The sequence below is a fragment of the Eulemur rufifrons genome, chromosome 30 (assembly GCF_041146395.1).
Source record: "Eulemur rufifrons isolate Redbay chromosome 30, OSU_ERuf_1, whole genome shotgun sequence".
In the NCBI taxonomy this organism is placed as follows: domain Eukaryota; kingdom Metazoa; phylum Chordata; class Mammalia; order Primates; family Lemuridae; genus Eulemur; species Eulemur rufifrons.
Window position 1 is genome coordinate 96,143,243 of NC_091012.1, and position 144,179 is coordinate 96,287,421.

A 144,179-nucleotide genomic window follows, 5' to 3' on the forward strand; every position below is an offset into this window, starting at 1 on the left:
AGTGGATTTGGCTCCCTTACTAACTTGTAGGGCCCCTCCTCCCATGCTAGGACAGACTCTATCTCCACCAACCCTTTCCACTCAGCATAGCCTAACATAGGATCTGCAGCATAGTAGGCCCTCATAAATGTTTGTATATTCATGCACTCATTTGATCTTTCAAAAAATATGTATTGAGTACCTATTATGTACCAGGCACTGTGCTAATTACTGGGGATACAGCAGTAACTAGCACAGCAGTCAAACATCCATACCCTCATGGTACTTACATTCTATTATGGGATATAGATAATAAACAAACAAATAAATATATCATATGTAAGGTAGCAATAAGTGCTATAAAAAAGTCAGGCAGGGTAAGAGGGATAGAATGACAGGAGTAAGGTCTAGTTAGGAGAATCAGGAAAAGCTTCTCAGAAAAGATGATACTTGAGTAGAAATCTATTAATAACATAAGAAAGGGAATTAGACATGAGGGTATCTGGAGAAAGAGTATTTCAAGTTGTGGGGACAGCAAGTCCAAAGGTCCTGAGGTAGGAGCATGCAAGGAGGCCAGTATAGCTGAAGCAGAGTGAGTGAGAAAGCGGGTGTCAGGAGACAAGGTCAGAAAAGTAGTGGAAAGCCAAATCACTTAGAGGCTGTTGAACTGAACTGAGTTAAAAATAAATCAAGAAAAGTGAAGACGGAAGACTGATAGAATAGAAACAGGGATTGTTGAAAGAATCCTAGGTCCATGGCAAATTTAGTCTTCAAGGCTCACTTCAGGCACAGGGCCTTCACCTTCTAGGCTTAGCTCCTCCATTTTTGCTCATTGATCTTCAGATATCCACCCTATTTCCAGGATGCCTGTCTCACGTTGAGCCAAGGGCTTTGACCACACTGGACATGCCCACAATTCAATCCTCTGAAAGCTGTTTGAGGCAGGAAACTCACAGAGCTCTGTTTTCTTTTTTTCCTTTTCTTTCTTTTCTTTTCTTTTCTTTTTTTCTTTTTTCTTTTTCTTTCTTTTTTTTTTTTTTTTTTTTTTTGCTCTGGTTTGTCCATGTTAATTGTACTTTTTTCTTTCTTTTTTTCTCATAGCCCTCTGTTTTCTAAACTGAATCAGAGACTCGGAGATTTCTGAAATTGATAGGTTATTTGGCTTTCTCTTTGTTAAATCAGTTAAACTCTGGGTTATCTTGGTCTGTGTAAAGAGCAGCACTCTCCCTTCAAATGGGTTTTAAAACCTGAATAAAAGTGCTTGATAACGCTCTCTCTTCTTGGGCAAGGCCAGAAGTGGACTATAACCCCATTTTGTGGTGGGTGTTCAGTGGAGAAGTATAGCAAAGAGATGGAATTAAGTCTTGCATAGTCCTGGTGTGTTGCACCAGAAGAAGTAGTGAGGAAGAGAAGGAGGAAAGAGTCAGACCACAAGTGGAAATGTGGCTATTTTTGTTACCAGCATTTAATACCAGAACTTGTTCAGTCAGAGGAAATTGAATAGCAGATCTGTAAGATGGGTGGAACCCCATTAGACATTAGATCCCTCTCTCATAGACAGAGTTCTAGGAACTCTCTTGGGCAGAAAGAAAGAGCTTAAGCTCTGCATCCCTCCTGGCCCCTTGGAAGTGGCAATTGGGGCTAAGTTACAGATGCTTGGCCCTCTGGATGGCTGAAACCTAGATGGGAGATGGGGGCTAAGTAGAGGAGATATTCATGAAAGACGGATCTGGCCTCAGGATTCATCCTGGTGTGGGATACAGCTCAATGAGAGAGGTTTCAGGCAGTTTATTATGAAGAGGATAAAGCAAAGGTTGAAAACTTGTAATAATTATCTTAATGGCCTGAAGTCATGCATGTTTGGCCAGCATGGTGTTTTAAAAAATATATTAACATGATGAGTTTTACATCTGGTATGAACTCTTGAGTCCTTGTTGTCTTATACCTGCTGCACAGGAGCCAGCATGTTCAAGGGTTAAGGATACTGGGGATCTTGTGTTAGACAGCCTGGATCTGTCACTTTCTAGCTGCCCTTCAGTTTCCTCATGAGTTTCCTCATATGGTAAAGATAATAGGGCTAGCTCATAGGGAGTTTGTGGGGAATTAAAGAGTTAATGTAATAAACTTTCCATAGGTGTTATTATATTTACCTGACTTCTGAAAGCATTTGAGTTTTCAACCTTTGGTATAAAAGGAAGACCTATAGAGTGGGTGACAAAAACACTTCACAGAAGAAATATTGTTTGACCTGGGCCTTAATGAAAGGAAAGTGGGGAGGGGCAGAGAGACTGACAAAAGCAAAATCATGGATGCATAAACCCACTGGTTATGTTTCCTGGGCAGAAAGTAGTTTTGAAGATTATGGCAGAAGTGCTTTCTGGGGGAATGGCAGGAGGTGGTCTGAAAAGGAGATCAAGGATGGATTGTGGGAACAGTATGAAGAAGAGGTGAGAATGACCAACCAAATCCCATGCACCACTGCATCCCTGTATGCAGTACCTACCCACCACCACCACCACCATGTCCAAGAGAAAGGCTGAAGGGGAATGCTAAAGGAGATAAAGCCAAGGTGAAGTACAAACCACAGAGAAGATCCACAAGGTTATCTGCTAACCCTGCTCCTCCAAAGCCATAGCCCAAGCCTAAAAAGGCCCCTGCAAAGAAGGGAGAGAAGGTACCCAAAGGGGAAAAGGGAAAAGTTGACTCTGGCAAGGAGGAGAATAGCCCTGCAAAAAATGGAGTTGCCAAAACAGACCAGGAATAGAAAGCTGAAGATGCCGGAGATGGCAAGTGAAGTGTATACATTTTTGGCAACTGTGTGCTTCTAGTGACTGTACATTTTGAAATACTAGTTTTATCAAGTTTTATAAAAATGCAGAATTTTGCTTTACTTTTTTTAAGCTATGTTGTTAGCACACAGAACACTTAATTGTTTTTTGGGGAAATGGCCTATGTCACTAACAGAATGTCTCCAAATCTAGATTGATGTGGGGAAAACACCTTCCCCTTCTAGTTTTGGGAGACTTTCTCTTGGCTCTCAGGAGGAGGGATTCCCTGATGTTGACACTTAGCCACCTTGGCACAAACGGCTTGTGGTATGGAAAAACTAAAATTTGTTTTTATGTCCTCTTCTCCCTTTCTGCTTTCAGCATAGTCTTAACTTCCATAAACTCAGACACCTGTTTGGAACTGACCCCCAATAATTGGTTAGCAGTAGATCAAGTAATCTGGACTTTCCAGTGACATCACTGATATGGCATCCCTTAAAAGAACAGCAGTTCCATTTCTAGATTGTGGATCTTCAGATAAATTATGCCATTTTCATTTCATTTCTTGAAAATCAGGGTTAGCTCATGAAAAACTGTTAAACAGCATGCTAAATGGGAAATGTCAACCTTCACTCTAAACTTTCTCTGTTTAGAGCACCAAATGAAGACTGCACTGGGTTTATAGTGGCTTTCTGATTTTGGTAGTCCATTGAACAAGGGAGCTTGAAAGTTGTTGTATACTGTTAATGATTGCCCATGTCCTGCCTTAAATACCATGATTGTTTATGAAATATATCTTTAATAAAGCTGGATACTGTTTGGCTTGGGGGAAAAAGATGAATTGTGAAGAACCTGCTCTGCCCTGCCCAGCTGTTTTAAAAAGACATTTGAAATTCATTGCCGCTTTTACTATGAAAATGTTGAGGCAAGACATCATTCATTTCATCACCCAGTGCTAACCAAAGACTTACTTCCTCCTTTCTGGTAGTAAGCTTAATGTAATTGATTATATCCCACTTTTTTTCTTGGCTATGAGAGAGCTCAGAGCCAAATGTAAAACTCAATTAGCCCTTTGATCTTCATTTTATATTTTCTTTTCCTTGGTCCTCATTTTCTGTTTGTATTCCATTATTAAGTATTGTTACTTTATTATTTACTATATATTTAATGAGATATTGCTATAAGTTTCTGCCATTCATTTGTGGGGAAAAGTAGAGTCTAAATACATTGATAAATAAAAAAAATAAAGGATTTGAGCTTTATCCTTTAAACAATGGGGAACTATGGAAGGTTTAAAAGCAGAGTGACATGATTTGGCCTACACTTTAGAAAGACAATTCTGACTGCACTGTGAAAGATGGGTAGAGAAGGGTGAGATTGAAAGTGGGGAGACCAGTCAGGAAGTTGTTTCAATTGTGCAAGTGGGAGGAGATTAGGGCCTGACTCCAGGTAGTGGGATGGAGAGGAGAGGATAGAGATAGGAGAAATTAGAGACAAGATAGAATTGATATGATACAGAGACTGGATGTAGGGAGAGACGGAGAAGAAGGAAGGAACTAAGTAGACAGTTGTTAAAGTAGGCAGAATTCCAAGATGGCTCCCGTGACCTTTCCTATGTGGTATTACTCCCAAGATTATATTATATTCCATGGCTAAGGAGATTTTGCAGATATAATACAGGTTATTAATCAGCTGACCTTAAGAAAGGGATATTATTCAGGTGGGCCTAACCTAATCACACAAGCCCTTTGAAAACAGAGTTTTCTCTAGCAGGAAGCATAAGAGGAATTCAAAGAGATTCCAAGTGAGTGGGATTTGAAATGAGAGCAGTTCTCTATTTCTGAGATGGAAGAGGCCATAGGGAAATATCTGAGAGTGGCCTCTAGGAGATGAGAGTGACCCTCAGCTAATAGCCAGCAATGAAACAGGGACCTTAGTCCTACAACCATAAGGAATTGAATTCTACCAACAATCTAATTGAACTTGGAGGTGAATTCTTCTTCAGTCTCCAGATAAGAATCTAGCTGGCTGACATCTTGATTTCAGCATTGTGAGACTCTAAGCAGAGAACCCAGCTAATCCACCCAGACTTCTGACATAAGAACCATGAGAGAATAAATGAGTTTTGTTTTAAACTGCTAATTTTGTAGTAATTTGTTACACGCCAATAGAAATTAGTAGAGTAGTTGAACAGAAACCTTTGGTGCCCACATTACAACCCTTTGGGCCACCTCTGATTTTAGCTGTAGCTGTAGTAGAGAGTTCTGACTCATCTCTAGCTACTAGTGTTTTACTTCACGAACACAACGAACGTCTTTTTGCATTCTGCTCCAGTGCCTTTTCTGATGCTGTGGAGCTTGCACAAAAGTAGCCTATAAATACAGGGAAAGTTAATGACCCCAGGAGCAACTCTTAATCAGTGGAGAAAGGGAACCGATGGGGTTAGGAGTATCTTCCAGCCTCTGAAAGATGTTCAGATAGATAATTCTGGGAGACATTCTGGATGCTTCCCAGAGATCCTGGTGGAATCAATCCTCTGTTGTCTATAGTAGTGATCTCAAAAATGCATCTTTGTATTAGTTTTCCTCTCTCAGTGTCTTACTCTCTCTGCTCCCTCATTCATACTTCCTTGGATCACTTTCCAGATAAATTGTCCGCTCATAAATACTTGTCTCAGGCTCTGCTTTTGAAAGAACCAAAATCAGCTGGTGATGCTGTAAGTTAATGGGTAGAATACTAGAAGAGAGAGCAGGTAAGGTGGTAGAAGGAGATATAATAAGTTCAGTTTTAGATAGATTGAATTTAAGGGTCCTATAGAATAATAATTCATGGATTCATTTAATAAATAATTATTGATCATTTATTATGTGATATAGGAGGGGTGAAGCAGTGAAAAAGGCAAACTAATCCCAACTCTTATGATGCTAACAACCTGACAAGGAAGGCAGACAATGAACAAGTTCTCTGAAAATCTAAAGGACAAGTGCAGGGTGCTTAGGAGCATATACTAGATGAATCTAACCTAGTATCCATGTTTTTATAGGGCTTTCTAGAGAAATCAACTTTTCAGATGAAATCTGAAGGATGAGAAAGCATTATCAGGATACACTGGAGGGCGGAACTGAAGGAGAGAGAGAAGGAGGGGTCCAGGTAGAGGGAAACATATGTGCAAAGGTCCTTAAGAGGTGTGACTGAAGTGAAGAGGAAAGGAGTACAGTGCAAAGTAAAGTTGAAGAGGTAGATAGGATCTGGCCTTGCCAGGGTATGTAGGCTATGGTGTGGTTTTCTGTTTTGTTCTAAGGACAACTGGAAGCCACTGAAGCAGGAGAGTGCCACCAGATTTGCATTTTAAAAACATCATTCTAGCTGCTTTGTGGACGAACCTTCCTCGCAGCTCACCTCCTGCTGTGCGGCCCAGTTCCTAACAGGCCACAGACTGGTACCAGTCCGCAGCCCAGGGTTTGGGGACCACAGCCTTATAGGACTGAGCGTGGCATTTGAAAGAGGATGCTTTTATTAAAAGAGGCACTGTGAAAAATCAAAGACACTGGAAAGATCTGTAGACAGGAATGTTTTCTTGCCAACAAAGGGTGAGGCACTCCACATCCCTCTGGTAATTAGCAGTAGGCCAAATCCCAGAGGACTCAAGACTCAGATATTGCCCCTAACCTCTTCTCCAGTACAACTCTGATTTGGCCCAAATGTCAAGAAGACTGAGACTCAGTGGAAGGGCCCATGTCTGGGATCCATATTCTATCCCAGCCACCAGTGTGCTGGAATTGACCTGTATCTGCTAATGAGAGATAACTGTTTAATTTCCAGGAATTTTATGACTAATTGACAATATCATGGTAGCCTGAAATTGGCCATGGTGGGAGAATTTACATCATGGATACTGGCAAATGCTACAGATCAGGACTTCTTTCCCTCAGAGAATTGGTTGTTAAACATTTGCCAGTACACTGCTGATCCCAGTCCTGCCATAGACTACCCATGTGGCTTTTCTATCTGCACTCACACTCTTAGTGATCTCATTTATTCTTGTGGCTTTAAATACCAGATATATTCTGAAAACTCCCAAATTGATATCTCCAATCCAAACCTCTCTCTTAGATTCCAGACTTATACATTAGAGTCATATAACCAACTGCCTATTTAACATTTCACATTTTCACTTAGATGTCTAATAGGCATCTTAAACTTAACATGATCAAAACTGAGCTCCCTGTCTACAACCCCCTCACTCTTCCTACCACAAACTTTCTTCCTACTTTCTTGTCCATTTTAGCAAATGGCAACTGCTTCCTGTTGCTCAGATCCAAAACATTGGTGTTTTCCTCAAATATTCCCTTTCTTTCACATTCCACACCCAATCCGTCAGCAAAGCCTGTGTGCTTTACTTTCAAAACACAGAATCTGATTGCTTATTATGATCTCCTCTGCTACCACCCCAGTCTGTGCCACCATTTCTCACCTGGATCACTTGCAGTAGCTCCCTAATAGGTCTCCCTGCTTCCTCCTTTACCCTCCTGCAGTCTATTCTCAACACAGCAGCCAGAGTTATCTCATTAAAGTACAAGTCAGATCATATCCACTCTCCTCTCAAAATTCTCCAAAGGCTCCCTGAATAATTTGGAGTAAAAGCTAAAGACCTATAAGAATAAGATCTAGCCCACATCATTTTTCTCATCTTACCTCTCTACTATTCCCTTCCCCTCCTTGCTAACTACACTGAGCCTCAAACATATCAATCCCGCTTTCACCTCACAGCCTCTACCCTTGCCTCTTCTGCTAGATACACACATGATTTGCTGCCTTACTTCAGATTTTTCTTTAATATTGCCTGTAAATACGGCACTTCCTAACTCCCTTATTTAAAATTGTAAATATTCCCCTACTCTGCTCCAGCACTCCCTGTCTCCCTTCCCTGCTTTCTCTTTTTCTTTCTTTCTTGGCACTCATCATCATCTGACATACTATGTTACTTTATTTATTTTGTGTATTATCTGTCTCACAGACTAGAATGTAAGTTCCATGAGAGCAGGGGTTTTTCTCTATTTTGTTCATTGTTGTGTCATCACTGTTGTGTTATCAGTGCCTAGAACAGTGCTTGAAACATAGTGGGTACTAAGTAAGTATTTGGATGAATTAATGAATGCACTCTCTAATATCACTTACTATTAATACATTGTACTGTAATTTATCTTTTCACGGTAAGTACACAGTAGGCAATTAGTATTTGTTGAATAAATCAATGAGAAACCACTTTTATAAACTGTAGAGCACTCAAGCAGTGCTTTATCATGAGGAAATGGCCACCCTGTTCCACTTTAGACCACAAGGATGAGGGTGCTGTTTGCTGCTGCTACTAAGAACTGCCCCCACTCTTTCCACAGGAGGCAGCACTTCATTCTACCCTCCCCCCCCAACCTTAAAAATCAATTAAAGCCTTTTTTGTAACTGGCACTTTAAAGCAAGGTTTCCAGATTCTGTTGTCAACCACATGGGAGCTCACTCTGTCATGTCCTATTTCCAAGTACCTGTCTGAACAGAGATGGTTCTAATTTAATCCCACCCCAGGGGTGACCTGATAGCTATAGCAATTTACATTTTCCAAAGCACTTTGTGTCCATTCTTTCATTTGGTGCTCACACCAACCTGCAGGCATCAACATCTTCACATTCTAGGTGAAGAATTGGAGGTGAATTAACTAGTCCAGGGTCAGTTAGTGATAGCTCAGGGCTGGGATTCAGATTTCAAGCCTTTTGACTCAGTTGTAAATGCCTTTGTAGACAATCTGACAAGAAAATAAACATATGAATAAATGAATATGCAGCTTGTAGCACTCTTAATTATCAGAGAGCATGCACATTCAGTGGAGTAATGAGCAAGGACAGCACCCAAAGGCAGTTTTTCAACTCAACTCCTATACCATTAATTGTGTCCACTATTGACTTGGCAGGAGCTCACCATATGCAGGGAATATAATTACATAAAGCCTCAAAGCCAGAGTTAAAGATTTCCCAGAGTAAGACCCCCTGTTGCCTAAAAGCAGAGGAATTAGTGACTGCTGCTGGGGACTAGGGGAGGAGAGGGACTAAGGGGAATCATTACCAACTTCCCCTCAATCCCCACTCATTGAAACTGTGGGGAAATCAAGGAAGAAGCTTACCTGGAAAATCATTCCTTCATCCATTCATTTGTTATGTCTGTCACGGATTTAATCATCCAGCAAGTTGTGTATTAATTGAGAACTTCCCAGCACAAATGCCTGGTAATGGGGGTTACAGCAAAGTAGTAATCTCTTGGGGAGCTTGGAGGCTAAAAAGGGAGACAAGATACATACATGCATAGTAAGGACTAAAAGTTGAAAGGGTTAAGTGTCATGGGAGAAGTGCAAAGAGCAAGATGAGGGATTCCAAGGCATGAGGGAACACATTCAAACTTGGGGAATAGGGAATACCCTTAGAGGAAGGGGCCTGGTGACTGGGCTTAGATAAAATGGATAGGATGTGGGCTTGAGATTGTTAGGAAATGGAGGGGGGAGGACACTATGGGGGAAATTGTGAGGCATGTCCTGAAAATAGTGGGGAGTTCAATGTGGCTGGACTGCAGTGTACAAGAGAGGAAAAGTGGGCACCAAGGTGGCAGAGGAAGGTTAAGACTAGCTTCTGAATGCCACTGTGAGCGCTCAAAACACCATGGGTTCACAGGGTGGATGGAGAGAAAGACAGGTCCTTCCAGCAAGATTTAAGCTTCCCTGTTCTGGCCCTGATCCCTTCTAGGATGGCCTTCCCTCATGCCTTCAGGGAATAGGACAGCCCATGGTTTTCTCTTCAGGTTCCCTTCAAGCTTATTTATACAAGGCACATTCAGTATTTGGGGAAAGACTTCACCATAGCAACAGGCTAGGGCCATTGCCTTGTCCAGCAGTGAAGTGCTTCTCTCTGTCTGGAAAGGGCAGGATTTTTGCTGGGTGGCCACTACCTGGGCTCCCCTTCCCTTCCCAGCCTGCTGGCCTGGGCCTCACTCAGTCATAGGCCCAATTAAGATTTTTGTTCAGTGGGGCATCTGCGTGCTTTAGCTTGTCCTTTAATGATGTGCCTGGGCCCCTCTAATTAATTGACAAGGCCATTTCTCCTCAGTTTTATTTTTGTCTCTTAATTTGGGAGATCCAGGCCTAAAAGAATAATGTAGAAGGCTCAATTATCTTAAAGATTCCCCTTCCTCACCCTCCATCTTACGTCCTTCTCTTTCCCTCCAGGGATCTGTAACATGCCACATTGAGGCTCTGTCCAAGATGAGGACTCTGATGAAGCCACTTTCACATTTTATTTTTTCTCTGGCTCATTGCCCCACCACTATTTCAAGCTCTTTTTTTAACAGCAGCCAGTGAAAAAGCCTCAGGGGGTTTAGCTAACTAGGAGCTCAATGTGAGTCAGCAGAGTGGGAAGGCTGCCAAGAAAAAAAACCCCAAAAAACAGTTAATGCAGTTTAATCAGAAAGAGAGCACCCATAAGGAGGGTGGCAAGAGCTTTAGCTCTGCTTTGCTGCTCCACCCTGGGAGGTAGCACTTGCTGCCTCACCACTATAATTGAGGATGCCACAGGAGGTGAGGGAATGGGGCACTGTCCTGGGAGGCTGCAACCACACTGGGCTGGTGGCACCTCACCAGACCAAGCACGCTCCTACCTCAAGGACTTTAAATAGGTTCTTCTTTCTTCCTGAAATACTTCCTTCAATTTTTGACATGGGCTCACTCCCTCACTTCCTTGCATCTCTACTCAGATATCCTCTCTCCAGATTGGCTGCCTTTGACCTCCCTATTTAAAATAGTTTCTCCCATCACTCTCTCACTCACACTGCTTTCTTTGTCTTCATAGTACTTATCATCTCATGACTCAAATTATCTGTTTTTCCCAGTAGAATATAAACTCCTCATAGGGTTTTTGTATATTTTGTCCACTGTTATGTCTAGAACAGTACTTGGTACATAGTGGTATGCAATACAAATTTGAATGAACAAACTCATAACATTTAGATCATTGTACTGTAATTTGTGTTTTTACTTGTCTTATCTCTAATAGAATTTTATCTAGGAATCCTCTTTTTCCTCTTTCTTGACATTTTCACTAATTAAATAGTCATTACCTGACATGGTGTATATAGGATGAATGGATGGATGTATTGGCAGGGATGCTGCAGGAGGGTTTCAAGCATTGGATCAGGGGTGGCCCAGACTTATGCTGCCTAATACAGTAGATACTAGGTACAGGTGACTACTGAGCACTTGAAATTAGGCTTATCTAAATTGCAATGTGTTGTAAATGTAAAATACACACCAGATTTTGAAGCTTTGGCAGAAAAACACGTAAAATATTTCGTTAATGATGTTTTTTTTTTTTTTTTTGAGACAGAGTCTTGCTCTGTTGCCCGGGCTACAGTGAGTGCCATGGCGTCAGCCTAGCTCACAGCAACCTCAAACTCCTGGGCTCAAGCAATCCTTCTGCCTCAGCCTCCCAAGTAGCTGGGACTACAGGCATGTGCCACCATGCCCGGCTCATTTTTTCTGTATATATTTTTAGTTGTCCATATAATTTCTTTCTATTTTTTAGTAGAGATGGGGTCTCGCTCTTGCTCAGGCTGGTCTCGAACTCCTGAGCTCAAACGATCCGCCCACCTCGGCCTCCCAGAGTGCTAGGATTACAGGCGTGAGCCACCACGCCCGGCCGTTAATGATGTTTTTATTGATTACATATTAAATATTTTGAATGTACTAGCTTAAAATATATTCCTAAAATTAAATTCATCTGGTTTTTCTTTTTTAATATGTCCACTAGAAATTTTAAGGTTACATATGTAAATGGTATCATATTCGTAACAGATAGTGGTGCTCTGGGGATTTGGACCACTTCCATGTTTAAACCCTGATCTTTATAAGCTTGTGAGGAGGTGTGTATGTGTGTGTGTGTGTGTGTGTGTGTGTGCATGTGTGTGGTAGAGGTGTCTCCTGTAATTAACACAGAAAACGGTTCTTCATTATCATTGATCCTGGGGACTGGTGACAGCAGGGTTAAATAAACACCATGTTTTGTTACTCTACCTCGTCTTTCTGATTTCTGTCATTTCTCATTCCAGCTTGTCCCAGAGCTGCTAGCCACAAGCCATACTGGTTAGATTTTTCCCCTCCTTTCTTAGATCCTTCCCACCCATTCTTTCCCTGATGGTGACACCAATGAAGGCATAAATGGTCCAAAGATGAGCTACCAATTGGAAGAGGAAAATCTAGCCACAGACACCTCAATTATTCACATGCTGCAGAATCCCCACTTTGGAAAATCTATCTCTGCCTGATAAGTGATGTTATGCCTGTAACCAACTCCCCTGGCAGAGTCCCATACTGGGTTATCCCAGGAAGGCAATAGAGAAGTAAACGATATTGTCCTCTAAGAGAGTATGATCAAATTGGGAAATAAAACTAATGTAGGCCAGGCATGGTGGCTCACACCTGTAGTCCCAGAACTTTGAAAGGCCGAGGCAGGAGGACCATTTGAGGCCAGGAGTTGGAGACCACGGTCTCTACAAAAAACAAACAAACAAACAAATAAAACTGTAATTACCCGGGTGTGATGGTGAGTACCTGTAGTCCGAGCTACTCAGGAGGCTGAGATGGGAGGATTGCTTGAGCCTAGGAGTTCAAGGTTACAGTGAGCTATGATCTACCATAGCACTCCAATCTGGGCATTAGAGTGAGACCCTGTCTCTAAAACAGAATAAAACAAAACAAAACCAAAAAGCAAAAACCCCCAAACACAGACAAAAAAACCCCTAGAATGCGTGTGTGAAAAGTTAAACAAGAGCATAGAAGAATCATCCAAGAAATGTTGGGCAGAATATGATTAAGGACCAAAAAAAAAAAAATGACCCAGAATGTTGGTGCTCTAGGAGTTCAAATCCAGGTCATCCCCAAGGGCTAAGGCAGTCAGAGAAAGCTTCCTGAAGGAAATAGTACTTGAGCTGGTCCTTGAAGATGTATGTAATGTTACAAAGTCCTGGATTTACAGACCTTATAGAGTCCTTGGAGACATAATGTACTCCTCATTGTACATGTAACAGAGTAGTTGCCTCTCCTCTTATAGATATGGAAATGTAAAATTGAGAGTCGGGTAACAGAGGGAATGGCTTGAAAAAAAAAAACATCAAAAATATTTTCTGTATCTTTAAAACTTTCCCCACTCTTTTTGGGAACTGTAGCCTGGCCTGCATCCCTGAGGCAGGTTAAGACTTTTGTTAAGAGATAACTAGGCCTTCCTAGGCCTGCGGTGGGCCCAGGTGAGGCTTTGTCTTTGGCAGAGATGGGATGATTAGAATAGTTAACCACAATAGCCTAGAACTGAGGGACCCTCCCTTTAAAGGCTCTGTATCTTCTGTCCAGGAAATTTGGACTTTTAGAAGAGAAGTTCCTTTTTCCTCCTTTGCTGGCAAAGTAATAAACTTCTTTCCTTCTCCTCAAACCATTTATTCTTGTTCTTCTGATGTGGCCTTGAGGACAAGTGCCAAACTTTTGGTAACATACAGATAAAAAAACTGAAACCCAGAGAGAAAAAAAAAATCACGGGAAAAAGCTGGGATTAGAACCAAGATTTTCTGGTTCCCAGTCCTTTATTCTCTCTACCAGGTGCTGAGAATAGAATGATGGTATTCTAGGTGTAAAATATGTAAAGGGAAAAAAAAGGGAGAGAGAGAGAGAGAGTGAGAGAGAGAGAGAGAGAGAGAAAAGGCCCAGAGCCCAAATGCCTGAAGGAACTACTCACACTCCAAATCACACTCCCTCCCAACACACACATACACCCACGCCCTTCAAAACCTCATCTGGGATCTCCCTTTTTGTCCCCTCAAGAACATGTTAATTTAAAAGGTGAAATACATTACACTGAATTCAAATTACAGGTTAAACACCAATTCTTCTTTATTTAGTTAGAAATGGGCCATGTGTTGATGAATGGCCTCTTTGATGTAACCTGCCATCTCAAAAGCTTTGAGATTGAGAGGCCCTCCTTCTGTTCCTTTTTGTCCCATCACCACAAGGTATACAGACTCGATTTGAATTACTGTCACTGCCTGGCTGCCCCTACTCTGGCCTTTGGTGCGCAGGTCCATGGTGTTGTTGCCTTCAGTATACAGGTTGTCCCGGATCAACAAGCATTTGGTTCCCGCAAGGGTGACTCCCTGAAGAAACAACTTCTCTCTCCCTTCCCTTGCCAGCAAAATCTGAATTTCTTCCTGGTTCAACTGGAACAAGTTGCCTTCAGAATAAGAAGCTAATAACCAGGGTGGGGAATTGGTGATAATTGCTGCATCACAACACATTCCAGTTTGTAGGAAGAGAGTGATGCAGTCTTGCCAGACGTCTTCGCTGATATCCCCTATGGACTGCATGATTCAAGTAAGCTGTCTTTAAAAGATGAATAAAGTGCTTTCTAGCAAGTTGGTCTTCAAAGGAAGTTTGTTGACAATTGGCTTAAGAAGTCTGATAAGCTGAGACTGAAATAAGCTAAAAATACAGTCTGTTTCTTATGGCCCTTCCCCAGTAGCAAGATGGAGGAGGTCTTGGTGACTTGAATGAAGTTAAGCCCCAGCTACCCTCTGCTGTGTTTTATCAAGCTACCTCTGGAGCAGGAGTGAGGTCACAAAGGCTTTGTGACCTTTAAATAGTTGTCATCAACTACATCATCAGTGACCTCTGGCGGTAGCTTTCTATAGCTAGAAAAATAATGGGGTCAATATACACCTACTTAATTCCCTGGGGTCCTGTGGGAAGAATACCAAGACACAATAGTAGGAAAGCCCTGGAAATAGAACCTAAGTGGGCAATAACTGAGCTGGAAGCTTAGATGTAAAACAGAACAGGTGAGAGTGACTGCAGCAACTAGTATCTCATATGTTTGCTAATCTTGCTGAGACCTGAGCTCTAGGTACAAAGTCAAAAAGCCCACAGGTTCACCATGTTCACAACTTCTTTCCACAAATAGATGCTATTTAAAGCCATGAGACTGGATGACAGTACCCAGGGAATAAGTGTAAATAGAGAAGAGGACCATGTTCTGAGCCCTGGCACTATTTCAATATATAGAGATAGGTAAGATGAGTGGAAACAGCAAAAGAGATTGGTAAAGAGAAGTCAGAGAAGCAGGAGAGAGAGTGGTGTCTGTCTCTGAATCCAAGTGATGAAAATGTATCAAGGGGAAGTGATCAAATTCTGCTGAGGGGACAAGAAGAGGTCTGAGAATGACAAGTGGATTTTTCAATGGGGAGATTATTGGCAACATTGATAAGGGCAGTTTGGTGGAGTGGTGGGGGCAAAGCCTGATTAGAGTGGTTTCAAGAGAGAATGGGAAGAGAGGAAAAGAAATGGTGACAAAAATGGATTTAGATAAATCTTTTGAGGAGTTCTGCTATAAAGTACAACAAAGAAATGGGGGGGGGGTGGTAGGTGGGGGACAGGAATGTGGATAAAGAAAGAGTTTTTTGGGCCGGGTGCAGTGGGTTATGCCTGTAATCCTAGCACTCTGGGAGGCCGAGGTGGGCGGATAATTCGAGCTCAGGAGTTCGAGACCAGCCTGAGCAAGAGTGAGACCCCCGTCTCTACTGAAAAAACAGAAAGAAATTAGTTGGACAACTAAAAATATATATAGAAAAAATTAGCCAGGTGTGGTGGCGCATGCCTGTAGTCCCAGCTACTCGGGAGGCTGAGGCAGTAGGATTGCTTGAGCCCAGGAGTTTGAGGTTGCTGTGAGTTAGGCTGACGCCATGGCACTCTAGCCCAGGCAAGAGAGCGAGACTCTGTCTCAAAAAAGAAAAAAAAAAAAAGAGTTTTTTTTTTTTTAAAGATCAGAACTATTATAGCACGTTTTCATGCTGATGGAAATGATCTGGTAAAGTGAAAACATTTCCTAGTAAAGGAAAGGGGACAACTTAACAGGCTAGGGAGGATGAAATTGGGTGGACAAGTGGAAGGGTTGCCTTAGGAAGGCTCAGGAAGAGTTCACTCACTGAAGGCAGATTATATGGTTTCACATGCAAGGCAGCAAGCAGATTGGGTTGTTGGAGGATGTGAAAGTTACCTTCTGATGGCTTCTATTTTATTGGTGAACTAAGTAGGCAGGTAATCATCTGAGAGAGAAGAGAATAGAAGTGTTCAATGATCAAGTTGAAGAAGGGAAGAAAACCACCAATATTTATTGTGCCCTTATGACGTTTCTGTCATCTCACATATATTACATCTTTGAATTCCCATAAGAATGGGCTTATAGATGAGAATGTGTTTATAGATGAGAAAACTAAGGCCCAGAAAGGTTGTGTAATTTGCCCAGAGTCATGTATCATTAGCAAATAGCAGAGCCAAAATTTGAACCTGGTCTGACCATAGAGTCCACACACACTTTTCACTGTCTCAAACAGCATGAAAGTCTGAGCAACTGGGTGGTACCATTAGTAGGGATAGGGACAACTTCAGAAAGAGCATGTGGTAGAGGCAGGAGAATGCCGGGGGGTTAGGGGGCGTGTATGAAAGATGAGGAGTTTGTTTTTGGCTATGATGTCATTAATGTACTAGCACGAACACACAAGTGGAACGCTCAGTGGGCAGTTGGAAGTCCAAATTTGAGCTCAGGAGAAAGGTCATGGGACTTAAGATGTAAAGTTGGGAGTCTCCCAGCAGGGAGTAAGAGTTGAATCTGTGGACAAGATCAAGATTACCAAGGGAAAGAAAACAGAGAAGAGAGGAATGAGGACAGAAGCTGGGGAGATGGCTAAAAAAGGACAAAGAGGAGCTGGAAGGGAGGCAGAGAAAGAACAGTTAGAGATGCAGGCAGTGAGTATGCTTTATTAGAAAGGCCAAGGGAAGAAAGAATGTCAAAAAGGAATATGAATCAGCAGTGTTTAATGCTGTAAAACAATAGAGAATGAGCACTGAGAAAAACTGTTGAGTTCAACAATTAGAGTTGAGGATGATGTTAATGAGCAAACTGAGGGGAGTGGTTAGGGAGGAGTGAGCTTGTTATGAAGAAGTGAAGGTGATGATAAATAGACTATTCTTTTGAGGCATTTGACACTAAAAGGACTGAAAATGATGGAACTGTTCAAGGGTTCAAGGGAAAATAGGGCCATGGAAGAGCTTTTAGGCTAGGGAAGAAGGCAGAATATCATAAGAGAGTAGATTTGCTAGCAAGTGTTGTGGGCACTCAAAAATAAAGAAATTGCTTTGTAGGGGACATGAGATTGCAAACCAAAACATTGCAATACTAGAGCTAGAAATGACCCTGCAGATAGCAGCCAATGCCCTCATTATAACCTTCATCAACCCAGAGAGGTGACATCATTTGCCCAAGGTCACACAGCAAGTTAGTGGAAGACTTGAGAGGAGTAGAACCCAGGTTTTCCAACACGTAGACTATTCTTTTTTTTCATTGCAAATCTGATTCAGAGCACACCACTTAGGGCCCGCTGAGAGCTGGTGCAGTGGGCCCCTCCTTGGTCCTCGTCTCACATCTGTGATGGCAAAAGTTATGAGGCTACTGCAATAGTCCAGGTTTTAATTAGGTTGATGGCAGCACAAATATAAAGGAGAAGATAAAGAGGAGGATATGCCTCTCCATATTTCACAAAATATTCTACGGTGACTTGCCAAAGGTCTCACAGCTGGAAAGCTCTTCAGAAACCCAGTTGCTAGCATGGGACAGCCTGTAGGGTGCCATCACTGCAATATTAGAGTAGTGGAGCGACATCGGTGCTCAGAGCCCTTATAGCATCAAGGAATGTGAGAAGGGTGGCTGTACTAGAGTCTGGGACTTAAGAACTGGGCCAAACCTCGAGCCTAAACCAGAATAATCCGTTCCCTGAAGAAAAGGGCATTTGCCAGGAAGCAAGATGGCGAGAGCAGCTACGCATGAAGTGTCGCGATAGGAGCCTCCGCGAGGATCAGGTGACTGAGAGTTTGAGCCAGGATTGGGTGGGCGGGGATAGGAGCCCGAGTTGGGCCAGGAGGCGGCTGGAGCGGTGGCGGGAGTGGCGGCGGCAGCCTGAGTAGCACTGAGGGCTTCGGGTGGCAGGAAGTACGGTCATGGACCATATCACGGTACCCAAGGTAAGGAGAAGAGTTAGGCGAGCCTGGGAGCCACAGGTTCCCTCTCGGTGCTCAGCTGGGGGCCCAGGCACACCCCCTCAGCCTTCTCTGGGTGCTCTTTGACGCCCCCTTCCTGCGCCGGTATCCGCGTTCTCTTTCTTGGCCCACACCTCCCTTTCAACCAAGCTGAACTCTTCTCCTCAGGACCCAACTGCGCACGGCAGCGGTGCAGGAAGAGGTGGTTTGCGCCACCGTCCCCTCACGCAACACTGCCCCCGCGCCCGGTGAGCGCCTGCGGGTCCCTCTCTACCCTGGCCCTCAAACCACACCTCCTCCCATATCCCAGCCTTTACCTCACACCCACCCTTACCCCAGCTTCTTATGCTTGCGGCACTTCGCGAATATCTCACGTGGCGTCGCCTCTTGGAGAGTTACTTCCTTTATCCAGCATTTTCCCACCATCCTCTCAGCTCCCCACCCCCCAACAGAGTAGTCAGCCCCCAACTACTGCTCAGACCGCCATCCTCGCCCCAGCTCCCCGGTGTACGTGCGTGGGTTTTGGGGGCGACAACATCTCTCCAGCCCGAGCTGAGCTATTGGAAAGGAAGGGAGGTGGAGCAGATTGGATCTGGCACTGCTCAGCCAGTAGGAGAAACTCAAGAGGTGGCATTGGCAGGCCAGTTGGCGCCTGTTTATAGCCAGCCCCCAGTTAAAGCTGCCTCTTTTTTTCTCTCATCTTTTTAGACCCTATTCTCTTCCTCCCCAACGCCAGCCCTTTTCTATTGCAAATCCACCTCCCTTCTTTTCTTTCTCCTATTTAGGACTGGGGAATAGTGAAGAGTTCACAACTAGTCTGGGGTTAATTTTTTCTGTTGATCCTAACAGATTCCAACCCTACCCCAATGGCCCAGGCTAACTGAAGTCCATATAAAAACCCAGCATGTTTTAATGGAAAGAACATGGATTTTGAAGCCAGAAGACTTGAATTAGAGTGCTGGTCCCCCCACCTATTAGCTGATGACTTTGGACAAATTATTTAATTTCTCTGTGCCTTGGCTTTCCTCATCTACCAAGTGGAGATAATGAAATTTGCCCTGCTCATTTCACAGGGTGATTCTGAGGATTAAATAAAAGGATGTGTGTGAAAGTGTTTTTGTAACTAACTAATAGTGTTCTACCCATTTTTAGCTTAAGACTCTGATGCTGCCTGATGGGCAAAGCAGCAACTTCAACCTTCAAACCTTTCCTCTCTTGATCCCCACCTCTTCAGGGCCCTTTTCTATGAAAGATAACCACATCCCTTGTAGCAGCCAACCTTACCTTTTTCTGGGTCCCTTTCTTTCTAGATCATATCATTTGTACAAAGTTCCCTGGCATGGTATGGGAAAGTGGCATCGTTAAAGCAAAGGAGCTTCTGCTGTCTAGACTCCTTTTCTACCAACCCACCTAAGGCTGGGCCACTTTACTTGCCCAGTTCAAAATCACCTCACCTGAATACTCCTTTTTTCCTTTTTTCTTTTTTTTTTTTTTAGCTGGGGCTGATGGGGAGGGAGAACTGCTCTTGTCTTTGAGTATTAAAATGTTTTTTTTTTTTTTTTTTTTTTGAGACAGAGTCTCACTTTGTTGCCCGGGCTAGAGTGAGTGCCGTGGCGTCAGTCTAGCTCACAGCAACCTCAAACTCCTGGGCTTAAGCGATCCTACTGCCTCAGCCTCCCGAGTAGCTGGGACTACAGGCATGCGCCACCATGCCTGGCTAATTTTTTCTATATATATTTTAGTTGGCCAGATAATTTCTTTCTATTTTTAGTAGAGACGGGGTCTCGCTCTTGCTCAGGCTGGTCTCGAACTCCTGACCTCAAGCAATCCACCCGCCTCGGCCTCCCAGAGTGCTAGGATTACAGGCGTGAGCCACCGCGCCCAGCCTGAGTATTAAAATGTTAAAGTATTAAAATCCCCCTGTTGGGGGATTAAAGCTATAAACTAGGCTGGTTATATGGAATTTGAGAGGGAAAAGAAACAATTAACTGGCCCATATGAAAATAATAATAGCAACTAGCACATATTGAGTATTTATGTGGCAGGCACTGTGCTAAATGTTTTACATGAAATAGGTCTTCAGTCCTTAGAACAATCTATGAGGGCAATACTATTATTATTGCCATGTCACAGATGAGGAAACTGAGATCCATAGAGGTAGAGTGACTTGCCTAATAGAGATAGGAGTGCTCAGTTTCAGACTGGTGCCAGGATGGAGTTCATGCTCAAGAAAACTTTAACTGGCATCATGGCCAGACTCCGTTTGTACTGCACAGATCATGTTGCGAGTCTTGAAATACAAATAAAAACTACAAATGAAGATGTAGTTCTTTAAGGAAAATTGGCATTTTTTTTTTTTTGGTGCCTGGCAGGGCTGTGTTACCCACAGGTGGTATATTGCCATGAGTCTGGTTTTTTTCCTAAATTTCTAGAAAGGATTAAGGTTGTACTAATGGCTAGGGATTAAAATGGCCTCCCTCTCACTGTTTCCGCAAAAGGGAGAGACGTCTGTCTTGTCCATCTTAGAACAAAGTAATAACTATGAGTTTGTCAGTCATTAGTTGTGCGTGTCAAGTACAAAAGTGACTTTTATTTTTGGCTCTTGCTGAGTCTTTTTGTCTTACCAGGAAGACTTTTTTTAAAAATGTATTTAAGTGCAATACACATATTTACAAGTTTATAGATTATAAGTTTATATAGCTCAATGAATGTTTACAAACTAGACACACCCATGTAATTAGCACTGAGATCAAGAAACAGAACAATTACCAGGAGTCTCCCTCATGTCCCGTTCCAGTCAATACCCCTCTCAAGGGTAAACCACTATCCTGACTTCTAACAGGATACATTAGTTTTGCCCTTTTGTTGTACTTAATATAAATTGATTAATACAGTCATACATTTTCTTTTGTGTCTGATTTCTTTTGCTCAACATTGTTTGAAAGATTCATCCATATTATTCCTGGAAGTTATAGATCATTCTTGTTGCTGTATAGTATTCCATTTTGTTAACATGCTACGTATGATTTATCCATTCTTCTGTTAATGGGGAATTTCCAGTTCTGGCTTTTACTAATAGTACATTCTTTTGATAGATATAAAGATGCATTTTTGTTGGGATATACGTAGGAGTAGAATTTCTGAGTCATAGAGTATGCATACATTCAGCTAGATACTACCAATTTATGCTCTCACCATCTGTGTATGGGAAAGACACTGTCTTTTTAAGTTATAACTTAGGGTCTTCAACCATTTTTGGAGCACGTCAGGCCTACCCTAAAGTTCAGTGACTCTCCTGTCTGATTCAGAATTTATTCTTTGTAGTTTTCCCTACCCTCATTACTTCTGTGTCAGTTAGTGCCTAGAATTCTTAATAACCTTTTCTTCTTGGAGTAGAACCTTAATAATTAGGATTTATTTGGTTAACATTTATTGAGGTTCTACTGGCTTGCAAATTTACTGGGGTTAAGAGCACATGCTTTGGGGCCAGACTGTTTGACTTCAAATCTTGACTCTGCTACTTAACTAGCTTTGTGGTCTTGGCAAGTATAATAACCTCTCTGCCTCAGTTTCTTCATCTGTAAAATGGCAGGGACAAAAGTACCTATCTCACAGGGTTATTATAAGGATTAAATGAGTTTATAATTGTAAAAAAATACTTAGAACAGTGCGTGGCACATGGTAGATGCTTAATTTAGCTACCAATTACTATTATCATCATTTTAATTGGTATTATTTGCAGAACCCCACATTGGGAGTTGTTAAGGATAGATAGCTGGCTTAGATATAGCAACTGCCTTCTAGGATCTCTTAATCAAGTAAGGTGATGAGATGCCAAGCATAAGATCCAAAAATGAAAGAAAGAGATTATGTAGATCATAAAGGATCTTGAATGTTACACTGAGGAATTTGAATTTGTTTCCATAAGTAGCAAAGAGCTACTAAACTTTGTAAGTCTAGCAATGGAAAGTTAGAAAGATGTAGAACTCAGGTAAATCAGCAAGAAAAAATCAAACAACCCTATCAAAAAGTGGGCAAACGACATGAATAGAAATTTTTCAAAAGAAGATATAAGAATGGCTAACAAACATATGAAAAAAATGCTCAACATCCCTAATCATCAGGGAAATGCAAATCAAAACCACAATGAGATATCACTTAACCCCAGTGAGAATGGCCTTTATCAAAAAGTCCCAAAACAACACATGTTGGCGTGGCTGCGGAGAGACAGGAACACTCATACACTGCTGGTGGGACTTCAAACTAGTGCAACCCCTGTGGAAAGCATTATGGAGATATCTTAAACAGATTCAAATAGACCTACCATTCCATCCAGCAATCCCATTATTGGGCATCTACCCAAAAGAACATAAGTCATTCTATGACAAAGACACCTGTACCCGAATGTTTATAGCAGCACAATTCACAATTGCAAAGATGTGGAAACAACCCAAATGCCCATCAATTCATGAATGGATTAGTAAATTATGGTATATGTATACCATGGAGTATTACTCAGCTATAAGATATAACAGTGATATGACATCTCTTTGGTTCTCCTGGAGAGAGTTGGAACCCATTCTATTAAGTGAAGTATCCCAAGAATGGAAAAACAAGCATGACATGTACTCACCAGAAAATTGATTTCCCTGATCATCACCTAAATTCACATCTGGGAATGATACCAATTGGATATCAGACTGAGGTGGAGGATGGGGGGAGGGGATGGGTGTATGCCTACATGATGAATGCGTTGCGCACCGTCTGGGGAATGGTCATGCTTGAAGGTGCTGACTTGGGGAGGGGGGAGTGCGAGGAGGGGATGGGGGTATAACTACATGATGAGTGTGATGCGCACTGTCTGGGGAATGGACACGCCTGGAGCTCTGACTTGGGGGGATAGGTGGTACATGGGCAACGTATGTAACCTGAACTTTTGTACCCCCCATAATAAGCTGAAATAAAAGAAAAAAAAAAGAAAGTTAGAAAGGACCTTTTAAAAGATTATCTAAATAAGAAATGGGAATGAGATTTCTTTTTGACATTATGGAAATGTTCTAAAATTATATTGTGATGTTTGTACAACTCTGTAAATTTACTAAAAATCATTGAATTGTACACTTAAAACAAGTGAATTTTGTGGTATGTAAATTATACTTCAATAAAGCTACTAATAAATTAATAAATAAAGATCTAATGATAGTCCAAGCCTCTCATTTCACAAATGTGAAAGCTGAGGCCCAGAGAGCTGAAGTTTCTTGTCCAAGGTCAGACATCTAGCAAGCAGCAGAGGCAGCATTGTCTTTTAGTTGTTTAGTATACATAGCTGGTTTAGACTATGATAAACTGTGGAGTTATCACAGAAACAATAGCCAAAATAATTGGAGGGCTGCAAGGGTATAGAATGCTATGCTGGATAATAATAAAATATAATAACACTTTGTAGTACTTTACAAAGTAATTCTGATTGAAAAACTACTTTGTAAAGTACTACAAAGGATATTACAATTAAATGAAGCTTTCCTAAAAGCAGATAATTTTTGGTTTGACTTCCAGGAAACTAAGACCAAATTTAATGTTCAGTCATATGAACTACATTAGCCCTTGTACTTAGCATAATTGCTTCCTCCTCCTTTTTGTGGCTTTGATTTTCTATTCTAATAACCTAACTGTAGATCTGTGTTTTGTTATAAACTGCCTCAAATTCATTTAGGAATGAGGCAGGGTCAAAATAAAGATAAAACTGGGTGAAGAAGTGTTTTCTGTTAGCAAGGAAATGGGATTTGTACAGGTGAGAATTGTGCTCCCCTTCCACTTCTCAAAAGTCCAAATCCAGTTGGCTTCACTTTGATCCTTTCAGTCTAGGAAATAGTGTGATGTAGTGGAAAAAGCATGAACTTTTTAGAATTTGAATTCAAGATGTATCATTATTAGCTCTGAGTTCTTGGGCAAATCACTTAAATGCTCTGAATCTGTTTCCTCATTTGTAAAATGGGGATAATATCTACCTCTTGGGACTAAGATGATAAGGTATGATGAGGGCCTGGTACATATTAAGTGCTCAATAACTGTGTATTCCCTTCTCTTTCCATCAGAGCCAAACAATGGTGGAGGCTTTAGTATACAGTAATCCTGGGAGGTCTCCAAGATCAGCCTGTCTCTGAGGCAGATTTAACTGAGCATCCAGAAAAGCTCTTGGTACTACGTTGCAATGAAAGAGGCTACCTACAAAGCCCTGGTGGCAGTGGTCTGGCATTTTGGACACTATTTTACAGACATTTGAATAGTTTTCCTTACCACCAAAACCTCTCCCTCTTTTGACCTCAGTTTGTTCTTAGGAAACCCCAACTATGCAGTTACTCCTAGAAACCACTGGGATTTGTTTTAGGGTTGTATCTTTTTAGATGTCATTTTGTGGTTTTGTGGTACAATAATTAAGTACTTTAGAAAGATTTTTTGATAAGCTCTAAAGACATTTTCATTATTTGGGAAACCAATATTGGACAAGGAGTTAGGAGACCTGGGTTCTGGCCCCAGCTCTGATACTGATATATTGTGTGACCTTAGACTGTCCCATTACCACTTTGAGCTTCACTTTCTTTGTGGGTAAAATAATAATATCTTACCTTCACAGAGCAATTGCTATGTGCACATACTATTCTGAGTGCTTTACATAAATATTACATGTTTATAACTTATTTAACCTTTGCAACAATACTTTTGTTATCCTCATTTCAAGTACAAAGAAAGAGCCAGAAAGCTTAAGCAACTTGCCTGGAGCTGGAATATTAAGCCAGACAGTCTGTGACACAAATCTGTGCTCTTAACCCAGGGGTGGGGAACCTTTTCATGTTTGAAAGCTGCATTAATTTAGCTGTAATCAAATACGGCCACATTCAAGAAACTTCAATTAGATATACTTAAAAATGTACATTATTTTGTAAATATCTAACTACTGTGTACTTCATAATTTTAAAAAATGAGAACTATTTGTTAATTTTAAAGTTAACTAACCTTTTAATGACTTTGTTGTATCTGCTTTTTGTTGGAAAGCATTTGAATATTTGGTTGCAGTTTGGAGGTCCATGGTTTCAGCTGATCCTCTATCAGCGGTCCCTAACCTTTTTGGCACCAGGGACTGGTTTCACGGAAGACAAGTTTTCCATGGACTGGGGATGGGGGATTGGGTGTTGTGTGGGGAGGCTATGGTATGGAGCTCTGGTGGTGATGCATGGCCCTGTTTCTGGACAGGCCATGGACCAGTAATGGGCCATGGCCCAAGGGTTGGGGACTGCAGCTCTAGATGGATATCAGTCATTTGTGATTTTAGGGGTGTGTTGGTTTGGGTTAGGTAGGAGAATGTAGATTTGCAACCATAAGTGGTTGAAAAACAAGAAAATATATTTCGGGCATGTTGCTGAAGGTGTGGGTATTCTGCATTTTTCCATATTTTAATAGGATATTTTTTAGCATCAATGACTTTAAAATGTCTTCTACTGAGAGCTCAATCAATTCCATCAGTAATTCTTCAGGTGCCTTGGTGATATCACCTAGGTGAGGCTGAAATGCCAATTTGAGTGTGATGTCATGGTTCTCAAGGTCAGTGAACCTTTCATTGTATTCTCCAATTAATAGGTCCATAGCAGCTGCGTATTCTTCAAATGATTTACATATGTCTTCCTGCTCATGAATGATCTTTGCTAACTGGGGAAAATGTTTATCTGGCATCTCCTATTGAAGAAGAAGTGTTTTGAAAAAAGATAGCTTTTTTTTGAAATGCTTGGATTTTTTTTGCCACATATCATATATAGACTTAGTTTTACTTTGCAAAGAAATATTCAAGTCGTTTTGATTTGGCATGATATCACACAGAAATGCTGCATTCCTACAGAAATCTTTTTTCAATACTTCATATTGCTGATCCTGTTCTTCATAAAATTTAATTATCTGTTCTCACAGAGATAAAATTTTGGTTAACACCTATCCCCACAATAGCCAATGCACTGTAGAATGATACCACAAGTCCACTCTGAATACCTAATCCTTCAACTTTAGCAAGTTATGAAAACTGGTGATGCCATGCTGCATTTGCAGGAGTATAGGTAATGATACTTATAACTTGTTTGAATGTGTCACTTAAAATAGTAGCTGTAGCACAGAGATATTGCTGATGCAAGATACAATGAAAAGAAATGAGAGCATCTGGATCTGTTAATACTATTTTTTTCATCTGTGCAATAAACCCTTTATGTTTTCCTGTCATGGAAGGTGTACTATCTGTAAGTACACTCACTAAATTTACCAAATTCAGTCCAACTGCATGACATTTATCTTGAAAGTTGTTGAAGATATCTATTCCCTGTGTTCTGTTAGCAAGAGTGCCCAAAGTCTGTAACTCTTTGTAGCAAAGAAAATCTTCTGCTATGACCCAAATGAAGTATAAAATCTATGCCAAGTCAGTATTATCAGGTGATTCATCCGAAGTGATTGAATAATACATATTTTCCTTTTGAAGTATTCCATGAAGTTGTTCTGTTAAGTTGAAGGTTAATTCATCTGCTGATCAGTTACGGTTCCCCTTGAAAGAGGCAATTGTTTGTACTTTGAAACGTTATCGGGGGTCTAAGCATCCTACAGCTTTTTGACAATACATTCTTTCACAATTTCTACATCACTGGCTTCTCTTTTTTCCCCAAGTACATAAGTTACTTTATAAGTTGTCTCAGTGGCATTATTTCCAGATCTTATTGCTGCTTGAAAGAATTGTCTTTGCTTTTGCTTTTCATCTTTTAATTTATGCAGTAAAACCTTTTGTGCCTCTCCCAATAATTTAAAATATTTTTGGCCCTTATGAGTGTTATAATGCTGGTGAGCATTGAATTTCTTTTTTAATTAATTTATTTATTTCGGCATATTATGGGGGTACAAAAGTTTAGGTTACATATATTGCCCTTGCCCCCCTCCCTCCCCCGTCAGAGCTTCAAGCGTGTTCATCCCCTAGACGGTGCGCATTGCATTCATTATGTATGCACCCATCTCCTCCCCCCACTCACAACTGCCCGACACCCAATTAATGTTATTCCTAAATGTGCTCTTAGGTGATGATCAGTGAAACCAATTTGACAGTGAGTACATGTGGTGCTTATTTTTCCATTCTTGAGATACTTCACTTAGTAAAATGGGTTCCAGCTCTATCTGGGAAAACACAAGAGGTGCTATATAACCATTGTTTCTTATAGCTGAGTAGTACTCCATGGTATACATATTACCACATTTAATTAATCCACTCAGAATGTCTTTTGTTATTTTGGGTAGATTCCCAATAATGGGATTGCTGGATCAAATGGAAGGTCTACTTGTATCTGTTTAGGGTATCTCCATATTGCTTTTCACAGAGGTTGCACTAGTTTGCAGTCCCACCAGCAGTATATGAGTGTTCCTATCTCTCTGCATCCATGCCAACATTTATTGTTTTGGGACTTTTTGATAAAGGCCATTCTCACTGGAGATAGGTGATATCTCATTGTGGTTTTGATTTGCATTTCCCTGATGATTAGAAATGTTGAGCATTTTTTCATATGTCTGTTGGCCATTCTTCTGTCTTGTTTTGAAAAATTTCTATTCATGTCGTTTGCCCACTTTTTGATAGGGTTGTTTGATTTTTTTCTTGCTGATTTTCCTGAGTTCTAAATAGATTCTAGTTATCAGCCCTTTATCGGATGTGTAGCATGCGAAAATTTTTCCCATTCTGTAGGTTGTCTGTTTTCTCTTGAGACTGTTTCTTTGGCTGTGCAGAAGCTTTTTAATTTGATCAGGTCTTATTTATTTATTTTTATGGTTGCTGCGATTGCCTTTGGGGTCTTCTTCACAATTGTCAATTGCAAAGATGTGGAAACAACCCAAGTGCCCATCAATACATGAATGGATTAATAAAATGTGGTATATGTATACCATGGAGTATTACTCAGCTATAAGAAATAATGGTGATATAGAATCTCTTTTCTCCTGGAAAGAGTTGGAACCCATTCTACTAAGTGAAGTATCTCAAGAATGGAAAAATAAGCACCACATGTACTCACCATCAAATTGGTTTCACTGATCATCACCTAAGTGCACATATATGAATAACATTAATCGGGTATCGGGCAGATGGAGGGGAGGGATGGGTGTATACATACATAATGAGTGCAATGCCCGCCATCTAGGGGATGGACACGCTTGAAGCTCTGACTGGGAGGCGGGGGGGCAAGGGCAATATACATAACCTAAAGTTTTGTACCCCCATAATATGCTGAAATAAAAAGAAAGATATATATGTATATAATTTGTGAACTAAAAAAAAAGTTAAGTAAAAATATTATAAATATGTTAAACAATGTAGGCATGCAGACAAAGATGGGATTAGAACATAAAGGAATGAAAACAGTAGCCTAGTATAGAATCACAGGATTATGGGCAATTCGTAATGTTGCAATTTTCAAAAACTTTTTTATTGTGAAGTAATTATAGAGTCACAGGAAGTTGCAAAATATGTACAGGAAGGACCCATGGACCTTTCACCCAGGCTCCCCAAATTTAACATCTTGCAATAACTATAGTACATCATCGAAAGCAGGAAACTGATATTGGTACAATCTACAGATCTTATTCAGATCATACCAGTTCAGTTATACATATTGTTATATGTGTACACTGTGTACATGTTCTACAGTTATAAATTGTGTGTATGACTATATGCAATCATATCACTCGTATAGCTTTCTGTAACCAGCACAATGGCACATATGTACATATATAATACAAGACTCCTTGCTGCTCTTCCTTTATAGTCACACCCATCCCTTCTCCACCTATCTCTATCCCTTCGTATACACTAATCTGTTTTCCACTCTACAATTTAACTTTTAAAGCAGGAGTCCCCAACCTATGGAGAGTTGTGTAATTATTTCATTATATATTACAATGTAATAATAGTACAAATAAAGTGAAAAATAAATGTAATGCACTTGAATCATCCCGAAACTATCCCCCTGCTCCCTGCTTTGTGGAAAAATTGTCTTCCATGAAAACAGTCTCTAGTACCAAAAAGGTTGGGAACCATTGTAAAGAACACTATATAAACAGAGCCATTCAGTACATGACCTGCATAAAAGTAAGTTTTCACTTCTCTGGGATAAATGGCCAAGGGTGCAACAGCTGCAATATTGTTTTTTTAATGACAAATTAAAATGTATACGCATATACTTAAAGGAAAAGGGTATTGCATTGTCAGACATAATAATTCTGAAAGGGTTGATTCCATCAATCCACAGACTCCAATAACAGCTATTTGGGGGGGGGGGGGCGGGCGTATGTTCCAAACCAACAGAGGGAACAAAGAAGAGATGACAAATGCCAGAAAAAATGCATGAACAGAGAACGAGAGCAACCAGAGGTCCAACTTTCAGAAAGATATCTCAGGGGCGACATCTAGAACTGAGTATTCAAATTTATTTCTTCCTTTATTCCTTTGTGCTATACTCTACACATGTTATCTTATTTAACTCTCATGAAAATTCTATAAAATAGGTGCTGTTGTTAATCCCATTTTATATATATGGAAAATGGGGCTCAGGGAGTTAACTAACTTATCTAAGACCACACAGACAGTTAAGTGGTAAGGTAAAGAGACAGGCAGTATGAAGCAAGTACCCAAACTGTTAACTATTATACTATACTGCTACAGACTATTAACTGCGTGTGATTGGGGAGAGGAAGAAAACTTCCTCCCTTTATCCCCCCAACAAAAAACAGAGAAAAAGAAAGGTAACAAAAATGTGGACAAGGTATGAAGGTGAAGGGAAGATGCCAAGATACCTAAACCGAAATGCACTACAGTGTTTTTTGGCAGGGACAGATTAGAAGAGGCAAGGAAAATGATAAGGGAAACTTCCTGCCAAAATGTCTAAGTCTGAGGACCACTGGGCTAGTAGGAAGATGGTAGAGCTGTGGGCTCAGGGAAAAGACCCAAATGGACTCAGGAAGTTTTCCTTCAGCCGGGCATCAAGATACTCATTGTATCCTAGAGTCAGATAACAGAGAAAATACAAACAACTAAAGCTAGATTTAATTTGGTAATTCTTTATTGAATACCTACTATGTACTAGATTCTGTGCTAAGCCATGCTATGGGGAAGTAAAAGTAATATGTATGAGAAATGGTTTCTATACCCTCAGGAGTTTACAATTTCTTGAGGAGATGCAAACATGAACCCAACTAAATGCAACACAAGACATCCTGTGATAAATGCCAAAACAGGTGCATAAACAGAGTACTGGGGCAACCAGAGGTCCAACTTTTAGAAAGATACCTCAGGGGAGATATCTAGAACTGAGTATTCAAAGGTATTCCTTCCTTTATTCAACATTTCTTGAGTACCTACTGTTTGCAAAGCATGAAGTTAGGTGTTTTAGGGGAAAATGAAATAAACAAGGCATGATCCCTGCCTACAACCATCCATTTAACAAATATTCTTTGGGCGTCTACTATATGCCAGGCACTGTGTCAAATGTTATAGAATTAAAGATGTCCAAGCATGCTCTTCACCCTCAAGGAATGCTTACTCTTAATAGAAAAAGCAGATATGTAAAACAGGAAATTAAGGGTTTTGCATGCAATTATATACATATTTATAAAGTATAGAATTGCTACAGAAAAAGGAATGAGTTTGTTTAGGAGATGTGCAGCAACAAAGGGAGGCTCTTTACAGAGGCTTCAATACCTAAGCCTCACTCAGTATGTTGAAGTTCTGAAAGATGAAAAGACATTCAGCAAATAAAGAGTGGAGAAAGAAACAACATTCTAGGCACTCAAAGCACTATGAAACAAGGAGCTAGATATGGCCAGAGCCTAAAGTGGAAGTATTAATAGAAGAGAAGTCAGAAAGTGAGACTAGAGAAGTAGGCAGGGACTGGATTATAAAGAATATTATATACCAGGTGAAGAAGTTTGTCAATTCCTGAAGGCAACTGGAAGATACAGAAGGCTTTTGAACTGAAAGGAAATGTGGTCATATTTGTGTTTTTGAAAGCTCATTCTGGCAGCAATGTAGAAATCAGATCAGAAGCAAGGCTTATCTCGCTAGTAATTCAAATGATGAGTCTTTGAACTCAAGAATGGCAGTAGTTATATACAGAAGGGAGGAAGGATCAGAAGAATATTTAGAAGGGAAAATGGACACTGAAAGCACTTGATGACCAACTGAACATGGTGCATGAAAGAACTGGGGGACTCTAGGATGATCCTCAGGCTACTGGCTTGAGTAATTGGGTGGATGGTAGATGATGTCATAACTGTAACTGCAACCATTAGAGAAGAAATGGGGTAGAAAATGATTATGAGTTTAGTTTGAGACATGTTGAGTTTGATATACCTGTAGGATATTCAAGTAGAGATGCCATTCATCAGCTATATGTTCAGATCTACAAATCAGAAGAGAATATCTGGCCTGAAGATGATGATTGGGAATTATTAGTTCTTAGTAATTTAAAATCATGACAGAAGACAGGATCAAGGGAATATGTACAGAATTACGTGAAAGATAGCCAAAGATGGAACTCTGCAGAGTCCATAACATTTATAGGTCAGACACACAAGAAAGTTCAACAAAAGTAATGGCCAGAAGTAGAAGGAAAAACAAGAGAGAGTGGTGTATTAGAAGCCAAAGCAATGGAGAGTTTTATGTAGGTTGAGGGAACAAAGAACTAGTGGTTAGGGAGGGATCCCTTTGATAAGGGAGGGAATTTTAGAATGGACACTTGAGAATGCTTCCAGACCAGAGGGAAGGATCTAGAAGACAAGGATGTAGAAGTAGGAGAGAATATTAATCACTCCTCAATATCTCAGAGACCATTTGGGACCTTAATTAACAATTTGTTGGAATGCTTGGAGTAAAATCTTAATTGGAGAAGGTTCAAAGGAGAATAGAGATTTTACAAATTACAGTTTCCAGACCAGCATATGAAGAGCTTAGAAGTTACCCAAACATGGTGGCCCACACATGTAATCCTAGCACTTTGGGAGGCAAAGATGGGAGGATCACTTAAAGCCAGGAGCTTGAGATTAGCCTGGGCAACATAGTGAGCACCTGTCTCTACTAAAAAATGAATAAATAGATACCAAAACCAGGAAAGGACACAACAACAACAACAACAAAGAAACTACAGACCAATATCCCTTATGAATATAGATGCAAAAATTCTCAATAAAATCCTAGCAAATCAAATCCTGGTGCTTATCAAGAAAATAATCCATCACGACCAAGTGGGCTTCATCCCAGAGATGCAGGGATGGTTCAATATATGCAAATCTATAAATGTAATATACCACATAAATAGAAGCAAAAACAAAGACCATATGATCCTCTCAATAGACACAGAGAAAGCATTTGACAAAATTCAAAACCCTTTTATGACAAGAATGCTTAACAAAAGAGGCATAGATGGGGCCTTCATAAAAATGATACAAGCCATATATGACAAACCCACAGCCAACATCACACTGAATGGGGAAAAATTGAAAGCATTCCCACTTAGAACTGGAACCAGACAAGGTTGCCCACTGTCCCCACTGCTATTCAACATAGTGCTGGAAGTCCTTGCGAGAGCGATCAGGCAAGAGAGCAGAATCAAGGGTGTCCAAATAGGGACAGAAGAGATCAAACTCTCACTCTTTGCTGATGATATGATATTATATCTAGAAAACCCCAAGGATTCAACCAAGAGACTCCTGGAACTGATAAATGAATTCAGTAGAGTCTGAGGATACAAAATCAATACACACAAATCAGAGGCATTCATAAATGCCAATAACAGTCAAACTGAGAACCAAATCAAAGACTCAATATCCTTCACAATAGCAACAAAGAAAATAAAGTACCTAGAAATACATTTAACTAAGGAGGTAAAAGACCTCTACAGGGAGAACTATGAAACACTGAGGAAGGAAATCGCAGAGCACATAATAAACAGGTGGAAAACCATACCATGCTCATGCAGTGGAAGAATCAACATTGTTAAAATGTCTATACTACCCAAAGTGATCTACATATTCAATGCAATCCCTATTAACCAACATCATTTTTCACAGATACAGAAAAAATAATTTTACACTTTGTATGGAACCAGAGAGGACCCCGTTTAGCAAAAGCAATTTTAGACAATAAGAACAAGATGGGAGGTATTAATTTACCAGACTTCAAACTATACTACAAGGCTGTGGTTATTAAAACAGCTTGGTATTGGCACAAGAACAGGGACACAGACCAGTGGAACAGAATCGAGAATTCACTTTTGTATTTGTGTGAATTATCTGTTCGTCTTCTTTTGCTACTTTATCTGTTGTGATGCTTTCCTGTAAATGTGAAGAAACTATTTATATTTTGCAAGAATATGTAATACAGAGAACATCTTTGATATTTGTGATATTCCTCTTATTAGAACACATTTAGAGTTAGGGTCATATGTCACTTAATGATGGGGATGTGGTTGAGAGAAATGCCTCATTGGGTGACTTTGTTGTTGTGTGAACATCATAGAGTAGTGTACTTACACACACCTAGATAGTATATCCCACTACACACCTAGGCTATCTCCTCCGACCACCCTTGTATATGTAGTCTGTCATTGACTGAGATATCATTATGTGATGCATGACTGTATGAGAAAAAGCAACAAGGCCTCAGTAGAGAAATGGAGATTCTGTTCTTAAATGTCTTCAGGGAAAAAAGTGATAACATTTTTGTGTCATCCCTTTTAGCCATATGCAGTTTGCCTATATAATTTGTCACAGTGATTTTGGGCCAATGACTCCTGGATGTGAACCTGAGAATATGTGAAATGAAAAGAGCATTGGGCTGGGGAGTTTATGTTGGATGTGATCTCAGGCATCTCACCTTTCCTCCCTTTGTTGTTGTTGTGTTGTGTTGTGTTTTGTTTTTTTTTTTTTTTTTTTTTTTGAGACAGAGTCTTGCTCTGTTGCCCGGGCTAGAGTGCCGTGGCGTCAGCCTAGCTCACAGCAACCTCAAACTCCTGGGCTTAACCAATCCTTCTGCCTAACCCTCCTGAATAGCTGGGACTACAGGCATGTACCACCATGCCTGGCTAATTTTTTCTATATATTTTTAGTTGTCCAGATAATTTATTTCTATTTTTTAGTAGAGATGGGGTCTCGCTCTTACTCAGGCTGGTCTTGAACTCCTGACCTTGAGCGATCCTCCCACCTCGGCCTCCCAGAGTGCTAGTATTACAGGCATGAGCCACCGTGCCTGGCCACCTTTCCTCCCTTTGTAAGTGAAAATCATAACACCTACAGATACAGAGGTGATGTACATGTTAGAACCATGAGGGCAGATGAGTTAAAGGGGCCAACATCATAGAACACCTTTTAAGTATGTAAGATTATTTTCCGTGTTTCTGAAAAGGAAAGGTAGCTTTAGTTTGTTTCTGGTTTTTAACTTCAGGTGTATAGAATTCCATGATGACTTATCATTGGTCCATACAAAGCTATCTGATTTATTTATTTATTTAGCATTTAGCCCCCCACTTTCCACTCCCCTATCATAGGTAAGCATTCCCTCATCATATGTAAGCATTCTAGCATGATTAATATGATATTTGTATTTGTATGTGTTGTTCAAAACATGATGGTTTTTTTTTTTTTTTTTTTTTTGAGACAGAGTCTCACTTTGTTGCCCAGGCTAGAGTGAGTGCCGTGGCGTCAGCCTAGCTCACAGCAACCTCAAACTCCTGAGCTCAAGGGATCCTCCTGTCTCAGCCTCCCGAGTAGTTGGGACTACAGGCATGCACCACCATGCCCGGCTAATTTTTTCTATATATATTTTTAGCTGTCCATATAATTTCTTTCTATTTTTTTAGTAGAGATGGGGTCTCGCTCTTGCTCAGGCTGGAAAACATGATGGTTTTTATGCATGAATTTTTAGTTTCTGAAATAGTGATATCTTCAGTATGTCATTCTGTTTTTAACTTTTTTCAATGTCATATTTTTGTTAGCCATCAGTGTTACTATATGTACTTCTAACCCATTGCTTCTGTCCATTCCACCATATTGATCTGTCTATTCTCAAAGTCCTGGACATATTCATCCTTCCATGTCCTCTAATGGACCTATATGAAATTTTCTTTGGGCTCATTTTCAGGAATAGAATTGCTGTCATAAGGTATACATTTTATACTTTTATTAAGTAGTGCCAGAGTGCCCTTCTAAAGTGGCCCCACCTGTCTATATACCCTAGGTGTAGTGGATGAGGATTCCTATGTCCCTATATCACTACCAACACTTGGCATTTTCTAGCTTTCTAGTTTTTGCCAATCTTACAGACTTAAAACAATATTTTAATTTACATTTCTTTTATCAGTAAAGTTTTCATCATCTCTTCATGGCTGTGTGCTTGTGGGTTTCCTCTTATGTATCTTGCCTGTTCTTATTCTTCATCTGCCTTTCTATTAGGGCTTTTTGTTCTTATTGAATTGTGGGAGTCCCTTTTATCTTCTGGACAAATTCTTGTTAGTTTTAGACATTGTACTTATTTTCTCCCACAATTTTTTAACTTGAAAATGTCTTTCTCTGTTCCTAGATCCAAGGTATTTTGGTATTCTGCATTTTTCCTAGTATCTTTATAGTTTTATCTTTTATATATAGATAAATCTAAAGTCTACTTTTGTATATAGTGTTAAGTAGGGATATGGTTTTATCTTTCTCTATGTGCTAATACTGTTTCCCCAACTCATTTAGTAAATACTCTTATCTTTTTTCCATCGATTTGTGTAATGCTATATTTATGCTGTATTAAGCTCCCATTTATATATCAGTCTGCCTTTGAGCTCTGGTCCTCTGGTCCTTTTCCATTGGTCTATTTTTCTGTTCTTGCAACAGTGCTATAGATTTTTGTTTTTTACCCCACAGCTTTGAGTATGTTTTAAAACTTAGTAGAGCAAATATTTCCCTCTTTTATTTTCTTTCTTCTTCTTTTTTAGAGACCGGGTCTCACTCTGTCACCCAGGCTAGAATGCAGCAGCACCATCAGAGTTCACTGTAAGCTCAAACTTTTGGGCTCAAGTGATCCTCCCGTCTCAGCCTCTTGAGTAGCTAGAGCTACATGCATGCCACCGTGCCTGGTTAATTTTTTATTATTATTTTTCTGTAGAGGCAGGATCTTACTATGTTGTTCAGGCTCCTGTTTTCTTTGTTTAAGGTTGATTTAGCTGTTTGTGGGGTTTTATTCTTCTATTTAAAGGTAGAATAAGTTTGTTAGGACATCCACTTTGAAATGTGATTGAAATTGTATTGAATTTATAGAGTAATTTGAGAGATAATTGCCATCTTTGTAATATTAAGTTGACATATCCAAGGGCGTAGACATCTCTTCATTTCTTTAGATTATCTTCTACATCCTTTATTAGAGTTTTAAAGTTTTTTTTTCTATATAGGTCTTGTATATGCTTGGTTAAGCTAATTTTTAGGTTCTGTATAGTTTTGGTTGCCATTGTGAATGGATGTTATATTTTCTAAGTGCTCATTGCTGGTATGGAAAAATGCTATTGATTTTTGTAGCTCGATCTTATGTTTTTGGTATCCTTGCTGAACTCCTCTCATATTAGTTCTAATAGTTTGTTGATTCTTTTTTTATCATTTTTTTTCTAGGTAGATGATTATCTTCCCTATAAATGCTTCCAATTATAAGCATTTCCCTTCCAATCTTTGCATTTCTTAATTCAACTGCCCCTTTCCTTATAGTATTAGCCAGGATATTTAAAACAGTAGCAGTGATAGTTGGGGTCCAATTTATCTTATTTGTGATTTTGAATTAATACATTTTGTTTTTTCATTATGCATATGTTCTTTATAGGTTTTTTTGTATATAACTTCACCAAGTTTAGGATGCTTACTTCTATTTCTAGTTCACTAATGAGTTACTGTCATAAGTAGAATTGAACTGTATTAAATATTTTTTCTGTATCAATTGAGATAAAGCATATAATTTTTATCCTTTGATTCATTCATGTGCTGTATTACATTGAAATTTTATGATATTGAACTATTCTTGCTTTCTTGAGAAAAACTGTACTTGATCAAAATGTATTTTTTAAAATATACTGTTAGATTCATTAACTATTTATTTGGATTTTTTTGTACCTATGTTTCATAAGTGAAATGAGCCTAAATTTTCTTTTCTCATAATTATCATTATTGTATATCAGAATCAAGATTACACTAGTCTCATAAGATGGACTGAATAACCTTTTTTGTTTTTCAAGTGAGTGGAATCCATTGGATAATATAGTAATTGTTTCATGGAAGTTTGGCAGAATTCACCTATAAAATCGTCTGGCCTGAGGTTTTTAGATAGGGGAAATATTTGATTACCATTGCCATTTTATTTTTTTCTTGGGATTTTTTCATTTCATGTAAGTTTTCTAATTTATTAGCATACTGTTGCTAAGAATACTCTTACAATTTAAAACATATTTTTTGTTCTCCCTTTTTTATTCTGTATTTTGTTTGCATCTTTTCTGTATCTTCTTTTATTAAAGATCAATTCTATTAACCTTTCAAAGAGTCAAATTCTGGTTTGTTAATCTTTTCTGTTGGGGTGTGTGTGTGTGTGTGTGTGTGTGTATGTGTGTGTATCTCTGTGGAGGATGATTCTTTGCTTAGTAATTTCTGTCCTTATCTTTGTCATCTTCCTTGTTTCTCTGTTGTATTAATATTTTCATTACATCAGGTGCTTAGCTAGTTTATTTATTTTTTCAAAATATTAAGGGGGTATAAATGTTTTTGTCACATGGATACCTTGTTTAATGCTTAAGTCGGGGTTTTTAGTGTGCTCATCACCAGAATAGTGTTCATTGTAATTGATAGGTAAGTTTTTACCCTCATCCCTTCCCACCCTCCCCCACTTTTGGTTTCTGAAGTCCTTGACATCTCTTTGTACCCGTGTGTGCCCATGATTTAGCTCCCAGTTAATAGAGAGTACATGTGGTCTTTGTTTTTTGTTCCTGAGATATTTCATTTAGGATAATGGTCTCTTGTTCTATCGAAGTTGCTGCAAAAGACATTGTTTTATTCCTTTTTATGTCTTAGTACTCCTCCTTGGTATATATGCATATATACCACATTTTCTTTATCCACTCATGAATTGATGTACACTTCAGTTGATTCCACATTTTTGTGATTGTGAATTGTGCTGTGATAAACATTCCAGTGCAGGTGTCTTTATTATAAAATGACTTCTTTTCCTTTGGGTAGATACCCAGGAGGGGGATTGCTGGATTAAATGGGTAATTCTACATTTATTTCTTTGAGGAATCCCCATACAGTTTTCCATAGAAGTTGTACTGATTTGCAGTCCCACCAACAGTGTATAAGTATCCATTGTCTCTGTATCCACACCAGCATCTATTGTTTTTTAACTTTTTAATAATGGTCATTCTGACAGGGGTAAGGTAGTACCTCATTGTGGTTTTAATTTGCATTTCCATGATAATTACTGATGTTGAGTATTGTTTCATGTTTGTTGGCCATTTGTCTATCTTCTTTTGAACAATTCTGTTTGTGTCTTTTGCCCACCCTTTGGTGGGGTGGTTTGTTTTTTTCTTGCTGATTTGTTTGAGTTCTTTGTAGATGCTGGATATTAGTCCTTTATTGGATGTATAGTTTGCGAATATTTTCTCCCATTCTGTAGGTTGTTTATTTTACTCTATAGGTTGATCATTTCCTTTGCTGTGAAGAAGCTTTTTAATTAATTCCCATTTCTTCATTTTTGTTTTTAGTGTATTTGCCTTTGGGATCTTAGTCATAAATTCTTTGCCTAGGCCAATGTCTAGAAGAGTTTTTTCTACATTTTCTTCTAGAATTTTTATGGTTTCATGGCTTACCATTAAATCTTTTAGCCATCTTGAATTAATTTTTGTATATGGTGAGAGATAGGAGTTCTGTTTCATTCTTCTGCATGTGGCTATGCAGTTTTCCCAGCACCATTTATTGAATAGGGCTTCCTTTTCCCAGTATATGTTGTTGTCTGCTTTGTAAAAGATCAGTTGGTTGTAGGTAGATGGTTTTATTTCTGGTTTCTCTATTCTGTGCCATTGTTCTGTGTCTCCACTTTGATACCAGTACCATGCTTTGTTGGTTACTATAGCCTTGTAGTATAATTTGAAGTCAGGTAATATGATACTTCAAGATTTGTTCTTTTTTGCTTAAGATTTCTTTGGCTAATCAGGATCTTTTGGGGTTTCAAATGAGGCATAGAATTATTTTTTATAGATCTGTGAAATATGATGTTAGGATTTTGATGGAGATTACATTGAATGTGTAAATCACTTTTGGCAATGTGGACGTTTTAACAATGTTGATTCTTTCAATCTACGAGCATGGGATGTTTTTCCATTTTTTTGTGTGTCATCTGTGATTACTTTCATCAGTGTTTTGTAGTTCTCCTTGTAGAGATCTTTCACCTCCTTGGCTAAGTGTACTCCGAGGTATTCTATTTTCTTTGCAGCTATTGTAAATGGGATTGAGTCCTTGATTGGACTCTCAGCTTGACTGTTAGTATATGGAAATGCTACTGATTTGTATACATTGATTTTGTTACCTGAGACTTTACTGAATTTATTTATAAATTGTAGGAGTCTTTTGGTGGAGTCCTTAGGGTTTTCTAGATACAAGATCATATTTTTGGCACACAGGGATAGTTTGATCTCCTCTTCCCTGATATGGATACCCTTTATTTCTTTGTCTCGCCTGATTCCTCTGTCTAGGACTTCTAGTACTATGTTGAATAGAAGTGGTGAAGTGGGTACCCTTGTCTTGTTCTAGTTCTAAAGGGGAATGCTTTTCACCTTTCTCCATTCAGTATGACGTTAGCTTTGGGTTTGTCATATATGGCTTTTATTAACATAATTTTGAGGTTTGTTCCTTCTGTGCCTAGTTTGTTGAGGGTTTTAATCATGAAAGGGTGCTGGATTTTATTGAATGCTTTTCTGCATCTATTGAGATGTTCATATGGTCTTTGTTTTTGCTTTCGTTTATGTTATTAATCACGTTTATTGATTTTCATACATTAATAAATAAACCATTCTTGCATCCCTGGGTTGAAACTTACTTGATCATGGTGAATTATCTTTTTGATGTGCTTTTGAATAAGGTTTGCTAGTATTTTCTTGAGAATTTTTGCATCTATGTTCATAAGTGATACTGGTCTGTAGTTGTCTTTTTATGTTGTGTCCTTTCCTGACATTGGTATCAAGGTGATACTGGCTTTGTAGAATGAGTTAGGGAGGGTTCCCTCCTTTTCGATGGTATGGACCAGTTTCAATACAATGGGGGCCAATTCTTCTTTGTAGGTCTGGTAGATTTCGGCTGTGAATCTCTCTGGTCTGGACCCCCTTTTTTTTTGGTAGGTTTTTTTTTTTTTTAATTACTGCTGCAGTCTCTGTGCTTGTTATTGGTCTATTTGGGATTTCTGTTTCTTCCTTATTCAGTCTTAGGAGGTTGTGTGTTTCTCGGAATTTATCCATTTCCTCTAGGTTTTCCAGTTTTTGTGGAAAGAGGTTTTTGTGGTATTCACAGATGATATTAATTTACATTTCTGTAATTTCAGTTTTAATGTCTCCTTTTTCATTTCTGATTGAGCTTATTTGGTTAGTTTCTCTCCTATTTCTGATTAATCTGGCTAGTGGTTTGTCAATTTAGTTTATCTTTTCAAAGAACCACCTTTTTGTTTCGTTGATCCTTTGTATTGTTTTGGTTTCCATTTCATTTATTTCTGCTCTGAGCTTTGTTATTTCTTTTCTTCTGCTGGCTTTGGTTTGGTTTCTTCTTTCTGTAGTTCCTTGAGATGTGACATTAAATTGTTAATTTGTGATCTTTCTGTCTTTTTGATGTAGGCACTTAAGGCTATGAACTTTCCCCTTAGGACTATTTTTTCTGTATCTCATAGATTTTGAAAGCTTCTGTCACCTTTCTCAGTCAGTTCGAGCAATCTTTTGATTTCCATCTTAATTTCATTATTGACCCAAGGATCGTTTAGCAGCAGGTTGTTTAATTTCCATGGCTTTGTGTAGATTTGAGTGTTTCTCTTGGAATTGATTTCTAGTTTTATTCTATTGTTGTGTGAGAAGATAAATGGTATGATTTTAATTTTTCTGAATTTGCTGAGACTTGTTTTGTGATGTAAGATATCAATTTTGGAAAATGTCCCATGTGCTGAAGAGAAATATATCTATATCTATATGTATATTCAGTAGTTTTGGGGTAGAATGTTCTGTAAATGTCTGTTAGGTCCATTTGTTCTAGAGTCCCGTTTAAGTCCAGTGTTTCTTAATTGATTTTCTGCTTCAATGATTTGTCCAGCTCTGTCAGTGTGATGTTGAAGTCCTCAGCAATTATGATGCTACTGTTTATTTCTTTGTTACATCTAATAGAATTTGCTTTATGAATCTGGGAGCTCCTGTGTTAGGTGTGTGTATATTTAGAATTGTTATGTCTTCTTGTTGAATTTCTCCCTTTACCATTATATAATGACGATGTTCATGTTTTTTTTTAACCATTGTTAATTTAAAGTCTATTTATCTGATATGAGAATGGCTACACATGCTTGATTTTGGTTTCAATTTGTGTGGAATTTTTTTTTATTCCTTTACCTTAATTCTGTGCAAGTCCTTGCCAGTTAGATGTGTTTTGTTGGAAATGGCATATAGTTGAGTTGTGTTTTTCATCCTTTCAGCCAGTCTGTGTCTTTTAAGTGGGGCCTTAAGACTGTTTATGTTCAGTGTTAGTATTGATATTTGAGATACTGTTCTGTTCATCATGTTGTATGACACCATTTTTTTCCCCTCTTGTGCTGTTGTTTTATAAGATCTGTGAGCTTTAACTTTTGGGTGTTTTACACTGGTGGGTATCTATTGTGCTGTTGCATGTATAATGCAGTTCTGAGTATTTCCTGTAGGGCAGGTCTAATAGTGAGAAATTCCTTTAGTGTTTGCTTGTCTGGAAAAGTCTCTATTTCTTTGTCATTTATGAAACTTAGTTTTACAGGGTACAAAATTCTTGGCTGGCAGTTTTCTTTAAGAAGACTAAAAATGGGGCCCCAATCTCTTTTGGCTTATAACGTCTCTGCTGAGAAGTCTGCTATTAGACTTATAAGTTTTCCTTGGTAGGTTAGTTGTTATTAATACTTTTGTCTTGCAGCTAGTAGAATTTTCTCTTTCATTTTGACTTTGGCCAAGTTGATGACTGTGTGTCTTGGAGATGTTCTCTTTGCTGTGAATCTTCCTAGTATTTGATGACCATCTTGTATCTGGATATCTGAATCTCTGGTGATACCAGGGGAGTTTTCCTCACTAATTCCCTTGAAAAGGTTTTCCATGTTTTTTGCTTTTTCTTCTTTTCCCTCATGGATGCCTATAATTGTATATTGATTCACCTCACATAGTCCCATATTTCCCTGAATATTTTATTCCTCTTTATTCGTTTTTCTTCATCTTTGACTGACTATGTCAGTTTGAGAGCTTTATCCAAGCTCTAAGATACTTTCTTCTGCTTGGTCTAGCCTGTTATTTATGCTATCTGCTGTATTTTGAAATTCCCTAACTGTCTCTTTCATTTCTTTAAGTTCTGTTACATCCTTTCTTATGTTGTCTAGCTCTTTAGCGACTTTTTCAATGTTTTTCACTGATGACCTGAAACATTTTTTTGACTTATTTTTGTTGGTTTTCAACTTTCTCTTCAATCCCATTCATCTTGTTTGCCATCCATATTCTGAATTACATTTCTAACATTGTGACAATTTCCTTTGGATTGGGATCCATTCCTGTAGATCCATGTGATCCCTTGGGGGTGTAGAATTCACTTGTTTTTTCGTGTTGCCAGAGTTCTCTTGCTGGTTTCTTCTCATATGAGACCTCTTTTCTCAGCTCAGGGTAGATAGGTTTGTAGCACACCTGTTCTTCTTTGTTGAGAACTCTGTTACTTAGTGAGAAGAAGGAGAGTTCCCTTGATGGTGCATTTGTGTCCTACTCTGGAAGAGTGACCTGCAGGAGAGGGACACGTGAACTCAGAGTCTGTAGTGCAGCTGTTCTGCGTTGTCATATTCCCTTGTGATTGTTAGAGTCCATGCCAGTGGTGGATGATATTTGTGGAGAGTGGTGGGTTGGTCCTCAGGCTACTGTTGGAAGCTCGGGTCGGGTTGGGTGAGTCCCTCTCCATGGAGGCTGTTGTTGTGGGAGATTACTCTGCCTGAGTCTCTCCATGGTGGTGACAATGGGAGCTGGGCAAAGCTATCTGGGTAGTGGTCATTGGTGTCAGGGCTATGGACGTTTGCTCCTGTTTGGTCCAGATGCAATGGAGACTTGAGGCTAGCGGGTCCCTGATGGAGCATTGGACCACAGGGGTGGGGACTAGTTTTGGCTGCAGTGCAGGAGCCCGTGGGGTGGAGCTGCAGGGCCCAGCAGCAGCTGGGAGTCTGGGCTGCGGGGCCAGGCTGCAGCATGGGAACTGTGAGGGCAGAGCTGTGGGGCTGGGTGGCAGCATGGTGGCCATGGGGGCAGGGCTACAATGCTGGGCTGCTGTGTGACAGAGGCTCTCTCCCTGCCTAGGTCCCACAGAGGCAGTCACTGCAGAGCTTCTGTGGTGACATCTGCTGTGCCTGTTCTGCTCAAATGCCCCATGGGGAGAACTGGTTCTTGGCTCCCAGTCATGGGGTATATGGCAGCATCTGTTCTCCCTGCTCCTTCCCCAGCCAACCCATCATGATGCGGAGGTGGCTGCAGCAAAGTTGAGCCTTGTGTAGACCTGAGAGCTCAGAATGGCATCAGTTGTAGCATCCTAGGAATGGAAGCCACTGGGTTCCTGCTGTGCTTGCTCTTTGGTGCATTGTAGCTGCACAGACTTCAAGTAGCTTCCCGATCAGTTAGGAGGACTGTGGTGGTGGAGGCCCCTTCACAGCTCAGGCCGCAGTGTCCGTTGGGAGAGCATGGAGCCCCAGGTATCTCTCCTCCTGTTCTTCCCCACATTTGGATGCCTTCTGCAGGTACCTTCCAGTCTTGCCAAGTGCATCACCTTATCACCTTCTTCTTTACTCTGAATGTCCCCCATCACATCTCTGATTATTTACAATGCTCTCTCCAACAGGGCCCATCTGTAGGTGGGCATCCACCTGCAACTTTTGATCCTCTCCTTGAGATTGGCATTTGTGGGCTACTGTCTTGGCTCCTCCCCTAAAGCTCTTAGCTAGTTTATTTTTAACTGTTCTCATTTATCATCTCGTGACAAATCTACTTAAAGCTATACATTTCATTGTTAGTTCTTTAACTGTGTCCCACAGATTTTCATTTGTTGTGTTTTTATTATCATTCATTTAAAAATATTTCTTGGCCGGGCGCGGTGGCTCACGCCTGTAATCCTAGCACTCTGGGAGGCCGAGGCGGGTGGATTGCTCAAGGTCAGGAGTTCGAGACCAGCCTGAGCGAGACCCCGTCTCTACTAAAAATAGAAAGACATTATATGGACACCTAAAAATCTATATAGAAAAAATTAGCCGGGCATAGTGGCGCATGCCTGTAGTCCCAGCTACTCGGGAGGCTGAGGCAGTAGGATCGCTTGAGCCCAGGAGTTTGAGGTTGCTGTGAGCTAAGCTGATGCCACGGCACTCACTCTAGCCTGGGCAACAAAGTGAGACTCTGTCTCAACAAAAAAAAAAAAAAATATTTCTTAATTTCCTTTATGATTTCCTTTTAACCCAAGGTTAATTTGGTAATACTCTATATGGTTGCCAAATGTATGCTAATATTGGTTGTTGTTTTGTTGTTAATTTCTTTTTTTAAATTTCAGCTTATTATGGGGGTACAAAAGTTTAGGTTATCTATATTGCCCATGCCCCCCACCCCCCTCATCAGAGCTTCAAGCGTGTCCATTCCCCTGACAGTGTGCATCGTACTCATTATGTAGGTATACACCCATCCCCTCCCCCCACCCCCCACATCTGCCCGACACCCAATTGGTGTTATTCCCAAATGTGCACTTAGGTGGTGATCAGGGAAACCAATTTGCTGGTGTGTACATGTGGTGCTTATTTTTCCATTCTTGGGATACTTCACTTAGTAGAATGAGTTCCAACTCTTTTCAGGAGAACAAAAGAGATTCTATATCACCATTATTTCTTATAGCTGAGTAATACTCCATGGTATACATATACCACATTTTACTAATCCATTCATGTATTGATGGGCATTTGGGTGGTTTCCACATCTTTGCAATTGTGAATTGTGCTGCTATAAACATTCAGGTGCAGATGTCTTTGTAATAGAATGTCTTTTGTTCTTTTGGGTAGATGCCCAATAATGGGATTGCTGGATCAAATGGTAGGTCTACTTGTATCTGTTTAAGATATCTCCCTATTGCTTTCCACAGGGGTTGCACTAGTTTGCAGTCCCACCAGCAGTGTATGACCAATATCCCTTATGAATATAGATGTAAAAATTCTCAATAAAATCCTAGCAAATCGAATCCAAGTGCATATCAAAAAAATAATCCATCACGACCAAGTGGGCTTCATCCCAGAGATGCAGGGATGGTTTAACATAATCCAATCTATAAGTGTAATTCACCACATAAATAGAAGCAAAAATAAAGAGCATATGATCCTCTCAATAGATGCAGAAAAAGCATTTGACAAGATTCAATACCCTTTTATGATAAGAACGCTTAACAAAATAGGCATAGATGGGGCCTATCTAAAAATGATATAAGCCATATATGACAAACCCACAGCCAACATCATACTGAATGGGGAAAAATTGAAAGCATTCCCCACTTAGAACTGGAACCAAACAAGGCTGCCCACTGTCCCCATTACTTTTCGACATAGTACTGGAAGTGCTTGCGAGAGCTATCAGGCAAGAGAGCAGAATCAAGGGTGTCCAAATAGGGACAGAAGAGATCAAACTCTCACTCTTTGCTGATGATATGATATTATATCTAGAAAATCCCAAGGATTCATCCAAGAGACTCCTAGAATTGATCAATGAATTCAGTAAAGTCTCAGGATACAAAATCAATACACACAAATCAGAGGCATTCACATATGCCAATAACAGTCAAATGGAGAACCAAATTAAGGACTCAATACCCTTCACAATAGCAACAAAGAAAATAAAATACCTAGGAATATATTTAACTAAGGAGATAAATGACCTGTTGTTAATTTTTAATTGCATTGTGGTTGGAAAACATAGTTTGTATGATATTGAGCCTTTGGGATTTATTGAGGCTTTCTTTACAATTGTAATCATACTCTTTTTGGAAATGTTCTTTTTGTTGTCTTGAATGATTCAGTACTCTATTTGTTGGATGTAGAGTTCTACTTTGTATATCTAATAGCTTGAGCTTTTTAGTTGTAATGTGTTCCATATCTTCACTTGATTTTTTTTGTCTACTTGACCTGTTAGTTCCTAAGAAGACTGTTAAAATATCCAAGTGCACTTGTTCTTTTCCTCTCTCCAGTTCTGCTAGTTGCTTGATATAATTTGAAACTGTATTATAAGATGCATATATATTTATGATGGATATATCTTCTTGTCCTATTCTTTGTGATGTAAGTTATATTTTGTCAGATATTGAGAATATTATCCCACCTTTATTTTGATTCATATTTACCTAGTATTTATTTTTCAATAATATTATTTTCAACTTGTTTTTGTCTCTGAAGTATCTCTCTTCTAGCCTGAATGTTGTTAAACCTTTTGTTTTAATCCAAAGTGTAGGTCTGCCTTTTAATTGATAAATTTAATTCATGTTTAATGCATGCTTTTAATTGATAAGTTTAACTCATAAACATTTATTGCAGTTACTGTTCTATTGGGACTTATTTCTGGCATTTCATTTTATACTTTCCATTTATGGTACTCTGTTTTTTGTTTTTCTCCTTTCCTGTTTTATTTTATTCTTGCCCTTTAACTTAAGATATATTCTCATGTTATTTCTCCTTATTGATTTTTTTTTACACATACAATAACTTCACCTTCCCTCCAACAAGATAATTACCGCAGCAGATTCTTAGGTTCTGTATATTTTCCACTCACACCTACCACCCCATCATGTAAACATTGTCTAGAATTTTGATTCTTCCTAGAATACATGTTTCCTTTTCACTTTTATGGTTTTTCCAGGGCTGATTTCAGAAAAGCAAATACAGATCATACTAGTTTGCCATCATGGCAGGAACTGGAAAGCCTCAAAGAAATTTTATAGCAAATTAACAGAATTTACCTTGCTTTGAATTGTCCCACTTTAATCACAGGTGGTGAGTTGATAACATAATCAGTATTTCTTTCCCCCAAAATAACAGGTAGAAAATGTGAAATTACTGGATCGTTATGTGAGTAAGAAACCAGCTAATGGGATTCTGTATCTTACTGCAACTCACCTGATCTATGTGGAGGCTTCTGGTGCAGCCCGGAAAGAAACATGGGTATGTTCATGAGAAGAAATATCAAAGCATCTTAAAGTGTTATGCATAAATGCTTTCTATATGGCATTTTCTTGAAATTTAAAATATCATTATTAAATTGCTGTAAAAATGTTTTCTTCAAAGAGCCTATTTTAGGAGTCTTTTCATAGTCTAAATTGTATGACTACTCTTCCCTCAAGTTATTGGCTCTAGTCATCTTACTCATTTTAGTCTCTATGGGAATGTTCCTGGGGTTTAGCTCAATTATTTTTGGGTAGAGTAGTCTATGCTCATTTTCTCAACTTAGTCTGTAAGCTTCCTCAAGTAATTTAAAGCCTTGCTACCCAGAAAATGTGGTGTAAGACCAGCAGCATCTGTATCATCTGGTAACTTGTTAAAAGTGCAGAATCTCAAGCCCAAGATTTTGAATTTCTAAAAAGTGCTTAGGTGATGCTGATGCTGAAGGCTCATGGACTACATTTTGACCAGTACTGATTTAGACCATCTTTCTGTCCTAAGACAGGATTTCACTGGGGCTGTGTGTGTGTGTGTGTGTGTGTGTGTGTGTGTTTCTTGTTATGTTTTTAAACAATGTTTTCTAATTACTTCACCCCTAACAATACTTTATGCCTTCCCCATCCTAAAGCAGCATCATAGTTTAATCTTAACTTAATCATGAGGCAGATTTATGCTTAGACCTCTTCATTTATAACAAGTACAACATGCTTCATATATATGGCGTAGCATAGTGATTAAGATCACAGGCTTTAGAGCTGGTCTGCTTAGGTTGATATCCTAGTTCAGCATTTACTACCTTTGTAACCTTGGGCAAGTTATTTAACTTCTGTGTGTCTGAGTTCCATCTGTAAAATAGGGTTAATAATAATACCTTGAATTATTTTAAACAAGGTATGACAATTGCAAAATTAATGTTTATAAGTACTTAAAACAGTACTGGGGACATGGAGAATACTATTATGTACATATAAAATAAATTAAACTGCATATGCATATGAAAAGTATTTTAACACTTCCTTTTAAAAATCCCTTGAGCTTTCTCCATATGAGATTGTCTTTTGTTTCCTTTGTTGTGATGAAAGAAATGCCAAAAGAGGAATCAGGAGAGCTGGCCTATGCTCAGCTCTGATGCTAACTTGCTATGTGACCTTGGGCAAGTGATTCTCCCTCTCTGGGCATGTTTCCTCAAAATGAGGTGGTTAGATTATATAATTAGTAAGGACTCTCCCAGTTCTAATGGTTTAGGAACCAATTCTTTGGTACCATGCCATGAGTCTATCTCCTGTCTACTTGCATTTATAGGTAGTACACATGTCCCCAGATTTGTTTCAAGATAAGTATTATTTCAAACTACTAGACTGGATCTGGAAGAGAGAACTTAGACTTATTTCTGTATGTCAGAGGAGGCTTATTTATCCAATAATTTTATTAATGAAGTTCTTCCCGGTCTTAGGCTGCTCCATTTTTACCCTACCCTTCCCAATTTCACCACATTTGGTTTGCCTGGCCCTTGATCTCCATGATCAATGTTTTGCTGCCCACATACACATCTTCTATGTTGGCTGACAGGAATTTGACTTTCTTGAAATTTGATATGTTAATTCCTGTTGCATTATCAAGAGTTTTTGTGGCCCCTCCAAAACTGCCACGGAAGGGACTGAGTTTGATGAAACAATTAAAATGGAAATGAAGATAGAAAATTTCTCCTAGAAATATGTGAATCATCTCCACACATGCCCCATTGTTAAATGGTGCATATGATTGAAAGATTTCATGGAAGAGATGACTTTTACAGGTAAACTGGGGCCTGGGGCATGGAGGAGGAGAAGAAAAGGCAATGTTGTTTCCAGGCACGGGACAGGGAGTACAGAGAATGGAAAGAGTACATCCAAGCTTTATAGTTGCAGGAAACATCAGACACGGATAGGAGGAGAATGTCAAATAGTAAAACACAAAATTATGATTATATGGATTTTTTGAATTTATATATAAAGAATTGCATTATTTGGACATATTTTCTTTTATCAGTTCCCTTTCCATGCATTTCTTCTTTTGCTGGCATCAGCATGGGCAGGAGTAATCATTCTACATTCTTTGCTTTACTGTCACTAGTATATAAAATGTAGGAGAATGTTTTCCTCCTAATGTTTCTAGTTAAATCCACATTCCAGGATTAGAGTTTTTAAAACTCCTAGGTAAAGAGACCTGGACTTGGTGTTAGACTGTGATGGTTCAAATCCTGTTTGTGCTACTTCTTGGCTGTGTGACCTAGGTAAGGAATTTACTTCTCAGAGCTTTGGGTTTTTTCATTCCTGAAATAGGATGATTGTACCTCAAAGGGCTCTTATAAGGGATTGAGAAGTTAATGGTCATGGACTGTCTTATGACTAATAAAGTGTGATACCATTTATTAATCATTATTTTAAATAGTAATTTGGTAGAACAAAAGGAAGTCCTATTTTCCTTTGTAACAATTATTTTTTGATTATAAACTCCACCATAGCATACTAGAAGTCATCTATTCTGGACTGATTTACCAAAATTGTCCTGCAAGCCTGTTAATCCTATATCCTTAAAGAGAGAGAAGTTTTCTAACACTGCAATTTGCTTCTCATTGCTTTTCCACTATTATGCTTTAGTTCTATTTGAAAGAATCCCAGTTACGTCTTTTGAAGGATATTGATTTGTGTCTTTCAAAGGCTGTAGATGTGATCACATCTCTGGCCATGCTGTTACCCTTACTGAAAGTCAGGCACACTGATAATAATAGAGACAGTGCATATCTGTATGTTTATTCTGGTTCTTTTCTGTTTTGCAGATTGCACTCCATCACATTGCCACTGTGGAGAAGTTGCCCATCACTAGCTTGGGCTGTCCCCTGACCCTCCGCTGCAAAAACTTCCGGGTGGCCCACTTTGTTTTAGACTCCGATCTTGTGTGCCATGAGGTTTATATTTCACTGCTCAAGCTTTCTCAGCCAGGTAGTTATGATAGTATTTTCTATCTAAAACCATTTTAATTTTTTTCCAGAATGGCATATTGGAAAGATCATGAGCTATGGAGTTAGACAGAGCAGGGTTTAGATCTGTCAACTTACTAGGTCCATGTTATTTGGGCAAATTATATAACCTTTGTACTTAGTTTCCTCACCTAAGGAGAGTGAAAGCTTCCCAAGGAGGTTGTTTTGAGGCTTGAAAACATTCATGCATTAGTATATATAATAATAGATGTTTAATAGCTATTTCCTTCTTACTCTCTCCTTCTTTTGAGTATCAATTTTTAAATTTTTCATCAGTTCAGGAAGATTCCTTTGGAACAAAATTGGTTTCCTGTTATCCTGTACACTTTATGTTTGTCCTACTGTTCCCACCCCCTACCTTCAGTTCCAGCTAGGAAGAAAACTAGGGAAGTTTATGAAAGTCCTCAATAATGCAATTATTCCTGCTTCCTCCAGCCTCACCCTCTCATTCCCCAGCCCCCAGTCCTAGGCATCTAACCCATCAGTTCCCTCTGATTTTAGCTGTGGGATTTCCATACTCTTACATTTTCCATCCTATTTTCTTTTCTTTTCTTTTCTCTCTCTCTCTTTCTCTCTTTTGAGACAAAGTCTTGCTCTGTTGCCCAGGCTAGAGTGCAATGGTGTCAGCATAACTCACAGCAACCTCAAACTTCTGGGCTCAAGCAATCCTTCTGTCTCTTCCCGAGTAGCTGGGACTACAGGCATGCTCCACCACTCCCAGCTAATTTTTTCTATTTTTAGTAGAGACAGGGTCTCACTCTTCCTTAGGCTGGTCTCCAACTCCTCCTGAGCTCAAGCAATCCTCCCGCCTAGGCCTCCCAGCATGCTAGTACACACGTGAGCCACCGCACCCAGCCTTCCCTCCTATTTTCTTCCCCTCTTTCCCCAGAATAATTCCTCAGTATTTGCTGATATCATATTGACAAAATTACCTGCCAGCCAGCCCAGCACTTTTTTAGCCTTGTAGGCTCCATTCATCTCTGGAAAAGTTGTTGCCATATAAATCAGTCAAATGAGTTATTTGATTGCATGTTGTATCTTGTGAAGGAAGGAAGCAGGACTGACAGAGGGAAGAGAAGAAACGGCCATTTATCAGCCATAAGCTGGCGTTGGCTTGACCAGGGGAATGCAAGAATATTCTTAATGTTGTGCAACTTGTTGCAACACGCAGCGCAATTAGGACATAGAAGCCCAGTTAAAAACTTTTGGTAAAGACTACTTTCCTAGCATGTGAAACACTGAAGCTTCAATTCAATCTATTATGCAGCATTCATTTTTATAGGAAGCCATGCAGAAAGATCCCACTTTGTCTTGGTATCACAAAAAATTAAAACATTTTTAGAAGAAGAACCTGAAATAATATTCCAGTTCTTATTTGTTACATAAAGGCAAACTTGTACACAAAACATAGTCCTTTTATGGGGCTGTTTGACAAACATTCCCTTTGAGAGAAAGAAGTTTAGCCTTTATTTGCATTGTTTGGTGATCTTTAAGTTTTACTCATCATTACTTTGTTTCCTTGCCTGTATCTCTTCTCTAGCATTACCCGAAGATCTTTATGCTTTTTCTTATAATCCCAAATCCTCAAAAGACATGCGGGAAATTGGATGGAAACTGATTGACCCAGTATCAGACTTCGGGCGAATGGGAATACCCAATAGGTACTGGACCATAACAGATGCCAACAGAAACTATGAGGTAATTTTGTCATTATTGTTATCCTTTTGTTGCATTTAATTAAAATGGCAGAATAACAGCAAACAAGACACTGAAAAAAGAAAGAGGAAAGTAACTCATAGTCTTTCCTTTCCATTCAGCATTCAGTCATCAGCAAACATTTATTGAGTACTTACTGTACTTGAGGCACTGAGTCAGAGATCTCATAGTCTAAAGCATAGGGTACTATGGGAGCATAGATGACGGATATGAAAATTATCCAGGGAAGCCAGAAACCATGATATTTTGGGGAATAGCCTTGTGAAGGAATTCTATCCTAAATTATACTAGGGAAGAAGGAAGATGGCCAGGAAGTGAAGCCAGATCATATCATGAAGGGCTTCATGGCCAAATTAAAGAATTTGAACATTATCCTGAAGATAGTTGGGAGCCATGATAGTATTTTAAGCTCGTAAGGAACATGGATGTGTTTATATTTTGGAAAGATAACTTTGTTCTTAGTGTGGAGAATTGGTTTGCTGGAGCTAGAAATGCAGGAGAATGACATGTGAAGTAGAGAACCTGAACTAAGGCAATGACTGCAGATGGAGGGGAAGAGATGGTTTTAAAGATATTTAGGTGATAGAATTGAAAGAACCTGGTGGCAGATTAAATGTGGTAAAAAGGGAAGGAGTATAGTATGCATCCCAGGTTTCCTGGTTTCCTGGCTTTGGTAACCAAGTGAGTAGTGAAGATGTTAGCCATGATAAGGACCACAAGAAGAGCTACAGTGTCTTCAGTTTTACACTAGAGTTTAAGGTGATTAAAAAGATACCAATTATTTGATATCAAACATTTGGGTCTGTATCTCAATAAAGAGCTCTGGCCAAATATAAAGGTCTAGGAATGCGTTGGGGGTCTCCATGACCATCCCTCAGGTTTTGTGATTCACTAGGAGGACTCACAGGACTTGGAATATAGTTTTACTTATGGCTATGATTTATTACAGTGGGAGAGGATGCAAAGCAAAATCAGGAAAGGGAAAAGGCTCATGGGATGAATTCTGGAGAAAACCAGGTACAAGCTTCCGGAGTTGTCTTCTGGTGGAATCACACAGGACATGCTTAATTCCTCCAGCAACAAACTGTAACAACACATGTGAAATGTTGTCTACCAGGGAAGCGCATTGGAGACTCAGTATTCAGGGTTTTTATTGGGAGCTACTCATATAAGCACCCTCTGCCTAGTTCCAGATGCCCAGAAGGAAAGCAGGTGTTCAGCCTAAGTGACATTGTTTATATAAACAGTTTAGGCCCAATCAGCCACTCTTACCAGTTAGGGAATGATGGATAGCCTCCTGAAATCTAAGTTCCCAGGCACCAACCATGGGCCCATTTTGCATATAGGCCTTTCTAAGGACAGTAGCCAGGCCTGCTTTGATAACTTTTCTGCACAGAGAGTCATTGGTGTTTAAGTGATATCCTTGAATTGTTGGATCTTTAAGTTATTTCCAGCTTTTTACCATCACAGTAAGATTGTAATTGCAATGGCTTTTGGGTAACATAGCTTTGAAAGTCTGCTAGGTATGAGGATTGATGAGCTGTCACTTGGCAGAACTATCTGTGAGGTGGCTTGTTAGCGTCATTCTTGATAGGAATGAGTAGAGATAGGGTGAATTCTGTTCAGTTCAAATGTTTCTAAGTCCCCTGAATGAGGTATGTAATATTCTTGTTGGTTCTTTGGATGTATATGGCCTTTTGAGCTAAAGGGGAAGCTCCATGCATTTCTGTTTGTATGACCTGCTTCTCCAAAGTTAAGTCCAGAAAAGGGGATGGGTAGAGCACAGTTTCTTTTTCAAATGGTCTACATTCTGGGGACATTGATTTAATGAGTTATACAGAACATTCTTGATCTAATCTACCTTGAATTTTTTTCCCCCTGTTCACTTTGTGTTTGTTTGATCTGTTGTCAAATGTTCGGGGTGTTTTTTACTTAGGGGAGTGATTAGAGTTAATTTTGCAATGTTACGTCTATGTTGTTATAATATTTTGTTGCTGTCACTTTGGAAAAATTTATTTTGGTAACCACTAAAAGCTTGTAAATTTGAGAAAATGTGTCAGTCTTTTTATAGAGTAAGTCACACCTAAAATGTCTACAACTCCACCCCCACACTAATGTTTTAAAGGCCCTCCAGTTATGCATACTAAGAACCTAGCATGTAGTTTATGAAAGCATACATCATATATCCTCCTTCTCCACTTGTTTGCCTTATATTTGAATCTATTCATTTTAATTTTCTTATTTATAATCTATATTGTTTGCTCTGGTAGGCAAATATAGGAATTTCAGGGTAGGGTTGTATGTGTGTTTCTGCCTATGGTTTTAGTTATTCTGAAGGCACATTTTGTTCTCATATATCTCAATACCTTCCTTTCTGGAAAATAATAGCATACTTGGAAAAGCTTTTATGCCAAGGATATTTTTGTTCCTATTTCTGAGGCATGAATGATTCTGGATGATAAATACCAGCCAGCTAGTGATGGTTAATTCTGGTCTGTGAAAAATGTAAAAACAATATTGAGCTTATTTTCTTTTAGATATGCAGTACCTACCCACCTGAAATAGTGGTTCCTAAATCTGTTACCTTGGGAACAGTGGTTGGAAGTTCAAAGTTCAGAAGTAAAGAACGTGTCCCTGTACTCTCCTACCTCTACAAAGAGAACAACGTGAGTTAAATAAATTTCTCTAATGGGAACTAAACTTGCCTCTAGAAGACCTGTGTTTAAGTCACCTTACCACTTACAAGCTGTGTGACCTCAAGTAAGTTATTTAACTTCTCTGAACTTCATTACTTATGGAGGTTTATGAGAGGGTCACGTGAGGGAAAAATATATGTGTGCTTTGTAAATTGTCAAATGTTGTACAGATGTTAAGTGGCATTTTAGTGTGTTCATTTGTTTCTTTACTTTTATGTGGATTCCAACTTGGTGGGAAGTTGTGGAATGAAAGGGAGTTAGTTGTATGAGAGAATATTTGGGGACCGTGGCCTCTGACTATGTATATGGATATCCTTGATACTTTCTCACTGCTTTTCGTATAATTTAAAGTAGTAGGAAGAAAGCACTTGGCTCCTCTGCATTTGAGACCCCTTATGTAGGAAATGATAATAGTTCTTCCCTCTTGTGGTCACTTTGAGATCTGGGGTTAGACAAATAGCCAAGTTCTCAAGTGGGCAACTATTCAAATGCTAAAGAGTATAGTAATGCAATTGGGTGTTTTTGTATCAAACTATCAAAGTGAGCAGACTCCTTAGAAACCACACCAAAGTAAAATGAAGTCCATTAACTGATCATTACCAGACATACCTGTTAAATAACTATGTTTTTATGTTGAAATGGCTTGAAACCAAATAGCCTTCTGATTTGGCATTCACTTCTGAAACTAGTGGACCCTGTTTTCTTAAGGAACTCTACATTTTTCCTCTACCTTGAATTCTGCTGCCACTGCAAACTCTGGTTATTGTGGACAATCTTACTGTGAAAAGTGGGGCAGTTTCAGGAAAAATAGCTAGTTCATTATGTATTGAGAAAAGAATTTATTAAGGAAACACTCTAGATGTGATTTTGTTGTAGTCTGATTTGCTAAGACTAGGTTGGAAATCAGAGCCACATGCCTAGGGGAGGTAGGAGGCTGAGTCCAGTGTCAGTGGAATGGTTGGGCTTTAGAGTCACATTTCTCTTGGCTCTTCTCTCTATCCTGAGTTGGCTCATCCTTTCCCTCTACTCACGGAATCTGGGGTCAAGGAGGATTTTTGACCGCCTGTGGTTACGATCACTCAACCGATACACTTTTTCTTACAGGCTGCCATTTGCCGCTGTAGCCAGCCTCTGTCTGGATTTTACACTCGTTGTGTAGATGATGAGCTCTTGCTAGAGGCCATTAGCCAAACGAACCCAGGGAGCCAGTTTATGTATGTTGTAGACACAAGACCAAAGGTATTTGTTGATGACTTATTTGATGCTCCTACCTCTTGTAGTCCCCTCCTCACATGTTGAGACTTGCAGTGTTATTGGGAAAGTTAGGTTTGTGTATGTGGGTTTATTGTATCAGACATTTTGTAAAACATTTGAACAAGCCATTTGGGCCTCCTTTTATAAGCCTGTCACTGTCAAGTGAAGCTGTGAGAATGTATTTTGAACAATCTAGCTTTGACATGTGAATGTGACACCCTTATTTGAAGGCTCATTGACATCCCCTCATCTTTTCCACTAAGTCTCTTCCTCAGCCAGAATCTTCAATATCCCCATTCTGTGATCTAAATTTGCTATCAGAGAAAGAACTTCAACTTAGACACTGGAGACTTACTCCTACCAACATATCTTTTTGTAAATAATTTATTAAGTCACAGTTGGTTAATAATATTTTGGTGTCTCCCAAAGGAGCAGGGTTCACAAATCTGACTGCCGTATGATTAACAAAAAAATCTTTGGCTCATGTGGCAGTAATTTTTTTAGCACCTAGCACTATTAGCTGATTAAATTTTTCCCAGCTCAATGAAGTGCAGTTTAAATCTTGGTCCCAGAGAATAGGAAAAGACCAGGAACATAAATTTGCCATGGATTTTGGCAGTGGACAGGGACCTAGTGAAATCCTTTGATCTTTCCAAGAGGCTGATGCTATATGATTTGTCTGAATGTGTTTTCTTAGGCTTTGTCTCTTTCAAATGCAAATGTCACTGAATAGAGGGACCTCAAATCAACATAAGTATCAGCCTAAACTACTCTCTGCATTTATTCCTTGAGCTTCAACTTTTTGTCTAGCTCTATAAGGGATTGTAGAAGAATTCATTGTGCCCCACAAAGCAAATAAAGGACAGATTCCTTTTTTCTAAAAGATTATCCTTTTTACAAGCAGCCCCAGAAAGAAATAATTTTGCTCATAATTTGATGTGTGGAATGTGACTGACTAGCAGATTTCATTGCTAACTGGTAATCACTAAGTCAATGATTTAGAGCTAGCCTAAGCCAGATGGTTATGATTTCAGAGTTGAGCAATTGGATATATGTGAAACCAGATAGTAGTAACCTTAGTAGCTGTCTGTCCCAATTTTGTGATACCTCACTGACTGTTCGCCAGAGCTACCTACCTAGAACTGACTGAGCTCAAGAGAAAATGAATTTTCCTTTATGCTCAGGTGCCATCCTTCAGTTTCTCAGAAGCTTGCTGTCTTGCTTAAACCATAACTGAATCTGACATTCTGAGATTTGAAAGAGTTTAATCAATTCTGAATCTTTCGTCAAGATTAAATAATCTTAAAATGGTAAAGAGATACATACCAAGCTTTTGAAAAACTAAAGGGTGGATGCCTTTTGTTCAAATTCAACAGCAGAAAGCCCCTTTCAACAGGTCCTCATTTTCCTCTCCAATTCGAGCAAATTAAGACAGGCCTAGAAATATCTGGCAGTCCACGGATGGCTAGATCTATATTTTTAGTAGAAACTATATAGTACTGACACAATTTTGTTCTTAGGAGTCAGACAAACCTCGGGTCAAATCCTGCCTTCAGCCCTTATTCATATGATTCTGGGCAAATTGGATCACCCCTCTGAGCCTGTTTTCTTATGGGGATAATAATAGTACCACTACGTGGGCTGTAGTGAGGATTTAATCAGATAATGTATGTAACTTCTAGCACACTGTCAGGCACATACTATGAGCTCAATAAATATTACATATCTTCTCCATCTGAACATTAAATATGCAGCTATTCCTCAGATCTGCCAGACATATTTCCGAAGAGTATATTCTGGTACAATGTATTAATAGCTACCTGTCTGCGTTAGCTGGCTTACCCAAACCTGAGTAGGGACTACTGTAATTATTGTTTTGTTTGTGAAAGCATTGCTCATAGCAAACTTCCTTGTTACTAAGTGGCTGTTCCTTTCATTTTGACAGGTATTCCTTTCACCTTTGTCATTAATTTAATGAAAGCTCAGTGACACCATCAGTGTGATAAAATATCAAAATTACCATCACGTTTCTCTCTTTAATAAATGTCTTCCCTTTAACAAATGTCTTGCATTCTAAAAAGAATATGTGGAACACATTGACTTTTTTTCCCCTCTGCATGTCTTAACTTTAATAGTTTGTGCTTTGAGGCTTTTGCATTCTTTTAATACAAAAATTACACCTGTCCACATACATGCTCCTCTTGCCTTCTGAAATGCACAATATTGAGAGATGAGAGAATAGGCACAGAAAACAGAAAATCAATTAATTAGTAAAATAGTCATTATCATAGAAGGTATCTTGGCTGCTTTCCAGTTATTGTATCAATATATCTTCTCTGCAAGTCTCATTCATTCCCTACCCTGCCCAGCATTCTTCATATGACCTAGAGATTCTCTGATTACCACTAGGTAAAACATAATGTTAAAATAGCTATTGGTATCTCCATTTCAATTTTAGTGAATAAAAGTCATTTATCTATACAGGTATATTTTAGACATTTTTCTAGAATAGCTATTTAAAACTAATTGGCCCTGACGTTCTTAAACTTCTTTGTAGAGCTTCTTAGTCAGAAAGATTTTTGAACTTTTCCATGTTTTTCAGGATAAAGCCCTTTCAGCTGAGAAAACATTTGTTTGTGATAGGCTGCTCAAAATTATAATTTCAGTTCTTCAGACCAGATATCCTTATAGCTGCCATATCCTTTATCTCTTAAACAGGGATTTAGTAATAAAGCCAAAACACTAGATTTCCTTCTCTTTCCCTATATGAGTCTGTTACTTAAGGTACATGATATAAAAACCAGTGAAATTCTCTCCATTCCAGAATGTATCCTCTCTGATTTAACTTCTTTTTTAATTAGGTAGGATTTAAAACTGTTCAGAATGAGACATTCAAATTGATGAACCCTGTTCTTTCATCATCTTGCCTATGTGCTCTGTTATGTCCTCCACTATTGCAGTTGAATGCCATGGCCAACCGTGCAGCTGGGAAGGGGTATGAAAATGAAGACAACTATGCCAACATTCGCTTCAGGTTTATGGGCATTGAGAACATCCATGTAATGCGGAGCAGCCTGCAGAAACTCTTGGAAGGTACAAGGATTTCCCTTTGGCTAGGCCAGAGGCCATAGCTTTGCATTATTATGTAAGCAAAAAGCATGTCTGATTTGGGGTGTAACATAAAAGCAAGCATAGGGGTGTAACATAAAAGCAAGAGTCAACAAGTGATAAGGTATGTAATCATAGTATGAATCTAGCTTACATAGTACTGAATTATAGCAGTGTTGGTCTTGCAGAGGAACTAAGATGTTTAATTTAATAACTCGATAAAGTCCATCTGGGTCTGGTTGGTATGGAAATCATTTCACTCTATAGAATTACAGAGGTTAATGTTCAGGGGTGGGACAGACCAACATAAATATTAATGGATATGGGATTCATTTCATCATCTTCAAGGTAAGAAATCACCCATTTAATTTGCTGTAGGAGTCAGTCTAATTTCATCACTGTGCTGATGAAGAAGGTGAATTCAGACTTCAAAAGCATAAAGCTGATACCAGACAATTTGGTCATCCATCATCACTGCAAAATAATTGTGTCAGAATGGAAGCAGGGTGGGATTGAGGCCTTACAAGACTCTTGGGTTTAGAAAATTTCTCCTAAAACCACTCCCCAGGATTTCATGATGTGATATGCCAACTCAGGTAGAGATAGTGAAAACTTGCCTTTAGTGAACTCCCTGTTCTTCTTCCCTTTTCTTCAATTTTGTACTAATGTAGTCTGCCAGGACCTCTCCCCTACAACCACCCTTATCAGATTCTGTCTCCTCAGTCTGTGTTCCTTTTAGGATATTAATGTCCCTCTTCCTTAGGTCTCTTCCTCCTTTCTTTTTTGCCCCAGAATATTTTATAGAAGAGGACTTTGTTTTACAGATTTTTTTTATTGTTCTCGTTTTGTTTATTAGAACAAGTTGGTTCTTATAATTAATAATCAGTAATTTCTTTTTTTATTTTTTTATTGATACATAATAATTGTACATATTCATGGATTACATGTTACATCTTGAAACAAGCACACAACATACAATGATCAAATCAAGGTAACTGGGACAAGATTCACCTGAAACATTCATCATTGCTTTATGTTGGGAGCATTTGAAAACTTCTAGCTATTCTGAAATACAGTACACTATCATAAACTATAGTTGCCCCACTGTACCACTGAACATCAGAACTTCTTCCTTCTATTAAACAGAATTACCCCTTCACCAACATCTCTTCATTACCCCATCCCACCACCCTGACCAATCTCTAGTAGCCACCATTGTATTCACTACTTCCTTGAGATCAATTTTTTTTAGGTCCCATATTTGAATGAGAAAATAAAATATTTGTCTTTCTGTGCTTGGTTTATTTCACTTAAAATAACATCCTCCAGATCTACCCATATTTCTGCAAATGACAAAATTTCCTTCTTTTTCATGGCTAAATAATACTCCTTTGTGTACATACACCACATCATTTTTATACACTCATCCCTTGATAAACCCTTAAGCTGACTCCATAATTTAGCCATTGTGAATAATGCTGCAATAAACATCGAAGTGCAAATATCTTCTGGTTACATTTTATGACATTGTTTTACAGATTTTTAAGGCAAAAGATTGCCCTCTGCTCGATACCTAGTGAAAAGTACATTAAAATTAACTGGTTATTTATTTATTTATTTTTTCAACCTGTTGAGACAGCACAGGGCTGCAGGGAGTAGGTGGGAGTGTGGGAGTACAGACAGATGTTAAGGGCCTGCAGAGTTAGGATGGGGATGGGTGGGTGGAATTAGGATGGGGATCAAACGTGTCTTCTAATCAGAGGAGATGTGAGTATTTTCCTATAGATGTTGATTTCGTCCTCTGGCTCTTTTCTTGAGAGATTTCTGAGGGCTTGGGGGTGGGTTCTACAACTCAAGAAAGCTTAGGCCTATTCTGGGAGATCTGGCAGGCTTTAGCCCTAGTTCTGTCCCTGACTCACTGTGTGGTTTCCAACTAATCATTTAACCTTTCTGTGCCTCAGCTTCTTCATTTACAAAATGAGGATCCAATTTCTCCCCTTTCTTGATGAGTAAACTGAGGTGATTGTGAATTTCAATCTCTGCTTCCTTTTCTACCTTAGTTTGTGAATTGAAAACTCCAACAATGAGTGAATTTCTTAGCGGCCTGGAGAGCTCAGGGTGGTTGAGACACATTAAAGCTATTATGGATGCTGGAATTTTCATTACAAAGGTAATAATCAGGACTTTCAAGAATTGCACTGATGCTAATTATGGGATCTGTTGAGGTAGTAGTGTGCCGTGCTGGAAAGAATATTGAAAAGAAACCTAGTTTAATCATTCAACCCTGCCACTAAGTCACTGTGTAATCCTGAGCAAGTCTCTTTCCCTTTCTGGGCCTCAGTTTCTCTATCCGCAAAACAAGGTGGTTGGACTAGAGTCTAATGATATAACTTTGGGGGGCCCCACACAACTCTTTGGGAATATGATTAACCCTCCCCCTCCTGGAAAAATACACATATGTATATGTGTATATAGAAAATGAGCCTTGATTTCAGGGGGTCCACAAACTCCTGGACCTCAGGTTAAAAACTCTCAGGTGATCTCTAATGGTCCTTTGAGCTCACTTATTCTCTGATGTATTTTTGTGTTGATTGTAAGGTATCAAGTGGAGGTCAGAATGGGTGTGAAATAAATGCAGAGCTTGTGTATCTATGAGTTTTCAGAGCTCTTGAGTACAAAGCAGACCTTTTTTCGGGACTTCTTTGTATAAGTCTGCCTCCAAATGCAGTCTAGGCAGACTTTGTCAACCTGTATTTATGCTGACTCAGTTATTTTCTGAGCTCCAGAACCCTGGCCTCTGTATCCTTTGTTAAATGATTTTTTTACAAAAAGGAAATTCATAGTGTACATTTTCTCATTTTGAAGTTTTGATTTTATATATTCCTACATGAGAACTCTCCCTCTTCACTCCATACCCATTATTTGGTGGAAGCAAAGTCAAAAAGGAGAGAATGACTTTTCACCCTCCTGCTGTCCTTTTCTCAGTTGAAGGCAATAATATATATAGCCTCTGGTTTAAAAGGTTTGAAGAGAGTATGTGATTAACTGCCTTAAATATCTGGCCCTAATGCTTTTTCCTTTCCTCATCCTGTTGCCTCACTTTTCATTGTAATGTGTTATTAATGTTCACTATGTGGCACTGTCAATTGTTTCAAGCTCTCTGTTCTAACCATTTTTCATACTGTTCCTTTTTCATATATACCAATAATCTGTTTGCTTTCTGAAACCAATTTATTCGACCAAAGAGAGTAAGGATGGAGAAAATTGATAGACAGTACAACATCATAAATATTAGTTGAACTTAAATGAGTGGACCAAAAAGATAGGCTTGGATTGCACAATGACTCTGTGTTCCTCATCTCCATCACCACCTGTCCTGTATCCCAAGCTTGAGAACTTTAGTTAGCCTTGAATTCTCCCTCTTCCCCTCCATGTGGTAGTTGCCAGCTCCTATCAGTTCTACTTCAAAAGTGTTTCTCAAATCTGTCCTTCCTTTCCAGTCTCTACCGCTAGTTGCCTAGTTACGACAGTTGCCATCCATTGCCCAAGGTACTATAATGACCTCCTAACTGCTTGTCTCTAGTAGTTGCTCCCTGGTTTGGTGACCAAATTGCCACTAAAGTCATCTGTCTTGAACACATCTGATCATGTTACTTAAAGCTTAAAATTCTCCAGTGGTTTCCTATTCTATTGCCTGTAATATCCTGTAGCTTGACATTCAGAGTCTTTCACAATCTTGTCCCAGCTTGGCTGGAGTAGACTTCTTGCAGTTCTCTAACTTGCTATTTTACTTCTTTCTCTCTCTCGCCTTCTTTTTTAAATCTTTACTTTATTTACTTACTTTTCTCATTACAAAAGCAATACATGTACATTATCAATGAATTAAACATTTCAGAAGTATATAACATAAAATGTAAACATTCCCCATAATTTGCCCCACAACACGCACACATCATTATTAATGTTTATGCCTCTTGATCAGCATTGTCCATTTGAACTTTCTGTGATGATAGAAACGGTCTGTAGCTTTACTGCTTAATACAATAGCCACTAGCCCCGTGTGACAATTGAGCACTTGAAATGTGGCCAATAAAACTGAGGAACTGAATTTATAATTTTATTTAGTTTTAACAAATTCAAATTTAAAGAGTCACATATGTCTAGTGCCTACCATATTTTATAGTGCAGCTCTAGAGTTTTTCAACATACACACTCACTTATATTATTAATTTGTAAAAATTGGATCGTACTGTGCATACTGTTCTGCAAATTACTTATTATACTTAATGTATAATGAGCATTTATTTTTTCAGGTCAGTTCAGTCAGTACTACTGCATTCTTTTCAGCAACTATATACAATTCCATTGTGGAAATTTACCATAGTCCCCTGTTGATGGGGAACTTAGTTGTTCCCAGTTTTTCACTAAGACAAACATTGCTACACTAACTAACCTTAAACATATATCTTCACAGAAGGGGATTTTCTGAGTCAAAGAGTATGAATATTTCAAATATTATTATATATGGTCAAATTGCCCTCCAAATAGATAGTACCTGTTTCCATTCCCCCATTCCCACCAACAGTGCCTATTTTTCTATGTTGCCAGTAATAGTTGTCATCAGTCTTTTTAATCTTTGCCAGTGAGATAGGTGATAAATTATATATCATGTTTTAATTTGTATTTCTTTAATCATTAGTGAAATTAAGCATCTTTTCCTATCTACCAGTGACATTTCACTCCATTTGGGGCCCTAAACAAAGAGCATGGTTGGTGCTGTCAGGCCTCTGATACTATCTGAGGTGTCTGCTTAACTGAGAAATTAAAAAAGTTAGTTAATCTTTTTCCAGATCTCTTTTACTCTTTTCTTACCTACAATCTGACTACCCTTCTAGGAATTCCATTTTTCTTGCACTCCACTACAAAGATTACTCATTGCTCCACATGCCATGACCCATAGGATCCAGGGCAGATTCAATATGCTCCTTGCTCCTTACAAAACTCCTTCTTCCTTTCAGGTCTATTTTATTTAGCCATACTACCCTGTACCCCTCCTAGTTACCCTCCCTCCTCCATTAAGGACTTTGGGAATGGCCTTGCCACCTTCCTCTCTATCCTGATTATTCCCTCTTCCATGGAGATTTGAATGTCCATGTATAACATATCAAACATTCTGTACTTACAGTTCTTTGAGCTTTTATACTCCAGCTTTCACACCCTTATAGTTAGCATATTTCTTCTGTATCGTGGAGACCTCTATACTTTCAGTTCCTCTTTGTCCAAACTTCTTCCACCTTCTTCCCTATTTACCAAGACCTGATGGTGTAGCACCTCATCCATTATACCTTGCCCTTTATCCTTCACTCTACCTATCCTGCCAGCCATAGTCATTCTTTGCTGTTACACCCCAGCTGCTAAGTATTGCTGCAAAGAAATAAATCCCATAGGCATGTTAATTGGTACTATCATAGGTTTATGGTCTGTAATCTTAGATGAAGTCCTAAAATAGTAGAACTTAGCTACTTAAAGTAGCTACTTTAAATAGTTAAAATAACAGTTATTTTATATGTCTCTGGTTGGGTCCCAGTCCTGTTCCACCAAGGAGGTATTCCTAATCTTTACCTTGTTTTCAAGCTGACTACAGCACCGTTACCTTCCCTCTCTGTAAACACATATTCATACATGTCTCCTTCTTCATGGAAAAATCAAGATGATACTTCATCTTCCCACTATTATTCTTACCATCTTTTTTCATGTCTTCTTCCTTGCTATCTCAGAGGACATGGTATCCCATGTCTCCTGTGTAAGGCTATTCCCTCTACCTATACTCTAAATCCTATCCCCTTCTACTTCATCAAGGAATTAGCTCTGTCAAGTCCTCTTTCTCCTACATTTTCAACTTACTCTTTTTGACTGGCTTCTTGCCTCAAAAGTCTACTCAAATATTTTCTCATTCCTAGGGAAAAAGAACATTTCTGACCCTCTTCTAGCTATTGCCCTCTTTCTTCTTGGTTAGAACATTCTTAAAAGTAGTTGGCCTTTCCTGTTAGCACTTCCTCATCTCCCTTCACCCTTCAGCCCACTATGTTCTGATTTCCATGCCATTACTATTGCTCTTGTTGAGTTTACTAATGACCTTGACTTGCCAAATCTAAGGATCACTTTTTAATCTTTATTTTTAACCTCTCCCCTGCATTTGGCACTATTTACCCATTTCTATTTGAATGTTTTTGTAGTCCTGACTTTAACTACACCCTATTCAATTTCTTTCTACCTTTTGGGCTTCATTTTCACAGGCTGATTCCTGTAATAGCCCTCCTTCCTCTACTTCCCCTTTAAAGGTCACTGCTTTGTAAAGTATTTTTTCACTTTTGGTCTCTGCCTGAACAGTATCAGCTATGCACACAGTTTCTCCTATTATCTCTATTCAGTTAGTGGTTAAATCTATGCTCTTGCACAGCTATTTCCCTCCCTTAAACTCCAAACCTACATATCTAATTATCCACTGGATTTTTCACTGGATGTCCACCAACTACCTCAGACTTACCATGGCCAAAACTGAAATCTTCTTACCTACCCCCACTACTACCTACAACTTGCTTCTTGTTCTGTTTTCATTACTCAAACTAGTCGTACTGCCATCTACCTGGTTACTAAGCTACACATTTCAGAGTCATCCATGACTCTTCCTTCTCCTTCATCCCATATCCATTCTCTCACTATGTTCTATTAAATTTTCATACTTAGCATACCTCTTCTCTCTACTGCCTTACTTCAGGCACTTATGGCCTTTCATGATTTTAGTAGCTCTTTGACTAATCTTCCTGTATCCAAGCTCATGTCCTTCTAATCCATTCTCTTTACTGCCACCACAGCTGTCTTTCAAAAATACATACCTGATCATGGTACTCCTTTGCTTTCAGCTCCTTATTGCCACCAGATAAAATGCACACTTGGTCAGTCTGACTCTTCCTTTCCTTGCCAGTTGTGTCTCTCCTCACTCCCTCATTCCCAGCCTAGCCTCAGCCATTACCAAGCAACTTAACCATTCCTCCCCTGTGCCATGCCTTCTTGCCTGTATATATACTGGTTGTTCCCCCTGCCTGGAATGTCCTTTCCTCCTGGTCAGTCTGGAAATTGCCTATTCATCTGTGAAAACCTACTTTAGTTATCTCCTCCTCTCTGGTTATCTTTTGTATCTTTGTTGTACCTGGTATGGACTTTTACTGTTTTATATATTGTCAGTTTGCAGTCATTCATTTAAGTGTTTGTCTTCTTTTATTCCAAGTGCATATCATAGTGCCTCTTATACAGTCACTCAGTAATAATTGGCTAGGTATGTGGATGAATGAATGAGTGAATTAATCAATGTCCTTCTTCTTCACCTGAGGAAGTCCTACTCCTTCAAGGCTCAAACTTCCCTGGCTTCTGCAAAAGGATACAGTTACTACACATTACTTTATAGTAGTAATTTTTCCACTGTATTACAATTATTTACTTACCTTTGGTCACCCTGACTAGTTTGTGAGCTCCTCGAAGACAGGAACTGAGTCTCATCTTTGCATCTCTAATACCTAGCACATACCTGGCACATAGGGTTATGCAATTAAGTATTAGAATGAATAAATGATCAAAATCTACCATTGCCAAAATGGCCCAGATTGAATAATCGCCCAGATCTTTATATCATTCTGATTATATAAAAACCGACCTAAGACAGGCAAGCCCCTCCATCTTAAGTTGGAAGAATTTGTGTTAGTAAGATTAAATGGCTAGAGGAGATTGTTGTCAGATCTGAGACTGGAATGCAGAGCCGTCCTGTGTTTTTGAGCATTAATTCTTCCTCCTGTTCACTCCTCCCTCTAAGAATTGATTGTTGTCATCTTCAGAAGTTTTGTGAATTTAGAACTCCTCTCCTGTTCTTCTTTTTACCCTGTGTCATGGGTTCATTTTGATTTTCTTTTCCTTTTAGGTAAGCTCTCCTCCTTCTCTTGTACTCCATTATTTTCTTTTTCATTCCCCATAGAGGATGCTGACATTGTGAGAAGCCCAGTAAGACCTTCTCTGTACCGTAGGGATAGTATTTGACAATTCTTTATTAACACAGCAAGCTATGCAGAGGTTGCTTATGGTACTTTTTGCCTCTTGTCTTCACAGGCAGTGAAGGTAGAAAAGGCCAGTGTTTTAGTCCATTGTTCTGATGGGTGGGACCGCACAGCACAAGTCTGCTCGGTGGCCAGCATCCTCTTAGATCCATTTTATAGGACATTCAAAGGACTCATGGTAAGACAGTGAGTGATTGTATTTTACTTTGCATGAATGACAGATTGTAAAAAAAATCACAAAGAACTCTCAACTAACTTGGTTTTTACTAGAATTAGCTCTAAATCTACAAAAATAGCTGTTTTTCAATTTAGCTTCATTCCATTAAATAAGGTGTGTACATTTCATATACTTTCTGTTGTGCATTCAAAGTATTTCTTATCTATCAGAGGGTAAGTTATATGTAAGAGGCTGCTGTAAGGAATGGGAAAAGCTCAAAAAGTTTGCAAAGCTGAATGGCTGACTTTTATAAATAAATAGTTTGTCTGATAGGCACATCATCTTTAACATGTCAGCTGTTTGAATGCCAGACTCATGATTGTTTTTTCGGAATCCATTTGTTTCACGGAATCCAAGGCTTCTTAGTTGATCTTTCTAAGAAACAGAACTCACAATAGTGATTTATCCTCATTTCTTTGGAAATTTTTTTAATAATTAAAAATAGTTTTGTTATTGGTACAAACCCAAATTCTGCCTTTAGATTCCTGTTTTTCAAAGGTTCAATTTAATATACTTATCTGGTTTGCATTTAGTTATAGCTCAATGACTTGCCACACCAAAAGAAATGTGACACTGGCTACAAATCCAGAATAATTTCTCCTGAGAGCATCTGAAATTTGAAGGCAGCCTATATAAACCTGTAAATGAAATCCAAGTTACTTACTTAGTTATCATTTGGGAAAATAACTTTATTTTACAATCAGTTCAACCCTTTCAGCTAAGTGTTTTGATATTCTCATGTGTATTGTTAATTTATGATTTTCCTAATGTAAACTCTTCTTTTTCTATAAAATGAAGATCCTGATAGAGAAGGAATGGATATCCATGGGCCACAAGTTTTCCCAAAGGTAAAAATACCCTTATTTTGAAGGAGGAAAGTTCATTAGGGTGAGTTTTATCAAAACTCCAGTATGCTCTTATGTAGGAAGGAATAGTAAATTGAACATGACATCTCTTTTCATCAAGAAACAAGTATTCCAGACACTGTGTTGGGACACTGAGTATATGGAGCTAACCAAAATATCATCTTTGCCTTCAAGGAGTGCAAGCAGTTATATCAAATTGTTAAATATTTCAGGGAAGAACAAGGCATCACAGGCCACACAGGGAAAAGTGCCTAACTCTGCATGAGGAGATCAAGGTAGGCTTCCAGAAGTAGGTGGCATTTAAGCATGAATTTTTGGAGATAAATAAGAGTTTGATAGGCAGAACAGAAGGATGAGGAGGGCATTTAAGTAGGGAGACTAGTATTTCAGACAGTGTGCCTTTTAACCTTTTTTAAGAAAAAGGGACAGGTACATTTTTTTCACCCCCCCCATTTGTCATTTTTTTTTCAGAAGCAGGTGCAGATTTCTGTGTTTTACTAAGGGGTAGGGGCAAGGGCTTACATTTATCTATTGTCTGCTATAAACCAGCCTCACTAAGGCTTTACCTATGTTTACCAGAACAATCAATAAATATTTACCACCTAACAATGTGTTGTACACTATATCAGACACTAAGGTGGTCCCAAAGGCAAATAAAATGTGAGTTTTATCCTCAGGGATGTTATAATTCTGGTCTTATTCGCCCACATTGATGTGTATCCATTTAATTTCATTTGCTTGCCCTTCTCTAGCCATTTGGGTCCTTCCATTTATTCTTCCTTCATCAACCAACATTGTACCACTCATTATGTCAAGCATTGAGAAGACTAAGTTGAATCAGATATGGTCCCTGTCCCTTCTTTTAAAGAAAAGGAAATCAGTAATGACAGTATAGTATGATAAGTGCTAAGACAAAGGAAAACATAAATAAAGGAATCTTATCCATTCCAGGGCAAAGAAGACTTCCTGGAATAGGTGAAAGCATTTTAGGACTGATGTGTGTTTAACGCCACCATAAGGGCGTTAAACAGGATGACTTTGAACAGGGCAATGATATGATGATCAGATCTATATTTTAGAAATATCTCTCTTGCAGCAGTGTGGAAGATTGAAATTGAAGGCAAGAGGATGAATTAGAAGACTGTGAGAATTGATGAAGGCTTGAAAAGAGATAGAAGTAATGGGAGAGATACAAGGGTATTCAAAATGTAGAACTGACAGAACCAGGAGATGAGAGAGAAAGTCTAGAAGAAGTCTAGAAGTTTCTGCCTTAGGTAGCTGGGTTTACTGAGATGGAGAGTACTAAATGATACAGGGCAGGTTGAGAGGGGAAACATGGTTTCAGTTTGGGACTTATTTGGCATGAGGCATCCAAGAGATGTCCAGTAGGGAGACTATTCAGTACAAATATGGAGCTCACCAGTTCTGGATTGGACAGAGAGGTCTACAGGATTGAGAGTTATCTGCATATAAGTAGTAGTTTAATCCGTGGATTTGGATAAGGTAACCAAAAAAATCGTATGTAGAGGAAGAAGAGCCAAGGGACAGGACAGAGCCTTGGATAATACTGACACCTGAAAGTCTAGTGAAGAAAGGAATCTGTGAAGGTGGCTCTCAAAGAGTGGTTTAGTGAGGTAATGATAAATCTAAGGATAGGAAAAGGAAAAAAATAAGAGATGAGACTCTCAAGTGAGTAGTCAGCAGTGTTATATGCCTCAGAATAACCCAATAATCCACTTTGGCAATTTGCAGGTTTTATTTATTATTATTTTTTTTTTTAGACAGAGTCTCACTCTGTTGCCCAGGCTAGAATGAGTGCCGTGGCGTCAGCCTAGCTCACAGCAACCTCAAACTCCTGGGCTCAAGCGATCCTCCTGCCTCAGCCTCCCGAGTAGCTGGGACTACAGGCATGCGCCACCATTCCCGGCTAAATTTGCAGGTTTTAATGATCATTAGTGATAACCAGTTGAGTAAAGTGGTGGAGGCAGAAGCCAAATGGCAGTGAATGGAGGCATGAGCAAGAGATGAATTGAAGAATGTTGAGTATGTAAATCTTTTTCTAAGCATCTTGAATCTGAATGGGGTAGAAAAGAAGGGGTGATACCCAGATAGGGTTATGGGTTTGAGGAAGAGTATTTCAAGACAGGAGAGATTTGAGCAATTTCTTGTGCTGAGAAGAAATATTAAATGAGATAAGGTTGAAGATATGAAAGAGACAGTCTTTGGTAGAGTAAGTCTTATGAACAGACTGGAGAGGGTGAAAGTTCCAATTCAAATGAAAAGATTAGCTTAAGCTATAAGTTAGAACACCTCAACACTAGAAAGATGGCGGAGCAAGAGGAAAGGAACAAAATCCCTTTGGTTCCAGAAAATCTACTGAAAAAGAAGAAGGCTTACCAAGCGCTTAAAGCCACCCAAGCAAAGCAGACAGTTTTGGCAAAGAAGGAGCAGAGGAAAGGAAAAGGGCCCAGATTTAAGTGACTGGAATCATTTCTACATGATTCCTGATGGCAGCAACACGACAGGGTGCATCTCAGACAACTAGAAGTGAAACCTCATGCCTTGGAATTGCCGGATAAACATTCCTTGGCCTTTGTTTTATGCATCCAAAGGATTAATGGGATGAGTTCACTGTTGCAAAAGACCATTGCAAAATTTCACCTAAAGAAAATTTTCAGTGGTGTCTTTATTAGAGTCACCCCTCAGAGCCTAAAAGTTCTGTGTATAGTGGAACCTTATGTGACCTGGGGATTTCCAAATCTGAAGTCTGTCCAGGAACTTATCTTGAAATATGGACAAGGCAAGGTCAAGAATAAGACCATCCCTCTGACGGATAACACAGTGATCAAAGAGCACCTGGGGAGGTTTGGTGTCATTTGCTTGGAAGATCTCATTCATGAAATTACCTTCCCAGGGAAGTATTTCCAGGAGATCTCATGGTTCTTGCATCCTTTCCAACTCTCAGTGGCCTGTCATGCTACCAAGAATAAAGTGGGCTTCCTCAAGGAGATGGGCTCACCTGGCTATCAGGGTAAACGCATCAATCACCTCATCCGCCAGCTGAACTAGACCCAGAATGTCTGAAAGCACAGTGCACTGGGAGCATGTGTTTTTGGGTTTTGGAATTATCAAGTATCTTCAGAGAAGATTATTTTCTGCTCTATCTTCAAAAATGAAGGGAAGGGTCAGAGAAAAGACAGTAGGTTATGCTCATGGCAGGAACCTCTAACCACAGTCTGGTTCCAAGGGAAAATTCCAGTGTTTTCCACTTTGGTTGCTGCTACCTCTGAAATCAGCATGTGCCATGGAGAAAGGAGTCCTGCTTTGTCAGATCTTCTATCCTGAGGTTAAACATTAGTGAATGAATGACTCAAGCATGTGTACAGGGATCTCTAAGACTCCTGCAACGTGGTCCAAGCCCACGTGCATACTTGAATCTGGGTATTCCCAGGGTTTTGTTTTGAAAAGACTTAAAATACAATTAGGAAGGAGAATGCAAAAACAAGTGCTCAGTTGTCTCTTTGAATCCATGTTCCAAGTTTTCAGTGATGGCTTTGAGAGCTCTCAGACTTGGCTAGCTCTAAGTGTATCTGGTGGCTTTTGAATCCTACCCTGCAACTGATTTAGTCCCTTTCTCAAGTTCAGGATTTGAGCATGAAGAACCACTTTGCCAGGTGCATGCATATACTCAAAATTTTGCTTACAATTTTAGGGTGTTCATAGATTCTTCTCCCTATAGACCTTTGCACTTCATGTGAGGAAGTCCTGATTTTCCCAGGATTGATCACCCAAGCCCTGATCTTGCTAGTCTCTGGTTCCATTGTCTTGTGAAAGACCAAAGCTGACCAAGATAGCATTTCCCCTTCACAGTGGCAGATTGTGTTGCCCCTTGCACCATCAAGTCTGGGAAATGCCCACCCCCTCACCCCTGGGGTTCAGGATGGAATTTCTTGGTTTCTCTGATGATCATGTTTCTCCTTAAAAACCAAGATCAGGAAGTAATGAACCATTTTCTTGGTTTGGCATGGATGAACTTAGCACTATTTGGCTTTTTAGGCACCTGGTAGGCAGCTTAATTGACCTTTTTCTTGCATATTCTGGACTCCAGAAGTATTGCCCTTTGTCCTGCTGGTAATGTAGTAGGCCAGCAATAGACTTTCTGAAGATGTTAACCTTAAAGAAGTTAGTCTGATACTGTTTGTGTTTTTTCATCAGTGTCTACTTCTAAGCAGGCCTTCACTTGGTTGCCTCAGCTTGCCATCTGAGCAATTGGTGAGGATGTACCAGGCCTAGGTTAAATTTGGAAATATGCTTGACCATTGTGTCCCTGGTCCTCTCAGGTCAGCTTTGGTGCAATTTTGGCTCAACATAGCTGTGAAATTGAGTTACAGGTATAACAGTACCTTAAAATGTGCTAGATTATAAAGTAATTAATTAGGTTGGTTGGCTCCAGAATTAACCTGCCAGCAATAGATGTTATAGATGTTACTCTTATATTTTAAAGCATTGTGAAATCAGATTACCTTAAAATGATGTATCACAAAGTCATGGGAAAAAAGCAATTGTGAGTATGGAAGCCCAGGGCTTAAATCCCTGCTGTCTTATACTAAATATGGGAACAGTGTTTCCATTCTTGCCTGTGAAATAGAGCTAACACCCTCTAGCATGTCTGCCTCACGTGGTGGTTAAAAGGATTGAGCAAAATAATAGTTTGTAATTTATAATTGTATATAAATAAAAGGTTATCACAAAAACAACAACAACAACAACAACAACAAAAATAGAACACCTCTTTCATGGAGACTGGATGGAAAGACAGGCAGAGAAGTAAGTGTGTGATGTCAGAGGCAGAAGTTAGATATATATATATTTTTTTACTTGATGGCCTTGATCTTTTCAGTGACACTGTAGACTCTGGTATGAAGGAAGATGTGAAATGGCTTAGGAGTTTGAGAGGATAGTTTAAAATTTGCAATAGCTATAAGAGTAATATACACATGGTATTAAGGGAATACATAAAGATTATTTGGGAGCAATTAAGTCCCAGCTCAATGTGGGGACTTAATTTTAAAAGGCATGAATTTGTATAGTTTTATAATTTTTGCAAGCATTATTCATCAGTCAGGATGTAGGAGCAGAGAACATAACTTTTGAGGCTGATCTGTGGTTGGATTTTGAAGGAGAATAATGACAAGAAATGCCAGAAAGTTGAAGACAGTGGGGAGAGAATAGTTGATGGGACAGACTATGAAGTCTAGGCTGGTTAAGGAAGACCAAAGGGAAGTCCATAGGAATCTGGCATGTAGAGAGGTCCTGACATGAGAGCTGAAGGAGGTAAAATGAGCAACCTTTGGAAATATAATATATGGTGTTCAGAGGGGGATATTGGGATTAAGATTTCAAAGGTGGAGTAAGAACTCGTAGGTGATTTCAAGAACCAGCCTATGGCCATGGATTCAGGAGACTGGAGTAGGGGTAAAGATCAGTGAAGATATTGGATTTGGGCTAGTTAAGGAACCTATTAAGCTAGTGTTGGTCATCTACATCAACACCAAAGATAAGTACTTAAGATAGGAGTCAGATTCTTCAGAGAATGTGGGGAAGTGACCCAGAGATTGGTAGAAGACAATTGAGGAAAGGGAAGGTAAATAAGCTAAACAGCATGACTTATAATGGAGTGTTTTTAAGAGAATGAAAGGGGTAGTAGTTTGGAAGCAGCAGTAAGAGCAAGGAGAAAGTAGAACCCACCTCTGCCCTGATTTAGGGTTATGGTATGTGGAAAGTGAAATGATTATTGTTCTCCATTTGATTTGGGCCCCAAGGAGAGGTGGTATCTTTGTGAGCCAGGTCACAGTTATATCAGAAGGTAGAAAATGTTCAGCATAGAAGCTGAGGATGCTGTGTTGGTTTCCAGTGGATGGTAGGGTTGGTAAAGAGGGAATTATGGGGGAGGAAACATAAACAGTTCTGGGATGAGGTTTCATTCATGCATTTAATAAATGTTTCTTAAATACCTATTTTGTGCCAGGCACTGCAGGAAACAACATAGATGTGGTCCTTGCTCACATAGAGCTAAATGTGGCTGTTTAAATTAATTAAAAATAAATACAATTAAAAATTGAGTTCCTCAGCTACACTAGCCACATTTCAAGTGCTTAATAGTGACTTCCGTAGTGGACAGCACAACTGTAGAACATTTCCATCATTGCAGAAAGTTCTATTGGAAAGAGGATGTAAGAGAAAATAGACTAGATGACCAAAGGGTTTACAGTCTGGATGACAGTGCAGGGTACCAGTGGCGAAGAGGTTTGCTGGGATTAACTAGCTTTGAGATTCTGGCTGGCATTTTACCATGAGGTGTTTCCTTGCCACTGCCAACAGAGACAGAAGGTGACCTCGTTATAGCCTACTCCAAACAATATAATCTCTGACACTAACCACTGTCCTTCTTTACCTTTATTTGCATCTCTTAGGTGTGGCCACCTGGATGGAGACTCAAAAGAAGTGTCCCCTATCTTTACCCAGTTCCTAGATTGTATTTGGCAATTAATGGAACAGTTTCCCTGTGCCTTTGAGTTTAATGAAAACTTCCTGTTGGAGATCCATGACCATGTTTTCTCCTGCCAGTTTGGAAACTTCCTTGGAAACTGTCAGAAGGATCGGGAAGATCTAAGGTGAATTCACTTTGTGAGGAGATACTAAATAGGGAGACGGGGGTTCCTATAAAAGGAATGAACCCACCACCTTGAATTTGGGACAGCAGTCAGGAAAACGAAGTAGGTAACAATAATTAAAAGAACTTTTGAAGCATAAAGCACTCAGTGTTTACATAGGGATCTCTCAGAACCTCAGATTCCTTGTCTATAAAACATGAGTAATATTTTCAGAGTAGTCATGAGGAGCCAGTAAAATAATGGATGTGCAAGGGCTTTGTGAAGAATCAATTGCTGTGCAGATGTGAGTAGTCATTATCTATAGTCCTTTTTCACTCATATCAGAGATCACAAACTGGCAACTCATAGGTTATACCTGACCTAATCATGTTTTGTTTAGTCTGTGGAGTATTTTTTAAACTGTGAATTAATTGTCAACATTTACATATCAAGAGATTTCACATATAACAAGATTCCAATATACCAAGATATTCTGAAAAATCAGGAGCTCTGGCAACACTGGATCTGCATTTTCTCATGACAGTAATCAACTAGAGCTGAATAGTAGCTCCTCCATTTGGATGAGGCAAATTCACTCTTGCTGGCCACAGTTCTCACCACTCCCTGTAGTTTATCCTCAGCCCCCTTCTAATGTTATCTGCTCAGTTCCCATAGGCACTTGAGTTTGCACTCTTGTGGGTAAACTAACATCCCCACAATATATAAAACATATATATGTATAGATGTATACATACACACACACACTTAAGTACTTAAATATATACTAACATCCCCACAATATATAAAACATAAGTACTTTTTGAGATTGACAAGACAGAACACCTGTGAGCAGTATTATCTTTATTTTAGACACAGAAAAAGAAATAGACAGAAAGGTAGCTGTTTCACAACTCATGCCTATTTCATAGCTGTTGGCTGAGTTAGCAGTTAGCCCAACTTCTGAGGCCCCTTTATGATGTAGCCTGGATGACATCACCTCTCTGTGATTCTGTTTTCCTGTCAACACAGAGAATAGTGATGAGTCTTCCTACTTTAACATTTGTATTTACTTGGTAGCTTCCATGCACATTTCTCTTTCTGCAACAAGACCTTTCTCACTCCCTCCCCAAATGCTTTTTTATAGATATTCATTGTCTCTAACTTGCTTCCCTAGGCATTAATACCCAAGATCTTTTCCATAATCTTTTCTCCCCCTCTTGAAGTCAAGTTACTATAGCTGGACCCATTTCCCACACAAATCTGAATCTACACATAAAAGTACAAAAGTTGAAGATTTTAACATGTTAAAATAGTGATTAATTAAAACAAACAGAAGCGTCATTCATTTATGAAAGGAAAAGCATGGGCTTTAGAATCAGGCAGACCTGGGTTTAGACTTTGGCTCTGTCACCTAGTATCTATTTGACACTTAGCAAATTAATTTTGTCTCATTTTCACATTAGTAATTTGGGGCTAAAACACCTCACAGCATTTTGTTATGAAAATTTAAGGAAGTATTTTAGATCAAGAGTCTGGAACAGTGTTTGACACATAGTAAATACTCTACAAATATTGGTTACCTTATTTCTGCAAGATTTTTTTCTGTTTGTAACCAACGACAGGTGAGAAAGATGGATATACAGGGCCCTTGGCCTCACTGAAATGGTTTGATGATTGTGAAAGTTACAGGACCTCAATTTTAGTTCTTACCATCCATACCACTCCTCTTCAGTTCTTCTTAAACTTTCTTTGACATGATGTATGCAGATGACCTTCCCATGCATGGTTACACAGCATCTCTCATTGAAAACCAGTGATTCCCATGCATTTTGAGGTGTTAACTAAGGGGCTTCCTTGCTAGTTGAACAGGCTCACCATGGTTTCAACTAAAGTATAAGAATCAGACTCGCAATATAAATACCACAGTCTTTAGTTGCCCACCTGGGATAACTTAATGAATATTTGCTAGTATAGATTTCTAATTGTCTTTCAGTGTATTAAACCTTCTGAAGGGAAAAGAAGCTGGCTTTAAATAAAATGAAATACAGAAAAGCCAGAAATTCACCTTCTCGGATTCCTGTTTCTTAATTTACTAGACCTTTGAAAACAATGCTAGAATTTTTAAAACTGTAAAGGTCTTTGGTTCATAGTATCCTAGATTTAGAAGAGACCTTAGGGACTACATTTACAGTTGAGGAAACAGGCCCAGAAAGAGCTAGGGATTTTCCCAAGATAACACAGCTATTCCACAGCAGAGACTAGACTGAGAATCTCCTGCTGCTCTCCAATATGGAACTCTTTCTGACTTCTTATTCATTTTAAAGATGTATAAATTGAAGCTCAAATAATTTGTTATTCTATCAACACTTATTAGCAGCTTATTTTCCTTCTATCATACCTATCCCTCACTCTTGAGTTGGGCTTACTTATTAGTAAAATTTGACTGATTATCAAGTTTAACAGGATGGTTGAGATTACTTGCTTGCTGCTTTTAATTTGGGGGCTTGTTTTTCTTTTCTGACAGAGTGTATGAGAAAACACATTCCGTGTGGCCTTTCTTGGTTCAGAGGAAACCAGACTTCAGGAACCCTCTCTATAAAGGCTTCACTGTGTATGGGGTACTCAATCCTAGTACTGTGCCCTACAACATTCAGTAAGTTCCTAAACTGTCCCCTCTTTTCTTATAGCAGGCCCCGGGCCTCAGCTTCCTTGATGCTCCTTAAATAGCTGCCACCATCTGCACAAGCCTGACTATGGAGTAGGATACTCTGTCCCCATATCACCCGTTCCTTGCTGCCTCTGAAACTAAGAGCTTAACTCCTTTTTATTTGGAGGGGGGGCTTTGCTATTACCTGCTTAGGAAAATAAACAAGAAATAATAATTGATTTGTGGGACTGCAACCAGTCAGGATACAGGCTGTTTCATTCCTTTAGTCTTCCTCTGTATCCTCCTCTTCTTTTTATCCCTTTCCCCAACAAAGAAAGGGAAAATGAGAGAAACAAAGAGAATGCTGGCATTGTTTGCTATATTTTTCCAAAGCTTCTGTAGGCTGGAAGTGCTCACGGACAGCTGAATAAGTGTAAGACAGAGCTGAATACGTTTATTAGCTCTAATAGTTTGTTTTGTAGATTCTCTAGTATTTTATAAATACAAGATCATGTCATTTCTAAATAGAGATAGTTTTACTTCTCCTTTTACAATTAAGATGCCTTTTATTTTCTTGTCTAATTACCTTGGCTAGAACTTCCAGTACAGTGTTGAGTAAAAGTAGTGAAAGCAGGCATCTTTGTCCTGTTCCTGATCTTAGGGGGAAAGCTTTTAGTCTTTCACCAGTGAGTATGTTGTTAGTTGTAGGTTTTTTACAAATGTCCTTTATCGTGCTTAGGAAATTCTCTTCTGTTCCTAGTTTGTTGAGTGTTTTATTTTACTTTTGTAGTATTACTACTTTTTAAAAAAATTTAATTGACACATACATATTTATAGGATACAGTGTGATGTTTCAATACATGTATACATTGTGTAATGATCAAATCAGGGCAATTAGCATATCCATTACCTCAAATATTTATCATTTCTTTATAGTCAAAACATTCAAAACCTTTTCTTGCTATTTTGAAATATACATTATTGTTAACTATAGTCACCCTTTAAGCAATAGAACACCAGAACTTGTTTCTCCTATCTAATTGTAACTTTGTACCCACTGACCATTTTCTCCCTATTTCCCTCTCCTGCACCCCTCCCCAGGCATTGGTAACCACTGTTCTATTCTCAACTTTTGTAAGGTCAACTTTTTAGATTACAGATATGAGTGAGATCATGCTGCATTTGTCTTTCTGTACCTGACTTATTTCACTTAACATAATGTCCTTCAAGCTCATCCATGTTGCCATGAATGACAGAATTTTGTTCTTTCTTTGTCCCTAAATAATATTTTGTTGTATGTGTATATACCACATTTTCTTTATCCATTTATCCATTTATGGACACTTAGGTTGATTCCATATTTTGACTATTGTGAATAGTGCTTCAGTAAACGTGGGAGTACCCATATTTCTTCGACACACTTTTTATTTCCTTTACATATATATATCTCCAGTTATGGGATTGCTGGATTGTATTGATTTTTTGAGGAACTTTCATGCTGTTTTCCATAACGGCTGTACTAAATTACATGCCCACCAGCAGTGTGTAACGGTTCCCTTGTCTTGACATCCTTACCAACACTTGTTATCTTTTCTCTTTTTGATAATAGCTATTCTAATTGGAGTAAGGTGGTATTTCATTGTGTTTTTAAACTTAATAATTAAGACATGATAATTGCACATATTTATGGGATACCAGGTGACATTTCAATGCATGTATACATTGTATTATATAATGATCAAATTGTGGTAATTAACCATATCCATCACTAAACATTTATAATGTCTTTATAGTGAAAATATTCAAAATCTTCTAGATATCTTGAAACATACACTACATGGTTATTTGTTATAGTCGCCCTACTGTGACTATACTGTCTAACAGAACACCAGAATTTAACCCTCCTGTCTAACTATAACTTTGTACCTATTGACCAACCTCTCTCCCAGTCCCCATCTCCCCTCCACTTTCCTCAGCCTCTGGTGACCAGTATAGTACTCTTTACTTCTATGAAATCAACTGTTTTAGATGCAACTTATGAGGGAGATCATGCTGTGTTTGACTTTCTGTGCCTGGCTTCTTTTACTTAACAAAATGTCCTCCAAGTTCATCCATGTTGCTGTGAATGACAGGATTTTATTCTGTTTTATGGCTGAATAGTATTCCATTGTGTATATAATATATATGTGCCACTTTTATTTATCATTTCATCAGTAAGTGGACATTTAGGCTGATTCCATATTTTGGGTAATGTGAGTAGTTCTGCAATAAACAAGGGAGTGCAGATGTCTCTTTGACAAAATGATTTCATTTCCTTTGGATATGTACCCAATAATGACACTGCTGGATCATATGATAGTTCTATTTTTAATTTTTTAGTAAACTCTGTACTGTTTTCCATAATGGCTGTAACAATTTTACATCCCCACTCATAGTGTGTAAGGGTTCCCTTTTTTCTGTGTCCTCACCAACATTTATATTTTGTCTTTTTAAATTTTTTTATTTTTTTAATCTTTTTAAATTTTATTTATTTATATATTTTTTTGGAGACAGGGTCTCACTTTGTTTCCCGGGCTAGAGTGCCGTTGTGTCGTCATAGCTCACTGCAACCTCACACTCCTGGGCTCAAGCAATTCTCCTACCTTAGCCTCCCAAGTAACTGGGACTATAGGTGTTCACTATCAGGCCCAGCTAATTTTTCTATTTTTTTGTAGAGATGGGGTCTCACTCTTGCTCAGGTTGGTCTTGAACTGCTTACCTCAAGCAATCCTCCCACCTTGGCCTCCCAAAGTGCTAGGATTACAGATGTTAGCCACCATGCCTGGCTATTGTCTTTTTGGTAATAGCCATTCTAACTGGGGAGAAGTGATATTTCTTGGTGGTTTTGATTTGCATTTCCCTGATGATTAATGATGTTGTACATTCTTTCATATACCTGTTGGCCATTTTATGTTCTCTTTTGATAAATGCCTATTAAGGGTTTTTGCCCATTTTTAATTGGATTTTTTGAGTTTTTGCTATTGAGTTGTTAGTCGTTTGCATTCTTTATGTATTCTAGATATTAACCCCTTCTCAGATATATAGCTTGCAAATATTTTCTCCCATTTTGTAGGTTGTCTCTTCACTCTGTTGATGGTTTTCTTTGCTCTGAAGAAGCTTTTTAGTTCTATTTAATCAGATTTGTCTATTTTTGCTTTTGTTGCCTGTGTTTTTGGAGTCATATTCAAATATTCTTGCCCAGTCCAATGTCATGAAATGATTCCCCTATGTTTTCTTCTAGTAGTTTCATAGTTTTGTGTCTTACATTTAAGTATTTAATCCATTTTGAGTCGATTTTTATATATGGTAAAAGATAGGGGTTCCATTTCATTCTTCTGCATATGGACATCCAATTTTCCAGTACCATATATGTAAGACTGTCATTTCCCCAACGTGTGTTCTTTGGACCTTTGTCAAAAATTATTTGGCTGTAGATGCATTGTTTTCTTTCTGGGGTGTCTATTCTGTTCCATTGATCTATGTGTCTGTTTTTATGCTAGTTACATGCTGTTCTGGTTACTATAGCTTTATAGTATATTTTGAAGTCGGGTAGTATGATGCCTGCAGCTTTGGGTTTTTTGTTTGTTTGTTTGTTTTATTTTGCTCAAGATTGCTTTGGCTATTCAGGGTCTTTTGTGGTTTCATATGAATTTTAGAATTCTTTTTTCTATTTATGTGAAGAATGTCATTGGTATTTTGATAGGGATGGCATTGAATCTGTAGATTGATTTGGGTAGTATGGGTACTTTAACAATATTAATTCTTCCAATCCACGAAGATGGTATATCTTTTCATTTATTTGTGTCCTCTTTAATTTCTTTCATCAGTCTTTTATAGTTTTCAGTGTGGAGAGTTTTCATCTCCTTGGTTAAATTTATTCCTAGATATCTTATTTTTTTGTAGCTATTGTAAATGGGATTATTTTCTTGATTTCTCTTTAAGATGGTTCACTATTAATGTATAAAAACAATACTGATTTTTGTATGTTGATTTTTCATCTTGTAACTTTACTGACTTTGTTAGTTCTAACGGTTTTTTGGTGGAGTCTTTACAGTTTTCTGTATACAGTTAACCCTTGAACAACACAGGTTTGAACTGCTCCAATACACTTATATGTGGATTTTCTTCTACCCCCTGAGACAGCAGACAAATGCTTCCTCTTCCTCTTCCCCCTCCTCCTCAGCCTACTCAACATGAAGACAATGAGGATGAAGACATTTATGATGATCCACTTTCACTTAAGGACTAGCAGATATATTTTCTCTTTTTATGATTTTTTTAATATTTTCTTTATATTGTAAGAATACAGTATATAATATATGTAACGTACAAAATATGTGTTAATCGACTAATTATGTTGTTAGCAAGGCTTCTGGTCAACAGTTGCCTACTAGTAGTTAAGTCAAAAGTTACATGTGGATTTTTTACTGCACAGGGGTCGATACCCCTAACCCCTGCATTGTTCAAGGGTCAACTGTATACAGTCATATTACCTGTAACCACGATAATTTGATTTCCTCCTCTGCAATGTGGATGGCTTTTATCTCTGTCTCTTGCCTAATTGCTCTGGCTAGGGCTGGATAGAATAGAAGTGGTAAAAGTGGGCATCCATGTCTTATTCCAGATATTAGGGGGAAAATCTTAACTTTTCCCTGTTCAGTATGACGTTAGCTGTGAATTTGTCATATATGGCCTTTATTATATTGAATCACATACCTTTTATAGCTAATTTGTTAAGAGTTTTTATCATGAAAGGCTGTTGACTTTTGTCAAATGCTTTTTCTGCATCTATTGAAATGATCATATGGTTTTTGTCTTTCATTCTATTAATGTGATATATCATGTTTATTGATTTGCATATGTTGAACCATTCTTGCATCCCTGGGATGAATCCCACTTGATCAGAGTGAATGATTTTTTTAATGTGCTGTTAAACTATGTTTGCTAGTATTTTGTTGAAGATTTTTACATTCATGTTCATTAGGGATATTGATCTGTAGTTTTCATTTTTTGTTGTGTCCTTGTCTGGTTTTCTTATCAGGATAATGCTGGCCTCATAGAATGAGTTTGGAATCATTCCTCTTTAGTTTTCTTGAATAGTTTGAGGAGAATTGGTATTAATTCTTCTTTAAATGTTTGGTAGAATTCAGTAGTGAATCCATCAGGTCCTGATCTTTTCTTTGATGAGAGACTTTTTATTACTATTTTGATCTCATTACTTCGTATTGATTTGTTCAGATTTTCTATTTTTTCACTATTGAATCTTGGAAGGTTTGCATGTATCCAAAATTTATCCATTGCTCATAGGTTATCTTATTTTTGGCCACATAATTGTTCCTAATAGTCTCTTATCATACTTTGTATTTATGTGATATCTTTGGTAATGATTCTTTTTTTCATTCTGATCTTATTTGAGTCTTCTCTCTTTTATTTTTAGTCTGGCTAAAGGTTTGTCAGTTTTGTTTATCTTTTCAAAAAACCAACTCTTTGTGTGATTGATCTTTTGTATTGTTTTTTTAATTCTCTATTTCTGTTCTGATCTTTATTATTTCCTTTCTTCTACTAATTTTAAGTTTAGTTGGTTTTTGCATTTCTAGTTCCTTGGGGTTGGTACATCATTAGGTTTTTGAGATCTTCTTTTTTGATGTAGGAACTTTTTGTTATAAACTTCCCTCTTAGAACTGCTTTATCTGTATGCCAAAGGTTTGGGTATGTTGTGTTTTAATTTTTATTTGTCTTAAAACATTTTTAAATTTCCTTTAATTTCTTCATTGACCCATTGGTTGTTGAAGAGGATGTTGTTTAATTTCCATGTATGTATAATGTTTCTGAATTTTGTCCTGTTCATTTCTAGTTTTATACCATTCTGATCAGAAAACATACTTGAAATAATTTGATCTTCATAAGTTTGTTAAGGCTTATCTTGTGGCTTAATATACGATCTGTGGTGGAGAATGTTTTATGTGCCATTGAAAAGAATGTGTATTCTGCAGCTGTTGGTAGAATGTTCCATAAATGTCTGTTAGGTCTGTTTGGTTTAGTGTATCATTTAAATCTGATACTTCTTTATTTTCTGTCTGGATAATCTGTCCATTGCTGAGAGTGGCATGTTGAGTGAAGTCTCCCACTATCATCGTATTGCAGTCTATCTCTCCTGTTAGAGTTATAATAATTACTTTATTTATTTGAGTGCTCTGGTGTTAGGTGCATATATATTTACAATTGTTATGTCTTCTTGTTGAATTGACCCCTTTATCATTATATAATGACCTTCTTGTCTCTTTTTATGGTTTTTGACTTAAAGTCTATTTTGTCTGGTATAAATATAGGTATTACTGCTATATTTGGTTTCCATTTATGTGGAACATCACTTTCCTTTTCTTAACTTACAGTGTATATATGTCCTTATACATGAAGTGGGTTTCTTCTGGGCAGCCTATAATTAAGTCTTGGTTTTTTTTATTCATTTGACCACTCTATATCTTTTATTAATAACTGGAGAATTTATTCTGTTTATATTCAAGGTTATTATTGATAGTTAAGAACTCACTCTTGCCATTTTGTTAATTGTTTTCTGGTTGTTTTAAGATCCTTTGTTTCTTTCTTCCTGTATTATTGTTTACCTTTGTGTTTTGGTGGTTTTATGTAGTGTTAAAATTTGACTCCTTTCTTTTTTTGATTTGTGTATCTGCTGTAATTTTTTCTATGTTGTTGCTGTGAGGCTTACATAAAATATCTCACAGTAACACTCTCAAGCTGAAAAAAGCTTAAAATTGTGTTACCTGTAAACACTTTGGACTTGTCTCCCCTCCCCCACAATTTATAATTTTGTTACTTTAATTTAGATCTTTTGATATTTTATTTTCTTAACAACTTATTGTAGATACAGTTATTATTAACCATTTCACTTTTCAACTGTCATACTGGAGACTTGAAAGATGATTATATACCATCATTAAAGTAATAGTATCCTGAATTTGATCATTAATTTACCTCTGTCAGTGAGGTTTATATGTTCATAAGTTTTCATGTCAGTAATTATTGTCCTTTCATTTACAGTTGAAGCAGTCCTTTTTCCTCAGCTTTTGATTATCTGGAAAAAACTTTATTTTTCATAATTTATCACTTGTCTGGAAAAAAATTATTTTTCATCATTTCTGAAGGATAGCTTGGCAGGGTATAGCATTTTTTAAAATTCTTTTCTTTTACATTGCCTTTCTCCACATGTTTAAAAATGATATAGTATTTTTAGCTAAACTTTTTTTTTATTTCAGCACTGTGAATATATCATCCTATTCTCTCCTAGCCTGCAAGGTTTCTGTTGAGAAATCTACTGATAGTTTATTGGGGATTCCTGTATATGTGACTGGACACTTTTCTTTTCCTGCTTTTAGAATTCTCTTTGTCTTTGACTTTTGAGAGTTTGATTATAATGTGCCTTGGAGAGGACCTCTTTTGCTTGAATCTATATGGGACCCTTTGATATTCATGGATCTGGATGTCCATCTCTCTCCCAGGACTTGGGAAGTTTTCAGCTAGTATTTTGTTAAATAAGGTTTCTCTGCCTTTCTCCATCTCTTCTCATTTTAGAACACCCATAATGTGGAAATTTGTTTGCTTATGGTATCCCATAAGTCCCATCTTCTTTGTTCATTCTTTTTCACTCTTTTGTCTGGTTTCTCCTCTGACTTGGTTATTTAAAAAAACCTGTCTTCAAGTTCATAAATTCTTTTATTAGATCCAGTATGATGTTGATGTTCTCAAGTATATTTTTTATTTCATTCATTCAGTTATTCATTTCTAAGAATTGTTTGGTTCTTTTTTTATCATATCTATCTCTTTGTTGAATTTCTAATTCAGGTCATGGATTGTTTTTCTGATTCCATTGAATCATCTGTCTGTATTATCTTGTATCTCCCTGAGTTTCCTGAAGATCATTATTTTGAATTTCTTTTCAGGCAATTTGTAAATTTCCATTTCTTTGGGGTCAGTTACTGGAGAATTATTGTACTAATTTGGTGGTGCCATGTTTCCTTGCTTTTTCATGTTTCTTGTGTTTGTGTTGACATCTGTGCATCTGGTGGAATGATTACCTCTTCTAGTATCCCAAGAATGGAAAAATAAGCACCACATGTACTCACCATCAAATTGGTTTCATTTCCAGAACGCTTTCATCTTCCCAAACAAACTCAATACCCATAACAAAATAACTCCCCATTTCTCCCTCCCAGCAGCTCCCGGCATTCTTCATTCTACTTTCTATCTCTATGGATTTGCCTATTCTAGTTACCTCATGTAAGTGGAATCATACAATGTTTTTTTGTGTCTGGCTTATTTCACTTAGCATAATGTTTTCAGGGTCCATCCATGTTATAGCATGCATCAGAACTTCATTCCTTTCTAAGGCTGAATAATATTCCATTGCATGTATATACCATATTTTTTTATTTGTCCATTAATGGACACTTGGGTTGCTTCCACCTTTGGCTTTTGTGAATAATTCTGCTATAAGCATTGATTTACAAGTGTCTATTGGAGTCCCTGCTTCCACTTCTTTTTGGTATATACCTAGAAGTGAAGTTGTCAGATCATATGGTAATTTTATGTTTAACTTTTTGAAGGACTGGCAAATTGTCTTCCACAGTGGCTGCACCATTTTACATTCTCATCAGCAATGTACAAATGTTCCAGTTTCTCTGTGGCCTCACTTATACTTGGGTTTCTTTTTTTTTTCATTTTTTTAAGAGTAGCCATCCTAATGGGTATAAAGTGGTATATCATTGTGGGTTTAATTTGCATTTTCCTAATGACTAGTGACGTTGAGCATATTTTCATGTGTTTATTGGCCATTTGTTTATCTTATTTGGAAAAACATCTGTTCAGGTCCTTTGCTCATTTTTATTTTTTTTGCATTTAGTAGGTGCTCCATAAATTTTAGTTTTTTTTATTTCAGCATATTAGGGGTGTATAAAAGTTTAGGTTACATTTATTGCCGTTGCCCCCCCTTCCCAAATCAGAGCTATAATTGAGGGGTTTTTTTGTGTTGAGTTTCAGTTGTTTATATATTTGGAATATTAATCCCTTACCATGTGATTATATGATTTACAAATATTTTCTCTCATTCTCTGGGTTATCTTTTTTACTTTCTTGATAGTGTCCTTTGATGCACAAAATTTTTGATACAGTCTATCAATTTATTCTTTGTTGCCTGTGCTTTTGTTGTCATATCCAAGAAATCATTGCCAAATCCAGTATCATGGAGATTTGTCCCTATGTTATATTCTTAGAACTTTACAGTTTTAGTTCTTACATTTTGGCTTACCTGTCCATTTGGTCAAGAGGCTCTAGGAAACAAATTTTGGAGTATCAGAAACTTCTCATTTTAAGTCTTTTCCTCACAGGATTAGTGGGAGAGCCAAAGTGATAGCCTTCTTTAGTTTATCTAGCTCCTGCTGTTGCTTAGGTTCTCACTAAAAAGTGAAAGACTTACAGGTGACTCAGTAGCAAATACTGGAGGTGAGGAGTGTGTTGGAGCTAGAATCCCAATATTCCTATCAAATGTTGGACCTTATTTAACCAATGTGGAAGGTTGGAGCACTGATAGCTTGTCTTTTACCAGATTGGGAATAGTTTACCATTCTGAGTTCCAAAGGTAGCCCCAAAATTTAACAGACTGGGAAAGGTCTTATACTCTATGTGGAGCAATTACCCATCTGCTATAAACTGAATGTTGATGTCATCCCAAATTCATATATTGATATCATAAACTCCAATATAATATCAAAGCCAAATTTCTGGTGGGAATGTGGAGCAGGAATCTAGGTCATGTCTACACATGTGCAATCACAGGGCTATTTAAGTATCCCATAGGCAGCTGGGAAAAGGTGTGCTGTTGACCCTCAAAAGTGAAGGCGAATTGTGGTTGACTCTTCTGCAAAATTTTTACTGAATAGAACATGTTAGGCAAGTCTATAATTCCACAGCATTTACCTATGTTATTTTGAATGTCATCCATCAGGGTGGTGATATCTTATAGAGGTGTTCTAATAAAGAGCACATCTTTAACTCTTTGTAGTCTATAGTTAGCCTCCATTTATTAGTAGTGGCTTTAAGCACAGGCCATACCAGGGAAATGAAAGTTATGAGAGTAAGAATCAGTACCCCTTCTTTAACTAAGTCAGCTGTGATGGACCATAATTCTTCAGTGCCTTGCCTTAGCTGGTACTGTGCGATATTTACCACCTATACAGGTAGGGGAGCTTTAACTAGTTCTCACTAGGCGGCACCCACCAATAGCATAAAAGCATTAGGTTTGTTCCATGAGATTATTTGCTGACCGAAGAAGTCCATTTAAATAATGAGGAAAGGGATAGTCTTAGGTGATACAACAACAATCAAAGCATCTTTTAGCAGAACGGGGCCAATTTTAATAGTTAAGTAGGGAATTGTTCCTTTAAATAATATTCCTCCCGAGCTGATCACCTCCTGGGCAGAGTTAGGGGTGAGGGGGTTCCTTTAGAGCCTGAGTGATTCCTGCGATTAGTGTGATTTGAGCACCCATATCCAACAGAGCCAGCCAGTGTTGTTTAGTTTTTGGAGCCAAACTACAGTTAATAGGGTAAGAGGGTGATTGTCTGCTGGAAACAGCCAGCTTCTTCAACCATTAGATCCCTATGGGGGGCGGGGGATAGCCCCTGATACTGGAGGAGATAAAGGGAGGCTTTCAAGGCGTGCCTGTCTTTGAATGTCTGCTGCAGATTGTAATATAACCATAGTAAGTGTTGTAATTGCTCCAATGATTTATGAGAGATCATCCAATTTATGCCCCCTTTGTCCCTTAGGATCCAATATAACCTTCTTGTTCATCTCAGGGTTCATGCTGAACCAGGGGCCTGACTATATAGTTGGTAGGTGGTTTGCTTGGCCTAGATGGGGCAGCATCACTGTTGATAGTAATTTTGATTTAGGACAGATGGAGTATCATTAGTAGAATTAACAGGCAACACTTGAATTTATCTTTCATGAGTTTCTATTAAGTCCAGGGCAGCTATGATCTTTTAAGTTGTTTTAGCATTAGCCATTATTGTCTGAAAAGAGAACTTACACTTGGCAGGAGCCTTCCTGAGAAACAAGTGGGTAGACTCAGGACTCAATTCTGTCTCCTCTGGGCTTGCCAAGTCATCATGCTGCATGCCATCTGTTGCCTGATAAGCCCACTTCAACATCTCCACCTGATGGAGATCTTTGGCCTCAGCTAACATTTTCCATTGACAGTCTGCCCAGGCCTTTATGAGGCCAAATGTAGGATGGGCAGCCCTCCAAGCCATAAAAGTCCACATCAACAAGGTTTATGTGCACTGAGGGTCCAAAGCCTCCTTTGAGGGTCATTCCTACCTTACACACTTATGTGGGATCCTGTAGCACGACGCCATTTTTTCCATTTTATCCTGTGGCAACCAATTGTTTAATTCCCCTGTTAGTTGGAGCTTGCCCCCTGCCAGATATATTCTCTCTATATAGTCAGGCAACCCCTTTTTCATTTGGTTCCTGGGTAAAGTTCTTAAGGAGAGACTGGACCTGAAGACAATACAGAGGACATGTTTTCCCTTCCAAATAAGAACTGGCCCCTCTTCCTTTGTATTTCTGTCTTTACTTTGCTGGTGGTTACTGGCAAAGCAGAGGGTAAATTATCCCAGTACCTATCATGGTGATACCATGCTGCTTTTTTCTTTAGAGGGCACCAGTCCTCTTTCCCAGGATCTTCCCCTCTGACACATTTTCCCCAGGCTTTTGAACTCCTACCTCTTCTCTGGGAAGGTCCTGGTAAAAGGCAAGGTCCATCATACACCTACTTCATGGTTTGGAGCCCCCCTTGACTAGGATAGCTACTTACTCTGGGGTCCTGGCAGGGGCAAGGATATAAATTTCCTTGCTTTAGTCACTTCCAGTAATTTTTTAACCAGCTCAACCAAAGGGTGGGGAGCTTCCCTCAAAGGACTAGAATGATAGCATACACAGCAGCATAATTGAGTGTCATGATAGCAGAGGCATGCTAGCTACTTAAAAAAGTGTCTCCCCCAGTTGTGTTTAGACCATTCTTGGCCTGACATTTCTGCCTTATCAGCTTGTTTGCCTGCCATAGCAGTCCCCTGGGACAAGGTTGTTCTCACATCTCAGAGTACCACCAAATCACCAGCCCAGCCATGGGGAGCTCTCCTATTATAGCCCATTTTGGGGTCATTGTTAATCCACATGTGGTCCACAGGTATGCACTGTTTCCCTTTGTCTATTCAGGCCCACAGGTTTTAACATGTCCAGTCTCTGCCTAGTGGATCCAGGTGGGCAGGCTGACCTCCTTCCCTGGGCAGGTTGGTGCCTCTGACCCCAATAGTCAGTTCTGATGACATAGATTTACTCAAATACTGACACTACCACTTGGCCAGGCTCATGAGGCACAGTGGAGAGACCGTGAAAAATATAGAGTACAACACAGCATATAACAAGCCATGTCAAACTTATGCAGAGGTCTTCCAAATTCTGAGTCCCCAACACTTAAGGCCATCTAGGGTGGTTTTGCCAGGTAATTGTTATACTCACTTGGTGTGCCCCATATTGATTTTCTGGTCATCACCAAAATTCTATTATTGTTGCCACTTTTAGGAAGTTTGAGGGATTTCAGGGCTGATCAAGGAAAAGATGTGTCTGCAGGGTCGCAGTAGCACACAACAAGGTTTTGAGAGGGTCAACACTTTGACAGGTTTGCATGAGTACAGGGGCCAGCACTCAGAAGGGGAGGAAAGCAAGGAAACTCTTCTTCAAGGAAGAAGGATATCAGGGAGGAGGCTTACATGTCTAGGTGTCTAGGTCATTAGGCAGCATGGAGGGAAGTTACTGGGTCAGAGAACTCTGAAGGGCAGCAGTAATGTGGGGGGTTTATTACCCCAGGTTAATCTTATCTATGGCTAGCAGATGTTGAGTACAGTTTTGCAGGGTATGGAAGACAAGCAAGCTCTAAATGGCTAAAAATATGCATACTTGGGCTATTTAAAACAGTTGGATGTATAAAAATTTGAGTTTGGTGCTGGTGGGCTTTTGAGCCAATGGATTCCCAGCCTGCTATGAAGAAATAAATGATACAGGGCTCATATACAGAGGACATCTTTGTCTCATTTATATAATGGGGATGTATAATAAAATAGTAGAACCACTCTGGAAAGCAGTTTGTCAGTTTTCCTAAAAAACTAAACATGTAAATACCATATGCCCCAACAATTACACTAATTGCACTCCTGGGCATATATCCCAGAAAAAAGAAAACTTTCTGTTCACACAAAAGCCTGTACATGAATTTTCATTGCAATTTTATTCATATAGCCAAAAACTATAAACAACCCAAATGTCCCTCAACAAGTAAATGATCAAATAAACTGTGGTATATCTGTACCGTGGAATATTGCTCAGCAACTAAGAAAGAACAAACTAGATATATACAACACCTTGCTGAGAATATGTTAAATGAAAAATGCCAATCTCAAAGTGTTATCTACTGTATGGTTTCATTTATACAAATTTCTAGAAAAAAAATAAGTGAGGAACAGGTTAATGGTTATCAAGAGTTAAAGACAGAATGGGGGGAAAGAGGGAGAGAGGTGAGTGTGGCTACTAAAGGACAACAGAAATGCGCCTTGTGAGTGATGGAATTGTTGGTATCTTGACTATCAGTCTCAATATCCTGGTTGTGGTATTGTACTGTAGTTACCCTTAGGGGAGACTGGGTAAAAGGCCCATGGGAATGCTCTCTGTTATTTCTTTTTTTTTTTTAATTTACTTTTAATTGTAGTAAAATACACATAACATAAAATTTACTATCATGACCATTTTTAAGTGTTTAGTGCAGTATGTTAACATTGTTATGCAACCAATCTCTAGAACTTTTTCATCTTGCAAAATTGAAACTCTATACCCATTAAACAAATTCTCATTTTCCCTTCTCCCAAGTCCCTGGCAACCATCATGCTACTTTCTATCTCTGAACTTAACTATTCTAGGTACCTCATATGAGAGGAATCATACAATATATGTCCTTTTGTGTCTGGGTTATTTTACGTAGCGTGATGTCCTCAAGGGTCATCCATATTGTAGCATGTGTCAGAATTTCCTTCCTTTTTGAAGGCCAAATAATATTTAATTGGACCATGTTTTGTTCATCCATTCATCTGTCAATTAAGACTTGGGTTGCTTCCTCCTTTTGGCTTTTGTGAATAATGCTGCTATGAACATTGGTGTAAAAGTATCTATTTGAGTCCCTGCTTCTAATTCTTTTATATATACTCAGATGTGGAATTGTTGGATCATATGTTAAATCTATTTTTATGTTTTTAGCAACCATCATAATGTTTTACATAGTGACTACACCATTTTATGTTCCCAACATCATTGCCACTAGGGTTACCATATTCCCACATCTTCACCAACACTTATTCTTTTTTCCCTTTTTTTCAGAGTAGCCATTCTAATGGGTGTGAGATGATATATCATTGTGGTTTTGATTTTCATTTCCCTAATTATTAGTGGTGTTGAACATCTTTTCATGTGCTTATTGCCCATTTGTGTCTTTTTAGGGAAATGCCTATTAAAGTCCTTTGTACATTTTTAAATTAGGGGTTTTTTGGTTGCATTGTAGGAGTTTGTTACATATTTTGGATATTAACTCCTTATTAGACAATATGATTTGTGAATATTTTCTCCCATTCTGTAGGTTGCCTTCTCACTCTCCTGATAGTTTCTTTTGATGTACAAAAGTTTTTAATTTTGATATAGACCAATTTATCTATTTTTGTTACCTGTGCTTTTGGTCTCATATCCTTGTGAAATTCAACATCATGAAGTTTTACCCTGTGTTTTCTGTAAAAGAGTTTTATAATTTTCACCATTTGTTTAGGTCTTTGAAGCATTGAATTAGTTTTTGTTATGTTGTAAGGTAAGGATCCACCTTCATTCTTTTGTATGTGGATATCAAATTTTCCCAGCACTATTTGTTCAAAAGATTGTCCTTTCCCCATTGGCACCCTTGGCACCCTTATCAAAAATCATTTCACCATATATGCAGTGGTTTATTTCTGGGCTTTCTATTCTATTCCATTGATCTGTATGTTTGTCTTCATGCCAGTACCACATTGTGTTGATTACTGTAGCTTAATAATAAGTTTTGAAATCAAGAAATGTGAGACCAGCAACTTTATCTTCTTTTTCAAGATTGTTTTTGCCATTCAGGGCCCCTTGAGATTCCATATGAATTTTAGGATATGATTTTTTCATTTCCATATAAAAACACCATTGGGATTTTGATGGATATTGTGTTAAATCTGTAGATCACTTTGGGTAGTATTGACATCTTAACAATATTAAGTCTTCCAATCCACGAACAGGGAATGTATTTCCATTTACTTGTGACATCTTTAAATTTCTTTTAGCAGTGTTTTTTAGTTTTCTGTGTACAAATCTTTTGCCTCCATGTTTAAGTTTATTCCTACATATTTTATTCTTTTTGATGCTGTTGTCAGTGGAATTGTTTTCTTAATTTCCTATGTTAAGAACTAGTGAAAGCAGGCTTGCCTGTCTTATTCTTGATCTTAAAGCAAAAGCTTTCAGTCTTTCACCATTGAGTGTGATGTTTGCTGTGGGTTTTTCATATGCAGACTTTATTATGTTGACATAAATTCCTTCTACACCTAATTTATTGAGATTGAGTTTTTATCATGAAAAGGTGTTGAAATTTGTCAAATGCTTTTTCTGCATCTGTTGAGATGATCATGTGATTTTTTACTTTGCATGCTGTTAATGTGGTGTATCACACGAATTAATTTGCATACATTGAATCATCCTTGCATCACAGGGATAAATTCCACTTAATCATGGTGTATAATCCTTTTATTGTGTTGTTGAATTCAGTTTGCTAGTATTTTCTTGAGGATTTTTGCATCTATGTTCAATATTGGAAATATTAGCCTATAATTTTCATTTCTTGTGGTGTCCTTACCTGGCTTGGTATGAGGGTAACACTGGTCTTGTAAAATGAGTTTGGAAGCATGCCCACTTCAAGTTTTTGGAAAGGTGGGAAATGTTGGCATTAATTCTGTAAGTGTGAGAATTCTCCAGTAAAGCCTCTGGTCCTGGGCTTTTCTTTGTTGGGAGGTTTTTGATTTCTTATTCAATCTCCTTACTCATTGTTGGGTTTTGTAGTTTTTTTGTTTTGTTTTGTTTTGAGACAAGATCTCATTCTGTTGCCCCGGGATAGAGTGTAGTGATGTCATCATAGCTCACTGCAACCTTAAACTCCCGGGCTCAAGTGATCCTCCTGCCTCAGCCTCCTGAGTAGCTGGGACTATAGGTGTGTGCTACCACACTCAGCTAATTCAATCTCCTTACTCATTATTAGTCTGTTCAATTTTTTCCTTCTTGATTCAGTCTTGGTAGGTTGTATGTTTCTAGGAATTATCAATTTCTTCTAGGTTATCCAATTTGTTGGTTTGTAATTGTTCGTAGTAGTCTTTATGATCCTTTTTATATTTGTGGTGTCAGTTTTAATGTGTCCTTTTTCATTTATGACTTTATTCAAATCTCCTTGCTTTTTCTCTTAGACTAGCTAAAGATTTGTCAATTTTATTTATCTTTTTTTTTAAAAACCCTCTTAGTTTCTTTGATTTTTTTCTATTGATTTTTTATTCACTATTTCATTGATTTCTTCTCTAATCTTTATTATTTTCTTCCCTCACTAACCTTAGGCTAGTTTGTTCTTTTCCTAGTTTCTGAGATACAAAGTTAGGTTGTTGATTTGAGATCTTTCTTTTCTAATACAGGTGTCCACAACTAAAAATTTCCCTTTTTATTAATTTTTAATTAACCAATCATAATTGTATATATTTAAGGGGTACAGTGTAAAGTTTTGACCTATGAATACAATGTGGAATGATTGAATCAAGCTAATTAAGGTATCTATCACCTCACTCATTTTTTATAGTGAGACATTTGAAATTCACTCTCTTCAATTTTGAAATATGCAGTACATTATTAACTATGGTCAGCATGGTGTACAATAGATCTCAAAAACTCATTCCCCTTGTCTAACTGAAACTTTGTACCCTTTGACCAAGATTTCCCAATTGTGTCCTCCCTCAGTCTCTGGTAACCACCATTCTCCTCTGTGCTTCTTTCTATGTGTTGATTGTTTAGGATTCCACATATAAGTGAAAAGATGTGGGTTTAATCTTTCTGCATCTGGCTTATTTCACTCCAAATTCATCTATGTTGTCACAAATGACAGGATTTCTTCCTTTTTTAAGGCTGCATAGTATTCCATTGTGTATGTATACTAAATTTTCTTTATTTATCCACTGATGTATACTTAGGTTGATTTCCTATCTTGGCAATTGTGAATAATGCTGCAGTGAACATGGGAGTGCAGATATTTCTTCAACATATTGATATCAGTTCCTTTGAACATATACCTAGAAATGGGATTGCTAAATCATATGAAGGTTCTTTTTTCCCTTTTATTGATATATAATGATTTACATATTTATAGGGTGCATGTGAGTGTTTGTTACATTCATATGATGTATAATGATCAAGTCAGGGTATTTGAGGTGTCCATTACTTTGAGTGTTTGTCATTTTTATGTGTTGATGCCATTTCAAGTCCTTTCTTCTAGTTACTTTGAAATATACATAATATTGTTGTTAAGTATGGTCACCCTAGTCTGCTGTCAAACATTAGAACTTATTCCTTCTAACTGTATGTTTAATACCTACAACCAACCTCTTCATCTCCCATCTGCCCCCTCTCCCCAGTCTCTGGTATCTGTCACTCTATTCTCTATGTCCATGAGATCAAGTTTTTTAGCCCTCATGTATGAATGAGGATATTCGATATTTGTCTCTCTGTGCTGGCATTCCATCCACATTGCTGCAAAGACATGATTTTATTCTTTCTTATGGCCAAATAGTATTCCATTATGTATATATGCCACATTTTCTTTATTCATTTATCCATTGATGGGCACTTCGGTTGATTCCTGTCTTTGCTGTTGTGAATAGTGGGTGCTGCAATAAACTTGCAAGTGCATGTATCCTTTTGATAAACTGATTTCTTTTCCTTTGGATATATACCTAGAAGTTAGATTGCTGGATCATATGGTAGTTCTATTTTTGATTTTTTTTGTGGAACCTCCATACTGTTTTCCATAATGGCTGTGCTAATAAATTTCCCTCTCAGTACTGCTTTTGCTAAATCCTGTAAGTTTTGGTCTATTGTGCTTTGATTTGTTTCAAGATCTTTTCCAGTTTCCCTTTTGACTTCTTCTTTCACCCATTGGTGGTTTTTCAATTTTCATATATTTGTGAATTTCCCAGTTTTCTTTTTGCTATTGATTTCTTGTTCTATTCCATTGTGGCCAGATCATACTTGATATGATTTCAGTCTTAAATTTGGTGAGCTCTGTTTTGTGACGTAACATGATGTATCCTGGAGAATGTTCAGTGTGATTTTGAAAAGAATGTGTATTCTACTGTTGTTGGGTTGAATATTCTGTTATATGTCTGTTAGGTCCTTGTGGTTTATGGTGGTGTTCAAGTCTGCTGTTCCTTTTTTGATTTTCTCTCTCTCTTTTTTTAAATTTTCTCTCTGTTCTATCCATTATTGAAAGTGAGGTATTGAAGTCGCCTTTTACTATTATATTTCTGTCTCTTTCTCCCTCCGTTTTGTCAATGTTTGCTTTATATATTTAGGTGTTCTGATGTTGGATGCATATACATTTACGATTGTTATATCTTCCTGGTATATTGACCCTTTTAGCATTATATAACATCCTTTATTGCGGGGAGTTAGCTACGCTCCCAGCAAAAATCGGGTCCTTTTGGCAGGGGTCATTGCAAGAGACAAGGAATTAATAGAAAATAGAAAATAATAGAATATAGAAATAAAAGAATACACAGAGATGAAAGTAAAGTTTCATAAAGTATATATTTTATAAAAATTGGGGGATCGGGAGACCTCCAGCATTCCCGTGAGCTGTGAGGCCCCGAGTAAAGTTTCATGTCAGTATTTATTGGTACAGTGATTGGTTGCTAGGGGTAACAGATTTACATAATAACAGGTAGTTCATTTTAGGTTAAAAGTCTCCCAAAAAGCTTCTAGAGATCCCTTAATTAACTCTATCTACGTGAGCAAATAGTTACAAAATCTTTCTAAGACAAACTTCTAAGTTCTAAGATAAAACTATCACTGAGCAGAAAGGTTAAACAGAGATATAGTGGCTCTACATTTCTTTATCTAGTTTTTGTGGATTGAGACAGGTAGGCAGGAGTGAAGCAGGAACTGTCCCTTAGGCTAATTGCTTTTAGCCACAGGTGTCTGTCTGTCGGGCAGGTACTCTTTAATCAGTTCGCATCCTATAGCTTCATGCATGCCAAGCTTTGTCATACAAAACAGGTGAAAGCTGACAGGTTTGAGACACAGCATCACCTTGGAAAGCAGCTGACTGACCGGTGAGATGCCCTCCTGAGGCGAGGCAGCTTTTGATATGTGAACTAACACGTTCACATATTCCTTCAGGGAAAAGCCCTGCAAAGCTCCTGAAATCATTTCTGTCTCTATAGGGCAAACAATTCTATAGAGCAATATTACTCTATGGAGCAACACTTTATTGTCTCTTGTGACATTTTTTGACTTAAGAGTTTATTTTGTCTGATATTAATATGGACATCCCTGCTTTTGTTATTACCATTTACATGGAATATCTTCTTTTTTTTTAGATAGGGTCTCACTTTGTCACCCTGGCTAGAATGCTGTGGTGTCAGCCTAGCTCACAGCAACCTCAAACTCCCAGGCTCAAACAATTCTTCTGGCTCAGCCTCCCGAGTAGCTGGGACTACAGGCATTCACCACCACACCCAGCTAATTTTTCTATTTTTTTTTTTTTTTTTTTTTTTAGAGACATGGTCTCACTCTTGTTCAGGCTGGTCTCGAACTCCTGGCCTCAAACAATCCTCCTGCCTTGGCCTCCCAAAGTGCTAGGAAGGATTATTGGCATGAGCCACTGTGCCCGGCTTACATGGAATATCTTTCTCCATCCCTTTACCTTCAGCCTATGTGTATCTTTAATTCTATAGCGAGTCTCTTGCATATAGTACACAATTGGATCTTTTTTTAAAAAAATCCAGTTACAGTGTGTCTTTTTATTGGGGAGGTTAATCCATTTACATTTCCAGTAATTATTGATAGGAAAGGACTTACCGTTGCCATTTTGTTGTTTTCTTTTTGCCATGTAGTTCTTTTGTCCCTCTTTTCCTATCTTTCTGTCTTCCTCTATGTTTTGAGGTTTTTGTTTTTATATTGGTATGCTTTGATTCCTTTTACTTTTGTGTGACTTCTATAGGGTATTTTCTCTGTGGTTTTCTATGGGGCTTACATAAAATATAACAGTCTTTTAAGCATATAGCAACTTCAACCATGTACACTCTACACTGTTACTTTTCCTCCCTTTATGTTGTTGATATCATAATTTACACTTACTTATATTGTGTTCCCATTAACATATTTAATAGTTATTTTTAATAGTTTTTCCATTTAACTTTATAATATAATTAAAAATGATTTACCCACTAATGTTGGAGTAATGTAGTATTCTGTTTGTTTAAATATTTAATTGTATTGAAATCAGGCACAGTGCTGCATGCCTATAGTCCCAGCTACTTGGGAGGCTGAGGTGGGAGGATCTCTTGAGCCTGGGAGTTGAAGTCTAGCCTAGGCAACATAGCCAGACCCTATCTTTTAAAAAATATTGACATTTGCCAACAAGTTATATACCTTTTATGCTATTGTGTTGCTGTTTGGCATTCTTTCATTTCAGCTCAAAGAAGTCCCTTTAGATTTCCTGTAAGACAGTTCTAGTGGTGATAAACTCCCTCAGCTTATTTGAGCTTTTATTATTCTCTGTCTTTGACTTTTGACAGTTTCATTATCATATGTCTCTCTGTGGATTTCTTTGGGTTCATCTTATTTGGGTCATTTGGGCTTCCAAGATCTGGATGTTCATTTCCTTTCCAAGATTGGGGGAGTTTTCAGCCTTTCTTTTTTTTCTTTTCTTTCCCTTCCCCCACTCCCCGCTACTTGCCTTCCCTTCCCTTCCCTCCCCTTCCCTCCCCTCCCCGTTCTGCCTTCCCCCTTTCCCTCCCTTCCCCTCCCCTCCCCTTCCCTTCCTCCCTCCCCTCCCCGTTCTGCCTTCCCCCTTCCCTTCTCTTCCCTTCCCCCTTGCCTTCTCCCCCTTCCCCCTTCCCTTCCCTTCCCCTCCCCTCCTTTCCCTCTTCCCTCCCCTCGCTACTTCCCTTTCCCTTCCCTTCACCCCTTTTCCTTCCCTTCCCCCCTTTTTCTTCCCTTCCCCTCCCTTTCCCTCCCCTCCCCTCCCCTTCTCTTCTTCTTTCTTTATGTTGTTTTTACTTGATATATTTTTAAAATTTATTTTTAAATTTCAGAATATAATGGGGGTACAAAAATTTTGGTTACATATATAGCCTTTGCACCACCCAAGCCAGTACAAGTGTGCCCATCCCCAAGACAGTGTGTTCTGCACTCATTAGTTGAGAATTTACCCATCCCCTCCACCCCCCTCCTACCTGCCCAGCACCTGATGAATGTTACTTCCACGTGTGCACATAATTGTTGATCAGTTAGTACCAATTTGATGATGACTGCATGTGGTGTTATTTTTCCATTCTTGTGATACTTCACTTTTAAAAACAGGCTGTAGCTCCATCGAGGATAATACAAGAGGTATTAATTCACCATTGTTTTTTATGGCTGAGTAGTACTCCATGGTATTACATATAGAACATTTTATTAATCCACTCATGTATTCATGGGCACTTGGGTTATTTCCACATTTTTGCAATGGTGAATTCTGCTATAAACATTTGTTCCCTTATCGCTTCTCGGCCTTTTGGCTAAGATCAAGTGTGTAGTAACATTTGTCCCCGTCATCATTTAGGTCAAAGAATCTTTTGATTTCCATCTGGATTTCGTCCTTGACTCAACAGTCATTCAGCAATAGATCATTTAATTTTCATGGCTTTGTGTAGAGGTGAGTGTTTCTGTTGGAATTGATCTCTAATTTTATTCCACTGTGATCTGAGAAGATACATGGTATAATTTCTATTTTTTTAAATTTGTTGAGATTTATTTTGTGGCCTAGGATGTGATCAATTTTAGAGAAAGTTCCATGAGCGATGAGAAGAATTTGTATTCAGTGTTGTTTGGGTGGAATGTTCTGTATACGTCTGTTAGGCCCATTTGTTCTAGAGTGCCTTGAAATCCATTGCTTCTTTGCTAATTTTCTGCTTAGAGGACCTGTCCAGTTTTGTCAGTACGGTGTTGAAATATGTGAGTATTATGGCATTGCTGTTTATTATGTTGTTTAGATTAAGCAGGATTTGCTTTATGGATCCAGGGGCTCCTGTGTTGGGTGCATAAATATTTAGGATTGATCAGTGTTCTTATTGGATTTTTCCCTCCACCACTATATAGTGACCATCTTTGTATTTCTTTACTTTTGTTGCTTTAAATTCTATGTTATCTGATACAAGAATGAGTACTCCAGCTTTCTTTTGGTTTCCCTTTGCCTGGAAACTTATTTTCTATCCCTTCACGTTGAGTCTGAATGAGTCCTTGTCGGTAAGATGTGTTTCCTGGAGACAGCAGATACTTGGCTTGTATTTTTTTTATCCGTTCAGCCATCCCATGTTTCTTCAGTGGGCAATTCAAACCATTCACATTTATTGAGAGAATTGATATTTGGGGTGGATTTCTGTTCATCCTGTTGCGTAGACACTTATTGTTTTGTTTGACATCTCAAGCCATTGTGGAATCAGTGTTCTGGACATTAACTTTTGGGTGATTTTACAGTGGTGGGTACCTATTGCACTGGCCAGTGTATAATGCAGGTCTGAGTACTTCCTGCAGGGCAGGTCTGGTCTTCGCAAATTCCATCAGTGATTGCTTGTTTGAGAAAGTCTTTATTTTTCCCTTATGTAAGAAGCTTAATTTTGTAGGGTAAAGAATTCTAGGTTGGCCATTATTCTGTTTTAGAAGACTGAGGATGGGTCCCCAGTCCCTTCTGGCTTGTAAGGTTTCAGTTGAGGAATCTGTAGTTAGTCTGATAAGTTTTCATTTGTAGGTTACCTGCTATTTTTGCCTTACTGCTCTAAGGAGTACCTCTTTCATGTTTTACTTTGGCCAGCCTAATAACTATGTGATGTGGTGACTGCCCTTTCACATTGAGTCTCCTGGGAGTCCTGTATGCTTCTTGTGCCTATATATCTAGATTTCTGGCTAGGCCAGGGAAATTTCCTCTGTTATTCCTGCAAATAGATTTTCCAGCCCTTGTGTATTTTCCTCTTCACACTCAGGGATGCCTATGATTCTTATGTTTGGCTTCTTTACATGATCCCACATTTCTTGTATGCTTTGTTCATGTCTCTTGCTTGTATGCTCTTTTTCTCCATCTGATTTGTTTAGCACACACAGGTGTTATCTTCAAGCTCTGAGATTCTTTCCTTTACATGATCCAGCCTATTCTTAAGATTTTCCACTGTGTTTTGTAGTTCCTTGAAAGCCTCTTTCATTTCCAGTATGTCTGGTTGTTTTTTTTTTTTTTTGTCTTACTTCGATTTCTTTATAGAATTTTTCATTCATTTCCTGCGTTGTTTTTGTGGCTTCTTTGTGTTGGGTTTCTATTTTTTCTTGAATTTCACTGAGCTTTTTTGTAATCCATACTCAAAATTCATCTGCCATTTTAACCATTTTGTTTAAGTTGGCATCCATTGCTCAGGAGCTAATGATTTCTTTTGGATGGTGACTTTTTGCTCTGATTTTTCATGTTTCCTGAGATTTTTTGCTGATTTTTCTCTCCTGGCCTCTTGGTTGAGAGCTGGGGGTGCTAGGGCTGGTTTATGGCCCTGTTTCCAGGTCCCCAAGGGTCGTTTCCTGACAGTGTCAGAGAGAGGAACATTGATCCTGTATTGCCTTTGGGGTGTTTTAACAAGTTTGATGAACCTTTTGGGTTACTTCTGACCTGTTGTCTTCACCTCTTCCCAATGGAGTGTAGTGAGTTTGGTCCCACAACTTAAGCTCCAAGATGGTGGGTTGTACTTGTGGGTATAAATCCACTGCTCCCTAATAGCTTCAGATGGAGGGAAATATGTTTAGCTGTGGCATTGTTCCTGCTGTCGTTGATTGTAGTTTGCATGGAAGAGCCAGTTACCAAGGTAATCTGTTGTGCCGGTGGTAGGCTCTGGTCCCCCGGGTGCAGTATACAAATGCCCCAAGCTTTGGGCAGGGCCTTGTAGCTCCTGGGGGTTGCTTGTACTCTACTCCCTCCTGAGGTGGGGGAAGTAACAAGATAGATCGCAGGTGGAGTGCAAAAGTCTGGGTGTGTGAGCTTCTGTGGTTGCTTATCTGGCCACTATGGGTAGCCACTTATATGGAGTTCAGGGCTATCTCTCCAAGCTTGGAGGGTTGCTCCTGATGGGAGTGACCAACTGGTACAATTACTGAGGTCTCTAGCTAGGTTTTTCCTTTCCTGTCCACAAACCCAGGCAATTTCCCCTCCCATCGGACCTCTTGGGTTTCCTCTCCACCCAAGATGGTCTCTCGAGCTTCCCCACAGTTCGTGTGTCTGGCCTGCTGGCGTGTGTCTCTGGGTGTCACTAGCAGATAGGAGAATCCCCAATCATGCACCCCTTTTCTGCCACTAAACCCCGAGGCAAGGCGGGTGGCCCTATCTATCCCTAGAAGTCTCTGCCAGGGGGATGCTCTCACCAGGGGATGGGGGATGGGGCTCACCCACAGAACCTTGCTCTCTTGTGCTCCTCCACACCCTCCTGATGGGCCCGGGCTCTCACTTGCCCCCCATCCTTGGAACTGGAATCTCTCCCCCACACTGTCCCACCCTGCCCTCTGCCTCGTCAGCAGGTGAACACGCCAAATGCCTGTTGGCAGAAGGCTCACAGATTAAGATTGCCCTGTAGGCTGGAGATAGAAATGCATTCCTGGCAGTGAAAGCAGATCATGCAGCACGGATAATTCTACCAGCTGCAATGGTTTGGGGAAGGGGCTGTGGGCTTCCTGCACTGCTCTTGAGTTCGGGGTTGCAAGGGGCAGGGCACAGGGGGGACCCATCTGCCCGCCTTTCCAAGCCCCAGTCATGGGAACCTGACTTCCCTCCTCTCCATACCATTGCAGTGACTATGCAGACTGAGGCAGGCTCAGCTAGGAGTACACTCCAGGAGTGTCTGCCATTGCCCGAGGCTCGCTCGGCTTAGAGTGCACTCTCCTTGTGGGGAGCCAAGTCACTCAGCGCAAGGCTCTTTGGTGGTTGCTGTGCAGTGGGTGCAGCCATGTGGCTACAAACGGCTTGCCAAAATTACTTCCTAGGATGCCAGGAGTGGAGGAGGAACAGAGGAGGGGGCGTCCAGATGCAGGGATGCTCACTTTCTGATCACTCGTGGCACTCCCCGCTGGGATGGGAGCCTGGTTACTGGTCTGAGGCACCCGGGTGAGGGGAGGAAGAAAAAAAATCTTTATGGTTTCCTTGGGCTCCAGAACTCCCAGGAGTTAGTTTGAACCAATTGCTCAGGTGCTCAGTTCCTCTTGGTAGTGTTCCCGGACTCTACTAGTGTCTGTCCCTGTGGTCCACTTCCAAGCAGTAATTATTCTCCACTCCCCTCCATCCACTCCTCAACTCTTCTGCTGAGACTGTCTGATAAGCTTTGTCTCTAGTTGGCCATCTTCCATTTCTTTAAATAAGCTTTCTGGTCCTTTATCTCTCTCTTCTCCTGGGACTTCCATAATACATAATTTAGTTGGCTTGATGATGTCCCATATATCCTTTAAACTATCTTTACTCTTTTTCATTCTTTGTGTGTGTGTGTGTGTGTGTGTGTGTGTGTTCCTCTGACTGGATACTTTCAAATAATCTGTCTTTGAATTTACTGATTCTTTTTTCTGCTTCTTCAGTCTATTGTTGAATTCCTCTATTGGATTGTTTCACTTCAATTATTGTATTCTTCAGCTTTAAGACTTTTATTTTTTTCTTTTTTGAATTTTATGTCTTTTTGTTGAAATTTTAACTTTGTTCATGGATTGTTCTCCTGAGTTCATTGGCCTTTTCTATTATGGTTATTTTAAATCTTCTGTCTGGTAATTCACATATTTCCATTTAATTAGAGTCAGTTTCTGGAGTTTTAGCTTGTTCCTTTGTTTTGGATTGTGGGTTTTTTTTCCCCTCATTTTCCTTTATTCTTTGTGTTTGTATGTGTACATTAGAAAAAAATTGCCACGTTTCCCAGTCTTATGGATTGGCTTTGTACAGGAGAAGACCTTCACCAATGAACCAGACCAGAGCTTCTATGGGGCCTCTTAAACTATTGTGCTAGTCTAAACTCCTGTCTTTCTTCTTAGTGGCCCTCAGGTGTCTAGTGTATGTTCAGTTCTGTCAGTGCTCCTAGACAGGTGGCACAGAAGCCATTCTCTCAGTATCTCCTGGAGAAGTTGGACTACTGGATACCCAGTCCAACTCTTTCCCTCCCCAGGCAGAAGCTGGGAGCTGGGATTTTTTTTTACTCACTCACTCTGTTGAGCCAGGGAGAGGAGTTGTGGTGCATGTCTGCATACTAGTTCAAACTGCACTTTCTTCTTTGTAGCCCCAAAGATACTGTCATATGCCAGACAAGACCCTTTCAGCTCCCTGAAACAGGCAATAAAGAATTCAGCCTCTCAGGTAGCAACTGGAGAAGTTGGGATATTAGATACGCAGTCCAGCTTCTTCTGTTCTCAGGTAGAAGCTGGGGCTGGGGTTTCCCTCCTGATCCTGTGGTACACTGTGCTGGGGGTGGGGATTACGAGTGAGTGTTTCTGCTTTTCCTTACTGGTTTCAGTGTAGCTGGTTTCACACTCACCCAGGGTGAAGGAACCTCTCAAATAAGTTACCAGATTTCTCACAAAGGGAACTGATCCTTGTGTTGCATTTGAATCACTGTGTCCATGGTGGAAGGAAGGAGAGTTCAGGGCTTCCTGCTCTGCCATCTTGCTGATGTCACTCCTCCCCCTTATTGTTTCATAAAATTACATGTGAATCTATAATTATCTCAAATTAAACATTTAATTTGATTTTTAAAAAGAACCTAAAGTTTGCGTGAGTCTAAAGTATCTTCTTGAGCAGAAATCTTTCTGCTGGGAGCTTTACTCTTCAATTATGAGTGTCTAGTCTTTTCAATGTCTTCAAATTACAGTACTTTTGAAACCTTCCCACCTACCAGGCTAATATTTTCTTTGAACAAGGAAAACATTCGTAATTGATTCCTCCAGATAAACTAACCCACTTTTTTTTTCTTTTGTCTATTCAAGGTTCTGGTGTGGAATGTATAATCGCTTTGACAAAGGGCTACAGCCCAAGCAGAGTATGCTAGAGAGTCTCTTGGAAATTAAGAAACAGAGAGCAATGCTGGAGGCAGATGTGCATGAACTAGAAAAGGTGAGGAGAAAACTTCCAAAAAGAGATCCTCTTGCCCCTTCTGAGTAGGCCCTGCCTGCTTGGAGTTGAATTGTACTTGTGGAAAGCTGACTGGCTGGCTTTGTTATTCTCTTTGACTTCCAAGTGTCCATGTGTCTACAAAGCTTCAGACATAACTCATTTACTTCCCAAAGTGTGGTAAATATTTCACTCAGCCAGTTAAAAAAGTGGATTAGTTCCCTTTATCCCTTTTTGGGTCTGAGTGGAATGATTAGGAGGAACAAGAGTGAATGACAGGGAAATCAAACAGGCATTTGTTATCTATCAAGAGAATAAGTATAACATCTTGGATATACTGATAAGAACAATGAAATTGTTATATTTCCAACTAGAAATCCCTTATAAAAGAAGATACTTATTTCCTTCCTGTGTAGATTGCAAACTGCTCATTGAGTGGCCATGCTATTTGTTGATTTTGCTTTACAATACCAGCAAAACCAAAGTTGGACACTTGTTTTTAATTACAAGTCAAACAAGTCCACAAGGATTTCTTTTCAAAATATGGAAAATTCTGAGCTGCTTATGGAATCTAGGGATCCCTAAGGGTTTGTTTGAAGGACAGGGGAGGGGTACCTCTTAGAAAAGGCTTCTTGGACAGAGTGTACTATTTAGGAACTGAGTGTGGACCCACTTTAGGCCAGATAAGGCATAGCTTTTCTGCTCCCTATAAGTAAACAAATATCCTCTTATTGTAAAAATAAACATGTTGTGATTATATCAGATCCCAAAGTTTTTAATGCCCTCTTGGGAAGCAACAGCCAGTTACTTGGTTCCATTAAAAAAAAGTGGGGGAGGTACTGAAGCATGACTTAAAATCATAGGAACAAGCAGCTCTGGGAAGGTCCAGCCCTTGGCAGAATTAGAAAGAAAAACTTCTTAGGGCCTCTTGACTCCTTTTTTGTAGCTATTAGAAGCTTCCTCCATGGGTCCCCTAGAACAGGTCCCCTACTCTAGTCCCAGCCTTCTCACTTATCCCCACCTGATACCTGAGAATCAGATTCATTTCAGGTAAACTTGGATCACTCTCTGGATGACTTCCTTTTGAAGTGTATGTTATTAAGTTTCTTTTTTTAATATAGAGGAAAAATGACCCATAATATTATCACCCAGACAAGCCTGTTTGCATTTTTAAAAAGGCAATACAAGTATAAAGTTAGAAAATGCAGAATATAATAAGGTTCAAAATGAAAAGTTTAAAAGATTTCCTTGAGCCACCTACTGATCCAGTGCCTCTAACGGTTATCACTGTTTTATTACAAATCACCATAAGTTTGTGATTTCTAGAGCAATAAAAATGATATGACTATACTCTAAGGCAGAACCTCGTAACGGGAGTCCATGAACCTATCGGTGTTCACAGATGGGCTTCCAGTGTCTGTGAACCCTTTTAAATTATGCCTAAAAACTATATGTGTATGTGCTGTCTTGTTCACACACATACACATTCATGCACTTTTCTGAAGAGAAGGTCCATCATTGTCTTCAGATTTTCAAAGGGGCCTTAAGACCCCAAGGAATCACTGTTATAAATTATCAGTGAATCATTGTATTATCCCTGAAAGGAAAAATAGCTACTGGAGGTAGCAAGGTCATAGACTTTGGCATTAAGAAGATGCAGGGTTAGATTCCAGCTTTCCACTTACTACATGTGTGAATTTGGGTGAGTTACTTAACTTCTCTGAGCTGCAGTTTCCTCATCTGTAAAATACAACTCATACCTAACTAATAGGTTTCTTATAAGGATAAATGGAAATACTATATGTAAAGTGCCCAGCATACAGAAGTATTCAATAAAAGTTAATGATCTCTCCCTTTCCCTCCCCCCTCCCAGTAATAAAATTGCATTAATCAGAAAAGAGGACTTTTACAGATAAGAGACCTTTCAGGTTCTTTAATGGTATGGCTATTAAAGCACCATGGCTTGTGATGAGGGAAAGATATTTCGGTAGAGGGGGTATAAAACATCATTTGCTACCACTTAAGTGAAAACAGTAGCATTCCTGTAGGTCAGTGTGATATTTGCCTAGTTTTTCTCCTGTTTCTAATTCTCAACCATTCCTTGCTCCTGAGGCAGAAACTGAAAGCCCGTGATGAGCCACCAGAAGAGGTCTGTACCTGCTCTCAATTAGGGAATTTATTATCCCAGCATCTGGGAAGTCCTTTGAGCAATCCTCTCGGCTTTATGGGTATCGATGGAGACCTGAATACCTTGATGGAGAATGGTACCCTGTCCAGGGAAGGAGGCCTCCGAGCTCAGATGGATCAAGTAAAAAGCCATTGTGCAGACCTCCACCGTGACTGTTGTGGGATTGTGGGAAGCCTTAGGGCCATAAATATCTCTGGGGATGTGGGCATCTCTGGAGACACAGGCAGCTCTGAGGCCACAGGCGTCTCTGGAGACATGGACATCTTTGAGGCTATGGGCTTCTCTGGAGACTTGAGTATCTCTGGGGCCACGGGCATCTCTGAAGTCACTGGTATCTCTGGAAACATGGGTATTTCTGAGGCCAGGGGCTTCTCTGGAGGCATGAGTTTCTCTGGGGGCATGACCATCTTTGAGGACACAGGCATCTCCAAGGCCAACACCAAGGACACAGGCTGCTCCAAGCAACAATGAGATAGCTACTCTGCTTCCATGCTAGGTGCACCTGTAGCAGCCACAATGATCCTTGTCTCAAAGAGGGCTATGCTGTTTTTCTGATTGGTTGAAGTGGGTGAGGCCAGGCATCCCTCCCCTCACCTAAAGTCTAGAAGGGGATTTAGGGCCTTTACTGATTAAGCAACCAGTATTTGCATGTTAAGCAGTCCATTATGTAGGCAAGAGAAAGAAAGAATATGTTATTATTCTAAAATGGGATTTAATTTTAGAAATGTAGCCTCTCAGCTGGGATGCTTATTAAGCTGGTTCCACTGTCTTTTTTCCTTAATGACCAGCCTCCCCTACTTTTCCACCCTCACTGCTGTAGCGTGAGCATGAAGTGGAAATATTGTCACAGTGGACAATTAAGACCTTGTTAAGGGGATGGAGAGATGGTATGCAGAAGATAACTGTGAATTGCAGAATATTTTAAAAGAAAATTTTACTTTCAGGTTTGCTTAGTCATGGGATGTTAGCTAACATTATTGCCAATAGAGACCAACATTTGCCTGAGAAATAAAATGATCCTTAATTGTTAGCATGGGTGCTTGGTGATTTAGAATTTATAAGGAAAGTTTTTTTTTAAGTTACAGCACTTGCTCTCCCCAACTCACACCCTAGCTAAGTCTTATTATAATACTCATTTAGCTAATCCCCCTTTTCATAGATAGCCTATAGGTAAACTTGAATCCACTGTGATCTAAAATGATCAATTCCAAATTAGTGGGTTTGAATTAATAACATTGATAAATAGCATTCTCAGCATCAGTTCAGGAAGCAACTGAAAATCTCAGTGCTTCAGACCCTGACTGAGACATGGTCTATGTGCCCATTTGGGTTTTTGTAATATAGGCCCTTCTTAGGTCTCTTTATGAAGGCCAGTGGTTTTGTTTATCTAGATATCACATAAAGTTTGTGGACTTTTAGACACAGCACTACTTTTAAAATCTAGTAGTTTGTCACCTTGTACTAATGTACACCTTTGAAAAAAATCCATTCTTATAGCAGATCCAGATACTCCTAGGGTAAGGGGATATATTCTTGTTTAAACACCAGATTTCCTCTTGAGGTTGATACACTTGCTGATTTATTCATCTTTGCTATTGAATATTCAGTCATGGTTTTGCTACTTCCACATGTTAGAGGTAGATTAGACCTTGAGCAGTTTGGATCATACTATATACTACAGTCAGAATTGCCAAAACTCCCAATGCCAACAGAATCCAGATCTTCATCCAAGATTTCTGTTCCAAATACTCTATGTCTGGTTTAAGCTCAAAAATTAGATGGCTTAAAGAACCATCTCTGTTGACTATCACACCCAGTTCTGAGCACAGGAATCTGTAAAGGATCGCCTCATTAGGTGCTTTTCTCTGAAGAAAAGAGATGCCTTTTAATTTAAATGTTTAATTTAACTTAAATGTAGGAGAGGAGAACCAGGATAGCTCCTTGATTTCTTGCCCTAGCTAAAGTATGGACCCAAAACAACCTTCCTCTTTAGAGGAAGAACTCTAAATCATTTTAGCTGTCTTTTTTCATATATAAATAGGAGCCATTTTTCTGTTTACCTCCTCTTGGTAGCTATTTTAATTCTTTGTTTTTAAAGAACTCAAATTCATTTGAGTCTTTTCCATTCCTAAATAGGGGCCATTTTTTACTTACCTCTTCTTGATAGCTGCCTTGATCCTATAATTTTAAAGCATCAAGGTGATTTCCTTTTGTATCTTCTCTTACCCTCCTCTTTCCATGATTTGGTCCTTGCCTTATATAACCTAAATCATCAGATGTTGCCAGTTGTCATTTGACTTCTTCTGGGAAAATAATGGGGTTTGTGCACATCATTTTGATCTGGAAGCTACATCTAACCCTGGCTTTGTGAAGGAAGTTGTCAAAAAGGATGACAGTAGCAATCTGCCACGGGCGAGTCTATTCTGGGTCTTCCTTTATACCCAGGGCTTTCTCCCATGTCTCAATCTGTATTTTGCAGTCCATTAACTATTAATAGTATGATATTTCAGATATAGTATGTTGAGTGTTTTTTCAGGGGAGGAAAATAAAAAGGAAAATTACAAGACTGTAGTTTTTGCGAATTCTATAAAAAACTAGTTTAAGAGTCACAGATTTATTTCTAAAGACCTGCACAAGGGCAGTACAGAGTATTCAACCTTATTTCTCAGATCTAAAACAAAATTATTCAATGGTGAAAAGAAGATCTTTTTGATACAATTCTAAACTGAGAAGTGGTAAACGACGATCTTGATATTTCTGAAAGTGAAACCAAAATTTTTAAAAAGACTATATTATTTTGTTGAATATCTAAGGCCGAGGAATCAATTTCAGCTTCAAGATGTGTGAGGTCAATTTATTTGTTCTTTTATTTTTTATTCCCCAACATGTCCCATTATTGCTTGGGTATAACATATATAGAACTGAAGAAAACCTTATGAAAACTCCCTATTTATTCTCAACACCAAGAACCACCCTGTTTTAGAGTTAGATTTAAAAATCTGAGAGAAGAAAAGGGTGGAATCTAAATATTTATGTACTGGTAAAAGCCTAACAATGGACAGGAAACTCCTGAAGGAAAGTTGCCAGGAATACTAGAAAAGGTGAACTATTAATGGCATTCATTACATACTCTGATATAGCACCTATGCTGTGAAGGAAATGTGACCCCTTCCCCCCCGCCCCCCCAGCCTTCTATTTCCCCAAGCAGAAATTCCATTCTCACATGACTTCTCTACTTAAATAAGAAGGCATTTAACCACCTGCCACTGTCTCATTCACTTAAGCTGACCTTTGCCTGTTTTCTATACAAGTTTCATGGGCCTAGGACTGGTGCTTATCTTTTCTAAGCATGAGGCAGGTGCTTTTCCTGTGCTTGTGGCCATGCGCAGATTCTGCATGGACACTTTTTAAAAATTCATTAATTATTTACTTTGTCGATGGAATGACAGATTTATCACAGTAATAAATAAAACAGTCTTAAATAACAAACTTAAGTAACAGCTAACAGTCTGACTTTTTAAAGAAGAAATTTAGGAATAGAGTAAGCTGTATGAAAGAAAACGTGAAACTCTATGTAGAACTAACAGAGCAAGAATGCAAAGCTTATGGTGCATATACTAGACGTGAGTATCTTTGGAAAGGCTCCTTAGAGATTATGTTCAATTACCAGCAAGTCAGTTGTCATTGCCTGCCAACATGCATGAAATGCCTTTTGTCTGAGACACACCTCACGTTTCATTAGAAGTAAGACCTTTCCAGAACACTTCCAGCCAAAAGGAATCCTAGTCTTTTTAAGAGGTGCTTTTCAAACAAAATTGGTAAATTTTTAAGCTTGGTCTGATTTTAGCAGGAAGAGAAGTATAATAACTAAGGATACTCATGTTAGATTTTTGTTACATACTGGCTTTTATAAACATACAACATTTTTCTTGATGCTAATTAGGCTTTGATATACCATTGGGGAATCTTTCTATTAGAGTATTTTATAAAGTGGCCTTTTTCAAACAGTTGTGTAGGGAAATGTACGGTACCTTTAAGAAAAATACTTTTCTCAAAAGGGGGTTACTATAATCTAGATGGGTTTATACCTAGAAAGATAGTTGTCACGTTCTGCCTTAATTCCCAATGTGTATGAATTAGTGGTATCTGTACCAAATCTTTCCTTCTCCCTCCCAGAATTCTATGTATGATACAGGCAGATATTATTCCAACCAAATCTGGTTGCTTTCTAAGTGCCAAATCTAAACCTGACTTTTGATATGGACATGTTAAAACAAACAAAAAGTAGGCATGGCTTAAGCCTTAAATTTTTTCCTATGGGGTTATTTTTTAATATAATATGAAGAAATGGCTAGCCTGTCAGGTAATACCAGAGGACAAGGGGAAAGATTTGGGGTGATAAAGGACTCTTGTTTTCTTGTCCTTTTAAAGGCGGTTCTGTTTTCAAAGCATTTGATGGTGGCATAGAAGCTTTTCCAACGCAAAAAAAAAAAAAAAATTACTTTTCAAGCCCTACAGAGCATATCTTCTCTGATTCCCTGGCTGTGGGACTGATAGTCTATGCCTTCCTCTTAAATAGGAAGTATTGGTATTGTCATCAATCATGGCAGCCCACCTCTCCTTTAGATGTCAGTGCAAGTAAAAATGTGTTTGTTACATGCTCTGTGATTTGTGACTTGTTTTCACAAGAGACAAGTGTGCTTTGAAACCAGCTGTCTAATTTAGACCCATGTGTCTTGCAGGAGCTGAATAAAAATATGGTCAGCAGTTAGCTTGTGTGAAACCAGCAGCTTCCATGTTAAGTCTGGTGCCCTGTCCCATGGTATTTTCTAAAGCTTTGGGGATGACCTAAAGGCTTTTTTCTCCTCCAAAGCTTTCTTGCCTTTCAACCATTTTCATGACTTTGTTAACTCTTTAGGGGGTCCTACAGCAGCCCTCACAGAATCCCAGTTGTATTAGAAGCAGGGGCGGGGGGTGGCAGGAAGGAAGAGAGAGTAATACAGAAATATACCTGGCCAGTTAAACAAAGGGAGTATAGACCCACCATGATGATCAGCACTCCAGTTATTTAAGATTTCATGTGCTTCTTGAGATTAAATTGTTCACAATAAGGTCCAAAAAAGATCCTCTTTTCCAGGCAGTACCGTGACTGATGTATTTTCTTTTAAGGCTGTCTTTTACATTGGTAGAAACTCTTAAGAAAGCTATGAGTCATGAACTTTCTTTGTCAACACTTTTCTCTGCTGGGGTATGTGGACCTGGGTTTTCTTTTCTTTTAGAGTGTCAACAATGATGGGTGGTATTCTCACCCCTTATTATGTCCCTAAGGCAGATGAGTCCTGAGCCACCTTTTTGCTTCTGTAGCTGAAGTATCATTGGATCCCTTACCAGCCAGGTGACAATATATACACTAAAGTCACTAGATGATCACTGTTCAAAAACTCATGTTTCTGGTCCCACATCACATGCAGTTGGCCACACCAGTTCGTATTAAGTACCTCCAAGTCTTCACCTCACTCGTATTTGCAGACAGGGTGGTTTCTGTATTTTGTGAATGCCAATGGGAATGCAGAGTACATATCCTAGTTCTGAAACAGAGCATGTTCTGTATTCTAGTTTAATAGTGCCTCGGGCTTGGGAACAGCTAACAAGTTCAGTCCTTTTGGAATGTAATTCATGGTAAGACTATTTGTATATGTATGTGTTTACTGTAACTTTAGTAGCATCTGGTCTCATAGGTCATTTGAGCATTCAGATGAAGAGAACTTATCTAAGAATAAAATTCTTTTAGTGCTAAAATAAAACTCTAACTTTGATATTGTCTAGCTAAGTGCCATGAGGACTTTGGGAGCCAAGCCAGAGATACAAACCAAAGTGAAGCATTTGGCCTTTTCTCTGGGATGTATTGATCAGATAGTTTTAGAGCTAAAGTTAAAATATATGACCAGTGTTATCGGTAGTGTGTTAACATCTGCCACATACTTGCATGAACATCATGCAACTGATGTATAATTTAGAATTCCAAACTGTATAGTAGGTTCTTCGAGAACCTGACTTTTCATTAGCCCCAGGTTTACAGACTGACACAGCAGCTCAAGTCTGAACTTGCCAAGGTACAACAGTGTGAATGATTGACTTCTAACTTCCTGTTGTGTGTTATGTTGAGCCTGTCCCACCACTAAGGTATGGATGTGTGGCCCAGTCAGAATGTTCAAATACCACAGAGCTCATTGGCCCCCATCTGCAGTTGTGTTCCAGTTTGAAAATGTTTGGTTGATATTTTTTTTTGTCAAAAATTAAAAATCTTCAGTCTTTTGTGTGTGTGAGATTGCTATGTATTAGCTATAAATAAAACGAAAGATGACAAACCTCCAAAAATTAATATTCTTACCTAGCCTCAACAGATGAACTGCCTTACAAAGACAGAATCTGCAGGTAGGTTAAAATATATCCTATTGATATTAAAATAAGATAGGTATCAGAGAGAGCACTTGGTTCTGAAGAGCACTGTGGAGTACAGAATCTAATGTCAGTGACCAGCAGTGAGGAAAAGACCAACACCAACTTAACTCACAAAAGCATACTGACAGAATACCAGTTTGTTCATTCACAATGAGGACAGACCTGTTCAAAGATCAGCCTCTTCATACCCCTCCAGGGCCCCCTTTCCTCCCCCTACAGCAATAATTCTCACACATGGAGCCTCATGAACTTGGTTGTTTCTTCCAGGTCTCAAAAGAGTCACCACAGCAGAGCCTCCCTCTCTGGGGGCCACATGCCCAGGGCGTCCAATGGATAGATCACAGAGAGACTGGATTCTAGTTCTGGCTTGGCCATTTACTAGCTGTATGGCTTTGGGCAAATCACTTTCCCTCTCTGAGCCTTAGGGACCTCATCTGTAAAAGGGAAGTAATAATTGTACCTACCAAAGAGGGTGATTGTGCAGGTTAACAGAGCTAACATGTAAAATACTACCTAGTTGTGTTCCTGCACATAAAGTCCAAAAGCATTAGCCACCTCTGCCTTACCCTAATGCTGTTGATTAAACTGACAAATTCTTACTCTTACTCTTCCTTTTTCAACTCCATTGAGCCTCTTCCTGATTTAGACAATCAGGTTACAATACAATAAGATTGCAATACAATGGATTAGGCTATAACTCTTCTTTTATAATTAGCCAAGAAATCTTTGTACATGGTAGAACATTTTTAAAATACAGAAAAGCAAAAAAAGACATCATAATTTTTCTGTGCAGAGATAAACCTACATGTCCACATCACAAAAATAGTATCATATTAAATACTCCTATATAATAGTCTCACTTAATTTTGGACATCTTTACATTTCAATAAATGTAGGTCTCATCATTTCTAATGGCCACACAAAAATCTTACTATATGAGCTATAGTTTATTCAACTACCCCTCTGTTGTTAACCAGGCTACAGTTTTCTTCTATATCAAATTTTAATCTTGCCTTCCTGGACTATCCTCTGTTTCCCTTGGTTAGAACTCAGCAACCTCTTTCTGATTTGAAATAACCCCCTTCCCTGAGGTGACCTATACAGATGGATAATTTATTCTAGGAGGATTTTTTTTTAATCAACAAACTCTAAGGATAATTTGAGCTCCAAGTTCTCATGGTACTTTGTATGGAATATAAGCCTGAACTTGGTATCCATTCACTCTGTAGTCCCAAGGTAACCCATGTTAGCTGTGGCCAAGGGCATGGCAAGCTGGGCACTGAAATCAACCATGTTCACAGTCTCCTGTCACCCAGTAAAGGCCTAGTTTTGCAAGGGAAAGGATGTCAAGGGAAGACCTCAAATGAGGAATCACTTCTGGATGAATCAGCCCCCTAACTTATATGTTTCCTTATTTGCAATATAGGAATAATGTCTACCTTGCTAGTGTCCTGCTGAGATTGTGACAACCAAGGGAAATTGTAATTGTAAAAGTACTTTGCAAATTTGCACATACTTTTCAAATATAAATTGGTGTTACTAGTTTCAGTACTCAAGTCCTATTCAACTCAACAAGAACTACCATATAGAAGCAAGGAACCAAATAATCAAGAATTGACAGAATATGCCTTTGGGCTTTCGGGATAAAAAATGCCACTGAGATATATCTGAGTCACAGCACATTTGAAATACTCTCTTGTTTTTCTAGGCCTCTGTTGTCTTATGTTTAAAACAGGTGGTTTGAACTAGATGACTTCTAGGAAAAGACATTGAATAACCTAATGAGTGGCTCACCTGTGCCAGGCCTTGAGTTGCGAGATTTTAATATATTTCATGTGGCTGAAATAGTTAAAGTCCTGTGTCAAAGTTGCCAAGCTAGTATGTAGGCTTTTGAAACCCAGAACTAAGATACTATCTCTCTTCAGAATTTCATACCGTAAAATTTTATTGATTGGACTTCCAGTCCAGATAAGATAGTATATATTCATTTCTCACTGCTCCTTCCCACTAAATATAACTATAAGTCCTGGAAATAACACAAGCAGCAACCAGAGAACTCTGAAAAGTGGTAAGAAGAAGAACTGGTTTGGGATCCCAGGACTGTAGTAACAACACAGCAGCAGGGTGTCTTATGTCCCTTCATCCAACAGAAGGTGGCAGTCCAGGCTGAGTATTTACTGTCCCCAAACTAACAACAATAGGCAGCTCAGGTAGGCTTATTCCTCCCCCAGATCAAACAGGAGTCCCTCCAATGAGAGGTAGCAGCATAAGCGAGGGGGATTGATCAAGACCTCCCCCACCCCCACTAACAATAAGCAGCTGGGCAAAGGGCTCTCCATCTCTGCCCTTCCTCTCCCAGACATATGGTGTAGCCAGGAGACATCAGCAAGAGAGGCCATACTGCAACAAGAAGCTCATTCCAGGAAGCCCTCTCCATCTCTACAGGCATGTGGGAACCCTGTCAAAACAAGGGACCAGGTAGGGAAGCCTCTTTATCCCTGCAGGCCCGAGACTCCCATTCCCAACTGAGAGACAGTAGGCAGCAGCTCTAGGGAAAGCCCTTCCACCACCCTCAGGCAGCACAAGCAGAAAACAAGAGGACCCCCAGTGGCACCAGATAAACTAAAATAGCACCAAAAGGGCTTTAAAAACTAAATTTCCATTGGAATGACAGCTGACAAAAGTAGGTGAGGATCTGCATGTTAAATCTAAACAGGTGACTGCCTGCTAAAATAGAAAATTTAAATAGGACCCGGAGTCTCATAATAGACAAATGTCCAGGATATAATAGAAAATCACCCATCACAACAAGAACCAGGAAAATCTCAATTTGAATTAAAAAAGACAACTCACACCAACACTGAGATAAATCAGATGTTGGAATTATCTGACAAGGATTTTAAAGCTGCCATCATAAAAAGGCTTCAAAAAGCAATTTAAAAGTCATTTGAAACAAATGAAAAAAATAGAAAATCTCGGTAAAGAAATAAATTTATTTTAAAAAATGGAAATTGTACAGCTGAAAAAATATAATAACAGAAGAAGAAAACCTCACTGGATGGGCTCCTAGTTAGAGTGGAGATAACAGATAATAGAATCAGTTAGCTTGAGGATAGACCAATATAATTTACCCAAACTAAAAAATAAAATGAAAGGCAAAGAAAGAGCCCTCAGGGATTTGTGTAACAAAAATAACTTAAAAAACAGTCATATCTTTGGAGCCGAAGAAGGAAAGGAAAGAGTAGGGCTGAAAGAGTATTTGAAGAAATAATGGCTGAAAACTTCGCAAATTTGGTGAAAGATACAAATCTATAGATTCAATAAACCCCCCAAAAATCCACTGCAGGATACATCATAATAAAATTTCTGAAAACTAAAGACAAAAATATATTAAAAACAGCCAGAATCAGGGAATGAGGGGTTGAGGGTGGGTAAACTCACAACTAATGGACGTGGTGAGTGTTGTAGGAGGGAAAGGGCATGCCTCAAATCATGGTTTTGGTGTAGCAAAGTCATAACATGTAACCAAAATGTTTGTACCCCCATAATATCCTGAAATAAAAAAAACAAAAACAAAAAAACAGACAGGGAGAAATGATGCATTTTCTACAGGAGAATACCAATTCAAATGAGATTGCATTTCTCATGTGAAACTGTAAAAGCCAGAAAAAAAGTGGGACAACATTTTTGAACTGCTGAAAGAAAAAAAACTATCAGCTGCAAATTCCCTTATCAGTGAAACTATCCTTCAGGAATGAATGGGAAATAAAGATAGCCTCAGATTAAGGAAAACTAAAAGAATTTGTTGCTTGCAAACCCTAAAGACTGGCTAAATGAAGTTCTTCAAACAGATAGGAAGTAACAAAAGAAGAAATATTAGAGCATTAAGAAGGAAGAAGGAGCAATAGAAAAAGAAATATGGGTGCATACAATAGACTATTCTCCTAATTATAAATCATATTTGATGATTGAAATGTTACACCATCTGATACTCAAGACAATGGTGTTTAAAAAGTGAGGAGGATAAAGGGACCTAAATGGAGGTAAGGTTTCTAACTTCACAGAGTAGTAAATTGTTAGTACTCATGGGCTGTGATAAGTCACATAGGTATATTTTAATACCCAGAGTAACCACTGCAAAACTCAGAAAACATAATAAAATGGGTGACTTAAGCTCTCAAATATCAACAATTACCTTAAATGGAAATGGTCTAAATACACTGACCAAAAGATAGAGATTAGCAGAGTGGAACTCAATTCAAATTCAACAACATAGGTAGATTGAAAGTAAAAGAGTGGAAATAAATTGCCTATATTAATATCAAATAAAATATACTTTAGGGCAAAGAAAATTACTAGAAAGACATAACAATGATTATAGTATCAATCTGTCAGAAAGAATGATCCTAAATGTGTACAAACCAAACAACAGAATCTCAAAATAGATAAAACAAAAACATTGAAGTGAAATGAGAGATAGCCAAACCCACAATTATATTTGGGGACTTGAACATCCACTACTCACCAATTGATAGAACTATCAGACAGAAGACATCAAGGATATAGAACTGATAAATATAATCAGCAAGACCTAATTAATATATATTGAGCAGTACACTCAACAGCAACAGAATACATATTCTTTTCAAGCTCTGACAGAACATAGACAAAGAGGGACCATATCCTGGGCCCCAAAACAAGCCTCAATAAATTTAAAGGAAGTGTAATTATTCAGACTGCATTCTGACCTCAATGTAATAAGACTAGAAATCAACAATAGACATTAGTAAAAATCTCTAAACACTTTGATATTAAACAACAAACTTCTAGATAATGCATAGGACAAAGAGGAAGTCTCAAAGGAATTGTAAAAATGCATCAGAAAACTTCCTGTTTCCAGTTCTGCGTGTAAAGAGCTTGGAACTTGTCACTTCCATCCAAATAACAAGAAAAGAGCTAACACTTGGAAAATTAACAACTTTTATTTTGACCTGAGAACTGAGTTCACAAGGCAACTTGCTGCCCTCAGAATCAAAGAGACAGGCAGGTGGATACAGAATAATCACAATTTACCAGAGTGGAATCCCGTGAGCAGAACTCTCCAACAGGAATCAGTATCAGAGTAGGAAAACTTTAACTGAAGAATTATTGGAGGCTCAATGTGGAAAAATTTAAGAGTTACAACAACAAACAAACTATAGAAACCCTCCAGGGGACCCAGTCTGAGGGGTGATTCCACAGTTTTATGAGTTTTTTCACCGGGAGATCTACCAGGTTCTCACAGTGGAGAAGAAAAAATCCCCTCATGCTTCCAAAGAATTCTGTTCTTAAGAAGGCCTGACCTCAAACCACTTCACCAGAACCTAACTGAACTGGGAGAAGGGTAATAATCAACTCCAGCCCCTGTCTTGACAAGGGGGATGGGGAAGAATGAAAAGCATTTCTGAAAGTCACAGCCCAGGGGCATGAACTGACTAAAACACCGAGACATAATCACAGGACAGTAGAACATTTCTACTCCCTCCATATCTTAGCATACCAAATAGGCTCCTGTATAACAGTAGGGGAATCAAACTGAAAGAGTTTAAAATAATTATGATTTATATACTAAGGACACTTATAAAAAATGGGCAACATGCAAGAACATGGGAATGAAATGCTAGAAATCAAAATAATGTAATAGAAATGAAGAATGGCTTTGGTGGGCTCATCAATAGACTGGACACAACAAAGGAAAGAATCAGTGAGTTTAAAGAAATGTCAATAGAACCCTCCAAAACTGAAATGCAAAGAGGAAAAAAAAAGAATGAAAAGGAATAAGAATTTCCAAGAACTGTGGAACAATTACAAAAGGTGTAACATATGTAATGTAATATAACATTACAGAAAGGTGTGATGGGAATACCAGAAGAAGAGAGAAAGGAACAGAAGAAAAATTTGAAGCAATAATGACTAAGAGTTTTCCAAAATTAATGATAAGACACCAAAACACAGATCCAGGAAGCTCAGAGAACACCAAAAAGAATAAATAACAAAAAATCTACACCTGGGCATATCATATTTGAACTGCAGAAAATCTTACCTTTAGAGTAACAAGGATAAGAATTACATCAGACTTCTTATCAGAGCTATGCTAGCAGGAAGATAATGGAGAAAATACTTAAAAGTATTGAAAGAAGAAAAGTACCAATCTAATATTCTGTGTCCAGTGAAATTAACCTGCAGAAGTCAAGGAGAGAAAAGTTTAAAGCAAGATGGTGGGCTAGGGAGATCCAAACCCTCCTTTCCCAATAGAAACATTAAAAAGAAACAACTAGAAACTGGATAAAGTAACTTTATAAGAGTTTTGGAAATAAGTCAAAGTTCTATAGCAACCAAGCAAATGCCCAATCAAGAAAAAGCCACATTCAAAAAAGCTAGGAAATTTTATGACATTTTTACTCACCTTTGACCCACACCCTCCCTAGTGTGGTATGGTTTGGGGGAAGTGGTGACCTACTCCCCAGCTCCCCCTAAAATCAAAGAGAGAAGAGCAGACATAATTTGTAATGTTCTAACCTATCTGTAGGCGGCCTGAGGGATTGGTCTCTGTGTCACCTAACATGGAGTTCAGATAGCCAAAAGTGACATGGCTCAGATCTCAAGCTAAGAGCAGCCATAGGAAGCAGTGACTATAGCTCATGAAAACCACAAGGAGAGTACAGACACACAGACACCAAGGACAAGAGATTACTAGTAGAGGAATACAATATATTAATAACAGCTAAGAAGAGGCAGCAGCAGTGAGACTCTTGGGGAAATTTAGACACATAAAAGCAACTATATATATGGGGGAAATTGGAAAAAAAAAAAAGAACACACAAAGGCTCAGGGAAAATACATTCTGAGAAGAGTCCTAAGAAGGCAAGGCCAATACCAGGGCTAAGAACACACCCTGCTAATGAGTAAAGGTCTACCCCTGCAATGAACCATTCTGTAAAGACTGGAAGAAGTGGCTGTTTTTTCCAAATGCCCAATTAAAACAAAAAAAACAGGCATAGAAACAGGAAAACCTAGCCTATTAAAAGGAACAAAATAAATTTCCAGAAATCATCTGAGAAGAGACAAGAATTACGTGTACTAGACAAAGACTATAACGCAACTGCCTTAAATATGTTCAAAAAGCTAAAGGAAATCAGAAAAACAATATGTGAACAAAATTTAAAAATCAACAAAAGACAGATTTTTTAAAGAACAAAACAAATTGTGGGGGGGGGGGAAGCAAAACCTGCATTGAAAAATTCACTAGAGAGGTTCAACATTAGACTCTAATAGACATGAAGAATCAGAGAACTTTAAGACAGGACATTTGAAATAATCAAGTCTGAGGGTTACTATAGCTTTGTATTATAGCTTAAAGTCTGGTAGAGTGATAACTCCAGATTTGTTCTTTTTGCTTAAAGTTGCTTTGGCTATTTGGGCTCTTTTCTGGTTCCAAACAATGCATAGAATTATTTTTTCTAGATCTGTGAAAAATGATGTTGGTATTTTGATGGGGATTGCACTGAATCTGTAAATGACTTTGGGTAGTATGGACATTTTAACAATGTTGATTCTACTGATCCATGAGCATGACATGTTTTTCCATTTGTTTACATCCTCAGTGATTTCCTTCCTCAGTGATTCACAATTCTCCTTGTAGAGGCCTTTCACCTCCTTGGTTAAATATATTCCTAGGTTCTTTATTTTCTTTGTTGCTATTATAAAGGGTATTGAGTCTTTTATTTGATTCTCTGCTTGACTGTTGTTGACATATAGAAATGCTACTGATTTGTGTACATTAATTTTGTAACCTGAGACTTTGCTGAATTTATTTATCACTTCAAGGTGTCTCTTGGCAGAGTCTTTGGGGTTTTCTAGATATAAGATTATACTGTCAGCAAATATTGAGTTTGACCTCTTCTTTCCCCACTTGGATACCCTTAATTTCCTTTTCTTGTCTGATTGCTCTGGCTAGGACTTCCAGCAATATGTTGAATAAAAGTGGACAGAGTGGGCAACCTTGTCTAGTTCCAGTTCTGAGTGGAAATATTTTCAGTTTTTCCCTGTTGAATATGATGTTGGCTGTGGATTTGTTATATATGGCTTTTATAATTTTGAGATATGTTCCATCTGTGCCTATTGTGTTGAGAGTTCTTATTATAAAAGGTGCTGAATTTTGTCAAATGCTTTTTCTGTGTCTACTGAGATATCACATGGTCTTTGTTTTTGCTTCTGTTTATGTGGCGAATCACACTTACGGATTTACATATGTTGAACCATCCTGGCATCCCTGAGATGAAGCCTACTTGGTTGTGTTGGATTAAATTTTTTGATGTGCAGCTGAATTTGATTTGTTAGAATTTTATTCAGAATCTTTACATCCGTATTCATGAGGGATATTGGTCTGTAGTTTTCTTTCTTTATTGTGTCCTTTCCAGGCTTTGGTATCAAGGTGATACTGGCTTTGTAGAATGAATTGGGAAGGAGTCCTTCCTTCTCAATGTTATGAAATTATTTCTGCAGTATGTATAACAGTTCTTCCTTGTAAGTCTGGTAAAATTCAGCTGTGGAACCATCTGGTCTGAGACTTTTCTTGTTGGAAATTTTTTATTGCTGCTTCAATTTCATTAGTCAATATTGCTCTGTTCAGGAGTTCTATTTCTTCCTCATTGAGCCTAGGGAGATTGTGTGTTTCCAAGAATTTGTCCATTTCCTCAAAATTTTCAAGCTTATGTGCATAGAAATTTTTATACTATTCAGAGATGATATTTTGTATTTCTGTTCTATTGGTTGTAATATCTCCTTTTTCATTTCTGATTCAGCTTATTAGGTCCCTTTCTTTTCTGTTTCTAGTTAATCTAGGAAGAGGTCTATCAATTTTGTTTATCTTTTCAAAGAACCAAATTTGTTTCAAGAGATTCACTTTAGATCTAAGTACATGCATAGGGTAAAAGTAAAAGGATAGTAAAATATATTTCATGCAAATAGTAGCCAAAGGAGAATGTGAGTGGCTATACTAATATCTAATAAAATAGGCTTTAAGTCATAAACTATTCCAAGTGAAAAAAGGACATTATGTAATGATGAAAGGGTCAATGCACCAAGAGGATATAATAATTATAAATATATATGCATTGAACATAACAGCTCCTAAATGTGTGAAGTAAACCTTGACAGAATTTAAGAGAGAAATAGTTCTAAAATAATAGGAAAAGACTTCAATACTGCACTTTCAACAATGGATAGAACAAGCAGACAGAAGATCAGTAAGAAAATGGAGAACTTAAAACTGTATAACAATTGGACCTAACAGACATATGCAAAACACTTGATGCAACACTAGCAGAATACACATTTTCAAGTGCACATGGAACATTTTCCAGGGTAGATCATATGTTAGACCACATATTTATTTTTTATTATATTTTAAAAAATGGTATCATAGGAAGTCTTTTCTGATGACATTGGAAGACAATTAGAAATCAATAGCATAAGGAAAACTAGAAAATCCACAATATGTAGAAATTAAACAACTTACTATTATACAACCAATGGGTCAAAGATAAAATCACAGGGGAAGTTAGGAAATATCTGTATACAAATGAAAATGAAAACACCACATACCAAAACTTATACAATGCAGCAAAAACAGTGTTAAGAGGGAAATTTATAGCTGTAATTACTTATCTTAAAGAACACAAAAGATCTCAAATCAACACCCTAACTTTACACCTTAAGGAGTTAGAAAAAAAGAAAGCAAACCCACAGCTACCAAAAGGAAGAAAATAAAAAAGGTTAGAACAACAATAAATAAAATAGAAGAACAACAGAAGGAATCAGTGAAACCAAGAGTGTTCTTTGAAAAGATCAAGAATATTCACACACCCTTAGCTAGATTTACAAAGAGAGAGAGAGAGAGAGAGGACTCAACAGAAATCAGAAATGTTAAATGGACATTAATACTGATTTTTCATAATTAAAAAGGATTATAAGAGAGTGTTAGAAAAATTGTATTTCAAAAACTTGAATAATTTAGGTGAAATTAACAAACTCCTAGAAACACACAACTTATCAAGACTGAATCATGAAGAAATAAAGATTTGAATAGACGTATAAATAGTGAGAAGATTGAATTAGCAATAAAAAGCCTCCCAATGATGAAAAGCTGAGTACCAGATGGCATCACTAGTGAGTTTTAACAAATACTCAAAAGGAATTAATATCAATCCTTCTGAAGCTATTCTGAAAACTTGAAGAGAAGGGAACACTTCCCACCTTATTCTATGGGGTCAGCATTACCTCAATACCAAACCCAGACAAAGACAGGAAAAGTAAAATGCAGACCAATATCCCATATGAATATTGATGTACAAATCCTCAAGAAAATACTAGCAAACAGAATTCAACAGCACATTAAAAGGATTATCTATCTTGTCTATGTAGGATTTATTCCTGGAATGCAAAAATGTTTCAGCATACTAAAATCAATCAATGTAACATACCACATTATCAAAACGAGGGAAAAACAACACATGATCATTTCAATTCATGAAGAAAAGGTACAAAGCTCTGACTTGGGTGAGGCAAAGGCAATATACATAACCTAAACATTTGTACCCCCATAATATGCTGAAATAAAAAAAATTAAAACCATTCTATTAAAAAATTAATTATCCTTTCATGACAAAAACAAACCTCAACAAAATAAGAATAGAGGGAAACTACCTCAACACAATAAAGGCCATATATGAAAATCTCACATCTAATACCATACTCAATGGTGAAAGCTTTTCCTCTAGATTCAGAAACAAGACCAAGATACCCATTCCTGCTGTTTCTGTTCAACATAGTACTGAAAGTCCTAGCCAGAGCAATTACACAAGAAAAAGAAATAGAACACATTGAAATTGTAAAGGAAGAAGTAAAATTATTTCTTTTGCAAACACCATAAAAATTCCACAAATATAGTTTTAGTACTAATATGCAAACTCAGCAAAGGTGAAGGATATAAAATCAACACACAAAAATCAGTTGCATGTCTATACACTAGCAATGAACAATTTAAAAAGGAAATTAAGAAAGCAATTACATTTATGATAACATGTAAGAGAATAAAATACCTAGGAATAAATGTAACCAAAAAAGTTAAAGATTTGTACACTGAAAACTACAAAACATTACTGAAAGAAATTAAAGAAGATACAAGTGGAAAGACGTTCTATGTTCATGGATTGGAAGACTTAATGTTATTAAAATATCAATATTACTCAAAGCAATCTAGATATTCCATGCAATACCTATCAAAATTCCAGAGGCATTTTTGTCGAGAAATAGAAAATTTATCCTAAAATTCATATGGAATTTCAAGGGAACCCAAATAGCCCAAATCATCTTGGGGTGGAAAAAGAATACTAGAGATCTCATACTTCCTGGCTTCAAAACTTATTAGAAAGCTACGTTAATCAACACAGTGTAGTAAGTACAGGCATAAACACAGACATATAGACCAATGGAATAGAATAGATATCCCTCAGTAAAACTCTTAAATATATGGTCAAATGATTTACAATAAGGTTGCTAAGATCATTCAATGGGGGAAAGGACAGTTTTTTAACTAAATGGTGATGGGAAAACTGGATATCCACATGCATAATTGGACATGGATCCTTACCTTACACCATATACAAAAATTAACACAAAATGGAACAAAGACCTAAACAAAGAGCTAAAATTGTAACAGTTTTAAGGAAAATGAAGGTGGAAAATTTCATGAGAATCATTTGGCAATGATTTCTTAGATACAATACCAAAACAAAGGAAAGAAAATAAAAAAATAGACAAATTGAACTTCATCACAATTGAAAACTTTGCATCAAAAACACCATGAACAGAGTGAAAAGGCCACTCATGGAATGATATAATATATTTACAAATCATACATTGTGATAAGGGATTAATATTCTGAATATATAAAGAATACCTACAACTCAACAACAAAAAATGATGAAAATTGGAGCAATACACATTTCTGTAAATAAACTATACAAATGTGCAAAAATCACATGAAAAGATGATCAACATCACTAATCATAAAGGAAATAAAAATCAAAACCACAATGAGACAACACCTCATACCCACTTAGGATGGCTATTATATAAAAATGTATATAATAACAAGTATCAGTGAGGATTTGGAAAAGTTCCACTTCTAGGTATACCCAAGAGAATTGAAAGCAGGATCCCAAAAGATCTTTTACAACAATGTTCTTTTTCTTTATTTTTATTTTTTATTTCAGCATATTACGGGGTACAAATGTTTAGGTTACATATATTCCCTTTGCTCCACACGTGTCAAAGATTCAAGCGTGTCCATTCCCCAAACAGTGTGCACTGCACCCACTTAGTGTGCATATACCCATTCCCTTCTCCCCCTTCCCCGTGCTCGACACCTGATGAATGTTATTACTATATGTGCACTTAAGTGTTGATCAGTTAACACCAATTTGATCGTGAATACATGTGGTGCTTGTTTTTCCATTCTTGGGATACTTCACTTAGAAGAATGGGTTCCAGCTCTATCCAGGATAATACAAGAGGTGCTAGATCACCATTGTTTTTGTGGCTGAGTAGAACTCCATGGTATACATATATCACATTTTATTAATCTACTTGTGTATTGATGGGCACATGGGTTGTTTCCACATCTTTGCAATTGTGAATTGTGCTGCTGTAAACATTCTAGTACAGATGTCCTTTGTCTTTTGTTCTTTTTGGTTGATGCCCAGTAAGGAGATTGCTGGATCAAATGGTAGTTCTATCTCTTTGAGGTATGTGCATATTGCTTTCCTTAGAGGATGTACTAGTTTGCAGACCCACCAGCAATGTATGAGTGTTCCTATCTTTCTGCATCCATGCCAACATTTATTATTTTGGGGCTTTTTGATAAAGGCCATTGTCATTGGGGATAAGTGATACATCACTGTGGTTTTGATTTGCATTTCCCAGATGATTAGAAATGTTGAGCAGTTTTTCATGTTTGTTGGCCATTAGTCTGTCTTCTTTTGAAAAGTTTCTGTTCATGTCCATTGCCCACTTTCTGATAGGGCTGTTTAATTTTTTCTTGCTGATTTTCCTGAGTTGTATATAGATTTCATTTATCAGCCTTTTATCAGTTGTGTAACATGCGACTATTTTCTCCCATTCCGTGGGTTGTCTGTTTGCTCTCGTGATAGTTTCCTTGGCTGTGAAGAAGCTTTTACATTTGATCAGGTCCCATTTATTTATTTTTGCTGTTGCTGTCATTGCCTTTGAGGTCATCTTCATGAATTCTTTGCCTAGGCCAATGTCTATAAGAATTTTTCCAACATTTTCTTCTAGAATTCTTACAGTTTCAAGCTTTAGGTTTAAGTCTGTTATCTACCATGAGTTGATGTTTGTGAGAGGTGAAAGGTGCAGATCCTGTTTCAGTCTTCTACATGTGGATATCCAGTTTTACCAGCACCATTATTGAATAAGGATTCTTTTCCCCAGTGTGTGTTTTTGTCTGCTTTCTCAAAGATTAGATGGCATTACGAGGATGGTATTATATCTGGGTTCTCAGTTCTGTTCCATTGGTCTATGTCCCTGTTCTTGTGCCAGTACCATGCTGTTTTAGTTACTACAGCCTTGTAGTATAGCTTGAAGTCTGATAAATTGATGCCTCTAAATTTGTTCTTTATGCTTAAGATTGTTTTTTCTATATAGGGTCTTCTCTGGTTCCATGAGAAGCATAGAATTATGTTTTCTATATCTGTGAAAAATGACATTGGTATTTTAATAGGGATTGCATTGAATCTGTAGATCACTTTGGGTAGTATAGGCATTTTAGCAATGTTGATTCTGCCGACCCATGAGCATGGTATGGGTTTCCACCTGTTCATGTCCTCTGCTATTTCCTTCCTCAGTGTTTCATAGTTCTCCCTGTACAGGCTTTTTACCTCCTTAGTTAAATATATTCCTAGGTACTTTATTTTCTTTGTTGCTATTGTGAAGAGTATTGAGTCTTTGATTTGGTTCTCAGATTGACTGTTGTTGGCATATAGGAATGCTACTGATTTCTGTACATAGATTTTGTAACCTGAGAATCTCCTAATTTCTTTATCAATTCCAGTAGTTTTCTGGCAGAATCCTTGGGGTTTTCTAGCTATAAGATCATATCATCAGCAAATAGACATACTTTGACCTCTTCTGCCCCCATTTGGATGCCCTTGATTTCTTTGTCTTTTCTGATTGCTCTGGCTAGGACATCCAGCGGTATGCTGAATAAAAGCAGTGATAGAGGGCAAACTTGTCTGGTTCCAGTTCTAACTGGGAATTTTTTCAGTTTTTCCCCATTCGGTATGATGTTGGCTGTGGGCTTGTCATATATGGCTTGTATCACTTTTAGGTAAGTCCCGTCTATGCCTATTTTTTGATGTGTTCTTATCATAAAAGGGTGTTTAATTCTGTCAAATGCTTTTTCTACATCTATTGAGAGGATCATATGTTCTTTGTTTTTGCTTCTATTTATGCAGTGAATTACATTTATAGATTTGCATATCTTGAACCATCCCTGCATCTCTGGGATGAAATCCACTTGGTAGTGATGCATCTTTTTTTTTTATAAGTACCTGAATTTGATTTGCTAGGATTTTGTTGAGAATTTTTCCATCTATATTCATAAGGGATATTGGTCTGTAATTTTGTTTGTTTTGTTGCATCCTTTCCTGGTTTTGGTATCAGGGTGATATTGGCTTCATAAAATGTTTGGGGGAGGATTCCTTCCTTCTTGATGTTGTGTAATAATTTCTGAAGGATAGGCACCAGTTCTTCTTTGTAGGTCTGGTAAAATTCTGGAGTGAATCCATCTGGTCCGGGACTTTTCTTTTTAGGAAGGTTTTTTTTTTTTTTTTATTGTTGCTTCAATTTCAGTACTTGATATTGGTCTGTTCAGGAATTCTATTTCCCCTGATTGTGCTTAGGGAGGCTGTGTGTTTCTAAGAATTTGTCCATTTCCTCCACTTTTCAAATTTATGTGCATAGAGGTTTTCACAATATTCATAGATGATATTTTGTATTTCCATTGCATCAGTTGTAATTTCTCCTTTTTCATTCCTGATGGAGGTTGTTAGAGCTCTTTCTTTTGTGCTTCTTGTTAATCTAACCAAAGGCATATCAATTTTATTTTTTCAAAGAATCAACTTTGTGTTTTATTAATCTTGCATATAGTTTTTGTTATCAATTTAATTTACTTCTGCTCTAATCTTTGTTTTTTTTTTTTTACTTTTTAAAAAATTTCAGCATATTATGGGGGTACAAAATTTTAGGTTATGACACCTGATCTTTGTTATTTCTTGTCTTCTGCTGGGTTTGGGGTCATTTTGCTCAACCTTTTCCAGTTCTTTGAGGTGATTCATTACATTGTTGATTTGTGATCTTTCTCTTTTTTGGAGGTAGGCTTTTATGGGTATAAATTTTCCTCTCAGGACTGCATTAGCTGTGTCCCACAGATTTTGGTAACTTGAATTTCCTTCATAATTTACTTCAAAGAATCTTTTGATTTCCATCTTGATTTCCTCCTTAACACAATAATCATTCAGCAGAAGGTTGCTCAGTTTCCATGACTTTGTGTAGAGATGAGAGTTTCTGTTGGAGTTGATTTCCAATTTTACTCCACTGTGGTCTGAGAAGATGCATGATATGATTTCTATTTTTTCAATTTTTTGAGACACACTTTGTGGCCTAGGATATGGTCAATCTTAGAGAATATCCCATGAGCTGATGAGAAAAACATATATTGAGTAGGTTTGGGGTAGAATGTTTTATAAATGTCAGTCAGGCCCATTTGTTCTAGAGTTCTGTTTAAGTCCATTTTTTCTTTGTTTATTTTCTGTGTGGAGGATCTGTGCTGTTCTGTCAGAGGAGTGTTGATGTTTCCAGCTATTATGGTGTTGCTGTTTATCATTTTGTGTAGATGAAGTAGGATTTGCTTTATGAATCTGGGTGCACCTGAGTTAGGTGCATAAATATTTAGAATTGTTATGTCTTCTTATTTAATTGTACCCTTCACTATTATATAGTGACCCTCTTTGTCTTTCATTACTTTTGTTGATTTGAAGACTAAGTTATCTAAAGTCAGAACTGCCATGCCAGCTTTCTTTTGGCTTCTGTTTGCTTGAAATATTGTTTTTCATCCCTTAACCTTGAGTCTGAATACATCCTTTGGGTTAGATGTGTTTCCTGAAGAGAGCAGATGCTTGCCTTGTGTATATTTTTCCATTCGCCCAACTTATGTCTCTTTAGTGGGCAGTTCGAGCCATTCACATTTATTGAGAGAATTGGTAAGTGGGGTAGATTTCTGTTCATCCTGTTGAGTTGAACTTTGTTGCTTTGTTTTCTCTCTTGAGCCATTGTGGTATCTGACCTTTGACATTTAGCTTTTGGATGATTTTACATTTGTGAGTGTTTATTGTGCTGATCTGTGTGTAATATTGTTTTGAGTACTTCCTGGAGGGCAGGTTTTGTCTTGATGAATTCCCTCAGTCTTTGCCTGCCTGAGAAGGTATTTATTTCTCCTTCATATACAAATCTTAGTGTTGCGGGGTACAAGATTCTAGGCTGGGCATTATTCTGTTGGAGAAGAGTGAAAATAGGGCCCCAGTCCTCTTGCTTGTAAGGTCTCAGTTGAGAAGTCTGTTGTTATTCTGATGGGTTTTCCTTTGTAGGTTACCTTTTTCTTTTGCCTTACAGCTCATAGGATGGCCTCTTTGGTGATTACTTTGGTCAGTCTGTTTACTGTGTGTTGTGGTGTCTTCCTGTTTGCAATGAATCTCTCAGGAGTCCTTTGAGCTTCTTCTACCTGGATATCTAGATTTTTAACAAGGTTTGGGAAATTTTTGTCCATTGTATCCTCAAATAGCTTATCCAACCCTTGTGTATTTTCTTCTTCACCCTCAGGGATGCCTATGACTCTCACGTTAGGTATCTTCACATAATCCCACATTTCTTATAGCCTTTGCTCTTTTCTCTTATTTCTCTGTTCTATCTCTGTGACAGACTTATTTAATTGAAAGGTGCTATCTTCTATCCTGAGATTCTTTCTTCTGTTTTATCTACCCTTTTCTTGAGGCTTTCCATTGTGTTTTGCAATTCCTTGAATAAATTCTTTATTTCTAGAAGTTCTGTTTGACTTTTCTTTAATATTTCAATTTCTTCAGTGAATTTTTCTTCCAAGTCCTGGATTTTTTTGTGGTTTCTTTGTGTTGGTTATCCTTTTTTTCTTGCATATCATTGAGTTTTCTTACAATCCATGTTCAAAATTCTTCTGTCATTTTAGTGTTCTGAATATCATTCATGTCCATTGCTAGAGAGCTGGTCTTCCCCTTTGGGGATGTGCTTTCCGTTTGATTCTTCATACTTCCAGACTCTTTCACTGATTCCTTCCCATCTGGATCAGCTGTGGCTTCTTACCTTTAGATGTTTGTTTGCATAGTGACATGCCCTGTTTATTCTCTGAGCCATTAGTTGGTGTTTGTGGGTGAGATTCAACCACACCCCGTATGATGAGTCAGTAGATGCACTTAAAGGGTGTGCAGAATGACCTTCCTGTCAGTAGGTGGCGCTTGCTGGGAAGAGCAGGGTTTTTGGGTCCTGTAACCAGCTCTTGTTCCTCTGGAGAGGCACTCTAGTGCCTCAGGTGGTGGGTTGGGCCCTGGGACTTCTAGGTGTGTACTTATTCTCCACCTCAGTGGGGGCAGGTGGGGGAATGAATCTGGGTGGATCTGGGTTGGGCGAGCCTTTCCTCAAGCACCACAAATGCTGTTAGCAGGGGTCAAAGTTCTGTTCTCTGCTTCTGGGCAAAGCTGCCAGGGAGGGGCTGAAGTGGTGCCACTCAGCTGAAAAGTCTGCGTGTGCGGGTGAGGCTGAGACCTGCAGTCTGGAGCAAGCCTCACCCCTTTCCACCCTCCCCTATTCTGCAGTTTCTCATGGGCCTCTGCAAGCATGCAGGACCTCAAGCCAGTGGATCTCCCCTGGTTATCATGAGGGCTGGGAGGTTTCCTGCCCAGGGTCACAGCCTGAGCTGGGTGCATGGCCCTCCCATGGGAGGAGGGTTGCCCCTGAAGCATGCTGATCTGCCCCTGAAGGCACACACATCTCAGTATGCTCATTCACAAATATCCCTTCTGTGCCCCAGGGCAATGTGATTGAGACCTGGGTGTGTGGGACCTGGTCTCAGGCCTGTCCCCTGGGCTGTTGAGATCAATCCCTGACCCTACCAGCGAGAGGAGTGCTGATCTCAAGTCACTCACGGGGTGCCCAACCTGGATCAATGTCTCTCTGCCTCGGGATTTGCCCTGTTCTGCTGGAGTCACCAGGTAAGCAGCACCTGGCAGGGTTGGCGGGTAGGGAGCTCACAGTTTGAGTACTCCGCAGTCTGCTTTTGGGCCCCAAAAGGAAAGGTCCCATTCCCTGCAGATGCCTCCATGTGGTGGCTAAATTGTCTCTCTCAGCAGCCGGGGGTACGCAAGAGGAAGGGGAGAATGAAACAATATGGCACCTGCTGGTTGGCACAGGTCTGTGGGGCAGGAGGTGCCCTGAGGGAGCTGGGAGTCTAGTGCCCTGTCCGCAAGTGGCTCACCTCTCACTGGCAGCTTACAACTCTGGGCTGGTGTTGGCAGGTCTCTCCAAATGCTCAGGAGCCCACCCTCAGTCTGAGATGCAAGGGATGGGAAATTTAACTGCTCCAACCTACTGTTGTTGCTGGTCTCCAAGCCTCTCAGGGGCCTTTCTCCTTCCAAATCTCCTCTGCAACTTCTTCCCATAGAGTTTCCTGTAGTTTTAGGCACCTTTCCTTCTCACCCTCATCCGATCTGTATTTGCCTGCCTGTTTATTTTTTTTACTTTCTTCTAAAATCTGTCTTGCAGAGACACTCTGGCTGGCAGTTTTTCTCATCCACCATCTTGCCCCTATATATCTACAGCAATGTTCATAACAGCATTATTCACATGACTTAAAAGGTGGAAGCTACACAAGTGTCTATTGAGGGATGAATGGATAAGCAAAATTTGGTGTATATATATAAAAAAGAAATATTATTCAGAGTTTAAAAGGAAGGAAATTCTGACACCTGTTACAACATGGATGAACCTTGAAGACATTATGTTAAGTGAAATAAATTATTCATAAAAGGATGACTACTGTATGCTTCTATTTTTATGAAGTAACTAGAGTACTCAAATTCACTGAGACAAAGTAGAGTGTGGGGGAGAAGGAAATGAGGAAGTATTGTACAATGGGTACAGAATTTTAGTTTGAGAAGCTAAAAAAATTTCTTGAGATTAATGTTGGTGATGGTTGCACAACAGTGTGAATGTATTTAGTGCCACTGAATTGTACACTTGAAAAGAGTAAATTTTATGTCATGTATTTTGTATCACAATAAAAAAGAAGAAAAAATAAAGACCTGCTCAGATCAATAAAAACTGGGAACTTGTCACCAGTATACATACCTTGCAAAAAATATTTTTAAAAATTCTTTAGGAAGATGGAAACTGTTATAGGTCAGAAACTCAGATCTACATGAAAAATGGAAGAGCTTTTGACAAGGAATAAATGATGGTAAAATAAAATCTTTTTCTTATTCTTAACAGATCCAACAGATAACATCTTGTTCAAAATAATAATAGCAACAGTGTATTTGATGATTATACCTGATAGATAAGTGAAATTAATAGCAATGTCATAATGGAGAGAATTGAGGAATTGGGAATATTCTGATATAAGATATTTATATTACCTGTAAAGTGGTATAATGTTATTTGAAAGATGACTTGGATTAGTTATGAATGTATTTTGCAAAGTCAAGGGCAGCACTAAAAAAAGAAGTATGATATGCAAAGAGAGAGGTAAAGTAGAATCATGTAAAATGCTTAATTAACACCAGAGAAAGCAGAAAAAGTGGCAGAAAAAAACAGCAAGAGTAATGAATAGAAAACAATCACAAATATGGTAGATATTATCTGAAGTATATCAATAAAGACTTTAAACATCAATACACCAATTAAAAGAGATGTTCAGAGTGCTTAAAAAAAAACAAGATGTATGAAAGTTGTCAGCAAGAAAACCACCTTAAATATAAAGACTCACATGGACTAAATAGTAAAGGGATGGAGAAAATTATGCCATGCTAACTCTAATGAAAAGTAAGCAGGAATAGCCATATTAATATCACACTAAGTAGATTTCACAGCAAGAAAAATTATCAAAGATAAAGAAGAGCATTACATAATGATAAAATGGTCAATTCTCAAAGAAGACATAATCTTTGATGTATAACTAACAATAGTGACAAAATATGTGAAGTAAGGACTGATAGAACCAAAAGGAGAAATAAATAAACCCACTCTTATAGCTGAAGATTTTAACATACCTCTATCAGTACTGGACAGATCCAGTAGGTAGAAATCAGTAAGGAACTAGTTGAACTGAATGCCACCATCAATCAGCGGGATCTAATTGACATCTATAGACTACTTCACCCAACAACAGCAGAATGTACATTCTCTCAAGTTCACACAGAACATTCACTATGACAAACCACATTCTGAGACATAAAATACACCTTAACAAGTTTGAAAGAGTAGCAATCATACAACGTATACTCTTAGACCATGATGGAATTAAACTAGAAATCAATAACAGAAAGATATCTGGAAAATCTCAAAATATTTGGAGATTAAACAATTTACTTCTAAATGAACACATGGTTCAAAGAAGTCTCAGGAGAAATTTTAAAATATTTTGAATTAAATGAAAATGAAAATACAATTATCAAAACACATGGGATGCAGTGAAAACAATGCATAGAGAGAAATTTATAGCATTGATTGCATATATTAGAAAAGAAAAAATATCTAAAATCAATAAACTTCCACCGTAGGAAACTAGAAAAAGAAAAGAAAATTAAATCCAAAGGAAGAAAGAGAAAAGAAATAACAATTAGAACACAAATTAATGAAATTGAAAACAGAAAATCAATAAGAAAATCAACAAAACCAAAATCTAGTTCTTTGAAAAGATCACTAAAATTGATAAACTTCTAACCAGGTTAAGAAGAAAAAAAAGACATAAATTACTATTATCATAAATAAAGAGCAGCCATAACTACTGATCCCATGTTCATTAAAAGGATAATGATGGAGTATTATGAAGGACTCTGTGCCCACAAATTTGATAACCTAAATGAAATGGATCATTTCCTTGAAAGACACAATTTATCTTAATTCACACAAGGAGAACAGATAATCTGAGTAGGCATATATCTATTAAAGAAATTGAATTAATAACTAATAATGTTCTAAAACAGAAAGCACCAGTATCAGATGGGTTCACTGGTGAAATCTACCAAACATATAAGGAGGAAATTATACCAATTCTCTATAATCACTTCCAGAAAATTGAAGCAGAAGGGATATATCCTAACTTGTTCTATGAGGCCAGCATTACTCTAATACCCAATCCAGACAATGACATTACAAGAAAACAAAATATTAGCAGATAGAATCCAATAATGAATAAAAAGAATTTTACACCATAACCAAGTGGGATATACTCCAGGTATGCAGGGCTGGTTCAACATTAACACATTAACTGCCATGAGAGTTGTATTTAAGTCACTCTAGTTTTGACCCCAGGGCTGCATGAAGCATATATAAAATCTTACTTGCCGGTGTTCTTATTGTTACAATGAATATTGACAATTTAATTCCAAAAATGTGGATTAAATGAATAGAAGTCAATAAATTTTGTTTTTGTATTTATGTTTAGCTTTAAATTACACTCAAAATTTTTATTCTGTTTTCGTAAAAACAAACAAACAAACAAACAAACAAAAACACTGTGGCCCCAAGGAAAAGTTTCTGTTTTTTTGTGTGGTAGTCAATGTGTTAAAAAATCAAGTAATGTAATCTACCACATCAATAGGCCATATATTATATTAATAGATGTAGAAAAGGTATTTGATAAAATCCAACATCCATTCATGATGAAAACTCTCAGAAAACTATGAATAGGAAAGAACTTCCTCAACTCGACAAAGAACATCAAAAAATTACAGTTAACAAAATACCTAATGGTGGGAAAGTAGATGCTTTCCTCCTAAGATCAGAAATAAGGGCAGAATGTCTATTTTCACTACATCTATTCAACATCATACTGGATGTCCTAGCTAATGCAATAAGACAAGAAAAGAAAATAAAAGATATACACACTGGGAACACAAATACAATATAAAATTGTCTTTAAATGTAGATGATATGATTTTATGTGTAGAACATTCCAAAGAATAAAAGAAGAAACCTCCTGGAACTAATAAGCAATTATAGCAACTTTTCTGGGTATAACGTTAATATACAAACGTCAATTGCTTTCTATATACCAGCAATGAACAGTTGAAATTTGAAATGGGAAACACGATACCATTTACATGAACACCAAAAAAGGAAATGCTTAGGTATAAATTAGGCCCAAAAATATATGAAGCAAATATTTACAGAATTAAAGGGAGAGATAGACATTTCCACAATAATATTTGAAGACTTCAATATAACATTTTTTTGACTGGTTTTAAGTTTTACTGTGAGCTAAAAAATCAGGCCATCACCATCACTTCCTGTTTCCACCCTTTGTGGTGGCACAAAAGGAGCCTTTCCACCTGCTGCCTGTGTCTCCAGGGCATGCCCACTGGAACGTTCTTCCCTCTTCTCCCTCTTGCTGTGCCTCTGAGACACAGAAACATCTGCTTCTGAAACACAGACAGGGCACTTGGGGTCATTTTTAATAATGGATAGAACTTTTACATAAGAGATCAATAAGAAAAAAAAGACTTGAACATTATAAAACATCTAGACCCACAGTATACATATTCTTTTCAAGTATTTATTGGAATATTTTCCAGGATAGAACATATTTTAGGTCACAAAATAAGTCTTAATAAATTTAAAAAGATTGAAATCATACAAGCTTTATTCTCTAACCACAATAGAATAAAGGTAGAAGTAAATAATAGGAGGAAAACTGGAAAATTCACAAATACATGCAAATTAAACAATGCACTCTTAAACAACCAGTGGGGTCAAAGACAAAATCATAAGGACATTAGAAAATACTGTAGATATTAAACAAACAAAAAAAAACATATCACAAACCTTATGAGAACAGCAAAGGCATTGTTCAGAGGGACATTTATAGCTATTAATGCCTACGGTAAAAAAGAAGAAAGATCTTAAATAAATAACCTAAATTTACTCTTTGGGGGATTAGGATAAAACCAACAAATTAAACCCAAAAATAGCAGAAGGAAGAAATCAATAAAGATTAAATCAGAAATAAATAAAAGAGAGACTAGAAAAACAATAGAATCAATTAAACCAAAAGTTGGTTCTTTGAAAAGTTCAACAACATTGACAAACTTTAAATAGACTGACAAAGAAAAAACAGAGAAGTCACAAATAATTTAAAACAGAGGCCGGGTGCAATTGCTCATGCCTGTAATCCTAGCACTATGGGAGGCCGAAGCAGAAGTATCACTTGAGGCCAGGAGTTCGAGACCAACCTGGGCAACATAGTGAGACCCCATCTCAATAAAAAAATTAAAAAATAAATAAGCCAGGCATAGTGGCATGTGCCTGTAGTCTCAGCTACTCAGGAGGCTAAGGCAGGAGGATCACTTGAAGTCCAGGAGTTGTAGGCTGCAGTGATCTATGGTCGTACCACCACACTCCACCCTACATAACAGAGCAAGTCCCTGTCTCTAAAATAAATAAATAAAAGCAGAAATGAAAGTGGTGACATTACTACCAACCTTACAGAAATAAAAAGGATTATAAGTGAATATTATAAACAATTGTATGCAAACAAATTAGATAACCTAGAATGAAATGGACAAATTTCTAGAAATACACAAATTACTGATTGAAGGAGAGAGACACTATCTGATTAGACCCATATGTACAGACTGAATCAGAAATCAAAAATCTCCCAACAAAGAAAACTCCAGGACCAGACAACTTCACTGGTGATTTCTACTAAACATTTAAAGAAGAATTAACACCAATCCTTTTGAAACTCTTCCAAAAAATAGAATGGGAGGGAACACTCACTTTGAATTCATGCAATGAAGCCAGGATTGCCCTGATACAAAGCTAGATAAAGACATACAAGGAAAGAAAATTTCAGACCAATATCCCTCATGAACATAGATGCAAACATTTTCAACAAAATGCTAGAAAATTATACCCAACAGCATATTAAAAATAATTATACACCATGATAAAATGGGATTTATCCCAGGAGTGTAAGCATGGTTCAACATGAGAAAATTAATCAATGTAACATATCACATTAATAGAATGAAGATAAAACACATGATTATTTCAATTGACACAGAAAGTCATTTGACTGAATCTAATACCATTTCATAATAAAAACTAGGAATAGAAGGGAACTTTCTCAACATGATAAAAGATATGTATGAAAAGCCACAAAATAGCATCGTACTCAATGATGAAGACTAAGAACTTTCTCCTTATGACCAAGAACAACACAAAAAAAATCCCACTTTCACCGCTGCTATTCAACATTGTACTGGAAGTTCTAGCCAGATAAATTAGATAAGGAAAAGAAAGAAAGGGCATCCAAATTGGAAAGGAAGAAGTAAAATTATCTCTGCTCACAGATTACATGGTCTTATATGCAGGACACCCAAAGACATCACACACAAACACCTGTTAAAACTAATAAATGAATTCAGCAAAATTGCAGGATACAAAGTCAGCATACGAAAATTAGTTGTGTTTCTATACATTAACAATGAGCAATCAGAAAAAGAATTTAAGAATGTAATTCCAATTACGACAGCATGTAAAAGAATAAAATACCTAGGAATAAATTTAACCAAGGAGATGAATGATTTACATACTGAAAACTATAAAATATTGCTGAAAAAAATTAAAGAAGACACAAATAAATGGAAAGATATCCCGTACTCATGGGTACCAAGACTTAATATTGTTAAAATGTCATCACTACCCAAAGTAATCCTACAGATTCAATACAATCCATATCAAAATACCAATGGCTTTTTTTTTTGCAAAAATAGTAAAGCCTATCTTCATATTCATATGGAATCTAAAGGAACCCAAAATAGTCATAACAATTTTATAAAAAAGTAAATAAACTTGGAGGACTCACACTTCGGGACTTCAAAACTTACTGCATAGCTACAGTAATCAAATCAGTGTGATTTTCCCATAAGAATGGACATATAGACATTTAGTGGAATAGAACTGAGAGTCCAGACAAAAACCACATTTATGGCCAATTTGTTTCTCGACAAAGTTGACAAGTCCATTCAATGGGTGAAAAAACAGTCTCTTCAACAAATGATGCTGGAAAAACTAGACTTCCACATGCAAAAGAATGAATTTGGATCCTTACTTCACACCATATACAAAAGTTAACTCAAAATGTATCAACAACCTAAATATGAGAGCTAAAACCATAAATATTTTAGAAGAAAACATAGGTATAAATTTTCATGTCCTTGGATTTAGTGATACATTTGTAGATATGATACAGGAAGCACAAGCCACAAAAAAATAGATCTTAATAAGGTGAACTTCATTGAAATTAAATATTGTTATGTATTAAAGCTTATTATTAAGAAAGTGAAAAAGAGACATTATCAATATGGCTTACTAAAGGTGCCCAATTCTCATCTCTTTCACAAAGAAATACCAAAATAGCAAATAAATAACTACACTTCAAGTAGGGTATCTAAGGAATAACACTGGAATTCAGCAAGGAAGTGATGAAAACCCTCTTCAGCACAGAAACTCAGGATGGCAGTAGAGAGAGGAAAGTAAAGAATGTGAAAAGACAAACCACAATATGGTGGAAAACATTTGCCAATTTTAATAAAGGTTTTCTATCCCAAATATATGAACTCCTAAACATCAAAAAGACAAACAACCCAATTTTTAATTGGGCAAAGTGCACAGCTAACATCACGTACAGTGGTTAAAGATTGAAAGCTTTTCAAGTAAGGTCAGAAACAAGACAAGGATGTCTACTCTCATGACTTCTATTCAAAAGAGTACTGGAAGTCCTAACCAGAGCTACAATAATCAAAACAGTGTGGTGATGACACAAAAACAGACATATAGACCAATGGAATAGAATAGAGAGCCCAGAAATAAATCCTCACATATATGATTAAATGATCTTCAACAAAGATGCCACGACCACTCAATAGGGAAAAGGATAATGTTTTCAACAAATGGTGCTGGGAAAACTAGATATCCACATGTAAAATAACCCTTATCTTACATCATACACAAAAATTAACTCAAAATGGATTAAAGACCTAAATGTAAGACCCCAAACCATAAAACTCCTTAATGAGAACATAGGGGAATAGCTTCATGATATGGGATTTGGCAATGATTTCTTGGATATGACACGAAATGCACAGGTAACAGAAGCAAAAATAGACAAATGGAACTACATCAATTTAAAAACTTTTGTACATCAAAAATCACTATCAACAGAGTAAAAAGGCAACCTATGCAATGAGACAAAATATTTACAAATCATATATCTTATAAGGGGTTAATATCCAGAATAATTAAGAAGTCCTGCAACTCAACAATGAAAAAACTAAATAAACAATTTAAAAATGCTCAAAGGACTTGAGTAGACATTTCTTCAAAGGTAATACACAAATGGCCAAAAAGCACATGATAAGATGCTAAACATCATTGATCATTAGGGAAATACAAATCAAAACCACAATGAGATATCACCTCACAGCCATTAGGATGGCTACTGTAAAATAAAAAAGAACAGAATATAACATATGTTGGCAAGGTTGTGGAGAAATTTGTACCCTTGTGCAGTGTTGATGGGATTGTAAAATTGTACAACTGCTATGGAAAACAGTATGGCAGTTCCTCAAAAAATTAAAAAGAGAGCAACCAGAGGCTCCAGCAATCCCACTTCTGGGTATATACCCAAAAGAATTGAAGGCAGGGAATCAAACAGATACTTGCACACCAATGTTCATAGCACCATTATTCACAAAAGCCAAAAGGTGAAAGCAACTGAAGTGTTCACTGATGGATGAATGAATAAACAAAATGTGGTACATAGATACAATGGAATATTATTCAGCACAAAGGAAAGAAATTCTGTCACATACTACAACTTGGATGAACCTTGAGCACATATGCTAAGTACAATAAGTCAATCACAAAAAGACAAATACCACATGATTTCACTTATATGAAATATCTAAAGTAGTCAAATTCATAGGAATAGAAAGTAGAATGGTGCTTACTAGGGGGTGGGGGGAAGGAGAATGGGGGAGTTGTTTAATAGATATAGAATTTCAGTTTACAAGAGGGAAATAGTTCTGGAAATCTATTGCAAAACAATGAGAATATGCTTAACACTATGGTCTGTACACTTAAAGATGGTTAAAATGGTAAATTTTATGTTGTTTTTTATCACAATTTTTTTAAAAAAAGTTTTGTGTTTTATGTCTTTGATTTGGCAAAGGGAAGAAATAAGTTGGAGGCAGCTCACAAGAGCCTATATTTTACAAGAGCCTGTATTTTACACAGCATTCAAAGCTGGTTATTTTTCAGCCCATTCTATTACATAATTGGTAGTTTGGTATTTGGCATTCAGTTTTGACATTTGGACTCCGTGCTCTTAGTATTTAATGGTCCACTTCTTTGATGTTAGAGGCATGTAGGCCTGTACTCCATGTACAACACAAGAGCAATGCAATATCATATACTGAATGGTTGCATTCCAGAGCACAGCCACCTAGGAGTGGGCATAAGTGCCCTCTGAGTTGGGCAGCCAGGGAAATACTATTTTTGATATCTGGGACTTTGTCAAACAGCTCTTTGTGCACCTATCTTTGCTTTTTCAAATGTAATTCAGCTAATAAACATGAGTATCTTCTTAAATTAAAAAAAAATGGGCAAAGTATTTGAATAGACATATCCCAAAAGAAGATATATAAATGACCAATAAGCACATGAAAAGATGCTCAACATCATTAGTAATTATAGAAATGCAAATCAAAACCATTATGAGATATCACACTTCATACATATTGAGGTGGCCATAATCAAAAACAAGAAAAATAACAAGTGTTGGCTAGGATGTGGAGAAATTTGAACTTTCATACATTGCTGATGGGAATGTAAAATGGTGCACCTGCAATGAAAAAAATAGTGTGGCAGTTCCTCAAAAAATTATAGAGCTACCATATGACCCTGAAATCCCACTCCTAGGTACATATACCAGAGAAATTAAAACATGTTCACACCAAAACTTGTACATGAATGTTCATAGTAGCATTATTCATAACAGCCAAAAAAATGAAAACAACCTGAATGTCCATCAATAGATTAATCGATAAACAAAATATGGTATATACATACACTGGAACTATTCAGCCTTAAAAAGGAATGAAGTTCTAATACATGCTACAGCATGGATAAACCTTTAAAACATTATGCTAAGTGAAATAAGCCAAACACAAATGGATAGATATTGTATGATCCCACTTACATGAAGTATCTAGAATAGGCACATCTGTAGAGACAGAAAGTAGATTAGATGCCGGAGAGAGGGGGAAATGGGGCATTATTGTTTAATGAGTATAAAGTTTCTTTCTGTTTGGGATGATTAAAACCTTCTGGAAATGGATAATGGCAATGTCTGCACAACACTGAATGTAGTTAGTACCACTGAATCGTACACTTAAAAATGATCAAAATGATAAATTTTATTTTGTATGTATATCACCACATTACAATAATTGCAAATGAGAATACTATGAAAAACTTTACAGTCATAAACTCAGGAGAAATTGACTACTTCTTCAAAAACTACAAACTACCAAAACTTTAACAAAAATGAAATAGATTATATGAATAGAATAGTTCTATGCCCATTAAAGAAATGCAATGTATTTAAAGATTTCCAAAAAAGAAATCTCCAGGCTCATACAGTTTCACCAGATAATTCTACCAAATGTTTAAAGGAGAATTAACACCAATTTTACATAATCTCTTATAGAAATAGAAGAAGAGAACACACTTTCCAGCTCATTTTATGAGGCCAGTATTACCCTGATACCAAAACCAAAGATAGAACGACAAAAAAAAAAAAAAGAAAAAAAAAAGAAAAAAAAAGAAAAAGAAAAGAAAACTACAAACCAATATTTCTCAAGTTAGATGCAAAATTCCCCACAAAAATATTAGCAGACCAAATCTCACAATGCATAAAAAGAATTATACACCATTACCAAGTGGGGTTCATCCTAACAATGCAAGACTGGCTCAACATTTGAAAATCAGTGAACATAATCCACTGTATCAATAGATTAAAGAATATAGATGCAGAAAAAAGCATTTAACAAAATTCAACATCCATTCCTAATATAAACTCTCAGCAAACTGTGAATAGAAGAGAACTTCGTGAACCTGATAAAGGACATCTGTACAAAACCTACAATTAATATCATACATATTTGTGAAAGACTGAATACTCTCCCCCTAAGACTGGGAAGAGGCAAATATGTTCACTTTTACTACTCTTAGTCACCATAGTTCTGGATGTTCTAGCTATTGCAATAAGGCAAAGAAAAGAAATAAGACATACAGATTGGAAAAGAAGAAATAAAATTGCCCCTATTTGCAGACGGCATGATTGGCTATGTAGAAAATCCCAAGGAATTTACCAAAAAACAAAAACAAAAACAAAAGTAAACAAACACCAACAACAAATCCTCCTGGAATTAATGAGTTCAGGCAGAATACAAGATCAGTATAAAAACCAATTGTATTTCTATGTACTAAGAAGAAACACATGGAAACCAAAATCAAAACTCAATAACATTTACAATTGCACCAAAGAAACTGAAATACTTAGGTATACACTTAACAAAACACACAATCCATGTGCTAAACTTACAAAATACTAATGAAAGAAATCAAAGAAGACTTAAAGAAATGTAAAAACATACCATGTGCATGGATTAGAAGACTCTATATAGTAAAAAAGTCAGTTTGCCCCAAATATTT

At 38.1% G+C, this 144,179-nt stretch overlaps 1 protein-coding gene and 2 pseudogenes across 1 annotated transcript; all 3 read left to right on the forward strand.

Annotated features, from left to right (window-relative positions):
* Positions 1-17,774: 17,774 nt before the first annotated feature.
* MTMR8 (myotubularin related protein 8) lies at positions 17,775-108,453 on the forward strand. The gene is made up of 14 exons (XM_069463646.1): positions 17,775-17,892; positions 47,309-47,431; positions 50,247-50,409; positions 51,988-52,145; positions 54,701-54,829; positions 55,964-56,098; positions 59,074-59,206; positions 61,282-61,391; positions 67,379-67,504; positions 68,342-68,391; positions 74,883-75,083; positions 77,587-77,715; positions 105,205-105,331; positions 107,445-108,453. Exons 1-14 carry the CDS (start codon positions 17,869-17,871, stop codon positions 107,985-107,987), a joined length of 2,151 nt encoding a protein of 716 aa, XP_069319747.1. The 5' UTR covers positions 17,775-17,868; the 3' UTR covers positions 107,988-108,453.
* On the forward strand, positions 70,732-71,478 carry LOC138378599 (large ribosomal subunit protein uL30-like 1 pseudogene; annotated as a pseudogene).
* LOC138379192 (U2 spliceosomal RNA) lies at positions 99,727-99,893 on the forward strand (annotated as a pseudogene).
* Positions 108,454-144,179: the final 35,726 nt, after the last annotated feature.

Coding starts and splice junctions, on each gene's coding strand:
- MTMR8 (XM_069463646.1), top strand. CDS start 17,869: ATGGACCATATCACGGTACCCAAG. Junction 68,392..74,882: donor GGCCACAAGTTTTCCCAAAG/GTAAAAATACCC, acceptor TGCATCTCTTAG/GTGTGGCCACCTGGATGGAG. Junction 75,084..77,586: donor AAGGATCGGGAAGATCTAAG/GTGAATTCACTT, acceptor CTTTTCTGACAG/AGTGTATGAGAAAACACATT.